General features: G+C 40.6%; 1 protein-coding gene across 2 annotated transcripts; it reads right to left on the reverse strand.

The window, feature by feature from the left end:
* Window positions 1-16,641: 16,641 nt before the first annotated feature.
* On the reverse strand, window positions 16,642-73,553 carry SEL1L (SEL1L adaptor subunit of ERAD E3 ubiquitin ligase). 2 transcript variants are annotated; one of them, XM_007188710.2, is made up of 21 exons: window positions 73,372-73,553; window positions 68,138-68,175; window positions 67,033-67,264; window positions 50,782-50,949; window positions 49,283-49,388; window positions 48,315-48,477; window positions 45,145-45,198; window positions 44,995-45,054; window positions 42,611-42,692; window positions 42,093-42,247; window positions 38,818-38,874; window positions 36,441-36,509; window positions 33,305-33,382; window positions 32,195-32,257; window positions 30,785-30,872; window positions 30,313-30,461; window positions 29,272-29,437; window positions 28,669-28,743; window positions 27,407-27,579; window positions 23,745-23,873; window positions 16,642-20,854 (listed from the first exon to the last, which is right to left on the reverse strand). In XM_007188710.2, the coding sequence occupies exons 1-21, from the start codon at window positions 73,439-73,441 to the stop codon at window positions 20,645-20,647; spliced, it is 2,385 nt and encodes a 794-aa protein (XP_007188772.2). In that variant the 5' UTR covers window positions 73,442-73,553; the 3' UTR covers window positions 16,642-20,644. The 2 variants fall into 2 exon arrangements, with proteins under 2 accessions (XP_007188772.2, XP_057399002.1); XM_057543019.1 differs by lacking the exons at window positions 16,642-20,854; window positions 23,745-23,873; window positions 27,407-27,579; ... (8 more) ...; window positions 42,093-42,247; window positions 42,611-42,692 and adding an exon at window positions 42,765-43,593.
* Between the last annotated feature and the right edge of the window lie 70,626 nt (window positions 73,554-144,179).

Below are 144,179 nucleotides of genomic sequence, written 5' to 3' on the forward strand. Positions count from 1 at the left end.
TTCAAGCTGGAAGACTAGAAGTTCAGCCTCCTGGTGCTGAAGCCCCACATCGAAAGCCCTTCAGTCATTAATCATGACTGCAGCAGGCTGGCCTGGGTGACTGGGTCCTCCATCACCCAAGAGAGACCCACAGAAGTCTGCTGCCCCTCTAACTCTGTAGGCCCTCAACACCACTATGATTCCTCCCTTCTTATCAGCACTATGTTCCTGACCCACCACAAAGCCAACTGACCCCAACACCTCAACAGGAAGGGCCGCATCCCATCCTTCACCCACAGATCTTCAGATTTCATCCCCACTCTTGGCCAAGCTACATCGACCAGAGTCCTTCAACAAAACCTAAGGTGGCAGCACTGAGTTATCTCTGAAGATCATATTTGTAAGCATTGAAAATTTGAATATTGATGAACTAATGGTGCAAATATAATTATCAGCACAATGACGTCACCACTGTTGACTGCTAACTGCTGTGAACATGCTACCATACTCACAGTGCTTCCACACCTGATGAAAAGTATGTCAGTGATCCTCCGTGGTTTTTTTTATTTTTGTCGATGATTCAGTGCAAGTTAATCATCAGCAGAATGCCCTGGCAGTGACTTTTGGACTAAAGCCACGGGTTCTATCAGGAGTGGAACCAGTGCTGAGTCCATGAATCCGTAGTGAGCACTCACTTAATACTTGTTGGTGGCAACCTGATGACTAAATTTAGACAAGAGCTTAATGAAGCATCATCCAACTGGGTAACAACCTTAATGATAGAAAGGGAAGGACCCAGGAAACTGAATATGTAAAGGGCTCCTTATTGGCTTATGCTTCTCCATGCCCAGAAAATGAGTCATTAAAGGCAGGAATGTTTGGGGGAAGTTTTGGCCACAGGATATTCACCAAACTGGACAAGGACACTTTGCCCAAGGACAGAAGTTACTGTGGCAGGTGTGAAAAGGCATTACAGAAACCACAGTGGGGGTAATCAACCCACAGCTATGTGGGAGTTACCTGAGTCAAGCACTCAGAGAGAGACAAAAACGGGGAGTCCGGGGAGTTCCATTTTTGAGGTCCACCAGAATTTTCTTCCAATTATGGAGGTGTTATGGAAAACCCTGTGGTGATAAAACCTCAGTCCAATGTTGTAGAAACAGAACATGGAGGCAAAAGCCACTTGCTCATCTATCAGGTGCTTAAATCCTGCTAATAAGAGACCCCTTCAGTTAGTGATATGAAAGTGAAACACGACTGATTTGACTAGCACCAATATTTTAAGAAGATACACCAAAAAGCATAAGCACTAACTTTACAGTCAGATTTTTTTACTCTTAATTTAATGTTTGAACAGGCAACACAATGACATGGTTCAGGGTACACAGTCAAAAGTTTATCCCCCATCTCTGTCACTCAGTTTTCTTCCCTTTAAGCCCACCAGTGTCACTAGTGCAACATATACCTTTTCTGTCATAATTTAGGCACATACAGATACGTATTCTTCCTCTCTGCTTTTAAAAGAATGACACCATTTTGTTAATGTTCAGATCCTTGCATTTTTTTTACTTAATATGTTTTGGAGATCTTATATTAGTACATAGAAGGACTCCTGTGTGTGTGTGTGTGTGTGTGTGTGTGTGTGTGTGTGTGTGTCTACACAGCATCATATTTTTGGGTGTAGCATAATCCTCACTGATGGACATTAGGTGATTTCCAGTCTTCTGCTATGATCATCAACAGTGTTGAAATCCCTTCCGCCGTGCATTTTCAGTGAGAATCATATTGCCTTCAAAAGGGGTGAAAATGGGTTCTTGGCAGGGGCAAAGAAATCTTTCTTTTATTTATAAAGCACAGCTATACATACAGTACATAAACACATGTTCATTATACAGTCGGATATGGAGGGTGGGCCATGAAGGACTTGAGCATCCACAAATTTTGGTATCAGTGGTGGGTCCTGGAACCAATGCCACGTAGATACCAAGGGATGACTGTACCGGTGGTATTAAAATTGCATGAGGGCAGGAGTGTGCAATTAGGGAAAAAATACCTAAAATGATTCCTTAGGAAGCCAGCAATGAAAAAAAGTGGAGAAACCCTAACACTGCATTAGTTCAATCCCCACTGTCAACAGGATACAGGATGCAAGACTGGCTCAGACCTGGCACTTCCCCTGGAAATGTGCACATTAATGTTGGAGCAAAGTCGGGATGCTGGGAACAAGAGGAAAGGGTGACCGTCAGAGATCCCCCAGGGCTTGTGGTCTTGAGACTCCGGCTTCTGGTGGGGTGGTGGTGGGCGTCTTACCAGGAGCATGGGGACCCTGGGACCCTCCCTCAGACTCTGCTGTCCTGTGTGACCTAGGACAGGGGTTGAATGAGTGAACGTAGCCTTCCAGTGACGACCTTGCCTTTTTCTTGACTTACTCAGAAATGCTTGAAATATTAACAAAGTTTTCTCTTGATTTTAGAGCCTCTATCTACATTTTTAAAAACCCTCACAAACGTTTTCACTCAATAAACGTCCATTCCTTCCTCCCCACTCATTTACTCGTTTGGCAGCAATGATGGTTTATTTTTATTTATTTATTTATTTTTTGGGGGGCCATGTCACATGGATTGCGGGATCTCAGTTCCCCGACCAGGGACTGAACCCTGGACATGGCAGTGAAAGCACCGAATTCTAATCACTAGAGTACCAGGAAATTCCCAGCAATGATGGTTATTCTAAACCATCATTATTATTCATCATTATTATTCATCATTATGATTCTTAACCTCCCTTGAATGTAAATAATTACAGTTGATGATCTTTAAGGAAAAGAGACATGAGGGAGTAATGCATTTTCTAAGAGAGTAGAACCCACATGCCCTCCACCACCGCCCCCCCACCCCGCTCCGAAAAAGAAAGATAAATTTGTGAGGTGATGTGTGTGCTAAGTAACTCGGTGGGGGGCAATCCTTTGCCCCTTGTGTACGTGTAACAAATCATCACGATATACACTTTAAATATCTTTAAATATTTCATATGGCAATTATACCTCAATAAAGTTGAAACCATTTTTTTAAAAGCCCTCAAATTGAAAAGTAAAATCAGTAGGGGTCCTTTTCTGTCTCAGGGTTGGTTAACACACAAGTGTTTTCTCCCTGAAGACCTATGGGGCTCGCATAGCTCCCTGTCCCTTCTGGAATCCCTTTCTGTGGCTCACGGGGGACAAGGAGGCCAGGTCCCTCACCACAGCCAGCTGCTTCCTTTCACACTGCCCATCAGATTTGTTTTCTTCCTTCAAAAGATTGCCAACCCTGCCTGGACTTCCTGGGGCTGAGCCGGCTTCCTTTGTCTGTTCTCATCATTCACCAGGACAGAGCCAAGGTGGAGGTACTGGCCGGCTAGGCAGATCCCTTAGGGCACAAGGGACAAGAAAATGTCACTGAAATGCCAGAACCACCCTTGCAATACAACCAGATGAAGAAACCTGCAGTTACAGGGGTTCCTCTCAGGAAAAGTACAGATGTGATTGGCAAAGGGCTGCTTCAGGTGTGTCTGGGGAAAGGGGCAGGACCACGGGGCTCCTCCAGGAGCCCTGCTGGCTGCCAGCTGCCTTCCAGGAATTGGGTCTCGTCAACATGGCACAGCTGTTTTCTGTGGGAGGTATGCACGTTCAGGGCCAGAGCTGAACTGCTCAGGGCAGCTGCACTGTCTCCTCACCTTCCACCCTGTTCTGTAAGTGAATTCGAACAAATATTTAAACTATTAGCTTGAAAAGTCTCAATATTAGCCTCCCCAGGGCACTCAGATGTCTCGGTCCAGCCCTGATCAGTTTTTGTATTTTCTAAGATATCCTTTCTTTCCTGTTGGAAATGTACATTTAAAAAGAAGAAAAAGTCTTGTAGCCATAAAGGAAAATGACAAATTTGACTACATCACAAAAAGTTACGCATGACCAAAACCACCAAGACCACAGTCAAACACACATCAGACTGGGAGAACACAGCCATTCCTTTTACAGCAAGAGGTTAATTTCCTTAATACATAAAAGCTCATAGACATCAATAAGAATCAACAATCTGATAGGAAAAGTGAGCAAACAACATGACTCACAGTTCACAGAAAAAGAACTGCACGTGACTTCTCGTACACAGAGGATGAGCAACCTCACTCACAGAAGAAATGCAAACTAAAGCAACACTGGAGACTCTTGTTGGAAAAATGGGATCACTGTACACAGCAGACATTCCCGTGGCTCATTTCTGCAGTGAAGACTCTTCCTATGCACACCGTCAGTTTCCCACATCAAGTGCCTGCTTCTCTCTGCTTCTCATGGGTGTGGAAGAGCAAGACTGCAAGACGAGAGACCAGGAGGTCTGGGGAAGCATCTCATGGATGGACCTATGGGGGCAGATCTTTGTTTCTCAGGTCTTTGCACTCAACAACCCGGGAGACGGGATGACTCGCCAGGTTGCTGTCAGACAACCTCTGTCCTCCTCTCTCAGTGCTTTAAACAAACAGACAGACAGACAGACAAACACTATGTACCAGCAGTGCACAGAGGCAGCACTGATGATGCCAAACAGAGGCCCAGATGATAAACACAATGATTTTGGAGGCTGGAAAAATGACTGGGATGGAGGGTCAAGGAACACTTTCAGTGTGCCCCAAGAACCAGATATATGGGATGCACGGGGACCTCAGTTTGAGAACCTAAACTGTATTTACTGAGAATCAGCCTTGTCTCAGGATCTTCAGAGGAAAGAACGCACTGTGAGTTAGCGGTCAAAGTAGAGAGATATGTCCCAAAGACAACAGGCTAGAGATGCACGAGGGGACAAGTTTAAGTACAGCCTTTGGGTCTGGACCTCAGTCTGTGTTCCTATGACGCAGCCTCCTGCAAGAGTTGAGGGGCCAAGGTGAGGCGAAGGAGCTGCTCCATGAACATCTCTCTCCAGTGTGGGCGCGCTGGCACCGGGGCTGCTGCTTTGGGACGAGGCGGAGGGACACATTCTCCACCGGGGCACCTCAAGGCTCGTCGGCGCAGGGGCCCACGTCACACAAAAGAAATCTCACCCACGGGTGATGTTACTCTAGTCAGCAGAGGATCCTAAGGCCACGTCTGAGCCTGCCTGGGGACTCTAGGAACGAACTGGAAGGAATTTGAGATGGTCCAAGGTTCTCACAGAAAGGGTGGAGCTGGAGCCAAAGAAATAGCCTTTTTGTTACTGTCAACGCGGTCAAATTTTTAGCTCAAGTGTGACAGTGTCTGGGGAAACGCAGGACTCACTAGATGGGAGAGAGGTAGAGAAGAAGAAAGAAGTGCCTGGTTTTGGGACTCCTGGGCAGCAAGCTTGGGGAAGGCTTTAGCCTGTAATGGGGAGCCATGGAGGGTTCTTGATCATGTTTGTTGCAGATTGTTTAGGGAAGATTAGTTTGGGGTACAGGAGATCGCGGGGGAGGGGCGCAGAGATGGCATGGAGACTGCTACTGATGGGACTGGAAGATCTTAAGCAACGTGGTAACAGCAGAAATGAAGAGGCTGGATGACCGGAGACAGAGAGCGGAGGAAGCGTCTGTTTTCATATGGGGGTATTCTCTCTGCCTCCAGCCCCTGCCTCTCCTTTCCTGGCTGAGTCCAACTTTTCCCATGCACCCCAACTCCTCTTTCAGGAAGTCCGCCCTGACTACTACCTCCCTTCCCCAGCCGGGAGGGGTGGGGTCCCCTTGTGCATCCCACCTGGCCTCCCCTCCACCATCCCCCTCAGCCATTGGGTTGTAAGTATGGCCTGGTCCATCCCATCTCTAGGCTGTGTGTCTCTTAAGAGCACTGAGCTTGAATATTTACTGGTATATTGCGTGCCCAGCACACAGGTTCTTTGTACTTATGGAGCTAGAAAAGAGGGAGGAGTCTAAAATGCATTTCTCTGAGGAAAGACATTTCATCCTTTCCACTTGTATTTTACTTCTGTCTTTTTTGTTACATCTTAATTTTTCCTCATGTCATCTTAAAATTTAAAGGTAGCACTGACGTGTATGCAGCATAAGTGTAGGGCAGTGATTCTCAACTTAAAAAAAAAAAAAGGCTATTCCCATAAGGAACCTTGTTTAGATTTTGTTTTTTCCCTGGTTGTCTTTTCCCTCCCTGCCCCTCCACGAATAAAAGTTTAGTACCACAGATATACTGCATATATATTTGTGTACTGTGGTCCTTTGGAGGGTGACAAATCATTGCAGCATGTAAGATTTTTTCAGGCATTCCCTGCCCCCCTCTAAAAACCAATTTTCTCCTCCTTGGGGGCCATATAAGCCCCTTTGAGAATGTGTGGTATAGACTGACTGTATTCATTTTCTAGGACTGTTGTAACAAATTAACACAACTTGGTGGTTTAAAACAACAGAAATTTATTCTCTCACAGTTCTGGGGCCCAAGGTCCAAAATCAAGGGGTCCTCCCTCCAGAGGCTCTGGGGGAGAATCCTTCCTTGCCTCTTCCAGCCTCTGGCAGCACCAGGTGGTCGTTGGCTTGTGGCTGCGTCCTCACACGGACTCTCTTCTCTGTGTCTTCCCTCCTTCTGTCTGAGTCAAATTTCCCTCTGCCTTTCTCTTACAAGGGCAGCTGCCGTTGGATTTAGGGCCTGCCCCAATAATCCAGAATATCTCATCTCGAGATCCTTAACTTTTTCCAGACAAAGCCACATTCACAGGTTCCAGGGTTAAGACATGAAAATGTCTTTGGGGGGGTGCCACCATTGGACCCCCTACAATGACTAAAATATTTGGGGTGGCAGGGGACATCATTTGTGTCAGTGACACAACAAGAAAGCTTGGTGTGCATTTCACAACTCACACTGCTGGTCCAGTGTACTTATTAAAGTTCTGTGATGCTTCTAGCAGTTACAATGATGTTATTGCGGAAAGCCTTGGAGCAGAACCCTCGCAGATCTGGCCTATTCCCAGAAAAGACTTTTTTCTCCTGCATCGTCCCTCAGATGTAGCCATTTGGCGCCCTCTAGTGGAACCTGTGGGAACTTGCGGTAACTACAAAGTTCATTTTCAGAGGAAACTATTCACAGATTCAAAATGGTTAGCTAGGTGAGACATAGGATAGAAATGAAACAACAACAAACAAAACTTGGAGCGTCTATATTATAACCCAGTACAATGTACCGTCCACCCTCGAGAGAAGTGATGCCAGGCAGAGTCGGAGGAGATGCCTGCGTGTGGATTAGGGTTCTCCTCGGTCCTGCCGGGCCCTTTACGCAAAGAAAACTAATCGAGGGAGGCTACCTGCGGGAAGGAAATAGAATGAAAATGGCCGGGTATCTCCCCCGTCAATATCCCAAGAAAGGAGAGAGGCACTTTCAGTCATAAAGAGATATTTGAAAACTTCTTAGTCGTCAGTTTTTCATAACAGTATTACTTGGAAAGACTTCTGCAAAAACCCTAAGTGAATCAATCCCCTAGCTATATTCTTTGCCAGTTTTTCATCACAGTATTCTCATGACGGTATCCATCTACTGGATGAAGAAAGATTTGCGTGGAAAGGCCCATTTCCCGGGTAACTGTATACATGCGGACACTTTAATACAGCACCAGCCGTCCAGGCACCCTCACCGCCCGGCCCCCTGCAGTCTGAGTGCTTCTCCGTCCTGGCACAGGGTCATGGACCTAATAAGCACCTAGGCAGTACTGAGTGGAACTGCCACTCAGAGGTTTCCTTGGTTTCTTTTCAGTGGTGGCTTACGTACTAATGTTTCCTGCTTTTCAATCTGCAAAGGGCTTTGTCACTTCCGCGAGCTGCCTCTGGTGCAGAGCTCTCCTGCCCCTGTTTCTGGGGAAGAGCCGCTCCTCTGTGGGGTGGGAGTTGTTATTCCCGGGCCCTCCGTGGGCCACACACGAAAGCGACTTCCAGACGTACTTTTCCTCTTGCTTGCCTGAGAGCTGTTTCCCAGCAGGGATTTCCCCTCCCTGCGTGGGGATGGGAAGAATAGGTCAGGGAGATCAGGGAAATCTTACACCAAGCGGGTGTATCACACAGTAATAAACCCTTCAAGTACACCTGCATTTAGGCAGGTTTTCTCAAGAGCTGACTCCGGATCTTAACTGTTTTTAAAATGTTGCTTTTAAGTCCATCCACTAATTCGAACATCAATCAAATCGACTGGTGTGCCAGGCATCATGCCAAGCTCTGAGTGTACACTGGTGAATAGGACAGAAATGGTGTCTGTCCTCCAGGGATTTACCCACAGGGAGACCAAGATTAAACAAAGAGTGTACATAATCAATGATAAGAAGTGCTATAAAAAAAAAAAAAAAAAAGAAGTGCTATAAAGGAAAAATACCGAGGGCTGCCTAACAGGTGCACCTGATTCAATGCAGGGACAGGCAAGTCTGAGCAGAGATGGGAGGAAAGTGGGCGGGGCCAAGGGGCAGAGGGGAGGCAGGAAGGCAGTTTGGAGACTTGAACAAAGCCGGTATGATGAATGCAGCACATGCACATAATCCTCCATTAGCTCTAATTAATCTTTTCACTAGCTCAGCTGTTTCAGGTAAATGGATGAGGGAGGTCTTGTTCTAAATTTATAGACAGATTGGGTTGGTAGCAGTTGGGGTTAACTTAGAAGCACTGAAATCATGGCAACAGCTTTGGTCTTCAAAAGCTCCTGGAGGGGCTTCCCTGGTGGCACAGTGGTTAAGAATCCGCCTGCCAGTGCAGGGGACAGGTTTGAGTCCTGGTCGGGGAAGATCCCACATGCCGTGGAGCAACTCAGCCCGTGTGTCACAGCTACTGAGCCCATGTGCCGCAACAACTGAAGCCCGTGCGCCTAGAGCCTGTGCTCTGCAACAAGAGAAGCCACCGCAATGAGAAGCCCACACACCACAACAGAGTAGCCTCCGTTCTCAGCAACTAGAGAAAACCCGTGTGCAGCAGTGAAGACCCAATGCAGCCAAAAATTAAATAAATGAATAAATAAATTAATTTTTTTAAAAAAGCTCCTGGAGGCCATTTTAATTTTTTTTCTTTTTTTGTTAAGACCATTTTTTAATGAAGTCCTTGAGGATGGGGCTGATGTCTGATTCATTGTGTCACCCTTGTATTCTCACAATTTATAGTAGGAGTTGTATATGGAGAGTTATCTAGAAGCAAGTCAAACACTGATGATTTTCATAACCAATGGGCTGTTTTTTTTTAAAGAATCTTTTTTTGTTTTTAATTTTTAAAATTTATTTATTTATTTATGGCTGTGTTGGGTCTTCATTTCTGTGCGAGGGCTTTCTCTAGTTGTGGCAAGCGGGGACCACTCTTCATCGCGGTGCGCGGGCCTCTCACTATCGCGGCCTCTCTTGTTGCGGAGCACAGGCTCCAGACGCGCAGGCTCAGTAATTGTGGCTCACGGGCCCAGCCGCTCCGTGGCATGTGGGATCTTCCCAGACCAGGGCTCAAACCCGTGTCCCCTGCATTGGCAGGCAGATTCTCAACCACTGAGCCACCAGGGAAGCCCTGGGCTGTTTATTAACTTCTAAGGTTGCTGATGCCACAAAGGAAAACGAACTGTGATTGTGGCAGCCTATCTCCAAGATGGACACTGTTGGTTCCTTCCCTCCTAGTCTACCCATGCCGATCCTCCACCGGAAGGATTCCTCTGCCCACACCGCTTGAATCTGGGCTGGCCTAAGTGACTTGGTGACTCGTAGGAGGCAGTGCAAATGACATTTGGGACTTCCAAGGCCAGGTCCCAAGAAGCCTTGCAGCAACACCAGGGCTCTTGGAATTCTTACTTTGGGGCAATTTTATGGACCTTGAGAGGGCGAGTGCCCAGCTGTTTTGGACATCTCAGCCCAGGCACCAGACATGAGTTGAAGGAGCTGTCTTGGATTTTCTGGCCCTGGAAGACGTCAAACAGGAAGAGGCTTAGGCCCCAGCCATACGGCTTCTCAAGCCATTCAAGCCACTCCAGCAGAGGCCCTAGACATGGTGGAGCAGAGTTGAGCCAACATTGGTGTGCTCTAGGTGGTCTTCATGTCTTTGTAAAAAGTTAATAAACCGAAGCCTCAATTAAATAGGAGACCAGAAGGGGATGCTCTCATGGCCTGAAACAACAGGGGAGCCCAGTGGGAAGAAGAAAGACTTCTTTCCTGGCAAGAACTTTGCCAATGAAATAATGATGGACTCTATGTTTACTATAGCCTCCCCGACTTACTTTTCCCCTCTATAGGAGAGTTCTCCTCCCCTCCCTGTTCAGGGGATTTGCACTTGCCTTGCCATGGTTGCAGACCCCAAATTACAACTCTCTCCTGATCCCAAATAAACCCATTTTTGCTGCAGAAATAACTGGCAGTCTATTTGTTTTAGGTTAACATTTTGGTGGCCCATATGGGGACCAGAGAAGACCCCTGAAGACCATATGGCCCCAGGGCTGGTGAGCAAACAGGTGTGGTACCCACAGTTGAGCCCATTGTGCTCACTGCTTTTCTTGCCAACCTTGCAATTCGAAGGTCTTTCTTTCTCCTGGATGTGAGTTCCTGCCCCCTTTGTGTTTGAAGCTCTCCAGGCTTTATTCCGGATCTATTTTAAGGTTTCGTCCTTTCTGGTTAAGGCCTGGTTTTGTATGCGAATGCTCATTGGCACTTCGGTCTGATTCTGAGATCAGACTGTTTCAACAGAAACTGACTGAGAAGTGTCAGCCCCATCCTGTGAAACAGGGGCTGTTCTATGGCAACCGGCTGAAAAACCTTTGGCCTGGTTCCTCTGGGACCAACCTGTTCCTTAGAACTGGCTGGTATTAGGCCTGCAAGCTATTCAAGCTGCAAGATGTTTGAGATACTTGAACTGTTTAAGCTGTTTGAACTGAGTTATTTGAGCTGTTTAAGCTGTTTGAAAATTATTCTAGAGAAAAACCTCTGAGAAATGGGATCTCAGTTACCTAAATATTTTGGGGGTGCCCCCGACCCCAGGAACTCCGGCTGATTTTATGTTTAAAAAATCCACAGTTCATCCTCACGTGCATTTCTAACTAAATGGACCAACCTGACCAAAGGCAATTTAAAATATCAATGGCCATTATGGGGAACTTTTGACATCCCCAAACTTAAATTTCTTAAAAACAAACTAGACCACAATAGCTCTAAAATTTCCAGAACTGAGTAGAACACATATTTTGACTGGTATTTTGAGACTTCCCAAGTGTTATCAGGAGCCTAAAATTGCCTCTCTGCAAAATAAGATTTTAAGATTAACTGAGGCAAACAGACTTAAAGAAAGATAAGATGGCTCCCGAAGCCTCAGGCTCTTCCTTGGCTCCACCTCTGGTCCATCTTCCTGCTCCCTTCCTATGCTGCCTTCCCCCCTCTAGACCCTCAGGTTTCCCCGTACTAATTCTCTTGCCAAACTTCCCTGTTTCTCCAAAACTCTGCCGGATCCCTTTTCCTCTGAACGTTATCAGAACCTTGCCCTTTAAAATGAAGACTGCAGAGGACCCAGAGGCTAAACCTTTAATTTCTATATTCCCTGGACTAAAGCTGAACTGTGAGCCATGGTCAAAGGTTTTCCCTAAGTAGCTGAAATCCTCACAGATTTGCTGAGGAATTTAATACAGCCGTTCAAACTTATCAACCTGGGTTTTCTGACTTACATACCAGCTAGTTCATACGCTTGTCAGTGAAGGCCAGGTCCAGCATTAGATGAAAACTGCTAATTGGGAACATCCTGAAAGGTCTCTAGAATTATAGCCAGGAGACCAGCCTACTAACTTACATGATCCGGCTCGGGCAATCCCTAGGTGACTTCATCGAGCAGTTCATAGGGCTTTTCCAAAGCCTGTTGATTGGAACAAAATTCAGGCTTGCACAAAAAAATCTGACCATGTTCATGATTATTACAAGTGGCTTTGCATTTGTTTTTTAATTAATTAATTAATTTTTGGCTGCGTCGGATCTTCACTGGGGCGCGCGGGCTTCTCATTATGGTGGCCTCTCCCGCCGCGGAGCACGGGCTCTAGGCATGCTGGCCTCAGTAGTTGTGGCTCGCGGGCTCCAGAGTGCAGGCTCAGTAGTTGTGGCCCACGGGCTTAGTTGCTCCGTGGCATGTGGGATCCTCCCGGACCAGAGCTCGAACCCATGTCCCCTGCATTGGCAGGCGGACGCTCAACCACTGCGCCACCAGGGAACAATTGGCTTTGCATTATTTTTAAAGAAAATTCTAGTCTTCCTTCAGATGCTGATTCCATCCTGGTAGCTTTTAACTCTAACTTTATTAATGGGCTGAACCAGGATCTTTCCCTTCTAGTAAAAAGGACCAAGATGGAATGGGAAACGATGTCTACTCTAGACTTGGTTACTCTGCCAAACCAGCTCTCTCCCACTCTCCCGCCTGAAAGGGAGACTGACAAAATTCTTAATTTTTCATCTCCAACAAATGAAGGCTCCTAAATGAAACCCAAAGCCTCCTAAGTTTCTGCTATTATTGCAAAGAGCCAGGACATCGGAAAAGAGATTGTTACAAATTTGAGTACTTAGGCACCTTCAGCCCGTTAACTAGCATTTGTGACATCCTCCCGATTCTCAGTGGCGGGACTCCACAGAACTACAGGAACTCTTCCCAATCCTCCCTCTTAATCAGCTTGAAGAAACATTTCCCCCGATGGGAATGAAGTTTTTCCAGTCCTGACCGACACTGGGGCCACACTCTCGGTGCTCAGCCCCACTGCTATATGGGATTGTTTCCTTAATTTCTCTTTCTGATCTTTCGTTGTTAGTGTACAGGAATGCAAGAGATTTCTGTGCATTAATTTTGTATCCTGCAACTTTACCAGATTCATTGATGAGCTCTAGTACTTTTCTGGTAGCATCTTTAGGATTTTCTATGTGTAGTGTCATGTCATCTGCAAACAGTGACAGTTTTACTTCTTTTCCAACTTGGATTACTTTTCAACCCCACTACTATAAAGCAGCCCCCTCCTTGGAGTACTAAAACGGTTCAGGGAATTCCCTGGCAGTCCAGTGATTAGGACTCGGCACTTTCACTGCTGTGGCCCTGGGTTCAATCCCTGGTCAGAGAATTAAGATCCCACAAGCTGCGTGGCGTGGCGAAAAAAAACCCCAACAAAAACCTAGTTCAGATACTGGGGATCTCTAATGAACCTTAAGAGGTTTCAGTCTCTAAAGCTATTCTCTTTCGTTTAGGCCCTTTGAGAGGTACACACCCTTTTCTCCTTAGTTTCTCTGCCCCTAGCCATTTACTACACTGAGATTTGTTAGGGAAGTATCATGCTGGAATTTCTTTCTCCCAAAAGGATAAAATAATTCTAGAACTTGATAATAGCCATCAAAGCAGCCAACCAGTGAACTCAATGACGCTTTGACATCTCTGGACCCTTGCTCCATCTCTGACGCTACTAGACTGATTCTGGAAACACTAATAATTTGTCCCTATTGAATCAGCTACCACACGCCTTGTGGGCAAAATCTCCAACTGATATGGGCAAATTTCGCAACCCACCTCCCATCAAGATTCAAGTAGATCCTTCAAAACTTCTTCCCAGAATTAATCGATATCCTATAAAGAAAGAAGCCCTTCAAGGCATAAAGCCTGTAGCAGAAGATTACAAGGCTCAAGGCCTCATAATCCATTGTACTACCCCCTGTAATACCCTGCTCTCCTTCTCAAGTCTCTTCACAGGAAGACAGCCTCCACTTCCTAAAGCTTTTAGCCTTAAAGGGATATAAGGTCACCAAAGAAAAATTGCAGTTTGCTCAAACCCAGGTTCGATATTTAGGGCATCTGATATCAGAACAGGAAATACACCTAGATCCAGATGGACTTCATGGTGACCTAAGTTTTCCAAAACCCTAAACTGAGTGCCAACTGCGAGGTTCTCTCAGGCTAGCTGGTCATTGAAAAAAATGTCTACTCAATTGCTTTTGGCATTTAAAAACTCCAAGGGCTGGCTAGACCTTAATGACCATCCAGTGCAAGCAGCCTCTTGATAAAATGAGCAGTTTGCCCAAGACCATCCACTCACTGTGAGGACTAGAGCCCAGTCCAGAGCTTTCCCCCACTTGCTATGGCATCCTTCCTTTCTTCCTTTGCATTTCAGCGCCATTCACTGGGGGCAGAACTGATCCCTAATCTCTTTTATGAAGGGATTAGGCAACTCAGGAGGGTCAACGGGAGAACCTGTTGGGAATGCAAGACCCAACTATAGGCCATGGAGGTTGTGTATGGGTCCATCCCTGTGCATCTGTCCAATTTGTCATCATGACTCTGGAACTGGAATAGTGACTCGTAATTAAAAAGCCCCTTTCATTAGTGGCAATAGGTCTACTGGGATGCAGTGTAGTTTCTCTGTAGCTAAGGCTGGGGTTTCATCCCAGTTCATAGGCCTTTCTTCTACTTCACTGCTTTAACGTATAAATGTCCAGTTCCTAGCTTACTTCACTATGCCCGGTGAGACCTAATAGGTTCCTTCTTTGGTTTCGTGAACTTGAGTACAAAAAGCATTAGCTATGCAGTTTTAATTACTTTTAAGCCTTAAATGAGTGATGAAATATAAATACCAATTAACACATCTAAGGCTTCTTCAATTACTTTTTTCCTTGCCTTTGAAATAATAAAGGATGTTGTTCACAGCTCCAGTGTGGACAGTTCCATTTACAGCATTTATTTCATCTAGAGTCAAAATAGGGACTATAGGGAAACCAGTGTGCTGTTCTCACCTCTGTCCTGGCAGTAAATTTCCATGCATCGTGTAAGATGCTACCAGCCAAAGAACAGTGTCCAAACAGTATGCAAAAGGAAATAGCATCTGTGTAGGTTGAAGAAAATTCAAGTAAATTCTTTACTAGTACAAGGGAAACAAGACCAGCTGGATGATTCCCTCCACTTCCTCCCCCTCCTCTCTTGCACAATCGGGATTAGTTTCTCTGTTTCAAAAAAATTTCATTTAGAACAAAAAGATTCAATTAATCAAATTTTCCTAAGGAAAAAAAAATTTAGGCAATGCATGGGTGAAGAGTGGGGAAACCCAGATGCACAAACTCTGAAACTCACAGCTGTGCTTTCACATCTCGAAATAAATCTGTTTCCAAGAATGGAGGTTTCTGTTGTTCACATTTAAATCTTGAATCATGTAAAACTCAGTGACAACTTCATTTTCAAAGTCAGAATCCTTGTTTAGGATACTTAAATCTCATATCTAATACTTAGAAGACTTACGAGAAATTATTTTCAGTCCTGAGAGGCTAAATAAAAGAGTTCTATTGGGAGGGAGAGAGAAGGCAAAAGGAAACTGGATTGAGCAAAACCAGAAAATATTTATATGAATGTTCTCAAGTCAATTAACTAACCATATTCTACTCAACTTACATAAGAAAAAAATCACGTGCAGTGTTTGTAAGTGGGATTTAATACACAATTCAGCATTAACACTAGGTCGTTTAAAATACATTAATCCAGACTGAAAACATTTGGCCACTAGGAAAGCCAGAGTTTTGCTCAAGGTTGTTCAATCTGATGGCTTTCTAAGTAGTGGTGGAAATGACATGGGAAGAAATATACAAGATCTGTTAATGCAGAAGCATCTCCTTTTGAACTGGTAGATTCTAAAGCTCATTTTGTTTTCTACTTGACTCTTCAAGTATTTGGAAAATATCCAAAAAGTAAAAAAATCTTCCTTCTCCTGTTTTTTTTTTTTTTTTGTAGTTTCTACTACAGAAACTATTTCTAATTTTTTACTTGCATATATTTATGTATATGTCGTGACACAGTATAAGCAAATTTCAAGGTTAGTGTAGCCAATCAAAATTCGTGTCATAAAGGTAAAAGGGAGAGGCTGTTTCTCATCAAGTTGCATCCAGTGAAGACCAAGGACTCATTTTAATGACTTGTCAGAAAGGCGCTAACTGGTCAATAGGCATCACACCCAACTCCAGGTTGAATGATCAAACTGCTGTTACAGCTCCGATGTCCAACTTCCTCAAAACTTTTAGTCAAGGTCAGTCAAAGTCATCTTGGGTGGCTGACTATGCTCCCAGAAGTAAAATTTGAGACCCAATTTCTCCACTTGCCACAATCTGCATCATCTACACTTTTTCAAGGATCTGATGCTTCTAAGATGAACATTTTAACTCCATTTCTTTCGAGTTGGCTGCTAGGAAGTTAGGGCCAGATTTGTAGCCTGGTTCTAACATGCATTTTGTGTACAAAGTTCACTCCTGATTTAATACTGTTTTCTCCTTTGTTTCCCCTTTACTTACTTATCCTAGGTAAATTTCATGGTGTTGCACCGTTATGTAGCTCTGTAAGCCCTCCTAAAAACTTTCTGGGAAAAGGCAATGCATAAACAAACTTTAGCTAAGTTTTACCGTAATCAGGATAACAGTGAATACGCATACTATATATCACAGGCTGATTCAGGTCAAAGATCTGAGAGATTTAAAAAGGGAAACATTTCTTAGCAAATTCATATTCTGTAGGATAAAATTCAACTTATAGAAATCTGAATTTCAATAGTTAAAAGTAAATGTAAGATGGATTCAAACTGCCCCTAATGAATGCTTTCCAGAAGTTTCTGAATTTCCAAAAAAGTTCATGAAAAAATTGAAAGATTCAGGTTTTAAAAAAAGTCTGCCTGGAGAGGTGCCTGGCCATGGTACGTTATAGCATACAGGATAACCAGAGGTGGAATCTTTATTTCACAGGTTTCAAGATACAGTACAAAACGAATCTGTACATCTCTCTATTAACAGGATTTGTTTACACAATTATATTACACTTCACCAGCCTTTATACTGAATTTAATTAAATACAAAATAAATTTACAAAAAGTCTACCATGGTGTTCTTTCCAATGCCAGCTTACGGTCTTTTAAAACGTTTCCTAAATATTGATAGTGGTTACACCTTGATCGTATCAATATTATGTGGGGTTTTTTTTAAATCAAAGAGAATAGTGTCATCTTGTTATTCCAAACAGGAAAACCGGTGCATGTGAGGTGACTCCCTGTACACAACCAAGACATCCTTCTCACGCACACATCAGGTCTTTACTTGAGCAAACAGTCACTTTAAAAATACAAATCATTTTTACTTGGAATATTTTCAATTTTCTTGAAATACCAAGTGGAAGGAGAAATTTAGCTTCTTTTCAAGGACTACTACACATTTAAAAGTCAGATAGTGCCTCTGACAATACGATATTCAGAATTTTTGTATTTTCATTTATATTTAAGAGCAATGACTGATGAAAAGTATTTTTGTGAAAATAGAAGTTTCTTTTGCTTTATTTCTTGCACAGTTGTAGTCATAATATTGTATAACATAATTAAATTCACTTTCAAAACAAACACTGTTATTGGGACAAATGTAGCCCACGTTGCTCTTCTTGGTAGGTAAAGGGGCTGTTTCTCTGAAGCATTTTTTGTTTTGAAATGTGCATGTGAAATGTTAGTCCAAACCTCTGAAAAAGGTTTTTTGCAGATGTAGCTAGACAATATAATACACATGCTACACACATGAAGAGTTGTGGTCTTCATTTATAGGCTTGCATGCATACTTCCAAAACACTGGTTTGAAGAACAAACATGAGGAGCAAAGAAAGGGAGAAAAAAAAAGCTTATACAAAATATTTAAGTTTCCTGGAGGCAACAGCAGCTCCTTAATTAAATAAAGCAACAGATCATGGCCAGATCACCAGCAGAAGTTTCTACAACTTCCCAATGGTACAGAGATAAAATGGCTTAGCAGTAAAACTCTCACAAATTAACCTTATATGCAGAAGGGTAACACATCCTCAACAGTATTAAGATTAATGACTTACAAGTTCATCTAAATGCTAAATAATAATGAATTTTGAAAAAAAGAAACCTTTTGGTTTATTTTTCTGTGCCATTGGATATTAACCAAAAATAAGATAAGCCTTACCCAGAATACAGAAACAAAAGCTCCAAAAACAAAAAGGAAAAAAAAAAACCAAACCCCAAACCCCAATGCTACCTTTGTTAACATAAAACAAAAAGCAAAACAGTTAGTCTCAAGACTCTGGAACAGTTGACTAACCAACAAACCAAATGCACAAGAGAATAGAAGCTAAGTAGAGTACTACTGTCATCACCTTGGAAGGCAGGAAGACAGACTATAAAAGGGATTGGGAGAGAAGGGCTACCACGGAGAAATGAAGCCGTACTCTATCTGCTAGCTCTAAATTCTAACATTAAAACTCCTGAATCCTGGAGTTAGTTTAATGTCACTGACATTAACTAGCTTTAGTTACTGTCATTTTATTCAAATGGATGCCATTTGATTAGGTAGGTATTGAGCATTATTTTAGGAGAAACACCAAACCCAGTTCCTATTTGCTTAGGTATCATGTCCCTTGTACAGAATGAAAAAGGGAGCAAAGTATTTTGAGACAGTCTTTAAATGAAGCCATAGGAACTAAGTTATTTTAAATTTACCATTCAAATTTCCAGTAGCAAATGACCCAGGGTAAAACAGGAGGTGGACAAAAGCCAAGAAAAAGATCTATTTGGAAGATTAATAAAAAGGACATGGCTAGTGGTACACTAACGGGAAGTTATTGCCTGGAGAACAAGACCACATTTTCCCATCTGCCTCTGGGTAGTGCACACTGCTTTAAGAAATGTTTTTTCAAAGTACTAACAGAGGGAAGTAAAGATAGAGATAACAATGCTACTGAAGGAAAAATTAGGTGGATGGTAGAAAAACATGGAAGTTTAGTTGTTAAAGTTTTAAATAAATTAAAACAGTTCCTTCGAAATGAAGCGTGGCTGCTATTGTGAGTCATACTTATTTTGAAGGTTGGGGGAGAACAGGCAGGGGTGAAGACACCAACATACTGTACCGACTGTACTCTAATCTCTAATGTAAGAGATCAAACAAGTCTTAATATTTACATGAGCTGCCCAAAGCAACATTACACTTCTGAGGGTAAAATTTCCTACCTTTCAGATCTGCATTTTTACATATGGTTCTCGCTGTCACCACCTCTTCCTATTTAGAAGCAATTATCTAGGAGGAAAGTTTGCTTACCAGGTTTCTCATAATACTCTAAACACCAAAAAAGCACACTACTTCACATTTAGAGCCTTCATGTTCATTAAGACTAATTCACTCTAGTTCTAAATACAATCTCTACTTCAAAAACCAAAGTCTTACAACGCTTCAAGTTTTCTGGCAGATGAGGGGTTATGGAAAAAGAGTATAAAGATTAATATAAACAGACTGAGGTCAGCAGGCACAGAAAGCCTGCTCAGACACTAAGAGGGCCTCAGACCAGATACAGGCTGGTGAACGCTGCCATCCGACAACAAAAAGGAATACAAATTTGGTTGAAGTTTTAATTTTTTCATTTGTGGTATGTGACCTTCTCTGTTTTCTTTGTTGTTGCTCTCGTTGTTGTTTTCCGTAGTACTTAACCAGACAATTCTGAAGTGTAATAGCCTTGATTTTCCTGATGTTAACAGTGGGAGGGTGGTGAATACGAAAGCTAAGCAAGTGGTTGGTCTTCTACTGTAACATCAAACTGCAGAAATAAAAATCTCCCTGAACAGTACAAACAGGCTTTGGTTTTCCTCAACCACTGATTTTAATGCATTTCAGATTCTCTGAGTGTTAGTATTGCAATGGTAGTCACTGTATGCCATAGCTTGGCAATAATATTTCATATTTTAAAAATTCAGGAGGGTGGTCTGTTCTTTTGCAATAAGAAATGCAAAGTAAAATAAATCCTGGGAACAAGTGCTTCAACTTTTGGGAAAGTGTGTCTGTGATCCTGGTACCCCACCCAGAGTTCTTCAATACTGTTTTCTAATCTCTCCCCTTTAGTCCATCCTCTGGCTTCCAGATAAAGGCTCTGTATACTCAAAACAAACAAGCAAATTACATTGAGTAATTTGGGGCAAGTTCACGTGTTAGCTCAAGAAGTCAGTTCACAATGTTTTCTATATATTCCATTCCAAGGAAATGAAGTTCACATAAAACTCTTTAACATGGCCTTTCAGTCTCTGAAGGAGAGAAGTATGGTATAAAGTATGACAATCACCAACAGTAAGAAACCTCCCAACCTTGCCTTTTAAAGTAACAAATACGCTGAATATGTATACTTGCATGTGGCCTGGTAAAAGTTCCTCGGTTATCAAAGTTCTGAAACACTTTGAAGACTTTTTTTTTTTTAACTTAAAAGGCAAGTTCTATTTTCAGACTTTCAAACATGTTAAGGTTAAATTTGCAACTAACTGGGTTTTCCTTTTTACATCGATCAGTTTTTAGTGTCGACACATGAGACCTTAAAGATGGTTGACAGAACTTACGCACATTGAAAGAATGACCAAAAGGACCCAAGAAAGATAGCTGGACACAGCAGACGTTACCTTGAGTGTCTCACGTGTTTCCAGGAAAAAAAAAAGGGGGGGGGGCAGGGGAGCCACTGAGAGTTGTTATTCCATACGGCACTGAAACGGACATTCAACTCAGTTTAGGTAAGAGTTACTTATCCCTGAAAATAAAGGCATCAGATTCTAAGCAGCTTTAGGAATTCAATGCTTCCTTGTGCCTCTTCCAGGAGGTGGCCACTGATCCAAAGTCCTAAATCAAATGCAAGTGTTTTTGGTAAACGATTTCCTTGTTTGTCACTGGTCAAGGCTGGCCGCCGTGGGTCACTGTGGTGGTTGCTGCTCGGGCGGTCCCTCCTGCTGTGGTGGTGCTGGCCGTGGCCCGGGAGGCCTGGGGACAGGCATGTCCTGGTGCTGCCTCTGCCTGTAAGCGATAACTGTCCCCAACAGCAATGCGATGATGGTCATGAGGTAAAGGTCCCACTCAGGTCCCAAAAGCTGGTCCATATCAAGCTGGGTGAACAGATCTCGAAGCTTAATGAGAAAAGTATAAAAATCATTATGATCATTAAAATGTAATAGAAGTAGCTAGGAAAGTTACATCACAGATTAGAGATAAATACAGAATTTATTAAATCAGTTGGTTTTAGTAACATTTTGCAATGTGTGCCAAAAAAAAAAGGGTTTTACTAAACACAGAACTACCATATGACCCAGCAATTCCACTCCTGGGTATATATCCGAAAAAACAGAAACACTAATTCTAAAAGATACATGCACCCCAATGTTCACAGCAGCATTATTCATAATTGCCAAGATGTGGAAGCAACCTAAGTGTCCATCAACAGATGAATGGATAAAGAAGACGTGGTACATATATACACAATGGAACATTACTCAGCCATAAAAAAGAAAGGAATTTTGCCATCTGCATCAAAATGGATGGACTTGGAGGGCATTATGTTAAGTGAAATAAGTCAGACACAGAAAGACAAATAGTGTACGATATCACTTATATGCAGAATCTAAAAAATACAACAAACTAGTGAATATAACAAAAAAGAAGCAGGCTCAGATACAGAGAACAAACTAGTGGTCATCAGTGGGGAGAGGGAAGAGGCGGAGGGGCAATATAGGGGTAGGAGACTAAGAGGTACAAACTATTAGGTATAAAATAAGCTACAAGGTTATATCATACAACATGGGAAATATAGCCACTATTTTATAACTATAAATGGAGTATAACCTATAAAAATTGTGAATCACTATATTGTACACCTGTAACTCTATAGTACTGTATATCAACTATACTTCCATTAAAAAAAATAAAAATAAAAATAAAACCCACCAGACTTTAACAAAGGATCCAATCTAATAAAATTAAGGACAAAACAAGACAAAAAAATAAAGACAATGAGTTCAACTGAAAAAAAAAGAAAGTTTTAAAAGCCTTCAACTGAAACTCAAAATAATGTCTGAGGACCAGAGCTATTAATTCTTAACAGCTGACTATATAAGGTATCTAATATGGTTCCTTTCCATCAGTAACCTAATGCACTGATTTCCAACCATTTTTCACAGGAAATATTTGAAACAAACACTGGGGACAATGGAGGACCAAGGGTGGGTGGAAATCAGTATCTTGACACACCTCACCTATAACCTATTTTTAGTGATGACACACTAGCTAAAAAGCTCTCTTCTAATGAAAGCATGGCTATTGTACTACTTCTCTCGTGTAATTGAAAATGACAGGAATTCAGAAGTTTAATAGCTGAACAAATAATGCTTTTTAGTTAGGATTTAACTAAATATTTAACTGAAATTGAACTTAAAAGTTATTTTCTTCATCTATGATATTTTAATTGTTTTAATGTCACAAGTTATTCCTGGTATTTTCTGACTGCTACTTACCCACAAAGAAAGTAAATATGGGGCATAATCCTTTATGTTTAAATAAAATTACATTTAAAAGGTCCCCATAATACATATTTGTAGGTACAGGTGCTAAAATTTTTCTGGAAAAAAAATTATAACAAACTATTAACTGTGTTCCCTGGGGTGGGACCTGCAATAGTAGACTTTGTTTTTCTGTATTGTTTGACTTTCTTACCATCAATACTTATTACTCTTTTTTTAAAGCTGGAATATCTAGGTGGTAGGATTACGGGGCATTTTATTGTTTTCTTGAAACTTCTGTATAAAACACAACAACTTAACATGGTGTATTACATGACCAAATCCTAGACTGTAATCAGTAGTTTATTAGTAATAAAAACTGTGAGAGACAAGGGTCTGAAATAGTCCTCAGAGAGAAAGAGCAGGTGGCCACCCTGTTAGCTTTTCAGTTAAAGGAACAAAGATCCTTTGAGTTAACGGAGCGTACAGCATTCCCTGGCTCACGCTATTGAACAATTATAAATTTGACATTACAAATGTATAAGCAATCAAGAGGACAGAGGCCAACATCTCCAGCCCTCTGGAGCCCTATACGTGGAGGACCTCAGTGCACGGGCTAGGGTTGCAAAAGGGAGAAGTTGTCGAATTTCTCTTTATAGATGCTGAAGCAGCATGGACTAAATTTACATCTGTGTAACAAAGAGGGAAAGCCCCTTCCGGAATCTAGTGCTTAAATGGTGCACAACTTGTTCTGCAAGATGTTAACAAAAGGTTGAAACAGCATCCTTTTCTGGTCTGGAGTGAATTAAAGTTAAATAGCCCTTCTTTCTGCATACATTTTAGGACTTTCAGAGTTAAATGCTGTACCAGTGAATCCATTAGGAGGAACGACAGGTACTGTAAACAAAACAGAAAACTGGAGAACCCAAGAGCACCAACATTGTGTTGGTAACTAGAGTTGGTAGTTTTGAAGAGAATGGGTAACCCACCCATCTCCTAGCAAAGTTCTACCATTAAGCATATTTAAATAATTCAAGGTATTTTTAGGAAACATAGTTCCAGTGGTATTTTTAACATGTTCCACTATCAGAAGAATCTGAAATACAACAGCCTGGGCTGGTTCTCAGGTTCTACTTCTTCTTCCCATGTCTTAAATTCTCTTTTTAAGGGGCTGGTCTGAGTCACTGCTAGGCAGTCATCTGATTTAATGTTTACTGAATTTAGTTAACTACTATTTCAAATTGCCATGGTTTAGTCTCAGTTTTCCCTAAACCAGAAAACATCTGCACCAATGAAAAATGCTTTAGCACTGGGAACCATTGTCAAATGTTACCTGGGAACTGTTAAGTGCTTTGTGGCTACACTCATCCCTCACCTGATGAGGTCCCTTCATCTGGGAAGAAGGAAAGAGACCAGACACTTGCAGGTCCTTCCTCCCCTCCCCCAACTTTGCAAAAACGTTTAACTGTGGACTGAGAAGGTTACATCATTTGTATTCTAGTTAAAAGAGGCATGGACCACTTACATTTGTTTCCCGTATGTACTGCAAGAAATAGACAATACCCAATTTGCAGAGTGCTAGGAAGACTGGTACTTGTGCATCTGGGCTGGCTTCGGCTGCCATGTCATAAAAACGTTTTGCAAGGTGAATATCCTATAACACAGGTAGCAAACCAAAGTTCATTTCTTGTTAAACTAAGTAAAAATAATTACTATTTATATATAGGAAAGTTTATTTTACCTTTCAAGTTTCATTTTAAAATTTCCCTTACCTAAAGAAAAAAACCCAAGCTTTAATTAGGTAAAATTTGTTTAATTATCTAACTGCTTAATTTTGACAAACTTAGTTGAAAAATTTAAAAGTTAACTTGTGTTCCCCTGATCTGACATCCCACTTGCTGTGCGGATACGGTGGGCACAGTGGATACCTGTGGATACGGTGGACACCTATGCATAACACTGTTAGCCTGGAGACTCCCAGGGGCGACCTGTAAGTCTCAAGTTAATATTTTCCTACTTATAACCAGTCAGTGTAAGCAATTCCTGGTTTCAGTCTGCAACAGTGATCTTCAAACTGGGGTAGACATACTCAAAGTTTTCCAAGGGGTGCATGCATGGACAGTGTTAAGGGACTCGCATCCTGTGTTTTCCTGTCTTAGATGTATTCCTATAAAGGGCAAAACAAGTCATTACTAATTTTGGCCCAGGTTGGAGTGCTCTGCATTCAGATAAGTGGTAGAATGGGATGGTGGGAGGTGCAAAATTCTCATTTAACAACCTCACTTCTCCCGTCCCCTGACTACTGTCAAAGAATACCAAACTCATAGGTAAGAATTCCATGAGACATGGTAAAGAAAGGCTAAACATTAAGACTGACTTTTTCTACATATTTAAATATAAGCAGTTACTTTCAGCTATTCTCTATACTTGTCCCTAAGGTGAATCTTTTTAGTTAAAAAGAAGAGCACCTTCAAATAAAAGTAACAGTATGGTCAGTGTCTTTGACTTTTTAAAAAATGTAACAAATTTTATTTGTAGTCATATTTTTCAAGATCATGCATCAAACTTTATGTGATCCGCAGCCTCTGCGTGGATGATTCAATAGGGTAGCTAAATCTTATCTATCAATCAAATCCTGAATTATTTATTCCAATTATAACCAATCCTCATCTTGTTTAATACTTAATATTTTTCTATCTATACTGGATGCTGGACTGATTAGCTTTTAGAGTATGAGTATCTCTTTTATTTAAAAAAACAGAAAACAAATAAGAAAAGGTGATCATAATATCTTATAAAAACTAATGAAATTATCCTGATTTTTATACATGGTTAATTATTCTTAAAAGCTGAATCCCAGGGTTCCCTCCCCTAATGCTAATCAAAGGAATTCTGTGCCTTTTATCATAGTCTTTAGTCATAAGAATTTGTATAAGCTTTACATTACAAATTAAATTATGATGAGAAAAGCACACTGATTTTCTTGTTTTACAGCCTATTATAAAAACAGACTGTTAGTTATATGACTTTAATTCTGATTGTCTTTAGCAAATTATTACTAAGTGTATAAAAACCATAACTTATGTATAATCTTTACATTAGGCATCAAACCCATATTACTTTTATTTGAATTAATAAACAAAGTCAGACTTTCTGATAGACACTAAGTCTGATTTGGCTGACTGATCTTACAATGCAGGGAGGCTTCAACAACTATGTTACATGGCAGAGATCATCCACGAACTGAACGCACTCAGCCTGCAGCTCCAGATTCTTGATAAAACTATACTCAAGTATCTAATACTAATATAAATGTAAAATATCAAAACTTACATATTGGAATTAAAATACTCAAGTCTAATAAAATAAAAAAGCACTTTGACAAAAAACAGTGCATTAACAAAATGAAATGAACAACCTTCTAGATTTAAAAGCACATAAGGTCACAAAGTGTCTCTAAGTGACTGAATGAGCAAGGAGTATCATTAGCTATTGATAAGCCTTGGGAAAGCCTTTTAGACATTACTCCCAGAAACTGAGAAAGTATGAGTCCAGTGATCAGGGAACACCTCCTTTTGCAAGTCTCTAGTTTCCAATTCTTTGCTTTCAACAGAACTGAACAGGGGCTTAACCAAGTTAACAAGTGACAGATCATTAGAAATAATTTTAATGACAGATCAGTCTGATTTTTGGCATATGTTATGGACTAAATGTTTGTGTCTCCCCAAAATTCATATGTGAAACCCTACTCCCTAATGTGATGGTATGAGGAAGTGAGGCCTTTGAGAGGTAATTAGGACTGGATGAGGTCATAAGGGTAGAGCTCTCATGAACGGAATTAGTGTCCTTATCAGAATCCCTAAAGAGCTTGCTGCTTCTCTCTCGCTCTTTCCTCTTGAGAGGACACAGAGAGAGGAGGGCCTTCACCAGACACCAAATCGGCTGGCACCTCGATCTTCAACTTCCCAGTCTCCAGAACTGTGAGAAATAAATGTCTGTTGTTCAAGCCACTGCGCTATAGTATTGTCACCACAGCCCAAACTACCAAGACAGCATATAACTCTAAAGCAGTTTAAAGAATTAAGTGACCTTACTATAATAAAATTCTTCCCATTCCCATATACTTATTTACGTGCACAAGGTTCCAGTCATATATTTATAAAATGAAAACAAGAATTAATGGTAAACCTATTCCATGATACTTAGGCTAATTTTTAAAAATGCTCTATTCATCTCATTAAAAAATATATTTTCAATAATTACCACAAAAAGTAAAATTTTATCAAATTTTATAATATCATGAGGTTGATGAGAACAACAGTATATAAATAACTGACCAACTATGGCTAATAATATCTCGAGAATTTTTCTTAATACTTATGAGCCTATAATCATAGGAAATAAAATTCAAATTTGAATTTATACACTTTTTTGTTTTGGATAAGCATGATCAGTGATCAGTACATTACACTGGTATACAATTCTGTGGGAATAACAGACTAAAATATAAATTCAAGGAGAAAAGGAAAAGATACTATCTTCATTTAACAAATTTGCTGTGTATTTTTAAAAAATTAATAATGGGGTTATCAAATTGTTTTGGTATTTAAAGTCATTTAGTCATTTTATTTATAAAAATGTTAGTGGTTAAAATAGCTAGGACTTAGACCCTTTGAAACTTATGATGAGAAATTTTAAATGTCAAATTAAAAATGTGCAAGAGGATACACGGTTTTTCAAAATTATTTTAAGGGTACACAGGCAAAAACTTAAGACCGTGGGTCTAAAGAATGTTAGACTTCATTAGGAAGGTAAAAGAATGAAGATAAGTTCATCAGTAGCAAACATTAAATTCATTTCAAAATAATCTAGAAATGATAGAATTTGGCTATTGATGGACAGTTTCTCAAACAGCAGTTATCAACAGAGGCAGCACTGCTTTTCCGTTTTCATGAATCTGTCTTTGGCTTAATATCCTAAATATAACAGTGTAGATATCAATATGTGTGTGTGCTCGAGGATGAGACAGATGCAGGGCAGTCTTCTGAAATATTACAAAACTGCCTCGTAACTTAGCACCTAAAATCTGAGCACATTCTAAAGCAAACCTATTTCCTATTAAAGTGAAGATGTTTCCCCCCAATCACAATTACATTATTCATACATTTGTTTCAAAGTCACACTCACCTGTTTAATGCCTAGTCCTTTCTCGTGCATATATCCCAGGTTAAACATAGCTTGTGCGCTGTGCTGCTGCTCAGATGCTAGGCGATAATGAATAAACGCCGTCTCATAATCTACGTCAGTGCCAAATCCATAGAAATGGTAGTCTCCAAGCTTAATTCTAGCCACAGTATAGCCTGAAACAAAAGGTAAATGCAAAACTGCCAATAAATAACGTGTGTTGAAAACAGACCAAACTCTTATTTCTCCTCCTGCTAACATGTTTATATAAAATAAATGTTAATTTGTAACACACAAACTTTATAACAAATTCTTCAGCCAACATAGAAATTCAGTAAAAATTTAACTAGAAGGGTTCCTCTTCTGAAGAAGGCTTTTGTAATAGTCAGGGAGAGGTAAAACAAAGTGGGTGTAATCTCTATTTCACTAATAATACTCCTCAGATGATCACTCTATTCTGTCATTTAACATTTTAAAATAATTCAACTGGGGACTTCCCTGGTGGCGCAGTGGTTAGGAGTCCACCTGCCGGTGCAGGGGACATAGGTTTGATCCCTGGTCCAGGAAGATCCCACATGCCGTGGAGCAACTAAGCCTGCGCTCCACAACTACTGAAGCCTGCGTGCCTAGAGCCCGCGAACCACAACAAGAGGAGCCACCACAACGAGAAGCCCATGCACCACAACGATGAGAAGCCCCCGCTCACAGCAACTAGAGAAAGCCCACACGCAGTAACAAAGACCCAACGCAGCCAAAAATAAATAAATAAAATAAATAAATTTATTAAAAAAATAATAAAATAAAATAATTCAACTGGACCATTGTTTAGGCTTGGAGAAAGGGATAGGCAGACGATGTTGAGAGTAGTATGTGTGAGAAAGAACTATTCAAATAAAAAGGAGTGGGGAAAGGTTGAAATCTTAGGTTTTACACCTATAGTCTTACACATTCTATTCAGTTCTCATTTAATACAACATACTAGCCTCCAACTAAAAACCAGAGTAAAGCACAGCATGATATAAATGTCCAGTACAATAAAGACCTTGCAGTTCACCTTAGAAACCCTGGGACTGGAACTTCCATTTTAAGAATGAATACCAATCATGAACGCAAACAAGTTAAGCTACAGTTAGTATCTCTGCTTAATTTTAAAGTGGTAAATGACATGATTTAATCTTTATGTGAGATTAAAAACAAACAAACAAAAAACAATAAAGAAAGGTCCCTGGGTGAAATTCTTATCCTAGAATTAACCAACCACTCACCTTGTGAGGCGGCCCGGTTCCAGTGCAGCAAAGCTCTGGGATAAGTTTCATTCTCACCTACGATGGTTGCTTCTCCTACAGGGAAAGTTGAAATACAAATCAGGTGTTTAAGGAAAGGCCCTAGACTTTTAGGCTTTATCTGCAAACCAGGGTGGATACATGGAGCATAATTTAAATAAGAACTGGGATATAACAAATATTAAATGAAAAAACTATTGAAATTAAACAAGTATGGGAATAAAATACTGAGTTCAAAGGAATCATTGCATTCAGGGCAACACTACTTCCTGAGACACATTTTCACCACAGAACTAATAACGAGACTACTGAAACACTAGAGATCTACATACCACTGGAAAAACAATGTTTCTGCATCTGCTGTAGTTTGAAAAATGTATTTACTGAAAGCAGTTAACTTTATGATAGACGTCAAATCCATTTCTATCGTCAACTGTATAAAACTAACTTTGATGGCTTAGAAATCTGAGGTAAAATAACTTGAGCATGTGTGCTGTTATGTTCTAGTTATAATAATAAAGAAGTATCTTTGTGGCTTTTCTTTTTAAACAGGTTAACCCAAGGCAGGACTAAAATGAACCTTACTCTGATCGAGAATGAAGGCTGCGTTGCTTTGTGCCACTTCATAGCCTTGCTCTGCCAGCAGGAGGTACTGGATCACTGCGGCATTGTAGTCACCATCTTTATAGCTGTTATAGGCAGTCATGAGCCTCTCAGACCACCGGCCCCGTTCACATACATTCTTAAACAACTATGAAAACAGGAAAAATAATCAATACAAGATTAAGAAAGATATGTCGGAAAATCATTTTTGCACTTTGGCTATAAGCAATTGTTAAGCTTGCTCTCTCAATCTCTGGCAGTTTTACTAAATATATATATAAAAGTCTGGGATATTTATTTGAAGCTTTCACTTAGTCTTTAGAACAGGTTTATAAAAATAATAGCAAACAATTATATACCATTTACTCCAGCCAGGCACTGTCCTAGTGATTTATGTATAGTATGTACATTGACTCACTTACTCCTCCCATGAGGGACCACTCTCTTATGAAGTAAGTCCTAGTAACAAACAGCTCCATTTTACAAGCGAGGAAACTGAAGCATAGAGTGGTTCAGAAACTTTGCTAAGCATTTAACAATGTCCCTCGAAAGTGCCAATTACGAGAAAGCTAACAACGTTCATTTAACATACACTTTTTGAGGCTGACTATGTCTCAGATACTGTCTTAGGTGCTAGAGAGACTGCAGACAATAATATCTGCCCTTATAAACGCTGATTCTGGGAGGGAGAGACAAATGGAACTAATAAGTGTGATTGTAACACACAGACCCTCAGAGCCTTCCCTCAGTATACCAGTGCTAGTTGGCTAAGTCTGTTTCTACTCTAGAAGAAATCATGCAAAGAAAACCAGAATTAAAACAGTAGGATTGGGGGTGGGGCAGGAGGGAGGTCCAAGAGGGAGGGGATATATGTATACATATAGCTGATTCACTTTGCTGTACAGCAGAAACTAACACAACATTGTAAAGCAATTATACTCCAATAAAAAAATAAATAAAACAGTAGACTTTCCTACTGGGCAAATTAATTTCCTACATACAGGTTGGTAGAAAAGCCCTTACCTCCACTGCGGTGTGACACGATCGCATCACACCTGTGCCGCTGGCATGCATCTGAGCTAGGTTATAGAAAGCCAAGATATGGCCTCCCTGAGAAGCTAAATTAAAATACTTCAAGGCCTGTTTATAATCCCTCTTGACTCCAATGCCATCTGTAAGGAAAATCACACGAGAGGTTAGGAATAGTCTTAAATAAGATTTAGCTGAAGCATCAGAGAAGACTTACATAGGAATAAAACTAAATGAAATTCAGAATTCTTACTCTGGAAAGATGTGAATCTTATTAATACAGATTTATACATCAATACAGATTAATATACTCTACAATGAAACACAAGATGCACACATCATTGAACTGGGAGGACATTAATCAGCTAGAAATTCGATAGCTCTCACTTCCATATCATAGTGGCATCTAGAGGAAAACAGGCCATTTAGATTTGGTGTGTCCATCATTAACTCCAGCGTTACTTACTATAGTACATGGAGCCAAGCTGTAGTTGCCCATCCACCCAGCCTTGTTCAGCAGCTTTCTGGAAATACTTCAGTGCCAGATCATAATTCTGTAGAAAAAGAGGTCATATGATCACATGATAAGGAAGCTCAAAAGGCTGATATACTCAGAAGTCAGGAGATTCATTCATAAAAAGAATTAACAAAGCATACAGAAAATATTCTTAAAATCATTAAAAGGATGACCTAATTTTTTATAATACAAAGATGGTAATATTTTTTAAGTCATGGGGGATTAACATTTAAGACTGTTAAAAAAAAGCAAATATACTATTCTGTGAAACAATTTGCATGTCTGCTCTCAGAAGGCATAAACAACACTAGTAGAACAGCAGGCCAGAAATTAAGAAACAGTCATCATATCTTTTCGATTAACCAACTAACCCTTTTAAACCTCAATATTTCTAATATTAAATAAGAAAAATTCTCTCCTTGTTTGTTCTTCCCTGGGTAGCTTATCAAACATTGTATGATTATTAGATTTCAAATATCAGACATATCCCCAAAGAAGAATTAAAACAAAGGTCACTACTGGATTTTAGTACCCTAAAATGACTAGAAGGAATCAAAATGAGACCACATTACTGTCTTTTGTGCTAGGAAATAACTACAGATTAGAATTCTATACCTAGCTCTTAGTTTCGGGCCCAAATTAAAAGAACACATTGCTTGGAGAGACCGCACAGAGATGCGGACAGCGACGAGGATCCGGGAGCATCCAACGTGAGCAAGTAGCACAGAAGAATGAAGAGCAACAGCCCAGGAAAACCAAGACAGCCCCCGGGAAGAAAGAGCTCAAGTACAGTAGAACCAAAAAATGTCACATGGGGTTGACATTGAGGAGGTTACTGGTGAGCTATGTAGAGCAGTTACATGAGGTAAAAGCCTGACTGCTGAGAGCTGAAGAGTGGATGGTAGCAGCTCACATAATTCATTCTTTGGGGAAACCTGGCTTTGCAGGAAAGGGCTGGAGAGAAGAGAGGTGGTAGCTAGAAGGGCATGGGGTAGAACAGAAAGCTTTTCTCCCTCTACATGGGAGGACTTAAGAATTTTCTTAGGCTTGGGTGAAGAAATAGCAGGGAGATATTTAAGTCTGGGAGAGATGGCAGAGTAGGTGGGGTAGAGAGCATAGATGGAACAATGAGAAACAGCTTCATACCTTGAGGAGAAGGTGCCAGAGACACAGCCATTCTAAGAAGGCAGTTGCTATGGTGGGATGGGGTAAGGGGTGGTAGGGAACCAAACTCAAGAGTTTCAGCTCTGGTTATAATGAAACGGTCTCACCTGGGCTGACTGGGAGCTAGTTAAGGAATACTTCCCTACCTCACCAGCTGACTGCTCATTAAAGTCAGACGTTAGATTGAAGACTTACAACTTGAACTCCTCTCCCGTAGAGGTAAGCCATTCCAAGCCCACTCTGTCCAACTGGGTTGCCCTGCCAACCAGAGACAAAATGAAAGATTCATTACAAAATAGGCAAGAATAAATGACTGCAAAAGAAATAATTTACAAGCATATTCAAAACATGTTTTAGTACTTTTCAATTTAAAACAATATTTTCTCCTTCCCATCAGACTAAACATGATACTGAGTTTTAGAGATTTGACTTTCAATAATTGCTGAAAATGAGTAAATAGTAAATTCACTTAGAATTAAATTTTGGTGACTTACCTTATGACTGTTTCATGAATTTATGATATAAAACATGACATGTATTTAATCTTTTCAAAATTAAAAGTAGGTCATTTTTTTTTTGGTAGTTTTTCACTGGTAATCTCCCACCCCAATAAAGAAGATGTTGCCATGGGGCAGAATCAACAAATTAATATTGGGATCAGGTGGCAAGGATATGCTTAAGATTGTTGGAATGTTGTGGAGCAAAGACAATCATTGTTTTGAGACCGAAAAGAGAAAAATCTAGTATTCACCTAAACTCAGAAGGACAGAGGCATCTTTAAAAGAGTGTCACAGTGCCCCTTTGGGAAACACTCCACTGACATTTGGGACTACAGTAACATGTACTAGCTGACAAAGAGGTCAGTGTACACACTGGAGCCCAGAGGGTCTTAAATATTCATAGGCAGCTTTCTCTGGGCCAAAGAAAGCCTAACTTATGTATCCTGGTTATCAAAACTACCCAGTCATGTAAGCTTTAAATCTCAAATTGCAACACAAATAGGATAAATTATATAACACCCAATTCCATTACTAAAATCATTACTTCCCTGATCAGGAAACTTCTCAATGAAATTGAAACACAGAATTAATATTCAATAATCTGGTCCCTAAAAAAATACATACTGCTTTTTCCCGAGTAGGTTTTTTCTAGCCAATTCATCCATATGAATCATACTTACATAAGCACTTCCAATAATTTACGGAGTAAGTTGATTATGACTAATCCCCTTAACACAATAAACTTTCCTATTAAAATAACAGTAATATGGTACACATTTCAACATACTGAGTCATGAATTCTTACCATGTCAGCAGCCTTTTTAAAGTAGTGAAGAGCTGTCTCATTACTCTGAGGTACAATATCGCTTCCCTCTGAATACATCTGGAAAACAGACCCCAGTCTCAATAGGAGCTGTAACCTTCTCTCCAATTACATTTTTCTCCTATCTCAGCTCATTCTGGGGTTTGTCAGATTTCATGGAATCTTTCAACAAAGTTTAAAATTCCCCACAGGATATTTTAGAATTAAAAGCAAAAACTTAAAAGTAGACATTTTTTATATATTCTATATCATGTCAAATTAATGACTTATCTATAAACATGAATATATAAAATCAGTTCACTGATCAATCTCAAAAGAAGAAATCTTTTTTTTTTATTAACTACAGTTATTTTGTTTTTAAACATCTTTATTGGAGTATAATTGCTCTACAGTGTTGTGTTAGTTTCTGCTGTATGACAAAGTGAATCAGCTATACATATACATATATCCCCATATCCCCTCCCTCTTGCGTCTCCCTCCCACCCTCCCTATCCCACCCCTCTAGGTGGTCACAAAGCACCGAGCTGATCTCCCTGTGCTATGCAGCTGCTTCCCACTAGCTATCTATTTTACATTTGGTAGTGTATATATGTCAATGCCACTCTCTCACTTCGTCCCAGCTTACCCTTCCCCCTCCCCGTGTCCTCAAGTCCATTCTCTACATCTGCGTCTTTATTCCTGTCCTGCCCCTAGGTTCTTCAGAACCTTTTTTTTTTTTTTAGATTCCATATATATGTGTTAGCATACAGTATTTGTTTTTCCCTTTCTGACTTACTTCACTCTGTATGACAGACTCTAGGTCCATCCACCTCCCTACAAATAACTCAATTTCGTTTCTTTTTATGGCTGAGTAATATTCCATTGTATATATGTGCCACATCTTCTTTATCCATTCATCTTTCGATGGACACTTAGGTTGCTTCCATGTCCTGGCTATTGTAAATAGCACTGCAATGAACATTGTGGTACATGTCTCTTTTTGAATTATGGTTTTCTCAGGGTATATGCCCAGTAGTGGGATTGCTGGGTCATATGGTAGTTCTATTTTTAATTTTTTAAGGAAACTCCATACTGTTCTCCATAGTGGCTGTATCAATTTACATTCACACCAACAGTTCAAAAGGGTTCCCTTTACTCCACACCCTCTCCAGCATTTATTGTTTGTAGATTTTTTGATGATGGCCATTCTGACTGGTGTGAGGTGATACCTCATTGTAGTTTTTTTTTAATAATTTTTTTTTTATTTTTATTTATTTATGGCTGTGTTGGGTCTTCGTTTCTGTGCGAGGGCTTTCTCTAGTTGTGGCAAGCGGGGGCCACTCTTCATCGCGGTGCGCGGGCCTCTCACTATCGCGGCCTCTCCTGTTGCGGAGCACAGGCTCCAGACGCGCAGGCTCAGCAATTGCGGCTCACGGGCCCAGTTGCTCTGCGGCATGCGGGATCTTCCCAGACCAGGGCACGAACCCGCGTCTCCTGCATTGGCAGGCAGACTCTCAACCACTGCGCCACCAGGGAAGCCCCTCATTGTAGCTTTGATTTGCATTTCTCTAACGATTAGTGATGTTGAGCATCCTTTCATGTGTCAAAAGAAGAAATCTTAAACCCTGAGACAAATCTTTCTTCTCAATCTGTCCCAGTGCAAATGGTTGAACAATTGTTTGGGATAAGCAATTAAATGAGGAAAAGAAGAGCCGACAGCAATGTCCACCTTCCTTTCTCCTCTACCACTGATTTCCCCATGATAAGATGCAGGGTATGTCTTAAATTCAGGAAAAGAAATAACTAAAAGGTTATTTTAAAAGGTTTCAAGCACTGAATGTCTATATAGTATACCAGGTATGGGAACTGATAAAAGGGCCAGGAGAAAGGAAAACTGAATGACCAGTAGTACTGTTTATATCAATGTAAGTATTAAGGAAATAAGTAAAGAAAATCTTTTTTTGAGATAAGGAAAATTAGTAAATCAGAGCAAGAATCGAGAGGGCTGAAATGAAAAGTTGTTAAATGCTAACAAAAATAGATAGGCAGGGACTTCCCTGGTGGCGCAGTGGTTAAGAATCCACCTGCCCATGCAGGGGACATGGGTTCGAGCCCTGGTCCGGGAAGATCCCACATGCCACGGAGCAACTAAGCCCGTGTGCCACAACTACTGAGCCTGCGCTCTAGAGCCCGTGAGCCACAACTACTGAGCCCACGTGCCACAACTACTGAAGCCCACGTGCCTAGAGCCCAAGCTCCACAACAAGAGAAGCCACCGCAATGAGAAGCCTGCACACCACAAGAAAGAGTAGCCCCCGCTCGCCACAACTAGAGAAAGCTCGTGTGCAGCAACAAAGACCCAACACAGCCAAAAATAAATAAATAAATTAATTAATTAATTTAAAAAAATATATAGGCAATACCAGTTTCTATGCTGCAATAGGAAGTCTAAATGTAAAGTTCTCAGGCCCCAAATGACTAGCTGTGGCAAATACTGGTTAGATCTTCTCCTTGTAAAAGCTTTTGAGATATAGTCTACCTGAGCCTCCTAACCTTAGGACTTGGCTATAGATGAAAATATCCATTGGTTTATAATGTGTTCATTTTCAAAATAATGAAAAAAGGAAGTTTTGAGATTATGCCATGACATATGGAATCTATTCATTAAGTCTCTAGACTTAAAGGTTCCCTTGCTTGAGAAAAGAACTGCATTGAGAGGTAGGTGATGGTTATCATATTTAAGACAATTAAAAGGTCTGCAGACACATTTCAACTCACTCTAAATGTCTCTTATTCAGCATGAAAGTAAACAGGTAATTATGACAGACTTAGCAAAAAACTGCACAGCATGAATAAATCCCTTATTACTGTGTATAATACACAAAAAGTAGGGGTGCAGACAGTGATAGTTAACTTCGATGGAGAATTAACATACTGACAAGCAAATGCTATGTTACCTTTAAGTTACTTAAGAAAACGCCTCAGAATAGCACTTATCTTAAGACAAGATATAATATGCTTGTATTGGAAATTTTATTTCCAGCTTATATTTGGTAAATTGTAGATGATGAATACAATACGTGCTTACTATGTGAACACCTCTTGCTATTACAGAAAATGTTCACAGGATGTACAGTACCTTTCCCAAGAAGGCCATGGCATGGGAATTGCCAGCATTAGCTGCTAAATTGAAGTAGTCAAATGCTCTCTGTGAGAAAGGAATTTATGAAAATTATTAGTTGTTAATAGAACCTGCCCTTGGCTTTTAACCAAAATAATTACTTCAGGAACATTTTTAAAAATCTTGTTATACTGCAGTATCTCAGTTTAAGTAAATGGCAACACAACGTCTACTGGTTGTCTGAGGTACCCACCCCACTTCCCTCTCATATCCAATCCATCACTAAGTCCTATTTCTTTCACCACCAAATATTGATACATCTTGAATCCATCTACTATCCTCCATTCCCATAATTCTAGTGTAAGCTGCATTATCTCTCAGCAGAACTTCTGGAACTCTCCCCTCCCTGATCTTTCTGCTTTTATTCTTGGGGTCATCCAAAGCGACTGTTCTTAAATCTCAACATGCTGGTCCTTCCGGCCCCTTGAAGTGCTGCAGGGAATACACTGACATGACCAGACACTTTATCTCAGTACTGTTTCACCTTGCTCCCTGCACTCTGGGTACACCAGCCATGTTCCTTCCTGCCTCAGGACCTATACACATGCTGTTCTTTTTGGGCTGGAATGATCTTACCTCCAAGGTTCAACTTAAATGTCATCCACGTCTCTTCAGAGACAAGTGCCACCTCCTCCTCATTAACCTATCATTGGACTCATTAATTCTCCTTTGTAACAACAATTTATTACATATTTGTTGGTGTGATCATTTAAAAATTACCTAATGCTTCTATTAAACTTGAAGCTCTGTAAAGGTAAGGACCAAGGGTAAGGTCCAGCATTGTATCCTGAATGCCTTGCAGTGAATGGGACAGGTGGTACTCAAACATTGGTTGAATTCATGCAATTATATATTGGGAACTCCTTTTCTTCTGTGAAAATTTATCACTGTGTAATTGTTTCACAGGTAGGCAGCATACACCACCAAGAATATCCCAAAACTTGTTGTGTAAAGGTATGTAGCAAATTCTTAACCAGAATTCTGTTCTCTCACCTGACATTTTTACTAACCAGTTCATCTGATGCTTCACTGGCCTAATGACATGCAATTTTAATGACCTAAAGACACCTAAAGTTGTCAAAATGCTGTTTGAATAATAATTTTAAAAAGCATCAATATTTGGTATAGTTTTAGTGATAATGTATCTTGTTACAAACTAATTCTTAAAGTTGATGCAATATGGTGCTTGAAATAACCTTAATTAGAATACTTAAATGGTGTGGTAGGAAAACAGTTTTATTAGTTTGACGAACATTTATTGAGAACTTAATATTATACATGCTGGGCACTGCCAGGTGCTGGGAATGAAGTGGCAAACAAGGCAGACATAGTTCATGCTATTTTGGACCTTATATTCTAGCAGGGGAAACAATTACATAATTAACTAATTTATAATGGACAAAGGCCACAGGGAATACAGATTTTCAGAAGTCGTAACTGTGGTCCATGACCTGTTCTTGGAGTGGGGTTGTGGTCAGAGGAGACATTCAGGGGAAGAGATCCTGGATTTGAGTTCTGGAGAATGAGTAGGATGGTTATGTGAAGAAAGGAGGTGGGATAATAATATTCACTCTAGTTAGAGGGACTGGCCTTCCAGAAGTCCTGAGACAGGGAGGTTCTTAATATTTTCAAAAGACCTGAGAAAAGGTCCATATGTCTGTGACTCAGAAAGCAAGGGGCTGGTGAGGTAAATAGAGACTGGTACAAGGCCTTGGAGGTCATGTTAAAGGTTTTGGTTTCCAAGCTACTAGAAATTACAGACCACTCAAGAGTTTTAAGCAATGGAACTGCACGATCAGATGCACAGTTTACAAAGACAGGCTATTGCTTAGGAAATGCAGGCGGGTAATTATTCACACAAGTGATAGGTGTATATTGATGGCAAGAAGGGAAGAGATGAACGATACACAGGACAAAAAGCAGACCAAAGTTGGTGAGTGGATATGGATCTGACTGCTATAGTTGTACACTCCTAATTTCTCACAAACTCAACACTGAATTTTCCTCAGTTCTAGGAAATATTTTCCAATAGGAGTTTTTAAAGACATACTTCTATCACAATACCTATAGAAAACCAAGACACTGTTTATGCATTTTTGGCCGTATTGAGAACTAGGTTTTGGAATTAATAAAACCTTTCCCATCACTACGAGGTATGATCACATTTTTGTTCCTCAGTTTCCTCAGGGGTTAGATCTTGAAAGCTCATTTGTGATGTTATCAACATCCATTAATCACAAAGCTTGATATTGTGACTGACTTAGCAAGAAATATATCTGAAGCATCATTTCTTGCTATAATATGAAATGTAAGGCCCTAAGAACAGGAAGGTTACCTGATGGTTTTGTTCTACTCCACGGCCTCCGTGCAGATGCAGCTGTCCCAGACCAACCTGAAAATGAACAAAAAGGAGGCAAGAGTAAGTGGCAGCACCTGCCTCTAGCATGTAATGAGATTAGACCAACAAGAAACCATTTGGTCACAAAAAGGTTTCTGTTCATAACACAGAAAATTAAACATTTAGTCTTAATTCCCTAAGATATTACTCTTACATTTTTTTTTGTTTGTTTTAAAGACTCTTTTGATGTGGACAATTTTTAAAGTCTTCATTGAATTTGTTACAATATCGCTTCTGTTTTATGTTTTGGTTTTTTGGCTGAGAAGCATGTGGGATCTTAGCTCCCCGACCAGGGATTGAACCCACACCCCTTGCATTGGAAGGCGAAGTCTTAACCACTAGACCACCAGGGAAGTCCATATCCTACATTTAAAAAAAAACTAAAAATGTCTGCTTTTAGTTGCAAAGTATCCTGAAATAGAGGTGAAATAAAGGCATTTCCACACAAACTAAAGAAAAGTTCAAATCTTTTGAACTAAAGAGTATTCTTTAGGAAGAGGCAAAATTATCCTGGGAAGCTTGGAGATGCAGTAAGAAATAAAGAACAAGATAAAGATAAACTTGTGAGTAAATCTAAATTGGATGGACTGTATAAAAGAATAGTATCTTGTGGGGTTCAAAAACATATAGGATTAAAACACATACAGACAAATTCAAACCAAAAGAGGATAAGAAAGGAGAGAAAAAGGAACTTGGAAAAGCAAAATAAAAGTGAGATAGAAAATTGAAACTCAAATATATCACTAATTACTCTACTTAAAAGACTGAATGGATTAAGAAAAATGAACAAAACTAGTCATTTGATGCTTGCAAGAGACATACCTTAAACATTAGAAGGTTGAAAGTACAAGATAGAAAAGATATTCCGGGTAAATACTAACCAAAAAAAAGTAGTGTAGCTATGCCAGTATTGGGCAAAATACAACTAAAGTAAAAAATATTTCTGGAGATAAAAGAGGTCATTTCATGATACAAAAGTTAGCTCAACAGAAAGATAACAATATTAAGTTATGCATTAGACATGGCTTAAAATATATAAATCAAAACTGATGAAACTAAAAGGAGAAAGAGACAAATCCACAATCAGAGTGGAAAATTTCAGCAATACTGTCTCAGCATTTGACAGAAAAAGCAGCCAAATTCAGTAGGGATTCAAAAGATTAGAACAACAGGATTAAGAAACACGACAATTGACACATATCAAACACTACACCCAATGACTGTAGAAATTCACATTCTCTTTAGCGCACAGAATATTTGCCCAAACTGACCAAGATGGGGCATCAAGCAAGTTTCAAGAACTCTCAAACAACTGAAGTCATACAGAGTATATTCTGACTACAGCGGATTAAGCCAGGTATCAACAACAAAAAAGGTAAGCAGAAAATTCGCATGTACAGTTGTCCCTTGGCATCCATGGGGGATTGGTTCCAGGAACCCCACAGATACCAAGCTCTGCAGACGCCAAGTCTCTTATATAAAATGGCATAGTATGTGCATGTAACCCATGTACAACCTCCTGTACACTTTAAATCATTTCTAGATTACTTATAATACTTAATGTAAATGCTATGTAAATAGTTGTAAATACAATGTAAATACTATGTAAATAGTTGCCAGTGTGTGACAAAGTTTGCTTTTTGGAACTTTCTGAAAAAAAAAAAAATTTGTTTTCAAATTTTTTGGTCCACGGTTAGTTGAATCTTTGGATGCAGAACCTGCTGTTACAAAGGGCTGACTGTATGTGGAAACTAAGCAATTCATTTCTAAATTACACACGGGTCAAAAGAAATCACGATGAAAATTAGAGCTAAATACAATGAAAATATGATAGTGGGAGAATGTATTATACTAGCTATCAAGTTCTATAAAGCTATGAAAATTTGAGACAGTATTTGCCCAAGACATGTACAAGAAAATGCAGAGCATTATTTGTAACAGCCCAAGTCTGGGAAGAATAGAATGGATAAATTGTGGTAGTTTCATACAATGAAATACTATATAGCAATGCAAATGAATGAATTACAGCTATGTGAAAACACATGGATTGATTTCATAAACATAATGCTGAGTAAAAGAAGTTGATACCAAAAAAATGCTGTATGATTTTTTTTTACATAAGACTCCTTCAAAAACAGGCCAAACCAATTTATGGTATTAGACGCCAGCTCAGTGGTTACCTACGGGCAAGAGGGAAGAGTTAGGGAAGAAGAGTTCCAAAGAGGGGCTTCTAGGGTCCTAGTTACACCACACAAGAGGCTCCCTTGCTGATAATTCATTGAGCTGTACTTCAGCTTTGTGTACTTTTCTGTATTCATGTCATAACTCAGTAAGTAAAAAAAAAAAATGATATACTATACCACACACTTTTTTCTTTAACTTGAGATTTTCATGTAATACACTGAAATCAGCTTTCTACATTAAGTAGTATTCGACATAATTTTTAATGACCGCATAGAATTCCATTATATTGGAGTGTCATATTTGAGGCAAATAATTCCCTATTGTTAAGCATTTAGAGTGTTTTGAATTTTAATTGGTGTCATATAAAAGAAAGATGTATAATCAGAAGAGACAACTTTATTTTAATTTCCACGAGCTAAGATATGGCTTAAGTTTTTCTTTTTTTTTTTTTTTTTAATATTCCCTTCTGTTAGTCTGAAAATTAACTGTTCTTAAAATGGACAGCGAAGTTCTCCTTTTTATTTTAATATCATCAAAACAACCCATGAAACAGCACATTATACATGATACTTTGATGTACTGAATATATCATACAGTTTACATCAAACAAGCCTACTTCTGTCCTTGACCTTGAGAAAATTACAGTCTAAGGTAAGGAAAGGAAACATGGATAGCTCTGAAGAGCATCTGAAATTCCAAATGTGCCAGAGACTTTTTGTTTGTGGGGGGAGGGTGACAGTTTCCATCCTGGGTGACCCCCGAAGAGCCTTCATCACCACCGCAACGCCGCTCCATTTAAGCAGCAGTTTCCAACTGGGGAGCACAGTGGAGTCACCCTGGCCAGCTTTCACGGAACCATCAATATGCCTGGGCCACATCCCAGGTGAGTCCAAATGAAAGGTCGTGAGAGTGTGGTAATCATGTAGCTAATAATAGCTCAGTGAAAATGTTATAGATATAAGTGCTTGCCCCCAGAGGCTGTCACATACAAGGCAGTAAGATCTCGCGGGAGACATTTAAACACATACCTGTGCTTGCACATCACCTTTTTCAGCTAAGAACTGGTAATACTGAATCAAATCTTCTTCAAGCATTCCACTGTTCATTCCTGGATTTTCCACCTCGTCAGGCAGCCGTATTCTCTGTACTACTGAGCCTCCCGTCAGTGAGATATCACTAGCAACTGAAATGTGGACAAAGTAATGATGGGGATGAAAGTCAGAGGGCCTGTCCCACAGAGGGAAGTACAATTCCAGCTGCCAAATGCTGACAGACCTATGTTAAAGGAAATTGTTTCCATAGTGGTCTGTAGAGTACAAAATAGTAATCTAAATTCAGGTTTTTTTCCCCACATAATATTAAGAAATGGAACCCAAAGCAAATTTTTGAAAAGTACTTCTTAATCAACTAGTGTAAAGATGATTCTACTTGAGAGAAACAGTCACAGTATTTCAAGTAGTACAGTGAAAATACATGTATTTAAAATTAATTCTGTTTGGTTTTTTTTTTTTGCTTTTGGTAAGGTGGAAGGCAAAAAGGTAGATACCATGATTAGCAACAAGACGATAATGAGTCAGTGCAGATTCACAGCTCTGGAGGACCCCAATGCCAGCCCAGTATCGGTAACCCTGTAATACAACTTCAGGTGAGAAGAAGGCAGTTTCACATGCTTCAGTGGCATTCTTGTGGGAACAAATAAAGCTAACTATACGCAGAATGTAGTTTTGCTGTCCTTTGATCCAAGTACTTGGCTACACCATTTATCCTGAGTTTTACATTCTGAGGTAACTTATTCAGCAACTTCAACAACCAGGCTAAGAACTAGGAAATAAATAATAAAGTTCCGAGAGCAATCAAAATAGATGCCATCAACTTTATGTATGCAGTGTGCCCATTTACCTATAAGAGAAAATTGCTTGGGCTCTTGCTTAGAATAGATTTCAATCTTACTTCAGATACAATTTTAACAAAAACAGGTTCATCTTCCAAAGTAGGTCTTAAAGAAGGAACAAATTAGCAAAATAGGGAAGACAAGAGACTACTAGAACAGGCACAGTAATACCAGCAATAAACGACTTCAGAATAAGGGGGAAGATAGCTAATTATAAAGAGCAGAAGACAGAGCTCTCTGGAGCCATTTAGCACAGAGTCAAATAGCTTTACCAATTTTAACAATCCTTAGGGAATGACTGTATAATAACATGTATAATATTTTTTGTTAAACTTTTTTAAAAAAATAAATTTATTTATTTTTGGTTGCGTTGGGTCTTCGTTGCTGCGCACAGGCTTTCTCTAGTTGCGGTGAGCGGGGCCTATTCTTTGTTGCAGCACGCAGGCTTCTCATCGCAGTGGCTTCTCTTGTTGCCGAGTGCAGGCTCTAGGCGCATGGGCTTCAGTAGCTGTGGCACATGGGCTTCAGTAGTTGTGGCTCGCGGTCTCTAGAGCGCAGGCTCAGTAGTTGTGGCGCAAGGGCTTGGTTGCTCCGCGGCATGTGGGATCTTCCCGGACCAGGGCTCGAACCCATGTCCCCTGCATTGGCAGGTGGATTCTTAACCACTGTGCCACCAGGGAAGACCCATAACATGTATAATATTGATACTTAATGCTCTTGTTTTGTAGCCACCATTTAAGGAGACTGATAAGTAGTTTAAAAAGATTTGTGTCAAAAATATCTAATATTTCTTGAAAATTCATCTAAAAATAACTTTTCAATTACTATTTGGGGAATAAACGTTCCTGGAGATTAAACGAACAAGTGAAAAAGACTTCAAAATTAGTGAGGAGTGTTTCAGAAACCTAGAGCAACGCCCTTGTTTTTCACTTACTGAAACTCCTTCAGCAGTTTACCTCTGTAACAGGACTAAGCCCAAGCTCCCTGGTGTGACGTACAGCCATTTACATGATTCCTGTCTACCTGTCCTGTTGACAAACTACCTGGCATTCTATTTTCCAATGTCTTAGTTGCTCCTTTCTTCAGAAGTATCTCCTTAAATCCCTCTCCTTCCAATGCCAGTATGGGTGAGGTGCCTTTTAGGTGATTCCCCGACATTCTCATGCTGTATTGTAACGACCTCCTTACTCATGTCTCCCTTTCTACATTAAAAGCTTGTTGTGCGATGGTATTATATCTTACTGATCTTTGGAATTCTAATGACAAGTATTCAGTAAATATTTTTGGAATACACATAGGGAAAATTAACCAGGATCTACCCAATTGGCCAGAAAACTAGATTTTCCTTCTTTGTTAAGTCTCATAATCCCATCAATGACCAGGCCTATACACCCCTCCAGATTTTGGACTGGTTTCTCTGCTTTCAGTCTCATTTCTGCTCAATCTATTCTTTACATTTCTGCAAGAACTTACATATTCATTTGGAACACAGTAATATGGGTCAGAGGTCATGTGGACTCACCCAAAGTCAACTTATAAAGTAGAAGGCAGATTAAACACCTCAGCAAAAAAGAACGTGGTGGAAAGATTCTACATTTTAACACTAAGCTGTTTAAGTGATCAACACTATCAGGTAATACATAAGAGATACTCTGTAATGAACTTTATAGGACACTGGTTATTTGTATAGTTAGTCTTTCATCTATTTAAATGTAAAATCTGTCATAACCCAATCTAAAAAATGATTCTGACAAACAATTCCAACTTATGGAAAACTGAAAAAGAACCATTTATCAGATTACTATTTTAAGGGCAATCAGCCAAACTAATCATTTTAAAGACAAACTGTGGACTCTACCAATTTTCATCCACATGTAGATTCAACTGCTGTATCCATTAACAAGAAGCTGAAGGACATTCAATTGAATATTGGGTCTTAATGAATATAAGTAAATTTCAATCATGAAATATAGAAAAGTTGTGGCCACTTGTAAACCAACTATTCAATGTTATTAGCCTTCCATTTAAGTCTTACTTACCAAAACCATGTGGGCTATTAGGTTGCCCCCAAGAGCTCCGAAAGTATAATAAACAAGGGCCTGTGAAAGAACAAAAGATGCTTAACTCAACACAGTTACATATTTACCCAATTCAAATTGTAATATACAATAAAGTTTTAATAATATTACCTTTGCCTGACTTGAATTAACACCAAGCCCAGAAGCATAGAGAAAGCCAAGAGCCTGAAACAAAATGATAAAAGGCAGACAGTTTTATGAACCATGAAAAGATGCAAGAATCTTTAAATGCTAAAGGATTTGAACAGTTGCAAATACGCACAACTGTGGAATTAAAAAGCCTCAGAAATGCATTCAAGGTTTTACAAGTTACACAATGAAATATAACTTTAAGCAACTAAAAAAGCTTAGCTTGAAGATTAAAGACAATTTAATAAAACATCAACTAGAAAACCGACGCTAAACAGATTTAAATATGACTTTTACTTGATTCTTGATGAACAGCTATTATGAAAACAAAATGTCTCCTATATCATTACATCAACATATTATCTATCTATGTGAAGGGTGATACACAATGACAGTGGGTAAGAGATTACTAAATAAGCTATCGCAGGAATAAAAAGAGGCAGCAAGGGGCTAAGTTGAAGAGGTCAAGGGAGAAAGGTCACTTTACAACACTAGAGCATACACAGTTTTCTTAAAAAAACCCAACCAACCAAACAATGTACTGGTAAGGTTCTACCCTTTGCCCTCTGAGGATCATCCCTGATGACATGAAAGCATAGGCTAAAGTTGTAAAGGCAGGTGCTATTCTCATCAAAAGCCATGAGCTCTTCTACATTTCCCAGCCTCCCTTGAAGTTAGGTAGGGCCACTGCATGGGATGTGACCAGATGGGATGCAAGCCATTTTCAGACCTGGCCCTTAAAAACATCCCAGAGAATCCTCCAGTCCTCCCTTCTCCCTTCGTGATGGCTTGGAAGCCCCGTGTTCCAGATGGTATATAGCTATATGACGGAAGCAGCCCCTGACCCTGAGTCACCATATGAAGAGTAACTCAGGCAGGAGAGCTGCATGGGACCTGGCATGAACAAGAAATAACTCCTTGCCGTGTGAAGCCACTGTGATTTTGGTGCTTTGCTTCATCAGCTAGAATTAATTATGGTGGAGAGAGTGCTTTGCAGTGTATAAATCACTGTGGCATTGTAAGGTTCTATTATTAGAGGGAAAAGATGCCTTAAAAGTAAAACCATTCCTCAGAATAGAATGTGTCTGAAGATAAAGAATATATGTGTGAATTTTACATAACCTGATTTATGTAAAGAAGGGAAAAAAAGCTTTGAAAACAAAGGGGAGGGGCTTCCCTGGTGGCGCAGTGGTTGAGAATCTGCCTGCTAATGCAGGGGACACGGGTTCGAGCCCTGGTCTGGGAAGATCCCACATGCCACGGAGCAGCTGGGCCCGTGAGCCACAATTGCTGAGCCTGCGCGTCTGGAGCCTGTGCCCCGCGACGGGAGGGGCCGCGATAGAGAAAGGCCCGCGCACCGCGATGAAGAGTGGCCCCCGCTTGCCGCAACTGGAGAAAGCCCTCGCACGAACCGAAGACCCAACACAGCCAAAAATAAATAAATAAATAAATAAAATCAAGTAAAAACTTAAAAAAAAAAAAAATTAAATAAAAAAAGAAAACAAAGGGGAGCAATTAAGATATAACCTGTTTATAAACCGAAACCAAGACTACGTAAGAGTTGCAGACTGATCAGGTTATCAGTCCTGTGGAAAACAATGGTCCAAATGCCTTTACTGTTTACATAGTCTGAAAACAGACTTCCTCTGTGACTTGAAATTTTGTTTTATCTTTAAGCAAATCCCGCACCATTGATAAATCTTTATTACTGAAGGCATTTTTTTTCTAAGTGGGCAAAACACCCTTATAAGTAGGACACAAAACCCAGAAACCATAAAAGAAAAGATGAATAAATTCAACTAAAGTTGCTTATTTTACATGAAAAATCTTATAAACAAAATTAAAAGACAATATAAAGAATATAGATAAACAGCCAGATGCAGAGCTACAAAGGGCGAGGTTCGTAAGCGTCCTGAGTGCAGGAGCTTCTGTCCCCATGGAGTTGGAGTGTACCACCTCCTGCCACATGGATGTGTTCACCACCCTGGAGGCTCTCCAAACCTCAGAGCTGAGGGATTTTTATGGAGGCTTCTTCACATAGGTATAATTGATTAGTAACTCAATTCCCAGCCCCTTTCCCTTCCCTCTTTTGAGGGCATTTTAAACAAATGTGGTGGCCCCTAAATCCAGGCATCAATCCTACCGTTACTAGTGGCGAGTCAAGCAGATATTATGTATCAACTGGCTCAAAGGGCAATATGGAATCAGAACATCCGCTACACAGTAGCCTAACTAAAAACATTTTACTTGAGTTCATCAGCCTTTAGCCGTGTCATTCAGTTTTAGGAAACATAGATGATGAAGAAACAAACTAAAGGACACCATGAAGAAGCAAATAGACAAACTGAGGTAGAACATTCTGTAGAAAAACTGGCCCTATCTCTAACACAGAAAAAAAAAAAAAAGAAAGGGGTGGGCTATGCTAGAAGTAGCAACCAAATATAAGTATAGTCCTGGACCAAATACTGATTTGGACAAAACAGATATAAAGAAAATGTTTTGGCTCAACACCGTACGAATATGGTATGGGTGTTATATGATGTAAAAATTTACTGGAATTGGAAGGGCTAAAGGCTACTGATTGAAAAGAGCAAGTTATGGAATAGTAGGCAATGACATTTTATTTTAATAAAGAATTTACACGAAGAGAAAGGTCTAGAAGGGTACGCATAGACTAACATATTACCAGTGCTTATGTCTGGGAGGTACATATGTGATGTTTACTTTCTTAGCTTTTTTAGTTTGTATTTCTAGTTTCCTTATAAAGGACATGTATTGTTTCTGTAATAAAATATTTTTTTACAAAAATACCAAGATTAAGAAGCTGGAGCACCTGATCTTAGGAAAAAAAAATACAATGGTGAGTAATTTCAGATAAAAAACAATTACCTTCGTTTCATTCTCTGAAGATTTACGTTGGAAAACTACAAATATAATTTTGGCAAGATGCAATTGCAAAAATGCCTTAAGTGACTATAAATGTTCTCAAACTAAGGAAAAAGACTGTCCAAGAAGACTGGGAAAATGATCTGCCACAAAATTAATATTTACAGTTTTACCTGTTAAAGGAAGTCAGGGCAACGAAGAGTACCACGCTGTTAAAATAAACCAGTGCTGTATGCGGAGAGATCCTCCATGGAAAGTACACTTACAGTTTGTCCCTTGGGAGAACCTTCCTCAGTGAGTTTCTCAAACATCTCTTTTGCTGCCTGGATATTCTGTGTCAGGTAATCACCAAACAAAAGAGCATAGGACACTCTCTCCAGGGCCTTGGTATGGTTCATGCTTGCTGCCTTTTGAAGATACCGATATGCTCTTTAAACATAAGTAATGAAAAAACAAATTAGCAATACTTTGGAACCGCCATTAAAATTTTTTTCAAGATCTCCTAAAATGCAGCTTAATTTCCTTATTCTATATAGAATCCCTCTGATATTTTATTTTTACTAAAGTAGTGTTACTTACAAAACTTACTTTTGTTTTTACATAAGGTACCAGTTCTGTTATTGCAATATCTTGGAATTCTAATTACACTAATAGTAATCCTAAAAAATTCGATTAAAAAAGTTAACTAGATTTGCAATGTGAGAACTGTAATAATATGGTGTCTGGTAAATAATCTAATGAATGATAACCACCACAACTGTCTTCTTTGCACAGACTACAACAAAAATCAGCTGAAATTAAAGGGACATAAAATGTTACAGGACAATCACTTGCTTTATGTTCTTTCATTCCTAAATTCTAGACTTTGCAAGAAAATTACAAAACAAAACCAAAGACAGAAAACACCCGACAACAATTCCTTTTGTTTTGTGTCACTTTGAATTCTGGATACTATATGTATTCCTGGCTCTGAGAAATTACTATAACTTAATCAAATATCGCCATTTGCTCACTGTTCATTCTTGTGACTGGTATTTAGGACCTTTTTACCCCAACAAGCTAAAATCTGATAAAAGTAATGCCCCTAATGTTCATATATCATATTAAGTTTTCTTGTAATGCAACTTAAGAAATCCTTTGTCTCTGGCAGTACATTAAATTTAAAAAGTACTTATCCATTTATCTCAGTAATGGCCTATCTCAGGGGAAGAATGGCCTTGGCCGTGCTACCTACTCTCTCTTTTGGCTTTTCTTATTGCTTCCATTGAGGATTTTCATCCCAGTCTGGTACATCATTTCCGCTTCCTGCATTTGTCGTCTTTTGGCAGCCTCTTCTTCAGCTAAAAACAAAATTTACATTTTGCATTTACATGGATAATTCTGCACCAATTATTTATCAAACATCAGTATGTATTCTTTCTTTTGGGTGGTCATGCAAACACAATCCATGATCTTTCACCATTTCCAAGCCTGACTCTAAAGACACATGGTTTTCAGTATGGCCTTTATCTGACAAAAGATAAGACTTAGGAAAACAAAAAACTCATTGAAATCACTTTCTTTCAGAGAAAGCAATATCAACCTGCTTTTGGAGGGTACTTTTCTGCTAGTAATTCTAACTTTTTATATAATTCAACTAAAATTTCAGTAGGAGCTTATGATTATATATGCCAAGGTCAGCTAAAATCAGGACAGTAAAAAACAGAAAAATACTGTTGTAGTCAAAGAACACTTCAGTCTCACCTGAAATGCTGTATATTTTACAAGGAGAAAGTTTTTGATTAATTACACAACAAAAATTAGTAAAAAAATTTTGATTTTTATTAACTACAGATCCTGATTCAATGTTCAAGTTCTCTATTTTTTTTCCTATGCACTAATACAACCCTGAAAATCACAGAATTATTGCAGATTTCTCAAAAATTATTTTGTTACTGTAATATAGCATTTAACAGAAATATAGAACTCACCAAGAGACATCTGAGTATTTCATGAGGACTAATATTTACAGAAACAGAAGAGAGGTGTTCTTGCAATATAAAAACAAAATCTGATGTGTTAAACTGGAGTACTTAATCATACTGGCCTACATCCAAAGACGGACTGTATGACATATTCTAGGAAGGCCTAAATAGTCTATCAGAGCCATTATTCTGAAAATGTCATTTGGTATCAAATGAGGTATATATTCAAGGTCTTCCGTTGTTTTTTATTAGTTAGAAAGTTTTTCCCAAAAACACAGCTTGCATTTAGAAGTCAGTCCCTTCGTACTGACATGAACACTTAGGACAGTTAAATATACTATATTTGTCAAATGTTACCTTAGCACAGTGCATTTCGCTCAAGTATTCAGGAAAGGTATGATCTATCTTTCTTTTAACCACTATTAATTAACCTTCACCGTAATGTTCGATTTCCTTTATTGCCAAAAAATGTTTCACATTAATTAATTTAGCAGCCTGCCTAAGAGTTTCAGAGCAACCCGTGCACACCAATGGAAAACCACCTCTAAATAAGGCACGAGTGTGATAAGCCGCCTGAGTGACGGACGGCCTGGAAGTTAAGTACACTGCACGTTTCCTGCACTGACGTCCAGGCTTTCAGGCAACAACCGCGTCATCGACGTTGACCATTTCTCACAAAGGTGGAAAATGGACGGCTACAAAAAGGCCTTTACACTGTTGCCCGAGACACAAAACAATGTGGACATGCCGCCTACTGAGCAATACTTACTTTCACAAAAGCCCCACTTTTCATCTGCCTTGTAGTCATAGGTTGTGGCACACCACAGTCTGCCATCTTCCCTCCCATCTGAGGTACACTCATCATATTCCTTATCCAGGAACAGAAAAGGGAAGTGGCAGGGCTCCCCGTGTGCTGTGCCTTCAATGGCGGTCAAAGCTGGAAAGAAAAAAAAAAAAAATCTAAACATGAACAGCACCTCTGGTATTCATGGATTTAACACTGTCAATTTCAACTATGAGAATCCAAAGACACAGATACATGATTTGTAATGGGGAACATAAAAGAGCCAGCACAGATTTTGTTCAGGGACGACGTGAAGGTGAGTTAACTTAGTGAGCATGGCTAGCTGACGACCCAGCTCTATATCTAGGTTAGAATTTTGGAAGGTCTTGAGATAATAACCTTAGAATATCAAAAGTCTACTGAAAACAGCTGCCCAACCAGTGAGCAAAAAATAAGGCAAATGCAACTGAATCAATTCCACTGCTCAACACAACTCTCCTTTTTTTCCTATCTGAATGCTATAAGTCAATTTCTTCAATAATATAAAGTTACACAGGGAAAATGCTCCCCCAGGCAAAGTTAATCACTCACATACTCCTCTGTGATCCCCCAGCATTGTATTAGAGTACTGATCACACTCACTGAGCTTCTCTCTTTACCATACTCTAGCTCCCACTAGACTTTGAGCTTGTTAAGGGTAAAAACCATATCTCTAATTTGTTCTGTAAGTTCTGTCCAAGTGTCTCCTAGGTGCTGGGAATTATGTCAGGCACTGGAAATGAGGGGGAGCAGAGGTCTCTGCTACATGGAACTTACTGCCTAGCAAGGAAGAGAGACATTAAACAAAAGTACATTAAACAAAAGCCCCCCGTCAGGAACTGCAGTTTACACTGAACCTCACGGATGTCTAGGAAGAGGAGGTGGATGAAATGCTTTGGGGTGGGGTAGGGGGACAAGCATTGTAGACAAAGGAAAAGTATGTGTTAAGAATCAAATGAAAGACAGCATGGCATATTAGAGAAAATAAAGTTCATTATCTCAGAACACGTAGTGTGAGCGTCGAAGTGGACAAGAGAAGAAGCTAAAGAAGCACGAAGAAGCCAGACTAGGGAGGTCCTGACAAGTCTTACTAACTCAATTTGGATTTTATCCTGAGAACAATGGAAACTCAAGAGTTTAAAGTAGGAGTGACATGCGCATACTTATACTTTACTTAGAGAGGGGACGATGGAATGCAAGACTGGATGCAAGGTGACCGGTTTAAAGGTTGTGACAGTGGTCTAATTGAGAGGTAATGGTAGCCTGAAGAGGACAATGAAATGGAAAAAGTAGATGTGCTCAAGTGATGCTAAGGAAGTAGATATGGTACTACTTACTGACTAGATGTGCAGATGAGAGGAGAGAGGAATCAAGGAAGGCTCCCAGGTACTAGGCTTCAGGAAGTGAGTAGGTAGCTGTCTTTAGTAAGACAGAGAGCACTAACGGAGGAGTAGGTTACTGGGGAGGGATGGAATGGATCAGGAGGGAGACAAGGTAAGCTTTGCTCCTGCTACATTCAAGGTAGCTAACACAAAACAAAACAAGTGAAATGTCTTAGACATCTTTTCAGCTGTAGCCAAAAAGAAAGTTCTCCAGTTTACAGATATATTTGAAGGCAAGAGTATGCATAAGAATGCCAATTAAGAGGTATATGAGAATACCAAAGGGCCAGGCCTGAGCCTAGGCTCCAACCATACGGTAAGTATGAGTACATATATGCCAGCGTTCATTGGTTGCTTTTACATGGAGAATTTAATTAGGCAGCAGAGCTTAGTAAATAACAGTATAGGTTCTGGAGTCAGAACACCTGACTCAAACCCTATTGATTATTAGCTGTGAACTTTGAGTAAGTTATTTAATCTCTCTCCTTACCCATAAAATTATTTGGATATAACCTCCTTATGTACAAATAGGGTAACAGTCCTTGCTGCATAGAGTTACTCACAAAGATGAACTGAAATAATACATGTAAGGGACTCATCATGGTGCCTGCCACTTAAGGTGGTAAGAGTCTAGGAGATGGCAATTGCTATTTTATTACCGGCACTTCTGCTCTGAAAGGCTAGAAAATGTATGCTCTTTCTTTCCTGTGTAAAGAAGAATACATTCTAAGACTAATTTGAAAATTATTTTCAGTAAGTTATGAAAGGCAAACGAATTCAAAATGGTTTACCACCAGATACATGTCATTCACCATCCTGGTAATCACTGACCACAGGCAAATAACTTTTTCACCTTTGATGTGTCCACTTTTTAAGAAATGATCTTTAATGCAACATATAAGCAAAGCATCCTTTATCAACAACCTCACAGGCATCACTTTGACTACAGAATCTGAAAAAGGCGCTCCCACGCACTGCTACTAGATTCAAATTTGCTTTGCAAAGACAGTATCTGTACAACTGCAGTTTGTAAACTTGAATTTCAACTTAAATAAAATACAATGGTTTAAAGTATATTTGATTTTTCCCTATGATAACAGAAATTTCTGTTTTAAAAGCAAATAAGAATTGTCATAAGAATTCTAGTTTGCCAGAACTTATATTTTCTAAGTGGTTCAAATACATGAAAGCATTCGTTTTCATGTGATGGAACAATACAGCAGAAAAGAAACTGGAGAGAACCCAAAGGTTTTTGGCAACAAAAGGTTTTAACCTACTACTGAGTCAGCACTAACTTAAGCAGGAAGAACTCCTAGGGTACACCTGCTTTATCAATTTAGTAAAACTGAAATATCTTGGTCAAAATAATGTGTTTATTATTAAGTTAGTAGAAAGAAAATTTGTATCTCTCAGCTATCTTCTCCAAGCAAAATCACCCCAGGGAAACTGCTATTACCTTTTAAACTTATTTTAAAGTCTTCCAAAAGGTACTGACTGGGACTTGCTAGTTTCAAGTCAATAATCTCAAATTGATATTCCTCACAATAGCGTTAATTTCAGTTAATTTTCTTCCATGAAGAAATTCTCTAAGAATTTCGAAGCTATTATTTTAAAAACAGCCATGAGAACAGTACCAGTTTTAAAAACAATGGTAATCACTGCTCTGGCATAATGAGGCTGACTGAATATGCAATTTGAGTTAATGATAGCCAGTAATCAAATGTGACACTTAAAATGAAAGGGAAACAAATGTGTTAAGTCAACTCTGCACCTTCATGTAAAAATGACATAGTATCACAATCTATTTAGACCTTGAGAGTAAGATATTTAACTTACGGTATTTGAGAACTTATAATAATGAACAGACTGCTCTATATTTAAACTAGTAGAAATTTGCTCTTGCAAAGTCAATTAGAATCATTTAGGAAAGCTAGAAAGGTTTTTAACAACCCCCACCCCGCTCCGCCCCGCTCCCACCCCAAACCCTACCTGAACCTGTAATCCTTCAGCACTGGCCAGTATAGGTAAATGGGAACTTCCATACTGTTGGCAGGAGTGTAGAGGGGCATTCAATAATATGTTAGAACTGAAAAGCTCCATACACCTTTTGATCCCATTTTTTCACTCCTGGGATGTTTACTTAATAGGAGTGCTCCCACAAGGATACAAAGAGGTATGTCCAAGAGAGCGTTTATGCATCATCATAATTTTAAAAACATAAAGCCAAAAAGAACTCAAAGGTTTATGACAAGTAGGTTGGTTAAATCAACTACAGTGCAGGAGTTACAGAGAAACCTGGGCATCAACACAGATGGAATCAAAGGTCGCTAGAGAATGGTGTAGACAGAGCAGAAGATAACGGCTGAGTCTTGGGAGGCAACCTTACGTTTCAACATCAGGCAGGTTCCGAGGAACCACAGCCAAGTGAAGAAAGCATTTTCAGAGAAAGGAAAAAAAATACATGAGGTAAGGACCAAGAACTGAGCAGGTATTCAGCATTTAGAATGCGCCTGGAGGAGAGTGGCTTTAGTGGTCTGGAGGGGACCAGGGCCTCGTCACACTCAGATTAGAGAATGGAAAGAGAGGAAGTAAAATCAGTGAATAGAGACAACTCTTCCAAAGAATAATGCTAGGAAGGGGAGTAGAGGAGTGAGGTGTTGCTGGAGGGGCACTGGGGGCCAAGTTTTGGTTTTTCTAATGTTCAGATATTACAGCATATTTGAACGTTGGTGGAAAGAATTCAAGAGTGTGGGCAAAGAATGTCGTCTGCCATTCAGTAAACAAAGAATGTCGTCTGCCATAGAGCCACCAGCCACTGCAGCTGCGTCCCCAACAGTGCACCCTGAGGGGAATTCAGGATGGAGAAAAACAGGATACCGGCTCTATATAGTTAAGATGCATATCTAAGGAATAATTTCAATGAGCCCAGACTCTTGCATCTTCCCAAACATAGAAAAGCACTAAAATCATTAACTTGAGATGTCTGATCTTTGTGATTAGCCGTAATATTTTGATGTCTGACTACATGTATTTTTTTCTTCCCAGCAAAAACTATATATCTTGGTTCCTCCCTTACCTCTTAGGAGCAGTTCCTGAGAGCTATCTGAGAGGCTGTCTCCCACCATACAGTCCTCAGTAAGGTCCCCGAATAAAACATAATTTGCAACTTTTAGGTTGTATGTTTTTCTTCAGTTGCCAAGAGAAAACAATGTAAATGTGGCTAGAATGTTGCTATTGGTACTGAATTAAATGTCCTGGAATACAAATACTCATATCTTTTCCTCATTTTTAATTGTAAAATCAAAACAAAACAAAAACATCAATCTCTTGATCCATACAGATAAAGGCAAGGGATTTAGCTCTGCAAATTCCTCATTTTAAGAGCATTTACCCCCTATTGAAGACTGATATTATATCTATAAGTTTAGATGGGTATTCTGTTAATAAGACGACTATTTAATCATGCTGCTTGTTTGAAGCAATTTTGTACTTCCAAACATACAGCGGTAAGTAGCATTTTAGTCAAATATATTTAGAGTCAAAAATATAGTCAAAAAATATAGTCAAAAAATATATTTATAGTCAAACATATTTATAGTCAAAAATGTGTCAAAAATTGAAACACAATTATTTAATGTTAAAAAAGTACCAACCTCAAGATAACTGTCCTATAGTGTTCAGCAATTTTAGTAAACACGAAGATAAAAACTCAATCAACCAACCTATCAACATCAAACTTCCTAAAGTACTACAGACGGAACACAAATAACAGATGATTTGAAGCAAACCATACTTGAGATAAAGCAAATGGTATAGGCTAAATAAAGAGGTATTTACCGTTGACTGAGAAATATGGTATAGTAATCTTCTAGGGAAAATAACAATTTTATGTTATTTGCTACAAGAAGACTGTTTTCACCCAAGGTTGAGAATGCTAACTACAGTTGAGAAATTACATTAATGAAGGACAGACAGACATGCAGACTATACTAAGGAAGGCATTGCTTTAAGGATTAAGGTGTATTTTTCTGAAAAATAATGAAATGTAGTCACCTACAGAATGAACAAAAACATTAAGATCAGAGTTCATATAAGCTCAGTTCTCCCTGTGAAAATAATCATTCAAAAGAAGAAAAAGAAGCAAGCATTGGCCCATGTGCCCAGAAGAAAGTGACAAAAGCTTCACGACACTTAGGTGACAGGCAGTCAGAAACCAGAGTGAAACTTGCTCAGGAAAACTGCTGCTTAAGAACAGTGAGTTTGGGGACTTCCTGGTGGTCCAGTGGGTAAGACTCCACGCTCCCAACGCAGGGGGCCCGGGTTCGATGCCTAATCCCACATGCACGCCACAACTAATAAGTCTGCATGCTGCAACTAAAGATCCTGTGTGTCACAACTAAGATTCTGAGTGCCACAACTAAGACCTGACGCAGCCAAAATAAATAAATATTAAAACAAAACGAAACAGTGAGTTTCACTAAATAATGGCTGTAAAGGCATTTTGAGTTTAAAAGCCCTGGTGGGGTGCTTTTCTACAAGGATGGTCTCCCAAAGGCATTTGCTTCCACAGATAATTTCTTGTACAACCAAACAAAAGAAACAACGATAAAAGAAACCTCTACATTAAAGTTAGACCTGTTGTAGGCTATGGCCTATGTTTCCTTAACCATTTATCTTCTGTTTAGTCAGAGTACTAAGGTTTGTTTATTCCTTGCCACCGCCCCCCCCTTGCATGTGACAATGAAGCAAAAATGCTATCCTATTACTCAACCAACTTTCTTACTTCAGAACCCAATTTTAAGCATGTTTAGTAAGTTTAAGCTCAGTGCCATTCAAAACAGACCAAGATGCTGGTTATTTGATTTCTTTTTTTTTAAGACTATTAGGGTAGTGTGTTTATTGTACAAAAGACAATCCAAGCAATGGGAAAGTATACAAAATTAAAGAAAAATCACTGTCATCTTTAGTTACCACTGAAAATTATCTTTCTCTGAAGGTAATGACTGTTCCTAGAAAAGAGGTTCATTTTTCTTTTCAAGTGCAAATGTGGGGGAACAAATGGCTTTCTTTCCCATAAGGGACCTGTGATGGTTAACTCTGTGTATAAACTTAGCTGGGCCACAGCGTCCAGATGTTCAGTCAAACACAACGCTGGGTTTCTGTGATGGTGCTTTTTGGATGAGATTAACATTTAAATCATGGACTTTGAGTAAAGCACATTACCCTCCACAATGTGGGTGGGCCTCAATCAACCAGTTAAAGGCCTAACAGAACAAGAGCAAGAAGGAATTCTGCCAGCAGAGGGCCTTCAGTTCTACTGATATTTCTCTGGAGAACCCTGAGCAATAGGGGATCAATGGGGCGCAAGCTGGTTCCTTATATGGGGTGAGGGTAGGGGTGTGTCCAGGGGTCGGGCCGGAGGGGTACCTTAGGTGGTCTGCCCACCCCTTTATGGTGTTGTGTGCAGGGGGCATGCTCAGTACCCTGCTTTTGCTCCCGACCCCCTGCTTTTGCTCCCGGCTCTTCAAAAGTGGCAGTTGGTTTTTTTGGTCTCCTGTTATCTTTTGACCATAATTTTGCCCCACTGCCGCACGCAGGCAGTTATTTTTAGTCCCATTCAGTTTCTATATATTTGTTGCTCGAGGAGAGGTGTGTCCAGGGGCAAGTACTGCAGCACTGCAGCGAAGGGTCCCGGGTCCCAGGCTTCTCTCAATACTAAGTGAATTATTTACAGTGTGACATTTTCACTTATCACTGACATTCCTTCAGGTGGCAGCCAGTGTAGATTGGCTAACAATTTGTAACCCCTTCCTCACCTCTGTAGGGCTAGGGACGGTCAAGTGATCGTTTTGGAGGTTCTACTAGTGACTTCTGAAGGAGGCTTCTGCTCCTCTGATGCACGCACCACTTCTTCCTGAGGACCTAGGACCTGGAGATACAGCTGCCACCAGGTGTGACCGCCTGGGACAAACATGACAATGAAGTCTATTTACTAAGGAGACTCAACAGGAGAGAGAGAAGGAGCTGCAATCCTTGATGGCACAAGCCCTGAACCACCTTATCTACGGAGTTCTGGTTATGTGAGCCAAATAAACCTCTGCTCCTGCCACTGTTTGATGGATTTTCTGTTATGTGCCAACAAAACATGTTCCTTTTAAAATGACTATTGAGTATTCTGTAACAGGGGAATACCACAGTGTAATCATTCCCCTCTTGGTGGCCTTTCATTCATTCATTTTCAACAGATGTTTACTGAGGTGATATGCAGAAAACAGTTAACACAACAGACATGACTGCTATCCTTTGAAAGGTTGGCCCTTGGCTGGCATCTGGGAACTTAGACTTTGGGAGGGCTCCTGCCACCCTAACCCTAGTGACACACTGTACCTAAACTGCTTGTACAAACAATGTGGTTTATGCTCAACATCTGCTTTCCTTCTGGGAGTCTGCAATTTTGGTAGATTCCAGGCGGAGAGTGATTACATGACTAGTCTCCACTAAAAACTCCAGGCACTGGGTCACTAATGAGCTTCCCTGGAAGACAACATTTCACATGTGTTGTCACTTGTGCTAGGGGAATAAAGTGCATCCTGTGTGACTCCACTGGGAGAGGACCCTTGGGAAACTGGCACCTTGTTTCCTTTGGACCTCATCCCACGCTGATTTTGCTTTGTATCCTTTCGCTACAATAAATCATAGCTGTGAGTACAACTATATCCTGAGTCCTCCCAGCAAATCACTGAACCCACGGGTGGTCTAGGGGGTCTTCCAATATCAACTGGCATCAGAAGTGGGGTTCCCTAAACCAACCCTGACTCATTGAAAGATGGTGAAATTTTGGGAAAAGAAGAATAAGGGGCCAGGTGTGATGTATCTTTGGTGCCCAGCTGATCATGGGGTTATCCATGGTATGCAGCAGTAGCTGATCTGCTGTATGCTACGAGAGGTAAAAGTTACCTGTGGAATCTGAAAATGATAGATGCAACTCCTGGAGAGTGGGTGTGCTGCATCCCACACTGCTTCTGGCCACGCTGGCTAAAGTGGTGCCTTTGGGTTTTGCTCTCTCCTCCAAGGGAGGAAAAAGGGCCCCCAAATGCCCGAAGGTGAAAAGGCCAAAAATGTTAAAAGTCTGCATTGTTCTCTTCTCCAAGTGGGCTGGGGGTGGGGTTTAAATCAGGTCCCAGGGCTGGAGCAACATTTCAGATAAAACAAAACAAAACAACAACAAAAAAAGGGAGGGAGGTAACACCACAGCAGTTGTTTCAGCCTAGCTGCTGCTGCAGAACCTCCTCCACTCCCCTTCCTCCCCTGCATTCCAGCCTGGATCTTCCCTGCCAGCTGCAATGCTAACACTGCAAACACTGAATTTATTGCTAGGAGTTTAAGTAAATTTGCAATGAGGAAAAAAAAAAAAGGAAAATTTTTTAGTGACTATATTTTGTGGTTATGACATCTGGATGTATGGTAAAAATGGATATAAAATGTTAAATGCTTGTAACTGCATACATGCCAGAGGAATCATCCTGATCAAGCGAAGCTGCAAAAAAAGAAATGTGTTAGTGGGACACAACTTCCTTGCTTTTTGCCGCCAGTGGGCGGGTTGGAATTTAAACTCTCTGAGTACTGGAAACAGAACAAGTCTCTGTAACTGATGAGTTTTGCTAAGGAAGGTATGGATTTTCGCTTGTTGGAGCCTTTGGAAAAGGGGAGACAATAAGAAAGAAAGGTGATCTACAGATGGAGATCTACTTTTAGAGTTCTAAAAAGCAGGTTTTGGCTAATGAGAGCTTGTGAAAGTGGAGGTCTGTCCCTTAGAGACCGATGTGCATATTTGTGAAGGGGTCGATTTGGACTTGAAGAATGACAAAACCAGACGGTCACAGGAAAGCCTTATCTGCCACTTGGCCTTTCTGGCCTGTAGCATCTAGTCTTTGCTGCCTCTGACTTTTTTTAAACTCCTGAATTCACAGATCCTAATTGCCTGTATCTGATTCTAAGCTGAGGCCTGATACTGTCTGGTATAAGCTTCCAGCCTAAACGGGAGCTGTGCTGAACTGAAAGCAGGCATAGGCTCATAAAGAGAACTCACACTCTGTGACCTCTGCACATTAGGCCACCTCGCTGTGGGGTCTACCCTGTGAGGACATCATAGCTGCTCGGCTGCACCGTCTGGGTCCCATACAAATCCCAGCAGGAAAGGACTTGTTCTTTGATGGGACCATCTAAAATCAAGCTGCTGACTGCCTGTATAGTGCTGACACAGCCTGACCACATTCTTAACTTGTGGCTATAGCTGAAAGCTGCAATTTGGGAGAGGGTACATCACAGGAACTGTGACCTCTGATCACTCCTGACAGGCTGAGACGACTCGAATCCCCTCTAGAGCATGTCTAACTGAGGTCAACTCCCTGTGCCTGCGTCTCCTGAAGAGCTGCCATTCGCAACGATGGACTGACACCTCTGACTCTGCTTCCCTCACGTCTCTCCTGCTGCACACGCCTGAGTGCAAGCTGATTAGTCACGCAGCCATCCTCAGAAAGGGGCTGATCTTTTCTAGGCTGTTCACCAGATAAGTCACCAGAGTGAAAGGGGTGGGAGGTTATGTAAAACTATTTTGAAATTTTTTGAAAATTCAGTTTTGTCCTGACCGATTCGTGAATATGATGTTTTTCTGGTTCGGCTGTATAAAGGGGTTTTTCTATGAAAATGTTTTGCACCTCTTTCAGAGAACCCCTCCAGACGGAATGTCTGGATGAGAGTAGGGGATGACTGTAAAAACATAAAATTATGAATGTTGAGTGGAAAACACTGATTTTAGAACAACCAAGGGAAATAAACCAAAACCCCTGCAGCTGGAAAGGCACAAGGGAGGGGAGAGGGCATTATGATCTTTGTTCTTTGAAGTTACTTCTGGAAGCTTCTTCCTCTTCCTGAAGGAAAACTCTCTGTGCACCTCTCCAAGCTGTTGAGAGTGCTCTGAATTCAGACAGCTGCGCTATGATCATACCCGGCAGGGCTGACTGTGAGGCGGCAGGAGCTGACCCAACCCCTGCACTTTGCATGCAGAAAACCTCCAGATGTTGACCACGCTCATGAGGTGGATGAACTGTTGTCACAGGCAACAAAACTGTTTGGAACTGATGGGCAGTCCCCCTGAGACCAAGCACTGAACTGAATCTTTCGGACTGCACTGGGATCCCTAGGACAAGATACCCGTGGCGGGCAGACACATCACACTGCCTAGTTTATGCCTTGCTCGGGGTGCCCGACAGTTGTCAACACTCCGTTTCTAGGGATTCCCTGGGAATCCCCAACAATTCCTTCTGGGATTGTACTTCTGTAGGTGTACCCTGACTATCACGACACTGCCTCGGCCCTGGAAGGCTTTCAACTCAGCTTCAACTTACCGGCCAGACTTGTACTGGGCCTGAACTGATGCTTACAGCCAGGTAAAAAAGGTTGAAACAAAAACTTAAGGAGGAAGCTACCTGTCTTTCTAAGATAGACCTTTATGATTAATGGGATTTCTTATTTGGCTAAGACACGTGAAGAGCACAACTGAAATCAATAATGCAGGTTGGTCTCACTCTGCTGTCTGGGTCATATTGATAATAATTTTGCTGTAAAGACAACCTGGCCAATGACCAAAGGGGAATGCCACGTAGAGTAGAGTGAACATAGCAGGTCTAAACTTCTATCCTTGAAAAGGCCTGCTTACAAGGCTGGCCCTTGGCTTGTGTCTGGGAACTTAAGATTTTGGAAGGGTTCCCACTACCCTGTTATGAGTGACTCACCCCAACTGTACAAAAAATATGATTTATGCTGAACACTTGCTTTCCTTCTGGGAGTCTGCAATTTTGGTACGTGCTAGGCACAGAGAACATATATGACGAGCCCTCTATAAAAACTCCGGTACTAGGTCTCTAAGGAGTTTCCCTGGTAGACAGCATTTCACACGTGTTGTCACAGCTTTTTGCTGGGTAAATTAAACACATACCGTGTGACTCCTCTGGGAGAAGACCCTTGCATCTGGCGTCCCCCAGACTCACCCCATGCACCTTTCCCTTTGCTGATTTTGCTTTGTACTCTTTTTCTGTAATAAATCATAGCTGTAAATACGACTATATGCTGAGTCCTGTAAGTCTTTCCAGAGAATCATTGAGCCCGAGGGTGTGGTCTTGGGGACTGGGAGTAAGTGTGAAATGTTCCAACGAACAGCAGAAGGCAAGTGTGACTGGAGTCATGTGAGTGACAGATGAGGTCAGAGAGGAGAGGCTTGATCACATAAAGCCTTGTTTGGATTTTATTCTGAACGTGACAGGAAGCCATTGGTGGCTTGTGAACAGGAAGTAGGATCAGTCTGCCTGCTATTAGATAACCGGCATCAGGGGAAAGGGTGAAAGCAGGGACACTAGACAAGAAGTCCTTACATACAAGCGATTCGTAACTACCCTTGGGTGGTTCAGGAACTACTTCAGAAAAGAGAAACCTAAGTTTATCTCTAAGGATGAGCAGAAATGCGATACATGGATTTGGGCAAGGGGGTGAGGAAGGTATCCTAAGCAGTGGGGTGACCTTGTATATGCCTCTGAAGAAGGGTGATGGGTTTAGCATCGCTGGAAAAGGGCAAATGGGGGGAAGCTTTGGGAGATGAAGTCACAGAAGATGGCGGCCACGTGCACACAGAAGGCTGTGTGAATCTTGCTCAGGAGCAAGCACTTCATCTCATAGGCAAATGGAAGATAATGGGGGTTGTAAATAGGGGAGTTACAGGATCAAATTTGGGTTTTAGGAAGATCAATATGCAGAGACATGGACAAGAGGCTGACAAAGGAAGCAAGTCTAGAGGTAACTGTCATATAACCCAGGTCTAATGGAGCTGGGAGTGCACAAAAAGTCATGCATATGCAACTTACATGTATGTACATAAGCCTTTTCATGTATAAATAATACATTAAAAACAAGTTTGAATGAAAAAAAACAAAGCAATTATTGAAAAACTAAAACAAGTGAATCTGAATGTTTATAAAGTTGTTGGTATGACCACACAGAACATTACTGAAAATTATTTTAAAACACATCATATTATTGATACAAATCACTAGTAAAATATATATCAAGAACAAAAAGAACCACAAAGAAACCTTAAACTGCATTCTGTGGTTAGTGGTAAGGTTGCCATTGTTATTTTGAAATGATATATACTTTATTTATTTGTTTGATTAAAGTAATATAACATTAATGTTGTTAGGTACCATGATTTTCAGCATCAGGGCAAGGAGACCCAAACATAAAAGAAAGAAGCAAAAGTCCTGATGGGTGGAAAGGACTGACAGCAGACTTGAAATCCACTCTCTCTTTTTACTGCCCAAGAAACAGAGAGACAGAGAGGTGAGGTGATCAAATCATCTGAGACACATGCTAACAAGAGGCCTTCTGGCAAACGCACTCGAGGTATTTACCACCAGGAGAGTCCTTACCTGTGCACTGCTTTACCAGGTTGGACCTGGTTTGTCCAGACTGCTCACTGTACATAAACCTAGGATGTACGTATTTATCAGGCATGACTTCCTAGAAAATACCACAAGCCATGCAGTTATCAGGGAACAAACTGGAGATGTTTCATAACCGAAATAGCTCCCTTTTGTGGAAGTGACACTCCATATGAATCACTCAAAGTCCTCATATATTAAAAACATATGTTAACATAAGCCAGAGCACATCTTAACTAAGGTAAGACAGGACCTGGGAGCAGCTCTGGCAGCCACAGATCCGTGACTTGTGTCTTGTGATAATTGTATCTTTGAAAATATTAGTCAAGTTTGATAGTGGGTAGGCTCTCTGATTCTTGTGAGTTTAATTTGTCACTCTGACCCTCTGTGTTATCTCACCTGTAATATTTAATTTGAACTGGAATAATCAATATCAATGTTACATTTCCTAACCCTACCCACTAAAAAGGCCTATTAGTAATGACAATTCAGTTGCAATGCATATCCTTGGTGTCTAGATTACAGTATCTAAAATAAATACAATTTCCCACTAAAAGGAATATGGATTCCCTGCAGAAATGGCTGAGATTCATTTTGGGGTAAGGAAAAGTATAAGATGAATTTGGGACATCTTGTCCTGCCTAAAAAGGAAGAAGTTTAAAAGTTACCTACGATTAGTCACAAGGACAAAGGAATGAACTTAAAGGGACTCTCAAGAGCCAAAAATGGAATAATGTGAGCAATAAAAAAGAATGATTGCAAAAGAGTAAAGCATAGCTGTATAAAACCCATGGATTTGTAATGATGCTCAAAAGCAAAGCACAACAAACAGAAAACATATTCACTGGTCTCTTTTGGAGGTTGGTAGGGCACCAAATCATTATTTGAAAATATTTCAAGGGAAAGAATCAAGCATTTATCTTGCTGTGTGGATTATATTTCTGGGTAACCAAATAGTTGATGAGGGAAAGTTCTTCTTTAGAAAAGAACTCCAGATAACAAATGCAGGAAGAATGATAAGTTAACAAGTCATTATTTTGAAACTCCTAATGAAATAATGCATCCAGACAGCAAACGAAATGGTTCCCAAAACCTCTGGGTGAAAGGTCAATGAGGAACTTTCGAATGGCTGGGTCAGGCTGACACCACCCAACCTTGCTGATCAATCACTAGGAGTGGGACAATCAGATACTATATAACTCCCAGGTAATGCAATGGGAAGCATACAACACTAACTATAAATATTATCGATTAAAAAATAGAACTAGGGCTTCCCTGGTGGCGCAGTGGTTGAGAATCTGCCTGCCAACGCAGGGGACACGGGTTCGAGCCCTGGTCTGGGAAGATCCCACATGCCGCGGAGCGACTAGGCCCGTGAACCACAATTACTGAGCCTGCGCGTCTGGAGCCTGTGCTCCGCAACAAGAGAGGCCGCGATAGTGAGAGGCCCGCGCACCGCGATGAAGAGTGGCCCCCGCTTGCTGCAACTAGAGAAAGCCCTCGCACAGAAACGAAGACCCAACACAGCCAAAAATAAATATAAAAATAAATAAAAATTAAAAAAAAAAAAGAACTAAATCTACCCAGGGCTTTAGAGCTAACTTCCAGTTCACAGACTAGACAGCAGATGGTGGAACAAGTTCAATTGCATTACTAGCATATGACCAGCTAGATCTAGAATGAGGGAAATCCTATGGCAAAAAGGATGTTCTTTCTTTAACAAATAAAATGACACTTAAAAACAAGGAAGGGAAAATTGTTACAGATTAAGAGAAACCTAAGATCTTAGTGTGGACACTGACTGACAGAAACCAATTCCAAAGACATTTGAAACAACTGGGAAAACTAAACAGAATCTGGGTACTGGGTGATAAAGGAATAATAGCTAATTTTGTGGGTGTTATAATACTATTGTATTTTTCATTTTGTTGAAAAAAAATTCTTACTTTTAGAGATATGTACACAGGTAAAACAATGTGGAATTTGTTTAATACTCTAGCAAAAAAAAAGAGTAAATGGATATGGAGTGGCAAAGATGAAACAAGAACAAGAGTGTTGATGGCTGTTGAAGCTGGATGACAGTGGGTACATGGGGGTCATTACACACTCTACTTTTGTGCTTGTTTGGAAGTCTTCCTAACAAAAAAGAAAGGAATGAAAATAAATATTTGGCAAAAATTTAAAAATGGTAATATACACTTGGCTGAGGTACAGGAAGAGGAACAGACATACTTTTCTGCAGAACAGTTTAGCAATAGGACTCAAATGTCTTTTCAAATTTTATACTTTAGTTTTAAGGTTTACTTTCAAGAACTAACTCTAAGGAAATTTTCATAGACATGTACAAAGGTATAACTTAAAATGGTCTCCCAGCAAAAATAAATATTGTTATGGTATATTGACATGTAAAATTTTTTATAGTCATTAACCATTAGATTGTAAAAGAATATTAAATAATATGGGAAAATGTTCAAGACAAACTGTTAAGTGCAAAACGCAGGCTGTAAAATAATATATACATTTTGAACCAGTTTAGTCTTCTTGAAACCATACATCTAGAAAAAAGCCTGAAAGAGTATTCTCCACTATGTTGACAGCTGTTATTTCTACTTGATGGGATTAAGGTACTTTTAATCAAAGAAAAAAATGGTTTCTCTTTTTTTATATAAAATGTTTGTAATAAAAATTATATTTTTAAAAGGTAAAACCTGGATCAATTCTCAAGATTGGCTAATAACAGAATAAGCAGATATGGCGGTGATCTTTGAAATAATGAACTAAATGACAGATGGGTGGTGGGTCAGGGCAGAGTGGATACATTAATAATTAATTTTTAAAAGAACAGGTATTTAGCACACTCTACTGTGAGAAAGATCAAGCTGTAAATTTAAAAATTACAGAGTGTCAAGAAAGCAAAAGTTAGAAGAGGATTGAAGTTTCTATGTAACTTTAGGATAAACAACTAAATCAAATGACCTAGGATGACTGAAAAGATTATTGTAGTAAAAACCCTAACACAGTTCTGAAAATAACCAAAGCAGCAAGTTAGACAATGTTTCCTGTCTGAGTTTCTATTTTGTGTACCACTCTGACAGACTGTTACACACTGGAGTCCAGAAAGAAATGTTCGAATACTAATATAATACAAATGCAATTATGACTATCAAATTCAGCTTTTGTAACTTATCCTGTAAAATTATACGCTCTACATTATATGTGGTGAATATCAGTAAAATAGGACTACTGCACCTTCCATACTAGCTTTAAAATTTCAGTTGCCTCCTTCCTAAATAAGGCAAAAGTAAACAAAATGTCCAGACTACCTGGTTTCCGTACTTTCATTGGCTCTTCATAGTCCTTGTTTTCTGGATTTGGAGATTCTAGAAAGCTGATTTCTTCTGTGACACTTTCCCCTTCTTGGCTTCTGAGGCCGTCTTCCTCTTCTTGAATAGGTGATTCCAATTCTGATTCTTCTGAATCAAGGAATATCTGACCAGCGACTACTCTGCCTGCTGGGCTATGGTCCTCTACCGACTCATCTGACGGCAAAGAAGTCTGACAATATAAAGTATTTTTAGTTTCCACTACTAACAAGACTCCCTCCAACCTAATTTGACCATTTCTTTCACTAATCCAGATACATCTCCTTCAGTTCCTTGAATGTGTCATACTCATTCGTCTCTATACACTTTGGTATGTGTCCATCACATGCCTTCATCACCTGCCTAAACCTGACTCTTCGGATTTCAACTTAGATGTTACCTCCTCCCAAGAAGCCTTCCTTAAATTCCCCAAGTCTAGGTTAGGGTTTCCCCCTACTTGCTCCCAATATATCTCATACTTCCCCGTATGACAGCCCTGTACTATAACTTCCTGTTTCTTACCTACATTCCTCCCAATCTAGAGATCAGGGATCATAACTGATTGGTCTCTTTGAAGATGTAATAATCAGCCTTATTCATTCAATCAACCAAGTGCATTAATAGATTTTTTTTAAAAAAACTGATAAGTGGAAACAAATGGCAGAGGTTAAATCTTCAAATTAAAAAACTAAAAAAAAAAAAAGAATAAAATCAATCTCTCATTAGGCAGTAAAAAATGTAACTGCCTTCAGGCTCTTCAACACACACACACACACACACATACACACACACACACACACACACACACACACACAGAGCACATTTAAGTTGGAATTAAATCTAGTAACCAACACTCTTAGAAATATTTATTATTCTCTCTCCTATAGGTCAGTGATTTTTCCTCCCAGAAGAACTAATATTGGCACTAGCTATCTTTCTTTTCCTTTTTTTAAAAAATACAATTCTGTTGTTCAAAAGATGCAGATTTCACATCCTTTTTAAGATACATCATTCATGCTTTTAAACTGGGCATCAAATACTGGTCAATATAAATCTGAGTACACACCTTGGAATCTAAGGATTCATCCTGGTTGCCTTCTTCATCTGTAAAGAAATTTTAAGACAATTTAGTCATCTTTCTTGTTTGGAAATTGCAGGTATGTTAAATGAAAGCATTTGATAATACAACAAATAATAAGACACTGGATAAATAAATCTATAATTATCTAAAAATTGGTTGTACTCAACAACTGTTCAGAAAAGATTAAGTGAAAGGAAAAAAGGGCGTTGGGGATGGTATTTTTTTCCTCTTTATTCAGGAAAGACATTAGCTTCATCTGGTACACAAGTAGGAAGACCAAGACCACCAACACCAAAACCAGACATTTCTTCAGATGCCATCCAGTTCTTTTGTATATAGTTAGTCCACTACTGAGAATGAGTTGCTAAATTTATAAAAATAGAGCCCTGATTTTGTGGTTTGGGATTCCACCCATTCTTCTCCTCAGCTCAGAATCTGGAGTTACTCTAGCTTATTTTTGTGATAACTAGCACTTTATTGTTCACTAAGACTACTAAAGATGGGCATTAAGAATTATTATTATCTGACAGCATAGTTGCCAAAGATAGTTAGAATTTGTGTTCGACTTTACTGAAGACATAACCCGATATGCATAAAAAGTAGCATCACACTATCATGTATTTACTCACATGAGATCTATTTATTAAGAAATGAATAGCTTGTATCAAATAAACAAAAAATCCAGCCACTATTTACATCTTTCTTCCAAATTCATATTGGCTGCTTTGGTTTTGTCCAATTACATTAAGTTTCCTTCTATTATTCTTTCTGCATTTCTCTGCTACTTCTATTCTGGTTGCTTGCTATTCTTTTTCCTGATCTTATATAAACACATTCAACAACCCAACGGCCATTCACAAATATGTGATCTTTGTATTCCCAGCCAGTTAAAAAAACTGTCAGATGATCTCTAAGTTTCCTTCTTACTATTAAAATTACCTGATTTTATCCAGGTGTGAGCTTCAGTATTGCCAGCTCCGTAAAATTATGTGAGAAATTAACCAGTAGACAAAATGCTATAAAGACCATGTGATTTTTTACTAGAAAATTTGGTGTGATGGTTGCCATTTATCTTTACTTCATATGGTTATATCCTAAATATGATTAGTAACTTGTAACTCTCCAAAGTACAACAAAAACATGTTTTGGAGTTTGTGTTACCAAAGTACTGAGCCAACTTTAAGAAGTATAACCAACTCATTATGTACCAAATACCCAACTCTATTTCACAGTATTTGTTTCTTTTGAATATTTGAGAAAAATCAGTCTACTGGTGAGGTTGTGCCATATATAAAGTGCTGTAAATTCAAAGGACACTTAAATTATAGCTATTTTCATATTCACTACTTTTAGATTACCTTCCAAATATTTTATTTCTGGTGGGTGGGGAGGAGAAGGGTATAGCATGTATTAGTCCCACAGTGCCTATAACATTTAGGTAGTGATGTCAATTAATGAACAATCATCCTTCATGCTCACTTCTTCACAAGTATTACCCAAAGCCCAAGTTCTAACATATGGTTCAAAGTCCATTCTCAGCAGATCTTTGGATAAAGAAAAAAAAATTCATCTCTAATAACGAAGTGGTATGTGTGAATGTATTTAATTAGTCATAAACATTAGCTAGTTAATAAATCAAGAGCAGACATTAAATGTGAAGTGTATAGGGTATATCCCAAAACACTGAAACTTTAGATTAGCTGGAACTCAAATCACTAGTCACTCAATTGAGTACACTGTCACAATAGTTCACATATGCAGCTAATAAGTAAATAATATAGATGCCTATAAATAAATTTTAAGACATGTACATTTGAGACACTACAAGCTGTTAGGCATTAGAGTAGCAAAATGTGTTTCCGAACTCCCAGAGACATGGGAACTTGTGACATCGGGGTTATTTCGTATGAATTGCATCATGCTTCTCTTTCTTTTCTCTCTCCACAAACTGGGAATATATACTCAGGTTACTGGTAAATACGAGCTTTCCTTCTCATTTACTAAACTGGGAAAGCCTACTCCAGATGGTAATCTTAAAGCAAAGGTATTTTCTCTTTCAAACTAATATGTCCATTCACATAACACTTTAAAGAAGTTTCTTATAACCTAGAGACTTCTGATAGGCAGTCAGGTAAGGATTAAAAATACTGAAGTTACACATAAATAAAAAGAATACAGTAATGCTTTTATCAGAACACATACACCAAGCAACAAGAAAAATGCAAAAGGATTCAATGAAGAGTTACGGATTTCTCTCAAGAGTATCATATCCAAAATACCATGGTTTACATTACTTTGGTAATCATACTCCTTCCTTTGAAAAAGACCAATTTTCATTTTTATTATATCAGCTAACAAAACTGCAAAATACTGGGGATATTCTTTCAGGGAAAAGTGGTCATTACAAAATCATTTTGCAACTTGTCAGGTAAATTAAACAGACTGATATATCTTCAAACACAGAAAGTCTCACAAGTTTAGTGAAAAGAGACCAGATATCCTGTCTTTGGCTTTGCCATTGAATCTGTGCAGATCCTAGGATACTGCTGATTCCCAGTTACTCCAAATCCAAGGCCTGGAGAGCTAGGCTCAAAACCTGGCTTCACTCCATGTTAACATTACACACATGGTTCAATATAGCACGTTTGCTCAGCCTCCTCTTCCTCAAGTGTCAAAAGGGAATAACATCATCTGCCTTGTTGACTCTCAACGAAGTTTTAAGGAACAAAATAAGAGTGAAATGAAACATATTCTGCAATCTGAAATCTACTCTTTAAATACACGGTGTTAATTAATATAACTGTTACCTGAAATACCTAGCAATGGACCTAATTTACAAGACCCTGTAATATTATTTGGCATAAAGAAAAAAAGTAAACCATTTTAACCAGTAAGCCACTTCCTGTCAAAAACAAGAAAGCATGTGAGAAAAGTTAAAGCATTTTTCATTATTATCTTGAGAAAATGAGAGTAGTATCTTTTAAATCTCCTCCTTTAAATTTATTTATTCACAAGGAAAAGAAAACATTTCTAATAAAAGTATTATACTTTTACATGCCTTTAAGACAAGATATTAGATAACATCTAGTAACAATGGTAGGATCAAGATTCCCTTTGTTGGCTGATCAAATTCTACCTGGCAATAAATGCAACTTGCTCTGGGTAACCACCAACACTCAAACATTATGTCAACACAAAATTATGACCCCAAACTTGATTTTTAAATAGGAGCAAATCTTTAAAATAAAAATGAGGCTGATATTCTGTATAAATAAGCAATTTAATGAATAAAAAAGTCAACTGAAAATCCATGTACTCAACTTATAAAACTTTATCTCACTTAAGCGTTTTATGATATTTGCACTTCATGTGAGAACAGTAGTGCCTTTACTACTGGTCAGCATGCACATCTATATAGTTTTAGTTCTGGCTGAGTAAGATTTTTGCCTCTACCAGAGAAATGTTTTGGCAGTTTAACTATGATGGAAATCAGAACAGACGTTTTATGAACATAGTCCTTTGCGTACATCAACACAACCCAAAGATTTAACACTTCAGTATTAACAGTCTTCTATTACAATATATGGAGAATCCCAACTGTTGATTAAAAAACTTCTTCAGGCATCATCTCCACTGACATGATGCTTTAGATATGTGAAATCTAGTCAAAGGAAGATGCAGGAAAATGTTTACATGCTTTAATTTTCTTTAAATTCTGCAAATTGAATTCAGAGGGATATGCACCATATTCTCTAACTACTAGTTCTTACACTTTAGTGTGAAGAATCACTTGTGGAGCTTTTTAAACTACAGATACCCCAACCTGTTCCAGACCCAAAACTGCGTTTTTAACAAACCCTTAAGAGGAATTCTGATGCAGGTGGTTCATGGTCCATCAGGTACTCTACAGTACTGATTTCATACTTCCTTTGATCAAATAACTGCTAGCAGTGACTTCAGGAGTTACACAGAGTTTTAAAGATTTGGTCATGAACACAAATCAACACTAGAAGGCGGGGGGCGGACCTCAGAGCATGATGTTGGCAGTAAAGTAACTGGCATATGCTTGTTACTTTTGAAATGGTATCTTAAACCACACTATGGATAGAATTTTAGGTTTAGACCTCTTATTTTAGAAGCAGAATGACGCTACAGCATTGACTTACAACTAGGACGGATAATTTGAGGATTCAGATAACCATCTGGGAAATTTTCTGTTGGGGGAAAAAAAAAAGAGTTGACATTTATACCCTGCCTTGTTCCAAAAAAAATTTAAAGCCACAGAACTGCTGTTTTGTTAACTGAAACTGATTAAAATCCAAAAGCTTTATTGTACTGATTGTTTTTTTACCAATACTCAGAAACACTAAATGCTTCTTAACCAACACTCTCAAAATAGACATTTTCAGATGTAGGTAGATTAAACTATTAAAAAAGAGAAATGATAATTTTCAGAGCCAGGGTATAAATCAGCTAACTGGAAAATCAAGTCAAAAGCATATGAATTTCTCTATCTATGTCAAAAGTTAAATCTAGATGCTATTCATTTTACATTTATAAGAACCAAGATTTTTTTTTCAAAAATCATAAAATTACTGTCAGCAAACATGGGGCAGCTCAGAAACACTGTGACACAGTAAAAAACACTTTCTTAAGAATATTTCTTTAAAACGGGTGCGGAGTAGGCACATTTACATCAAAAGTCTTCATTTTTTAAACAAAGAGACAGGGCAATCTCAGGTGCTAAGCAAACCCACCAAACCACTGTCAACATCCTGGTTTTGATGCACCTGGCTCTGCCCAGACAACCCCAGGTGTGCCAATTACTTAACTTACAAATCCCAAAGCCAAAGTTTCAAAACCGATGCAGCACATAATCTACATGACAGTCGTGGAGGCTCCGGAAGGGCTCCTGTGTCACTGTGGGTCTAAGCCAGCTGTCAGGATTCATTCCCATGGAGTCACTGCTCATTCGGGAGGAGTCGTGTAAAGTTTGTGAAGTGAGGAGAGGTGTGAGCAGGGGGACCGCCCCTTCTTTTCCTCCCCTCTCAAGCTCCCCTAAACATCCGCTCTGACCCAGGCCAACCGAAGCCCAAGAAATGACAGCGAGGGACAGGCTACTGCGAGGTGTGAGCTGGAGCCCCCACGGCCCTGCCCCGGGATGGAGGCCGGGGGGGGCGGTGGCTCCTGGCCTCCAGTCCGAGGGGGCGGATACTGACCCGAGGACGCAGAGGCCGAGCCCAGCAGCGCCGCACAGAGCAGTAGCGTCAGCCCAACCCAGACCCGCATCCTGCTCTCAGGGCCGCTACCACCCGCTGGAGCTGTCGCTTCCGCCTCTGCCACCACCAACTCAGCCGCCGCCGCCGCCTCGCCGCTGCTCTTCCTGCTCTGGTTTCCTTCCTCCGCCCCTTCCCAGGCCTCCCTGCCCTAGCGTGCAGCCAATCCCCGCCCGCCGTCGTACGCTCCTCGCCCAATCGCCGCGGCCTTCCCGCCCACCTTATTGCCCCGCCCCTGGGGTCAAGAATTGGCCAATCATTACGCGAGATTCTCACACCGGCTTTCCCAGTTGGACCACGGCCTCACCGACATGGCCCCAGGTAATTGGTAGCTCCTGGGTTTAATCATCCCGGAATCAGAGTATGAGTCCACGGTTGGACGAAAAGTCACCCAGGACTACAATTCCCACAACGCAGTTCAAGGGCCTCTCTCTGTGTGTGCTCTTGGGAAACGTAGTCCATCGTGGGGCAATATTTAAAAGTGCAGGTGGTTGTAAAAGTTAAGAGAACTTAGCTAACACCTGGGCTAGACACTAACTCCAGGCCGTGAACTCACAGGTTTATTTTTATTTTTTTGGGCCAAATAAATATCAAGAAACACACATTATAAGGTTAAGAGTTTGTAATATGTTAAGCTCTTCCTCTTCGTTTTATTTAGAAAATTTGAATTGGACATAGTGGTATCAGCACTGAGGAAAAATACAACAGCTAGACTGAATTCGAAGTATTTTTTGTTAACGTAAACGAAACAGTACCATATATACGGAAACCAGGATGGAACTCACTACTGGTCCCCCTTTCCCCTACAAAACAAGAGGAAATAAACCCCACCCAGTACAGACTATGTCAATGCTAGTATTCGTTTTTACGACATCCACCAGATAATAATAATCTGGAAAAAGGGGCCAACAGTCTTTGCAAAACCCTTTCAAACATTTGTCCTCATCCCTCTCCTTTTGTAAGTTACATTGTTTTCTTCTTCATTGACTACCTAGGTCTTACATTGACTAGGTTCAAGAGTCTAGGTTGGTGTATTTGGAGATAAAGGTGACAGAGATTGCATTGCAGAAGTGGAAATAGCCTTGTGTATTAAGTACCAACTCCAGGCATGCTCCAACTAGGTAGCAGAGCAGTGGCTTAGTGTTCCTGCCCCTTCATCAAATTGTCATTCTGCTTTCCCTAGTATTCACCCACAGTCAGGTCTTAGGTCTACAACCTAGACATTCTGAGTTCAGGATTTTGGCGAAGTCCACACGGGCCACATATCTTCATACCATCTGTGTTCCATCTTCTTTGATGAAGAGTCCTCTCTTCCAGGAAGAGGATAAAAAACTATTGTCAACATTCACATTGGAGAGGATGAAGGAAAAATACTGTCTCATGAAAAAGAGTTCTCTTTTCTACTACTACCACACTCATCTCTATTTTTGTCACTAACAATGCTTCCTCAGAGTTCCTCTCATTTTAAATCATAGAGTAAAATCTAGTATACTATGTGACCATTTTTCTCTTTCTCACTGAAAACTTCCCTACTGACCCTCATTTTCCCTTACCTTCCTGATGCACCTGAGTTCTAGCCATACTCACCAACACCATTCTCTCTTCACTGTAACCTAAACTGCATACTATGGCCAGATGAATTTTCCTTAAACACTGCTTTCATTTTCTTTTTCAAAATTTTTTAACAGCTGCCTTAAAACGGACAGTTCTACTTTCTTGTGGGAAGTATTGGGGAAGAAACTTCTGCCCTCCATAAGAGAAACAGTGATTACCTGACTGATAAGATTGGGGAAAGTTCACTGTGTGGTTGAGACCCAACTTCTTTTTTCATCTTTTTCTTTACTGAGTGCTTCTTATATTCAAAGCCCTGTGCTAGGTGCTGCAATGACAAATTTTCAGCTTCTCTTTTACTACTTCCCCAATTTCCACATTCACACTCTCTTGCCTTCTCATGGGCTCCCCTACCCTCTCCCCACTGCCCTTGCTGCTTCTTCTTCTTAGCCACAACCCTGGCATCTTCCCAACCTCACTTCCATTTCATCTTGGCTGAGTCTTCTCTGTCCAGGCCAGTCCTCAATAATCCTCATTTCTCTAAGTGTCTACAGAACAGTCACAAACTTGCCTTTTAAATGGGTGGTAGCTTGCTGAGGCCAAAGACAACTATGCAATTCAATGTATAGGAATATAGCATTGGACTTGTCACCTACTAGCACTAGATAATTATTTGTTGATTAATAAATACACCTTACCAATAAAGTGTTTTTAAACTATTTTCAAAGCACACGCTGTCTACCATAGTTTAGTCTTAAAAAAATCTACCATACTTTTATCTTAGAGGAAATATTAAGGAGCACTTGCACCCCTATTATACAGGAAATTTACTTCATTCCTCTTACCTCACCTAAAAAATGGGTATGTTAATAATACCCTCTTCACCAGGACACCAGGTCTGTTGTGAAGTTCGAGATATACAGGGAGGAAAAAGTGCTTTCTTCATTACAGAATGGTCTACAAACATTCTTTCTTTTTTTCCCCCCACATTTCAATTGACAAGTTTTATTTTATTTTTGACAAAAATTCAGTATTTCCCAAATTGGTCCTGTTATAAACATTACAGGAATGCTTGTTAAAGTACAGACTCCCAGTCCTCTTATTCTGATATGGTGGGTCTAGGGCCTAGGTGTAATCATATCCCCATGTGATTCTTTTTTTTTAACATCTTTACTAAAGTGTAATTGCTTTACATTGTTGTGTTAGTTTCTGCTATATAACAAAGTGAATCAGCTATATATATACATATATCCCCATGTCCCCTCCCTCTTGCGTCTCCCTCCCACCCTCCCTATCCCACCCCTCTAGGTGGTCACAAAGCACCAAGCTGACCTCCCTGTGCTATGCGGCTGCTTCCCACTAGCTATCTATTTTACATTTACATTGGTAGTGTACATGTGTCAATGCCACTCTCTCACTTCGTCCCAGCTTACCCTTCCCCCTCCCAGTGTCCTCAAGTCCATTCTCTACATCTTCGTCTTTATTCCTGTCCTGCCCCTAGGTTCTTCAGACCACTTTTTTTTTTTTAGATTCCATATATGTGTGTTAGCATACGGTATTTGTTTTTCTCTTTCTGACTTACTTCACTCTGTACGAGAGACTACAAACATTATTTCTTATTGATTCTTTGTTTGAAGCAAAGGAGCAAAGCAAATTAAAAATTAGTTTTTATTAAGACTAATAAAGTTAGCTTTATTCCCTTAATTTGAAAAAGATTTAGAGCTGCTAAAGCTATTGTCTTTAGCCAGCAATGAGTAATTGACATGTTCTGAGACCTTGACTCCCTGGGGGAAATTCCAAGTCTCCAGAGCAGATCTAGAATATGGTGTGGGAAAGCCAGGTTTATTTTGTCAGCCTGCTACATTGCATTTTGATTAATTAGTGAAAAGGCTGTGAATTCTCCATGGCCTTATCCAGTCTGAGCATACACTTCTCAAGGTTTCCTGCCAACATCCCCAGTTAAAGTTGTGTACTCATTCAATTTGTACAAAATGTTAGTATTATTTAATTCATAGACTTTTTTACTGTTTGCTCAGCTGTCTGTACTCTGTTCTACTTGTTCATATCAGTGTTCTAGGTCATTGTCACAGATTTCCAAGTTGCAGAAAACCTGTTTGCTCTGCATTACAACACAGCATAGGACCCAATGGAGGTAGATAATAAGTGCCTTTTTATGTAGTTGACATTGATGTGACCTTATTCCATTGAAATGAATCAAACAATCAGCAAATACTGAGAACCTCCTGAAAGTGTTGAGGACATGAATCTAGCTTGTTCTTCGTTTAAGGATGGTGAGATAACCCTCAGAGCCTTTTCCCGAGAATGGAGTGATTGTCACCAACTCTAGTTGAGTATCCTTGCCTGTGCTATTCTTAGAGATCTATCTGAGTTGGCAATGTGTGAAGGCTGCCAGCACTTGCATGAACATATCTGCCAAGGCAGGATAAGGGAGAGACAGGGAGCAGGGTATTTTCCCCTCGGGGCTTGGAGAAGAACGTACAGTACTTTCTTTGAGGTAGATGAGTTGAACTAAAGTCATTATTTTTGTGTTTCTTTTTCATGGATAAATGAAAATATAAAACCTTGCACCATATTGCGAGATAGAACCTGGCATCTCTTTGTGTACATTCTGTGCTCCTTGAGTAAACAGAAAATGTTTTTATATCTTATTGTATACCTAGAATTCCAGGATTGTGTATGGCAGGTAGATAATTTAGTAATCAAAATAAATAAGCTTTGAATGTTCCAGTCACTTCCTATGATTATAATTGTCTTGTAAAAGTCAGGATGTAGATCCCAGATTGCAGAGAAGTGTATTTGATATACTACCTAAGTTTGCAGTAATAGAATGAATGGGGTCAGGTGTATGAGTGTAAGGCTCTATTTACCAAGTGTCATCCTGAAGTGACATTTACTTTGGAGATGTGTATTCTTTCTGAGCAGTGTTGACTCACACCAGAAAAAGGAAAAGCCAGGATACCTTTATACCCTGAATAAATGGACAGGCATCTTTTGACCTGACTTTTTCATAGATTTAACTACCAGTTCTGGAGAAAGACTGGATTAAAACTAAATTTCAATAAGAATTTGATTAAGTGAATCTTAGAAAATGGAGATAAACTGCTGGGAGCTCCCATTAGATTCAGAATACTTAATTCCTGTGTAGATGGCAGTGTGTTTCATTTGTGAATGTTGGATTAGGGACATTATATTCACAGGATAATCCTTCCTTTCTTCCTTCATTGATTCAACACATATTTTGGGGGCACAGTCAATGTCTTCCAGCCAAAGACCACCAGGAATACACCGGTAGTGGAACACATTAGGTTTAGTACTTATGGCAATGAGGAAGAACACACACTGTAGGGTGTTTCAGGAAGGGGGCTTTAAATAGAACCTGTTATAGGATTTGGGCTTTGGTTGTGTTATTTGTGGGAGGATCCAGGGAAGCCAGTTTTGCTCTGGATTGGATGCTATTAGAAATACCCCTGATTTCTATGATCTCATAGAAATCAATCAATAAACCTGATCTTAAGGGAGAGGAGACTAGAAGGAGGATAAAACTGTCATTGGTGAAGAAGTAGCTGTTGCTCATTTTGGCCAAGAGAGGAAGTGTTGTATTTTGTGAGTGGTACAGGGAACTTGTTTTTGTCTGTGCTTAGGTAAAATTATGAAACGGCCTTGCTTTGTCTCATTTTATCTTGGTCTCAGAGTAACCTGTCTGTAGTTGGTATTCCGTGACATTGTTTATGTCCAGTAGGAGAATAACATGGTCTGGGTGTGGATGCCAGGCCAGCTTCTGGATGTCAGGGGCTGCTCTTTCTTTACCTTTCTCGCACCTCCTGTGACGCTCTTGTTGCCAGGGATTTAGCGATCCACAAAACACAAAAGTCACGGAGCTTACATTCTAGCCAGGGGGAGAAAAAAGAATAAAATAAATAAGTAAATTATAATATATTAGAAGCTGATAAGTGCTCTAGAGAAAAAACATAAAGCCAGGGAAGGGAATATGGATACTAATGGGAAGGTTGGGACCATTTAAATTTAAAGTAGGGAAGTCAGGAGAGGCTTCCCTGTAATGCACACATTTGAACAAAGACTTAAATTGATGAGGGAGTGAACCATGAAGACGTGAGAGTGAAGAGTCTTCCGGGAATAAGGAGCAGGAACCAAATGAAGGTTCCAAGGGAAAAACTTACCTGTTAGGATCTAAGAACAGCAAGGAGGCCTGTGGCTGCAGAAGAGGGTGAAGGAAGGAATAGCAGGAGAGGAGGAGCAGGGGATGTCAGAGAAGCGATTGGCGCCAAAAGGTTTAGGGATTTGGGGTCAATATTAAGCGGTAATCAGAATGCGATTTTTTAATATTCTGAGACTGGCTATCTTGAAGTGTGGCTTGAGTAATGGCCTGGAGATTTCCCCTCTGCTGCACCAGAATGACCCAATTAATTACACAAATCTCTTTATTAATTGTTTGGACATAATGCTAAAGTAACCAATTAAAACAATTGTACTCAAAAGTTTGATTCAGAGGAAGTTTATACACTGGTTAGGAATTGAGATGGGTAAGTGCAAAATAGCCATCATCAAGAGAAGGATCTTCAAATGAGGATTTTCAAAATATTCAAATAATATTGTAAATGAAAATCCCTTGGAAGTAAAATAGGGTTTTTCATCATTTCCTATACTTGAATAGGCTCCCACCTATACCGGATTGACTTCATATAAATCCAACTCAAAGGGGTGCATTGACAAAAAAGAAATATGAGTTATATATATTAAAATATACAATAATAAATATATATCCATGAAAAATGTGTGTATACACAGGCACACATGTATGTGATTAAAATAACTGAGAATAAATTGCAGAAATGATGCCTCTTTATCCCTAAATATGTTAGTGTGTATTTTCTGAAAACAAAGAATTCTCTAACATAATCACAGAGCTGTTACCAAAGTTAGGAATTTAGCACTGATTCAAATACTGTTATCTAATCTACCAACGTTATTCGGGTTGCCCCAGTTTGTCACAATGATGTCTTTTTAACAACGGAAAATCCAAGATCGTGAGGTGTCTCCAGTTTGTCATGTATCCTTTAACCTGAAACAGTTCCTGAGGCTGTGTGTGTGTGTGTGTGTGTGTGTGTGTGTTCCTGAACCTCACTTTATTGACATTTTTAAAGTGTACAAACATGTTATTTCATAGAATGTGACCTAATTTCAGTTTGTGTCATGATTAGATTCAGGTTATACACGTTTGGCACGAACACCTCAGAAGTGATGTTAAATTCTTCTCAGTGCATCACATCAGGAGCCAAATGCTATTGGTTAGTCCAAATCCTGGCAATGATCATTTTAATCAGTTGTTAAGGAGGGATGTTTCCACTATATTTACCTTTTATAATTAATACGTATCTTGTAGAGGATACTTTGAGACTATGTAAATATCTCATCATCCCTCAAACATTCACCCACTAGTTTTACCATGTGCATTCATGATTCTTGCCTGAACCTATAGTGACCATGATGGTTGCCAAATGGTTATTTTCTAATTCCATCATTATTTCTATATTTCTTATTAGCTTTCTTGTGTAGGCAGAGCTTTCTCTTCTTATTCATTTAATTAATTTACATTGGTGCAAATTCATAGATTCTTTATTCAATAGTTTATAATCTTCACTATCATTATTTTGAGGTTCAGATCATCTCATATTTGGCCAGTGGGTGCTCCTTCAAACTGAGTCCTGTATCTTTTTGACATGTCCCCATCATTATTTGAGCATCTCCTTACATTTTGAACTATTTATGTATTTTCTGCTTTTCCTAACCCAGCCCTGGAATCAGCCATTTCTCCAAGGAAGCCTGCTTTCTTTCAGTGGAGAACGGTGTTTACATTCCAGGAATAATACTCATTGCTACTGTGGGTTTAATGCTTCCAAAATCTCTTAGTGGATTGAGTTGGGGTGTGTGTGTGTGTGTGTGTGTGTGTGTGTGTGTGTGTGTGTCTACATATGCATATAAGCATGTGCATACATATGAATGCATATACACACCCATAATATACATATGCACAGCCACACACATCTATACCCGTTTCTATATCTATTTATCTCTTTCTCTATATTAAAACCTCTGAGGAAATGAATGAATGAGCCATAGATAAAACAGAAGAAAATATTTGCAGTACATATATTTTAAAGAGAATACAACTGGTGGGGCTGTAAAGGCTTTCAACTGTTGAGTAAAATTTTTCTTATACATTGAAACATACACCTACTGTATAACTCAGGAGTTTCATTCTTAAGTATGTACTCAAGAGAGATGAGATCATGTCCACAAAATGTCTTGTGCAAAAATGTTCATTAGTAGCTATGTTCACAATAGGGAAGATCTTAGAATAACTTAAAATGTCCACCTTCTGGTGAATGGATAAACAAGCGGTAGTATATTTATACAATGGAATATTACTCAGCAAAAAAAAAAAAAAAAGGAAAGATGACTGGTTTGTACACATCATGGATGAATCACAAAAACATTACGGCGAGTGAAAGAAACCAGACACAGAAGAGAGTACATTGTTTATGATTCCATTCCTATGGAGCTTGAGAACAGGTGAAACTAATTTATAGTGACAGCACTCAGAATAGCAGTTGCTTGCGCTGAGGGGAGGTAGGGCCACTGGAAAGAGGAAAGAGGGAAATCTTGGATAATGGCAATCTTCAATAGTCTGATTAGTGTGTGGTTCACATGAGTATATCTATTTGTCAGAATTCAAAGAACCATGCCCTTAACATCCATGCATCTTACTGTATGGAATGATACCTTGGGGCCTGCGAAATAATGACCCCCACCAAAGGTGTTCATGTCCTAATCCCCAAATCGGTGAATATGTCACCTTGTAAGGCAGCGGTCTCCAACATTTTTGGCACCAGGGACCAGTTTTCTGGAAGACAATTTCTCCACGGGGGTTGGGGGGATGGTGCAGGCAGTAATGCAAGTGATGGGGAGCGATGGGGAGCGGCGGGGAGCGGCAGGTGAAGCTTCGCTCACTCACCCGCCGCTCATCTCCTGCCTGCCGTGCAGCCCGGCTCCTAACAGGCCACAGACTGGTATCGGTCCACCGCCCAGGGGTTGGGGACCCCCGTTATAAGGCATAGGACTTTGCTGATGTGGTTAAGGGTCTTGAGATGGGGAGATTCTCCTGGATTATCCAGATGGTCCTAAATACAATCACAGGCATCCTTACAAGAGGGAGGCAGGAGGCTCCAAGTCAGAAAGAGAAGAAGTGATGAAGGAGGCAGAGGCTGGAGGGATGCTGTTGCTGAAAGGGGGTCATGAGGAATGCAGACAGCCTCTAGAAGCCTCTAGAAGCTGGAAAAGGCAAGGAATGGGTTATCCCTTAGAACCTCCAGAAGGAACACAGCCGTGACACCTTGGCGATTTTAGCCTTCGAAGGTCTATTTTTGGACTTCTGACATCCAGAACTGTAAGAGAAGAAATTTGTGTTCTAAGCCACTAAATCTGTGGTAATTCGTGATAGCAGTAATAGGAAACTAATATACGCCTCATTTTAAAATATATTTTAAAAAAACACTTCTTAAAAAAGCAGTCTCATGTACTACTAAGAAAAAAGCCATGCTGTAGAACAGACCTGGGTCCTACTCTGGATTGTGTCATCTGCCAGCTCAGCCAGGGAACTTTTGTCAATTTATGCAACCTCCCTGAGGCTCAGTTTCTTAATCTACAAAGTCAGAATCACTAAACTTGCCTTACTTCTCAGACCTGTCATGAAAATTAAAAGCAATAAAATAAGAAAGGATTCTGTCAACAGAAGACCAAAGAGTAAGGCCTTATTATTGTCAGACTTTTACCCAGCACAAATGCATTAATGACCAATTGTGGTTGGGCAGTTTGAATGCTACCTCTTGTGTGAAAGATAACTAGAGTAGAGGGGCAAAGGTCATGGGGAGAACTTCTTATCAGGCTGTCCTTGTTCATGTTTCTAAAAATAACTTTTTATTTTGAAATACTTTGACGCATAAGACATTGCAAAATATGTACCTATTCATTTTCAAAGGGTGCTTATTATTTCTCTCTACTTATTCCACTCCTACTGGCAATCTGGACAGATCCTAGCTTTGCTGAGTTCCTAATCGTAGTAACTAAGCTTTGCTGCGCACTCGCAGTGTCCCTAGCACTGTGGTAGCACTTTACATATGCAGTTGTCATTTAAGCTTGATGTTAATAGTAATACGAGGAAGGTACTTCAATTTTCCCTATTTTGTAGACAGAGAAACTGAGGCATAGAAATGTTTAGTAACTTGCCCAAACTGAGTGTGGGCACCAGTATTTCAACCTGGCGACTGATTTCAGAGACCAAGAATGAAGGGGAAGAAGGTGTCCATCCTTGTATCACAGAATCATTTAGAGACATTTCTATATTTTGTACACAAATATACGTGCAAAAGGAGTGCATGTACACATATGAGGGAGTGGTTTTTGTGCTAAGTCAAGGAATAAAGGAAAAAAAGGATTTATGATAAAGAAAGAGAGGGGAGGAAAAAGTTGGAGACCATCTGGAAACTGTAAGCATTTTTAGAAATTTTTTAAAAGCACCGATTAGGTGGTGACTAAGAAAGAGGGCGAGCTGGGTATTCTGTCCTTGAGCAGTCTCACTAAAGGTACCAAAAACCATTTTTAGTTATTTATGGATTCTCCAGAAGACCTTGGGAGTTTAGCCAGGGAGTAGGCAGGACAGGTACCTCCAGTAATGAGGGCAAGGTCCCTACGTCAACTCCTCCACGCTAATTAGCCAAGCCTCCACCATTTTCCTCATCAGAATTTCTCACTTGTCAGGCTTAAGAACTGAGTTCATAGTTTAATAACAATTAAATTCATCTCCAAGTCCTGGCAATTCTTGTCCCCTAATGTTTCTTGAAAGTTCTACTTTCTTTTCCATTTCCACGATCACCATCCCAGTCATAACCCTTATTACTTCATGTCACATAAACTTGCTGATGGGACCATCATCAGACTCATTTTCCTCAAACTCCCTTACTTAAAAACTTATAAAGATTTCCTATAACCATGGGTAATGAGTTAAAATTTCCCCGTGTGACCACCGAACATCTTTTTTTCTCTCCCGTCCTCTACAACTCCAATTTTATATTTTTCCCCCTAACATATATGTATTAGGGCAGCTTGGGCTGCCATAACAGAATACCATAGACTGGGTGGCTTACAGAACAGAATTTATATCTCGCAGTTCTGAAGGCTGGAAGTCTGAGATCAAGGTGCCAGCATGGTTGTATTCTGGTGAGAGCTTTCTTGCAAACGGATGTCTTTTTGCTGTGTGCTCACAAGTCAGGGAGAGTGAGTGAGTGTGCCCTCAGATTCTGATGTCTCTTTTTATACGGACACTAAATGTATCACAGGACCCCACCCTCATGACCTCATCTAACCACGTCCCAACGGCTCCATCTCCAAATACCATCACATTGGGGGTTTAAGGCTTCAACATATGAATTTGGGGGGAGGGTGCATACAATTCAGTCCACAGCACGTACATTCTGCTTCAGGTGCAATTATACTGCTTGGACTCTCCCGCACTTTCCTGTGTCTGTCCTCTAGCTAGACTGCTTGCACTTATTTTCTGATTGTCTTAAGACCTTTCCAAAAACCAATTCTAGATTTGAAGAAGCATACATCCAGTTTAATCCGTCTTTTGTTGGACTTTTTCCCTTTTCATAAACTATCCCTTTGTGCTATTTTAGTTTGTATGTATTTGATCTTAAGCATTTTGCTACATATTTTATTCCAAAATTATAATTGGGTTGTAGTGAGGCAAGTGCCATGTCTTGCAGAATAAATAGCGTTATAAAGAGAATCTCTTTATTATGAAAAGATTTTGACAGCCTAACTAATGGTCTACTTATCTTTAGCACTACAAGACTCCGTTACCAGCAAGACAGGAAAAAAGCACAGTAACTGAGAGTTTATTGTGGCAAGATTTAGAATCATAGAATTTTCAAGCTTTTATCTCTCCCATTACATATTTTAAAAACCTCATGTCTTAAGAAGTGACTTGTTTAAGATCATATAGCGGGTTAATGATGGTGATATAGACCCTGATCACTTTGTTTCCAGTCTAAAGTTTATTTATTAAAATGTATGTTTTTCATTGGCTGTTGTATTAGTTTTCTATTGCTGATCAACAAATTACAACAAATTTAGCAGCTTAAAAACACATTTATCATCTCATAGTTTCCATGGGTCAGGAGTCCTGGCACAGTTTAAATGAGTCCTCTGGTTAGGGTCTCACAAGGTTGCAACTGAGGGGTCTCAGGGGTCTCAGACGTGGGTTCCTTCTCTGAGCTCATGTGGATATTGGCAGAGTTCATCTCTTTGAAGCGATAAAACCCATGGCAGCAAACTCACTGCTTCTTCAAGGCCAGAAGAAGAGAGAGTCTGTTGCTTCAAATCTTTGGACGGTAAACTGTCTTTTAAAGGGCTCATCTGATTAGATCAGGCCCTCCCTGGATAACCTGTCTTTTGATTAACTCAAAGTCAACAGATTAGGGACCTTATATTTGTAAAAATCCCTTCACGTTTGCCATATAATGTAACCTAATAATGGGAGTGACATCCATCAAAATTAAAGGTCCTGTCCCCCACTCTAAGTCAGGGTATGTACACTGTGTTAATTTTTAAAAATTAGGAAAAACACCTACAGAGAAAACAAAGTCACTTCTTGTTTGATTTCCTAAACAAAACATCATATTGATGCATCAATATTTCTTTCTAGTCATTTGTTCTTATTGCTGTTCCCTGTGCCTGTTAGGTTTTTTGGGGGTTTTTTTTTTCACTTTAAAAATAAAGTCATACAGTGTATGCAACTAAATTTGACACTTTATTCATATGGTATTACTTTGTAAGAATTTTTACATGTTGTTATATATTACCCCTACCCCCCAAAGACATACTGTTTTCCTCTACTAAAAATATATTTTCAGTGGGGGAAAAATGAGAAATATAGATAAGCAAAAAAGGAAAACAAGTCAACTGAAATTGCAAGATTTAGAAGTCGCATTGTTTAGGAAAAATATTTTGATAACTCTTTGAGGTGTAAGATGGAATCCTGAGTTTCAGGATGTTGGAGGATGTCAAGATTTTAGAGAAGGGGAAAACTACTCTGAAGCTAGAGGGGACGAATATGGAGCTCCTGGGATTGTGGGAGGGGGGAGTGAAGAGCAAAGGGAGGAAAAAAGGAGAAGCAGAAGAGATGGCGGTGCGCCAGGCACTGTGCAGCCTGACTGTCCACGCCCATCCCCCCAGCTCAGTCTTCATTACGTCTGCTAAGACTTAGAAATCTTGGTATGGCACTTGCCTGGTGGCGCAGTGGTTAAGAATCCGCCTGCCAATGCACGGGACACGGGTTCGAGCCCTGGTCCTGGAAGACCCCACATGCCACGGAGCAACTAAGCCCGCGAGCCACAACTGAGCCTACATGCCACAACTACTGAAGCCCGCACACCTAGAGCCCGTGCTCCGCAACAAGAGAAGCCACCACAATGAGAAGCCCACGCACCGCAACGAAGAGCAGCCCCCGCTCGCCGCAACTAGAGAAAGCCCGCGCGCAGCAACAAAGACCCAACGCAGCCAAAAATAAATAAATTTAAAAAATAAAATAAATTTTAAAAATGCAGTAAAAAGGAATCGTTTTTTTAAAACGATTTTTTTTTAAACGATAAAAAAATCGAATTTTTTTAAAGAAAGAGAGTAATAGGAAATGATGGATAGGTACTTAAAAAAAAAAAGAAGGAATTCTTTGGTATGAAGGACTTGTTGTAAGGCAGGGTTTCTCATCCTTGGGATGATTGGCATTTGGGGACTGGATAATTCTTTGTCGTGAGGGCTCCAGGTATTGAAGAGAGTTTAGGAGCATCGCTGACTTCTACCCACTAGATACTAGTAACAGCCCCACTCCTCAGTTGTGACAGCTAAAAGTATATGTAGACGTTGCCAAATATCCCACCGTGGGGCGAAATCAGCCCAGCTGAGGACCGTCGTTGTAATGGAAATGGTAGAAGGGGCTGTTTCATGTTGGGTGATTATGTTGACTTTGTGATATGCCAACTTGCTTAGGCTGAATTGCCTTCCCCAGAATTCCTCTTCCTGTACGTTTCTGGTTAGGGTGGGTCACGAGACTTTTGTGGGGGATTTGAAGGGCAGAAGGGAAGCAGCAACTCACACAGGCTGTAGAGCCCACACACATTCTTGCTGATCTGCTGACTCACCGCATTGGTGTGAAGCAGCAGCTAGACCTGCAGCTGTTCTACTTTCTTGAATCCTCCTCCAGCATCTCCAACTCCGGGTATGTTAAGCTGCATGGAGGAGGGCTCTGGCTTCTCTAGGACACTGATGTCACTGTATTAGTCTGCTAGGGCTGCCATAACAAAGTACCGCAGACGTGTGGCTTACACAACAGAGATATAATTTCTCACAATTCTGAAGGTTAGAAGTCTGAGATCAAGGAGCTGGCAGGGTTGGTTTCTTCTGAGGCCTGTTGATGGCATCTTCTCTCCATGTCTTCACATCATCATCCCACTGGGTGTGTTTGTGTTCTACTTTCTTCTTCTTATGAGGACACCAGCTGTATTGGGTTAGGGCCCACCCTAACGACCTAATTTTAACTTACTTAACTCTTTAAAGATTTTATCTTTAAATACAGTTATATTCTGAGATACTGGGGTATATTAGGGTTTTGTAGAAAAACATAAACAATAGGTCTATCTATCTTCCTATGTATATTTATAATACATATTTATGTGATCTATCTATCTATCTATCTATCATAACAAACAGAGGCTAAGCAGTCCCAGGATCTACCATCTGCAAGCTGGAGACCCAGAAAAGTCAGTGGTGTAATCCCAGTCGGAGTCTGAAGGTCTGAGAACTTGGGGAGCTGAGTCCAAGGAAGGGAAGGAGAAGAATGATGTTCCAGCTAATGCAGGCAGGGGAAGGGAATAAATCCTCCTTTCCTCTACTATTTGTTTTATTTAGCCCCCCAGCAGATTGGGTGATGCCCACCCATGTTGGGGAGGGCAATCTGCTTTACTGACTCCATCCATCCAAATGTTAATCTTATGCAGAAACACCCTTACCGACACACCCAGAAATAATGTTTAATCTGGGCACCTCGTGGTCCAGTCAAGTGTATAAAATTAAAAAATTAAATAATAAAAATAAAATGAAAAATTAAAAAATTAAATTTAAAAATTAAAATAAAATTAATCACCACATGGAAGCTAGGACATGGGACATATATATATATAAAACACCACATGGGAGTTATATACGTATATATGGGATATCACTCAGCCATAAAAAAGCATGAAATTCTGCCATTTGCAGCAACATGGATAGACCTAGAAAATATCATGCTTTGTGAAATGTCAGACAGAGAAAGACAAACACTGTATGATATCAGTTACATGTGGAATCCAAAAGATAATAAAAATGAATGTATATGCAAAGCAGAAACAGACTCACAGAGCAAACAAATTAGTGGATCCCAGTGGGGAGAGGGGAGGGGGGGCAAAGTAGAGGTATGGGATTAAGAGATACAAACTACTACATATAAAATAGGTAAGCAGCAAGGATGTATTATATAGCATAGGGAATTTATAGCCATTATCTTGTAATAACTTCTAATGGAATATAATCTGTAAAAATACTGAATCATTATGCTGTACACCTGAAGCTAATATAATATTGTAAATCAACTATACTTCAATAAAAATAGTCTTCCCTTCCATGGCTACCCACTCTGCCTCCTGATGTTCCATGACGGACCCCAACCCAGGCCATGATTTGGCAAAGAATAATTCAACCGTGCCATTTCTACATATAACTAGCAAGGTCTGACTTGAGCGTCTTGAGTATAAAATAAGGGCACAATTTCTTTTCTTCCCCAGTCTCACTGAGAAATAACTGACATACATCACTGTACAAGTTTATAAGGTGTACAGCATGATGGTTTGATTTATATATATTGTGAAATTGTTATCACAATAGGTTTAGTTAACATCTATCATATATAAATAGAATACAAAGAAAAGAAGCAATTTTTAAATTTATAAATGTTATAAGAGATTAAGATTTAATACCTCACCTCTTCTTCCTCATCCTCTCCCCCAAATTTTATCATGCTTTTAATTATATCAATAATTAGTGTTTGCATCATTGTAACGATATAAACATTGTTCACCGCAGAACCTATTAGAATACTGTGATTACATGTCCTTTTTTTTAAATTGAAGTATAATTGACTTACAACACTATTTTAGTTCCAGGTGCACACTATAGTGAGTTGATATTTCCATACATTACAAAATGATCACCAAGATAAGTCTATTTACCAAAGTTATAATATTATTGACTGTACTTCCCACGCTGTACATTTCACCCCCAAAGGGCACAGTTTCTTAAATGTTTAAAGTACAGTAATTCTAAGCTCTTATCTGCCCTCATTAGCATAAAACCATTTTCTTTTTCTGGCGTTCTTTTCTTCAAAGTCAGCGTGGTGGGGATAGCTTTCTAAAGTACTAACTGATGTGCTATTTCTCAGCCGCCAGGAATAGCTGTCATCCTCCCTTATTTGAAAGCTAAAGGAAAGAGCATCCACAGCTGTGGAAACAATTCACACCGTGAAACAAAGATGCCAGGTTCTTCATTTCTGTAAAGTGGAGCAGGATGGATTTTGATATGACACAAAGAGAAAGAGTTTATTTTTCTATTCCAGGAATAGGAAGGAAGAGAGAGAGGCAACAAAAGGATCCCCAGTCTGCAGCAGCAGAGCTGATGAACTGCAGTGAGGGGACGAAGAAGGGTGTTCTGCAAGACCCATGCCCTCCCCACTCACGGACCTGTCGTGGGGTGTGTGTGTGTGTGTGTGTGTGTGCACACGTGCACGCACTGACAGTAGTCATGAGGAATGTCCAGGACAGGAGGAAAATTCCTTCCTTGAATTTGAAATTCCTTGGGTTTGAAATAAAGAGATTTTGTATCTCACTTTCTGCCTGGTCCTTTGGAGACACTGTCTTACTCTATTTGGGATGCTATAACAAAATCCCACAAACTGGGCGGCTTGTAACCAACAGAAATTTATTTCTCACAGTTGGTTCTGACGAGGACCTTCTTCCAGGTTGCAGACTACAGACTTCTTGTCGTATCCACACATGGCAGAGAGCAGAGAGAAAGTAAGCTCTCTGGGGACTCTTATGGGGGTACCAATCCCATTCATGAGGGCTCTATCCTCATGACCTCATCCAAACCTAATCACCTCCCTAAGGCCTCACCTCCTCACACCATAACATTGGGAGTAGGGTTTCAACAAATGAATTTTGGGGGGACACAAACACTGTCCATAAGAGATGTTAACCTTATAGTGTCTCCTCATGTCACCAGGCATAGAGAAGCTGTGAAAATGGGGACATGGAACGTCTAGTCACAGGAGGGTCAAGAGTGTGCTTTGGAGAGGCTCTGAATGTTCCTAGGTACCTGAGGAGAGAGAGTGGAGCATGAGAGCCAGTAGGCTTGTTGCTGGGAACCGGGAGGGTGGCTGAAGTCCCATCGAACCTTCTACGTCACAGGGCCAAGCTGTGAGCCAGGTCAGCAGGGGGAGGTCAGAGGCAGTGCTGGGCTGAGAGAACAGTGGGGGAAAATCAGGAACCAGGAATACTGCCTCGCCTTGATGCCACTTTGTGATTTAAACTTTCCCTAATGTAAGATGTCCCCCTGGGATGGGGGTTGTGGGTGGGTCAATAGATCTTGGATTGGTTCAATTTTAAAGTGAAGGTGAAAAAACCTAAACCAGGGTTTCCCTGGTGGCACAGTGGTTAAGAATCCGCCTGCCAGTGCAGGGGACACGGGTTCGAGCCCTGGTCCAGGAAGATCCCACAAGCCACGGAGCAACTAAGCCCATGCGCCACAACTACTGAGCCTGCGTTCTAGAGCCCGTGAGCCACAACTACTGAGCCCATGAGCCGCAACCACCGAAGCCCGCGCACCTAGAGCCTGTGCTCCGCAACAAGAGAAGCCACCGCAATGAGAAGCCCGCACACAGCAATGAAGAGTAGTCCCACTCGCTGCAACTAGAGAAAGCCCGCACACAGCCACAAAGACCCAACTCAGCCAAAAATAAATAAATAAATAAATAAAATAAATTATAAAACAAACAAAAAAACCTAAACCAAAGCAATAAAAAACATTTGCTTTATGAGACTGAAGAAAACCTAACCCCGAAACCACTAAATTAAGTTGTCTGCCATCAGAGAGGTGCCTGGCACAAAGATCAGAAATTAAAATGAATAGTATTGCATTTTATTCACTGCTGTGACTCTGGAAATACACACCTGGTACAACCTCAGTCACCCTTACAATCCTCACAGCGACCTGAAAATCATATGTGTGGTTCTTCTGTTGTCTGCTCCCTTCTAGGGAAGCAGGAACTCAGACCTGCCCTCCCAGGTCAGAGTCCAAACTGCCCACCTGCGGACTGCGCTGCCTGCCTGCTGCTCTTGATGGTCTCATGCGCCCCCTTGTGGCCATCACTTGATATGGCGTCCGCTCAGGGTCGGAGGCAGGAAGGTCCTTCCCTCAGGGTCTGTAAGGTCAGAGGCTGCTCGGAGGGAAAATGGTCTTAGGCTCCAGGAGTTACAGATCTTGGTGACATACACGTGACTGTTTCCCACAAAGCATGTCCATGGCATCAGGATAGCGGAGGCAGGACGGTTCCAGAATCAATACCCTGCTCTGCCCAGACTAGGCGTCTCCTAGGACTACCTGAGCCCTGGCTGACTGTCACAAGCCTATCTTCCTCTCTCTCTGCGGTGTCTTCTTAGGCTCTCCTTTCCAACTAAGAGGCCTCATTTGAGGCCATTTTGTCCTTCAGACGTGTTCTATTATATTTTTTAAAAAATAAACTTTTAATCTCAGAATGGTTTTAGATTTACAGAAAAGTTGCAAATATAGTACAGAGTTCCCATATGCTCCACACCCGGTTTCCCCTATTGTTAATGCGTTCTTACACTGATGTGCTACCCTTGTCACAATGAATGAACCAGCACTGATACATTACTATTAACTAAAGTCCATACTCTATTCAGCTTTCCCTAGTTTTTACCTCATGTCCTCCTGTTCCAGGATCCCATCCAGGACACCGTATTGCATTTAAGCATATCTCTTTAGGCTCCTCCTGGCTAGGAGAGATTCTTAGATCTTCCTTGTTTTTTGTTTGTTTATTTATTTTTTTTGAGATTGACAATTTTGAGGGATCCCGGCAGGGTATTTTGTAGAATGTCTCTAAATTAGGATTTGTCTGACGTTTTCTCATGATTAGACTGGGATTATGGGTTTTGTGAGAAAGATCACAGAGGTGAAGGGCTCCTCTTACCACATCAGGTCAAGGGTACAATCAATAGACTTATCACTGTTGAGGCTGACCTTGATCACCTGGCTGAGGTAATGTTTGCCAGAGTGCCCTACTGTAAGGTTACTCTTTTTTTCCCCCTTCTGTACTGTATTCTTAGGGAGAAAATCTCTGTATGAAGCCTTTTTGTTACTTTTGAATCTCAATGAAAAGATCCTGAGTCTCCAGCAGTGATTCTGTTTTTCAGGGTCCTTCCATAAGCAATTTATTATTTGTGGTTCAAGGAACATTAAAAAATAATATTTGGACCCATTTTCATGTATAACTATTCTCTGAAGGCTATTGTCTTGCAAAGACAAATGATACTATGCTGGATACCACAGCAGTGGGGGAGGAAGCCTTCACCTGCGATGCTGAGCTGGTGTCACGCTTGTGTTCCTCCGATGACAGACGCAAACGGACACGCCTGCCAGGCCTGTGCCCGGCGTTTCAGAGCTCAGGGGCGAGTACAAATGGAGGCCTATACTCTGTGTTTCCAATGAACTAAAAGTTATAAATTAAGCAAACCAACTGTTGTATCCTCCTGCCAAAACAAATGCCCCTCACAAAAAACGTGCAAAGCTACAGACTTAAATAACTGCGATTCGGCAAATATCAGACAGCTGAATTTAATTACTATCACTCATGCCTGGGTGCTCTGTGGATGGTCATGTTTGAGTGAGTCATAAAGACATACGTAAGTTACAAGTTACACATTTATTCCAAAATTTTAATTTTTCTTGCCTTAATTTCAGCGGTATCTCTACTTAGGTTGTTTAATCAAGATTTTTCACAAAATTTCTGCTCTATTAAAGCGTGCCAAGTTACGTAATCTTTCTGGAGGCACTGAAGTTCTTAGATAGCTTTTTACTCCAAATTGGAGAAACCGCTTTGTTGAGGCTATAGCAATTTGAATGGCCAATAAAGTTTTTAAAGCACTACTTAAATTCAGAAACATACAGCAAATATTATATAACATGTTCAAATATTGTGATAGGGTTGCAGGTGATAAATTGTATTTATATTACAGAAAATATTACATATTTTAATTCAATATAAAATTGCTATTTTTATATCATAATTTATTTATTTTTTTAAAAAAATTGTTATTTATTTATTTTTGGCTTCGTTGTTGTGCACGGGCTTTCTCTAGTTGCGGCGAGCGGGGGCTACTCTTCGTTGCGGTGCACGGGCTTCTCATTGCGGTGGCTTCTCTTGTTGCAGAGCACGGGCTCTAGGTGCGCAGGCTTCAGTAGTTGTGGCGCATGGACTCAGTAGTTGTGGCACACGGGCTTAGTTGCTCTGCGGCATGTGGGCTCTTCCCGGACCAGGGCTCGAACCCGTGTCCCCTGCATTGGCAGGCGGATTCTTAACCACTGTGCCACCAGGGAAGTCCCATGTATCATAATTTAAATTATTCCCTAGAGTAGTATCTAGATCCATTCATGGATCTTCTTTCAAATTTTTCAATGCTGAGGTATTATAAAGAGAACTTAAGAATAGTAGTTAGATATTCAATTTGTTAAAAATCTCTCTTCAGTTAGCAATATATCCTGATCCATGATTTGCCAGAGATAGGCTTTCTAAAATTTGTTTGGGAAATATTTATATATAATCATGAAAACATTTTCATTTTCTTTTTCTAAATTCTTTATATTTTATTAGAATATCACTTTGTTGCATATTTTACATCAGTTTCTTCCAATTTGGAAAAATATTCTCTAAAATTAAAAATATATAGTTTAATAGCTTTTTAAAAATACTTATTTATATATTTGGCTGCACCAGGTCTTAGTTGTGGCACGTGGGATCTTCGTTGCAGCCCTCGGGATCTTTAGTTGCGGCATGTCGGATCTAGTTCCCTGACCAGGGATCAAAGCTGGGCACTGGGACACCACTAAACTCCCTTAACACAGGGGTCCCCAACCCCCGGGCCATGGACTGTATCCGTGGCCTGTTAGGAACCAGGCTGCACAGCAGGAGGCGAGTGGCGGGCGAGCAAGCAAAGCTCGCCATCGCTCCCCATTGCTCCCGTTACTGCCTGAACTTCCACGAAACCGGTCCCTGTGCCAAAAAGGTTGGGGACCGCTGCCTTAATAGCTTTTGAAGTGGAATATTACAGTAGATCTGTTTTGTTTCTTCTTTAAAATTAAAAGTAAGCAATGGATCATGCCAAATAAATACAGATAGCACAAATTCAAAATTAATTTTATTTTTGATGATTATTCACTTTTTACTTGGGAATATGATTTTGCTGAACTCTCCTAGTACATCTTAGATCTTCTCTAAGTGGAATCTAGTTGCTTTAACAGAATGCAGTACACATCTCATTATGAGTCAAATTTTGGTATAGGGTCAAATATCATGTTCCATCATGGTAGTCCATCTTTGGGCAGATCCAGAAACCCTGCATTTCATCTCTGGAACTGTTCCAAAGAACAGCATTCCTATTGGTGCAGATAAGCCCATTTCACCCAGCAATAAATTCCAACTATGTTCCACACACAGCACAAACAAATGCTTCTGGACTTTTGGTAAAAATTCTGGCTTACTCATCTTTTTGTTTGCCAGCCATGTCAGTGAGATTCGGCGAGCCTTTAAGCTTTTCTCATCAATCTCTTAAGTCAATACCTAAAATTGAAAGTTATTTTCTCAGTTTTTCAGTAAAGTCTAAACGTATTTTCACAACTGCTGTAAAACCAGTGAGATGTATACATTTTGACTTGTTTTCCTTTTCTGGTAGTTCAACAATACATGTAATGAATACACATTTTTTTAATATGAATTTTGATGCTTGTACAACCTGACTGAACTGAGTAATAATAACTTTTTAAACTTTATATATGTTTTCTTTCTTCACCTTATTACTCAAGAAATAAGTGGCCTCATTTTGAATTTTCTGTCCTTGACAGTGATCATTTACTTCATTAAGTTTATCTGCATTATATTTTTGTTTATGTTAGCACCAAAAATTGAAACCATTTGTACTAAACCTGAACATTTCCCACTGTTTTCTGTAAATACTATGCTTTCAGTGAGCCAAAAAGCATCATTATACTTGGCAAATTTTGGATACCTAACATCATCCTTTTAAGAACATCACGGTAAGGGTCTCAACTGGCACCAATTACGTTTATTGAATATTATCGATTGCTCTTTATTCATCCCTTTTTTCAGTGCTATAATTGCATTTATTTTCTTTCTGTGTGCACATTATGTTTTGTGATATGTAATTGTATCTTTATTTGATAAAGAATATGAGGTTGTGGGAACTTCATCTGACCTATCCATATTGTGAACTGATGAGAAAAATTTGCTAATTTAAAAAAAATACCAATTAAATTTTCATTAGAGAATATATAATAACTTGGTCAGGAATTTTATGTGAGTCATGCTTGACAGAAATTTGCTCTTTTTTTTGGTTTCCAGTTTTAAAATATTTACGTAATGTGTTGAGTTCCACTTTCATATATTTTATTAATATTTCTATCATGATCTCAGTGACCTAAAGCATTAGGCAATAGAACTCAAAGTATGTATAATTCAGACATACTTTCATCTAAAATATGCATGTAAATAAATTTAAAAATAAAAATTTTACGTATATTTTCAAAAATTATTTCTTTTGAAGTATTCAAAATTATGTTAAAATTAAAGGTGATGCATAAATTATAATGAACAAATATGAACTTTTAATAAAAATGAAAGTTAAAACATTTTAATATAATTTTCTTAAAATTTAATTAAATTACATTAAATATTTTATAAAAATAAAACTATTTGCAATTCCAGCATTCAGTGTCCATATAGTTGCCAATGTAAAGCGTCATATGTGTTATATCTAAACCTATTTCTACAAAATTTAAAAGTAATTGAAAAATGTCCCTTCATTACCATTTGCAACTGCTATGAACATCGTGAAGTTTTTGAGAGTCTTCAGAAATGTGAATTGGAATAGGAAGTGCATCAGGAAAAACAAATGCTTGGCACTACTGGGAAATGATAGTTTATTTCGAAAGAATCTGTCTCAGTTCCTTCAGACTGCTATACTGCTATAACAAAATACCATTAATTGAGTGACTTACAAAGAGCAGAAATTTGTTGCTCACAGTTCTGTAGGCTGGAAGTCCACGATCAGGGTGCTAGCATGGTTGGGTTCTGGTAAGAACCCTCTTTTGGGTTGCAGACTGCCAGCTTCTTCTTGTATCCTCACGGGACAGAAAGGGACAAGAGAACTTTCTTGGGCCTCTTTTCTGAGGGCATTAATCCCACCATGGGACTCCTCCTCCGCAACCTAATCACCTGCCAGAGGCCCCACCTCCTCACACCATCAACTTGGGGGTTAGGATTACAAAGTATGAATTTTAGGGGAATGCAAACATTCAGACCATAGCAGAATCTATTAACTTTATGCTGAGAGGGAAAAGTTATTTTGTGGTCTCTTTCCAAAGCAGTATCTACACTTCCTACATTGGCCGCAGAGCAATACATCTGGACACAACTACCTTCTGTTTCAAGGGTTTAGAGCAAGAGATATGCAGAATCATTTTTTCCAGCCTGGATGGCGGCAGTTATGAATGATGTTTATGTTGCAGGTTGCAATGAGCCTGAGTACGTTCTTGGTGCTTGCACATGCCTCTGTGTGTGAGTGTGTGTGTGTGTGTGTGTGTATACCCTAAGACATACGGTCCAGGGCAGCTCTCTTTTTGCTCAAAGAGCAGTACTGACACCTGATATCAGACATTAAAGCAGTGTGGGTAGAAGAATAGATTCAGAGTTAAGAATTCATTTTTGTTTTGTTTTGTTTTGTTTAAATTAAAGTATCGTTAGTTAAATACAAATATGGTTTTAAATTCTTATAAGGGAATGGCCCCAAAACATACAAACAAAACTAAACAATCCCTGCAAAAACCCCACCAGAGAACTCCAAAGCATTATGTGAATTTTTGTCGAGATGATCACATTTTTTTCCCAGACCACCTATGGTTTTTTACAGCCCAAAGTGCACATGTAATCCAAAAACCATTTATCCAAAAATGAAACAGAGCTTGTGCATAATATCAACAGGTTGTGGTTTCCCTGTGTGAGATAATAGAAAATAGATATATTCGTCTTTGCCTCTGGTTTCTGACACAGGGCTCCTGAAACCCTTGTAATTTCCTGGGTGATAGGAGAGTCTTTTGTTCTAATGAGGTGACTCTTGGGCTCCTGGATGGGGGCTGGTCACCAGAAAGATAAAGCCATGATTAGGAGCTTGGAATTTTCAGCCTCAATCCCCACCCCCTCCATTCTTTAGAGAGGGGAGAGGGGCTAGAAATTGAGTTACTGATTGATTATGCCTACTTGATGAAGCCTGCATAAAAATCCCCAAAGTACAGGGTTGGGGAGCTTCCATGTTGGTGAACACACGTAGGTGCTGGGACAGTGATGCCTGGAGAGGGCATGGAAGCCCTGCCCCTTCCCCACATTCCTTGCCCTGTGCATCTCCTCCATCTGGATGTTCATGTGCCCTTTATCATATCCTTTTATAATAAACTGGTAGACAGTAAGTAAACAGTTTTGTTGAGTTCTGTGAACTGCTCTAGCAAATTAATCAAACCCGAGGAGGGGGTTCAGGGAACCTCCAATTTGTAGCTGATTGGTCAGAAGCACAAGTGACCACCTGGACTTGAGATTGGCATCTGAAGTTGAGGGGGCGGCAGTCTTGTGGGACTGAGCCCTTAACCTGTATGATCTGATGCTATCTCCAGGTAGATAGTGTCTGAATTGAGTTAAATTGTAGGACACCCAGCTGAGGTCGGGGAAAAACGATGCACATCTGGTGTCAGAAGGGCTGTGAGCATGGTCATGTGAGAGTAAAGAAGAAACACAGGAGGACTGAGGTACTTTTTATACACTCTGTTATTCTCCATGGCGCTTAGCCCAATGTGTAATTAGTTTTAAATTTTTATATTATCTGTTTAACATTTGTTTTCCTTGTTGCGATTTGAGGAAGATAATAAATCCTACCTCATTCCTTCTCTGGGTTCAGAATCAATTAAGAAATAAAACACAGAAGTCAGACAGGGATAAAAACATCAGTGTTGTTACTGATGACACTGCCTTGACAACTCCACTTGCTGCTGCTGTTTATGAATCATTCAAAGGGAGATGCCTGAGTTTTTTCAAGTTCAACTGTGTCCTTGGAGGATATATGCAATACTCACAATCCCCCACTCCCCACTTCTTTCAGGAGATAGTGTAAACATTTCCAGAGATTAAAACAATTAAGTGCAATCTCTTTTAACAACAACAACAACAAAAAAGGCCATATGGCTTGCTGGGAGCAGAACCGCGAGAGGAATGGGGAGGGGGGGAAGGGATAAATTGGGAGATTGGGATGGACATATACGCACTACTATATATAAAATGGATAGCTAATAAGAACCTACTGTATAGCACAGGGAACTCTATTCAGTGCTCTGTAATGACCTATGTGGGAATAGAATCTAAAAAAGAGTGGATACATGTATATGTATAACTGACTCACTTTGCTGTACACCTGAAACTAACACAACATTGTAAATCAACTACACTCCAATTTAAAAAAAAATTAAAAAAACGGTACTCTAAATTCAAATTGGGTGATTATCCAATACACAGTACAGTCTTAAGGACAATTGCTATTTCAGTTTCTAGCTCCGTTACTTACTCAGTCTGAGTTTGGGGTCATGTTCTCAAGCACGCAGACTCAAGTTCTTCATACGCACAATTAGAATATTAACATCTAGAAGAAAAAAATGAAATAGGAATATGACATAAGCAAGTTGTCCACTAAGCAGACTGTGGTGTGCAGAGACAGCTCAGGAAGCATGCATCAGTCTAGAAACACGTTTAGAAACCCATCTCCTACTATTAAATGTATATGAATGTCTTTATAAGTAGACTATTTTATGTCTGAACAATATGAATTCTGTTTCCGCAGATGGTTAATCTGTGTAAGGCATATTTTTTATTCAATATATGTGACATTATATTTACTGCAAAAAAAAAAAAGTATTCCAACAGGAAAGACTTACGGTGACAGCACCAACAGCAGGACTGGGTCGCGGAGGGGAACGCGCGTGGCTGCGTGCGCCTGCGTGTGCAGGGCGCCTGCGTGTGCAGGGCGCCTGCGCAGACATGAAGGCGGGGAAAGGGGACTCTTTCCGGCGTGTTCGCTGGTGTTGGTTGGTTCGCAGCCTGGCGAGTTCTCCGGGTGAAGTCTGAAAGTGGCTCCTGTACGTGGAGGACTAGGAGAGACTGAAGAAAGAGGCAGGCACTCCAGATTGGTAGGTGACAGGTTTAATAAGCAAGGAAGCTTACATACGAGGCTTGTCTTGGGCGGCCCCAAGACGAGTAGATTCTGCCCCCGCCGGCCAGAATCGGAAAAGTTAATACAGAGGCCTTAGCAAGGTTCAGTGGTGTATTCTGTCCAGATGGCCAACACAGCACCTTACTCTCTCAAGGCTGCATCCTTGAAAACAGCTCCCACTGTGGGACCAGAGGGCAGAAGGTACAGAGGAGGGCTGGGAATTTCTTATTGCCCCAGTCCAACTGGTGGGTCGACCGGTGGTCACGTCCTCTTAATAACCTCCTCCAAACCGGGTCCTTCTTTCTATCATGTTGGGCTGGGGGTGATGGAGATGGATATTTAGGGTAGGGGTGTTGGGGTTTGGGGGGGAATCACCAAGATTCCAGAGTTCTGAGCCTGCTGTCATCCTAGGATCTCTGGTTTAAATGAGAGACGCCAATTTTCACTCCTCTTGAAAAGATGGCTTGTTTGAGAGAGGTAGGTAGGTAGGTAGGTAGTTAGTGAGGTTGTGTGAGGTCACCAGGGGTCTTGAACTGGGAAGGAGAGAAGAAGGGAGCGAATTCAATGAAATTGGGGTAGCTCAGAATGAATGTTCAGACAGAGTAGAAACTTTATATGTTCTTGGAAGGTGGGTAAGCAAAGCCAGGTTGATGCTTAGAGTGAGATGGACGGACGGGGAAGGATCAGCCCTGGCTGGGCCCTGGAGGTGACCAGGTGGAGGTGAACCTGGTTGTGGAAGGTAAATTAAAGTGAGGAAGTATAGGAAGACACAGGGGCTTGCGTGGCATACAGATTTCAGCCCCCCCCCCCCATAAAAACGCTGTTACCTCTAATGAACTTGAAATTGGAGAAGCTCAGGATCCTGCGGCTCATTTGAAGGGTTGCTGCTAGTGGCAAAAACTAACAAGTTTGTGCTCAAAGGGGAGCTGAGTAAAAAGCCATGGCTAAAGGAATGTAAAGAAACTTGCCAGTTAGGCCTGGAGGCCAGGCCGCCTTGCAGAAGAGTATTGCATGTGTTTGAATTTTAAGAAACACTGGTTTGAATTCAAGGTTATGTGGAGTTTTGAGTGGATGCTCAGTATGGTTTAGTTAAAAGAGGACATCTCTGCACACAAACCAAAATGACCTGTATAAGGCTAAGGCAGTGGCTATATATGTAAGCTAGTCTATACACATCGGGCATCCCAGCCATTCCTTATTTATTCATCCAGTTTTACATTAGATGCCATTTTTACTAGGGCTACCATAGGAAATTGAATAAATCCAACCACAGGGACAAAGTGGCCTTCAAAAATGTAGGTAGTAGCCAAGCAAATTTTACATGTCTTGTGCAGTTTTTTTTTTTTTAATTTATTTATTTTATTTACTTATTTTTGGCTGCGTTGGGTCTTCGTTGCTGTGCGCGGGCTTTCTCTAGTTGTGACGAGCGGGGGCTACTCTTCTTTGCGGTGTGTGGCCTTCTCATTGCTGTGGCTTCTCTTGTTGCAGAGCACGGGCTCTAGGGTGCATGGGCTTCAGTAGTTGCAGCACGCAGGCTCAGTAGTTGTGGCTCGCAGGCTCAGTAGTTGTGGCACATGAGCTTAGTTGCTCCGCGGCATGTGGGATCTTCCTGAACCAGGGCTCGAACCTGTGTCCCCTGCATTGGCAGGCGGATTCTTAACCACTGTGCCACCAGGGAAGCCCTCTTGTGCAGTTTTGCAAGGAAGTAGGTAAGAAGGTGGAAATGTGTTTTGCAAATCTGCAGCCGCTGAAGCATTTGATTTTAAAGACTAAGGGGGTGACCTAGGATGGCAGGTTTCTTTCACTTTTTTTTTTTTTTAAACATCTGTATTGAAGTATAATTGCCTTACAGTGGTGTGTTAGCTTTTGCTTTATAACAAAGTGAATCAGTTATACATATACAATATGTTCCCATTTCTCTTCCCTCTTGCATCTCCCTCCCTCCCACCCTCCCCATCCCACCCCTCTAGGTGGTCACAAAGCACCGAGCTGATCTCCCTGTGCTATGCGGCTGCTTCCCACTAGTTATCTATTTTACATTTGGTAGTGTCTATATGTCCATGACACTCTCTTACCCTGTCACATCTCACCCCACCCCCTCCCCATATCCTCAAGTCCATTCTTTAGTAGGTCTGTGTCTTTATTCCCGTCTTGCCACTAGGTTCTTCATGGCCTTTTTTTTTTTTTTCCTTAGATTCCGTATATATGTGTTAGCATACTGTATTTGTTTTTCTCTTTGTGACTTACTTCACTCTGTATGACAGACTCTAACTCCATCCACCTCATTACAAATACCTCCATTTCATTTCTTTTTATGGCTGAGTAATATTCCATTGTATATATGTGCTCTTTCACTTTTTTTAAAGGAAAGTTTAGGGCTATATTGGTCCTGTGGTATCATCGAATTCTGCCTTCTCATTTTAGAAAAGATAACAGACCCACAGAGAGTCAGAGTTTTGCTAAAGATAGTAAGACCTTGCTGGATCAGGATCTGGTAATCTGCTCTGATAAGACTGGAATCTGTCTGTGGGGTTTATGTGACTTGCTGGGCAGCAGGGTCTCCTGAGGGTGCCCTCAAATCCCTCTGCCGGCTTGTCCCCATGCATAGGTCTTGTGGAAGTCTCCTGTTCCCCTGACACCCCCGGGGATGACTTCGGAGAGCCTCTAGGAGGATGAATGAATCCTGCGTGTGTACTTCCTGCCTCCACTGTGTGACCTCTGGCTGCCTGCCGTGGCGAGCTAGCTAGGAGAACACAGAGGCTTTAGTGCTATTTTCTTTCCTTAGCAATGTCTCAGGAAGCTTCATGTGTATGCAGTCTCTCAGGAAGTGTCATTTGTATGCAGTGACACTGGAGGAAAGGGAGGATTCAGCTTTGGAAGCTGGGACATGGGATTTGAGGAGGGGAAGGTCAGTGCATCCTGCAGTTGCTCAGCTGAGTCTGCAAGACTGACCTCCTTGCCTGTCCCCTTCTCATGACCACTCCTCAGGCAGGAATATCCTCTTCAGGGTTTAACTCACTACCAAAGCCACCTCCTCACTCCTCCTCTGCCACACTTTGGAGGCCTTTCAGCCTTCGGAAAGATGCTTACCTACTGTGCGCCCCCTCCCCTTCAATAGGAGAGAAAGACACAGCCAGGGAGGTCAAAGGAGTGATGCTGAAGAGAGAGTGTAAATCAGTGATGTCAGCTTTCCTTCCCTGTCAAACCCAACCCCAGAGCTATGTTCAGCTAGTGCACAGATCTTGGCTGATTGAAAATAAATTTGCGGGTAAAAAAAAGAAGATTGAGATTTCAGAACACGGTGGGAGTATGTTTAACATTGATTCTCTGATCTCAGAAGAAAACAGAAAGGCAATTTTCCTCTGACTTCTTTTTTTTTTTAAATTAATTAATCTAATTTATTTATTTTTGGCTGCATTGGGTCTTTGTTGCTGCACGTGGGCTTTCTCTAGTTGTGGTGAGCGGGGGCTACTCTCCGTTGTGGTGCACATGCCTCTCATTGCAGCGGCTTCTCTTGTTGCGGAGCACCAGCTCTAGGCGTACAGGCTTCAGTAGTTGTGGCACATGGGCTCTAGACCGCAGACTCAGTAGTTGTGGCGCACGGGCTTAGCTGCTCCGCGGCATGTGGGATCGTCCCAGACCAGGGCTCGAACCTGTGTCCCCTGCATTGGCAGGCAGATTCTTAACCACTGTGCCACCAGGGAAGCCCCAATTTTCTTCTAATTGCAATCAGAATATCTTGGAGATGAAAGGAATCTTAGTGATTATTCAGTTTCCTTGTTGTTTTACAAATAGGGATTTAATGACTTGCATTTCTCGCTGTCTGAACCTTGCTTAAATAACCTGTACTCATATATTTTCATTTTTGAATTGAATAAAATATCTGTTGGATGGATACCCAAACAGTTCTTCCTCACATTTCCCATTCCTTGCTCATGCTTCCTGAATGTCTGGCTGTCGAGTGGCTCATTAAGCTGGGAAACAGGCAGTGGCTTTAGGGTCTTTATGCTTTAATCCCAAGTCTTGCCATGGGCTCATGACTTCTGAAGCAGACCCCTTGACAGTTATAAAAACTGCCTGAGGTTCAGGTTTACGAACACTGACAATTTTGCCAGGGCTGTTTTGATGAGTGCAGTTAAAAAACACAATGCAAGTTCCCCCACCCCTACCGTTCCCCTTTTAAAGTGCTATTACATGCTACAGACTGTTAAGTAATTTAGATAATCCAGGATGTTAATAACCAAGGTCCATCCTCCAGAACTACACAGCAAATAGATGCAGGATTGTGGTCCGGTTCCAGCTCATAGCGATGTGAAGTGAAGGCAGCAAACTGGCTATGAGGCTTGAGGCTCATCACCCAAGCCTCACCGAAGCTTGAACTGTATTTGGCGCATAGTAGTTTCTTAATGAATGCTTGTTGAATGATAAATTTGTGTGTTTCTAAAAAGGGGAGGCTTAAATGCTTTAAAATAATGAGCTAAAAAATATATCAGAACATGTCAACTTTGCCCTGCTTGAGCATACTCAGATGATATGTGTGCATAGCAGGCAGTCAACACGTGACATATATATATATTATATATGTGTATATATATGTATATGTATGTGTATACATATAAAATACTGCTGTTGCAAAGCTACAACTGCTGCTACTGTTATTCATCCACCCAACAAATATTTTGAGTATCCACTATCTGTAGGATGCTGGAGCTACAACTATGAACAACAATCATTTGTATGATATAGTGGAAAGCGTATGGGCTTTGGAATCAGACACACCTGGGTCTGAATCCCAGCTCTTTCACTTACTACTTCCAGAGCGAACTTGGGCTTGCTAACTTCTCTGAGCCTTAGTTTTCTCATCTGTAATGTGGGGATATTAGTAGCATCCTTGAAAGTAGGGTTGTTATGAAGACTAAATGAAGTAAATAACATCTGTTAAGTTTACAGAGTCACAGAATGTGGTCAGTATAGGAAGTTTTTCCACGGAAATGTTTCAGATGCTGTGGCCTTTCGCCACGAGAGGGCGGCAGAACCACAGTGTTTGGAACTCGCCTTTCTCCCCACACAGATGGCTTTCAGCATTGAACACAGCGTTACCCTCGTACTGTGAGTTTAACGCAACATTTAAAGGCCTAAACAGCTTAGTATAATATTTTAAAAGTGGCAGGTGCTAACCTCCAGGCTTCTATTCAACTGGGTATCGATAGGAATGATCAATTAAGTGTTCCACATTCCAGATGTTGAGAATATTTTTGCAATTAGGACTCGGCTGGATCTGACTTTTCGAGTCTTAAAAATTAGGCCAAGTTTTCTAAAAGCATCAAGCTGTCTGTGGGTATATCCAGAATTTCATGGGGAGTTGGCCCAGCTGTTCAACCCGGGCCTCCTGGCAGTCACTTGAAGTTTGCACAAATTCTTTACTCTGTATAAGACAATCTTTTATTCAACAGATATTTATTGAATACCTACTATGTACCAGACGCTGTTCTAGGTGTTGAATATTCAGCAGGAGTTTAAAAAAAAAGACAAATCAAGACATCATCACTGTTAGTAAGCAATATATGAGATTTATCAAATTCCTAAATGAAAGTAACAAATAGGAAAGAAGCGGCACAATGTGCTGAAATAATAGGGCAGGGCTGCCCATTCTCACCCCTGGATCTGGAACTATTGTAGGTCCCTAGGAATGGCCCAGCGCTGGCCCTCGCCCGTGGCTGAGGCTGGACTTTGCCAATGTGATGTCCCAGCAGGGAACATTTGTATCAGTGGTTCTAAACCTTTGTGCCATGACACACAGGTGTGTTACTAAGAACTATAAAGAGTACACAAGAGGAAATTTGCTGTTACCATGAATCTCAGCCTGGAAATCAGGGAGCAAAAGCTGTAGCTTGCTTTATCCTCCTATGAGTCCTTCTAATTTTACTTTGTTCCCTGATTCTGTTAGGAGGGCGGAAACTTCATCTTAGTTCATGGCTCTAATTCTGCGTTGGGTGGTGCAGCAGGGGGTGATGTGAAGGCACTGGTGAGTCGGTGGGGGCGGTCCTTCAAGTCTTTGATGTCATCTGGGCCGAAGGCATCTGTTCAGAAGTCCATGACTCATCTGGTCCTTGGTTATCAGTTCGCTCAGGTTGACAAGGAGACATCCATCCTCTCTCCCGTAAGTTTCAGACTCATTAGCTCATTCTACTACCTCCTGTGCCTCTAGGGGCACAGGAATTACTCTGTCACACTCTGTGAGGCCACAGTAGCCCTGTCTAGCTGTCCCGGAAACACCAGGTAGCCTTTTCTTCTTTGCATCTTGCTGCCTCCTCCAAAGGTTCTTCCCTGAAAATGGGGATCCTCTTTCCTGCTCCCAGATGCCTCGTCTCACACCTCCCTGAGATTTTAATGCCTCCCTGGGGTTAAAATGCCCCTTTCTCAGCATTCCTGGCTTCTAGGCTATCATTGCTTCCCCGTACACTATTTCAAGCTTAAAAATTCTTTTAAGTCTAGGATTGGGAGAAATCCTTGCTCTTTTATCCATGATTTCTCTCTAAAAACTGATATCCCAAATTCTCTGTTTCACCTAAATTCCTAGTCTCATGGAAAAACCCAAATCTAGAATGAATCTTAAAGGCTGTAGGATTTTCCCCTTGCTGTGTCTCTCTACCTCTCTTCTTACTCCAAAATAAGCACAGGCTAAACTTGCGGCTTGGGTGTGGGGAGAAGGATAGAAAGGTGAAAGGAAATACAGGGAAAAAATATTGGTTAATATTTCAAATACATTATCCTGCCACACCGATAATAAAGCACCCACATTTGTGAATGATTTATCCTTTTTATAAATTGGAGTAGTTTCAAGGTTATCCTATAACAACTTCCATCCTATTGTTCCTTTGGATTTCAGCTCAATCATTCCTTCCTCAGGGAAGGGTCTTCTGACCTGCCCTCATCTATGCTTTCACAGCACGATTTTTCTTCCTCTCATAATACTTACTCTCATTTTAAAAAATTATGGCAAAGTACACATGACAAAATTTGCCATCTTAACCATTTTTTAGTGTACAGTTCGGGGGCATTAAGGACATTCACATCGTTGTGTCACCATCACCACCAATCTGTCCACAGAATTCCTTTCATTTTATAAAATTGAGATAGTTTTAAGTTATTTGTGTGATTCTTTGATTAGTGTCTGTGTACTCCACTAGGCTCTAAGCTCCATGAGGGCTCAGACTATGCCCCGTTGTCCTCATTGCTATTTTAGTCTCTGGTACAGTGTATGCCACAGAGTAGTTGCTCAACTGGTACTTACTGAACGAGTGGGTGGCTCTCACTTGCTCTCCTTATATGCATTCTTGAGTAGGAAAGGAGGGAGGTACAGCTAGTGTGCCAGAAATTTCTTACAACTCTGAGTGCATGTGGGCATGTGTTGTACAATTTCACATCTTCTAGAAAAATTTGAGGACTTTGGGTTAACGTGGCAGACTCAAACTGCATCTTTCCCCTAAAACCTAATGAAATAAGAAAAAATAATAAAAGCAAAAAAAAAATCATAAACAGTAACCAAAGGAGGAAAGAGATATAGTTATAAGATTATAGATATATAGTATCTATCTCTCTCTATATAGATAGATAAAATTTATCTATCTATATAATTATGTATCTGTCTAGTTATAGACTTATAGATATAAGATACAATAACTTTAAAAAACTAGCCTTTATAGAAAGACTCAGAAGATGCAGGAACAGTGTAGAATCCTAGCCATGCCCAGACTCTCCAGAAGCTAGACTGGTGAGACAACAAAATTCTGAGAATTCTCACTGATAGCTCCAAATTTGAAGAGAAGCCAACTGAGCACACTGACCTTTATTTTTCTTCATCTGACTGAGGAATAGTGGGAATGGATACTGAAAGAAAGCAATGAGTGGGGGTAGCTCCATGGTCAGGCATGGAATTGGAGAAGCCTGCTGAAGCCCAAGGTCACCTGCTGAAACCCAAGGTCTCCCAGCAATGGGAGTGAGATACACACATTGCCATTTGCGTGAATTCAGGTAAGGTGGCCCTTTGTGCAGTACAGATATCAAATAGTGGAAGAGAGAGCAAGATTAGGTTTTCCAACCAAATCTGTCCTGCTCACCATCTCAGGTGAGTTCTTCCATCTGAGTCTTGGACAGGAAACTACAAGTCTCAGATACAGTGCAAAGAGAGTCAAGCAGTCAGCCCACTGCATCAGGTCAGATAGAAAGTCTGCTCAGGGCTGTCGAGCATGAGCAAAATATAAAGAGCATGGCAGCAATGCAAACGTGCTACAACAAAAGGAACAACAAGCAAACCACAAACCAAAGCAAGCAAGCAAGAAGTATGATACACAGACTTCATTTTAGAAGAAAACATAAGTCAAGAAACAGAAGAAAATTCTTTGCAGTCACTTTATATTATAGAGCAGTTTGTTATAAGAGAACAAATATAATCAGTCAAGAACTTAAAGATAATAAAACAATAGAGTAAAATCAGAGAGTTACGGAAGAGCTATGGAATTAAGTTCAAGAACTAAATGATGTCACTATAGAACTAATAACTGGTAACAGCAAAGAACAAAATTTAGACATTACTGAAATTTGAATTATTAACACAGAAGAAAGGCTTGAGACAATTTTGGTAAATGTAATTAAGAAAACAAACATTAAAGCAAGTAAATTGGGGACTTCACCGGTGGTCCAGTGGTTAAGACTTTGCCTTCCAGTGCAGGGGGTGCAGGTTCAGCCCCTGGTCAGGGAGCTAAGATCCCACATGCCTTGGGGCCAAAAAACCAAAACATAAAGCAGAAGCAATATTGTAACAAATTCAGTAAAGACTTTAAAAATGATCCACATCAAAAAAGAAAAAAAATCTTTAAAAAAAAAAGCAAGTAAATTGAAGCTAATAGATATAAAATGCAAAAAAATTCAACATAAAAGTATTGGGTATCTCTGAAGTGTTCAGGGAAATATTGAAGAAAATGTTCTCTAAATTGAAGACAAAACTGAGTCTGCAAATCCAAAGGGCATGCTATATTCTAGGAAAATTAGAAGCATAAAACTCAACACTAAGACATATTTCAGTCAAGAAGGTGAAATTCAATGATAAAGAAATAATTCTATAGGAATCTAGAGAGAAAAAGCACGTCCTCTACAAGGAGAAAAAAAACACCAGGTTGGTCTCAGATTTCTCCACAACAATATTTAATGGCAGAAGACAATGGAACCAGACCTCTAAAATCCTGATGGGGAAATATTTGACCTTGGACTCTTTTACCTGTCTAAGATGATGTTCAGGTGCAAAGGGATTTTGAAACACAAAAGAACTTAATAGCACCTGTAGGAACTTCTTGGAAAAAAACTACATGCAAGTAAAGCCAGCCATTTAATGTATGAATCAAAATACAGAATACAGGAATGTTAGAAGCCCTGGTAAATATTGGTGGTGAAAACTGAATTCATGTAAATGTAGAATTAATATTAAATAACTATGGGACATATAGGTAAAGAGCAAATATAAATGTTATAAACATAGACCATGTAAAAATAATAATATAACTAGCAAATATCAAGAAGGGGGGAAAGAAGAGGAAGAAATGTAGAAATAACAGAGTGAAGAGAAACTCTACCGAAATATGCAGCCTTAAAAAAGACTGCAATTCTCTGATGTTTTTAATAAATTCATTTCTTAACTTAAGAGAGACCTTTAAAAAAATTTTTTTTGAGAAAGTGAGAAAACATTTGTTAGATGTTAAATAACTCCTTCTATTTCACCATAGTTTCTTTTACTTTTGTAAAATGAAAGTAAATTTGAAACATACTTTTTAATGAAAAATTCATATATTAAAAATAAGCTCACTTTAATAAACACATTTCCCCTTTTTCTCTTTTTCATTCATCTATCTTTCCTGCTTTCTGTATTTATGCCTAGAAAGACATGTGTGATCATTTTAACTTAATACTAACAGTTATTCCTGGCTATGGGAGTTGGATTTTTTTTTCCACCTTTGGCTTTGTGATTTTTCTGCATTCTTTCCATCTTTCTAATAGGTATGTACCATATTTGTCAAAATGAGTGATTTTTATTTAAAAACCAAAGAAAAGAGTGGAAATCAATATGATGTGTTAACAGTGGTTAACTCTGGGTGGGTCAAAATTGGATGATTATTAGGTTTTTCTTTGTACTTTTCTATATTTTTTTAATTTTAAAAAAATTTGAAGAGAGAAAAATAAGAAGGGTAAGTTGAGAATATCTGCTTTTTATCAACTGAATAGCAATCATGCGAGTGTCATTTGTGGCCTGCCATAAATTCAAGGACAGGTTGATAGGACTGGCTGGCCAGAATGGGTTGTAGGATCCGTCATAGTAAGCCACAGGATGACAGGCTGGCATGGCAAACGGCCGCTCTTGGGTGGTCCAGGAGAAAGGTGACAGCGTCTGGGTACTAGGAATCTTTTTCAAGGCATTGGGAGAATCATAGAAATTTCAAGAGAACAGTCAGACCTATTCATCATTGCATATACTTAAATATGCCATGGCTCAATTTTCCCCTTGAAGTGTAACACCTAGTAAAGTCTGGGAACACTCATAGGTGTTAATTTTTTCATTGACTTTGTAATTGAATTTTATTCTACTTATTAAGTGTTCATCACAGGGGGGAAATATATCAATGAAAACTGGTGAAACAATAAAAGTTTTATACCAAAAATAAGAGCAGATTGATTTTGTTTTATTAATAGGAAGAGGATAGGATGCCCAGACAATAGGTAAAACATAAAACTAGTGTGGCTTAAAAGTAGCTGCACATTATAATGTCCGTAACCACGCTGGTCTGACCCTTCCCTTGGTGCTCTAAGACAGGCAGGCATGGTAACGTTGAAAGAGCATGAAGTTTGAAGTCAAATTCCTGCTCTTCTACCTACAGTTTCCTTCTCTAGGAAGTGGAGATCCTATGGCCAGCTTTGTTGGGTTTGATTCAGAGGACCTATGTGTAAAGAGCAATGAACAGTTCAAGGTAGGTAATTGCTATTGGAGCACATGATGAGCAGGGCAGACTCTTCCTCTTCTCTGGAATGACCACCGACTAGCTGTTGCCTGAAAAGTGTGCTCTCTTTTCCTTACTGCTGTCTTTATTTCAAATTGACCAATTACCGACCCACGCAGGGAGTCTACTGGGGCACCTGCAAACTTAAACATGAATTAAACTTTATTCAGAGGGAGAGGTGGGATGTTCTAGCCCTGATGCTGTAAGAGAAGAACATGTGTGTGAGGCCCATGTGTTATCTTGGGTACCGGAGAGCTGGAGGGAGTGCAGAGATGAGCTGGTCCAGCATTCTTCACTTTCTAGGTAAAGACACTGCGACCCAGAGGGGAGAAGGCTTGCTTCACATATTGCTAATCAGTAGTGATGCTGTGATGAAAGGACTCAGCATCCTGACTTAGCATAAGCACCTCTACTTTGGGCCAACAGGGGAGTTTGAACGGAAGGACTGGCTTATAAAGAAGTGCAGAAGCTTAGAAACTGGGGAAAAAGAGTTGACCCTCAACACCTCTGGCCTAGCCTATGGGCCATCCACGAGGATGCTGTAATTCCAGCAGCCTGTGTGTCCTTGTGGGAAAACAGTTATCTCCTTGTTGCCAGGAAGCATTGCTGTCTTTTCCCCTCTCCTCTGTTCACCTGCTGATCAGCACATTGTCCAATTCCAGAAGCACCGCTGGTCAGTAACTGTTCTCTGTGATGTGTCCGTGGAATAGACTTGAACGTGGGCATTCCTGAGCCTTGAGAAGACCACGTGGAGGAACAAAGCCAGAGATGGCACCTGGAGTGCTCCTGGACACAGAAGCAAGGAGCCAAGGGCAGGGTGTGATCAGCAGTGAGGGAGTTGAGAGCAGCACAGTCAGAAACAAGGTGGGTCCCTGACATAAGTGTTGAGGTCTCACCTGTGGGTTTATTTCAAGACCCTGGGAGTGCGAGGGGTTGGTGATGAGGTACCGCAGGGTATAGGCAGTTAGTTCATGGAGGCTTCAGGGAAGGCAGGTGTTTAGCCTGCAGTTGGTGGATATGACCGACCGCGATTCCCTCATGTGGGACTGAAAGTCCGTGTGTTGGAAGTTTGTGCCTCTTTTGAGACAAGCTCTTGCAGACGCTCTGACAGGACTGGGCTGAGATTTGTGCTTTGCCACATTTTTATCTTCAGGCCCACCTGCCCTCTTCTCTGCTCACTCTTTTCCTTTCTCCAGGGTCTTCCCATTTGCAGAATCGAGAAAGCACACATTTAGAAATTCCAGGAGAACGGAACAAAGATACTTTATGAAAAGGAGACATGATCTCATAGAAGAGCGATGTTTATTTACTCCAGCCCTGGAGAAGTTCATTCTAAGGGCCCAATTTTGAAGCCGATGACACCTGTGAGGGAGCTGGATGCTTAAAGTAAATTGGGAATAAAAAATGCCCATTGCCTCGAGGCCCTAAAATCTAAAGGAACTAGCACAAACTTAAAGACAGACTCTCAAAGTTACTCTTTCCTCCCCACTGGCTTTAATTTCTTTTTTTGCTGTGTTTTTTTCTGAACTTCTTTTTACATTTGGAGAGAGGAGAAAATGTTCTTGGGGATTTGGGAGAATTGGGTTAAAGCTAATAACTCTAGACATCAGGTATTAGTAATGGCTCTCAGAGAAAGTTGGTTGAAGCAGAAGAAGGTGGGTATGGAGTTGGGTTTGCTCACCTCCAGGTCCATTTTCTCCAGAATTTCCCTTTTCCTTAACTTGTTCCCATTTTGTCCTCCTCCCAAGGCTGTGGCAAGTCCATTGGCCTCCCTGGCTTTTATATTCTGAGCCAAAGATTCCATAAACAAGATCACCCTGCCCCCCGCCCCGCCCCGCCTCCCCCCCAGCTCTGAAGAAATGGACTGTTGTTAGGCTTGACACGTAGTAGGTGCTCAGATACTCATTCAGGTAATAAGTGAGTATGTTCTAGGTTAAACACAAATGGAGAAGGTGAGGCTCAGAGACCTTCTCACTCTTTCCAAGGTTGCATCCTAGCAAGTAGCGGAACTTAAAGTCTGGTTGAATTAAGGGAAAATGCATATAAAAGTAGTAAACCTAGTGGAAGCAGGGTCTCCTTAGTGTCCCAGAATTAGTATGGGACGTTCACTGTTGGAGTTACAGGAGGAGGGCAGTGTAGGCTGGAGTCATTGGTAAGACTTCCTGGAAAAGGTGGGGCTTGGATTGAATGAGAAACAGTGAGAGGAGGTGGGAGGAGCATGATATCCCAGGTGGGAGGCAACAGTGAGCCAAGGCTGAGAGGCAGCACAGTTTTATTATGTAGGGAGCATCTTGGAGGGAGACCAGTTGGCTGAAGAAGTCTGAGTAGAGGCGCTGCAGTAGATGAGGTTGGAGAAGCCAGCAAATGCCAGGCTTGGAAGCACTGACCATCTTTATTGTTTGCACCATCCTGGTTCTTGATCCCCAGGGATGAAGTGGATGCTGTGGTGCGTACACTGCCCGGATGCCCCCTGTGAGATCCAGCATGTGTTCCCGCAGCTGCCAGGAGTATTGCCTGCTGAGAGCTCATGGCTGAGTCCATCCCTGGGAAGGGAGCTGCCTCATTCAGTGTTCTGCCCTCTAGTCAATGACTAGTTGAGATGGGGGTGCAAAGGCCTGGTCCTCTTGTCCCAAATGTGGGCCAACCCCTAAGAGCTGTGTTGGTTTCGGAGCTCCCGTGGGATGGGCTGAAGTCTCTGCGCCAGTGCATTGTCTCCCTCTGCCCAGCTCTGCTCCTCACTCCCCTGAAGGTGTGGTTCAGGAGCGCACTCTCCAGTACACTTTCTGCATGAAAATCTACTATCTCAGTATCTGTTTCCTAGGGAACCTGCCTTAAGCCAGTTGAGACAGCAGTTGTTCTAGAAAGCAGACTAAGAAAACCTCTTGCAATGAAAACCCCATTGCTGGTGGCAGGTAGAGTAATGCTAGCCCTTGGCGTGCAGTAATGGTGCAATCATTAGAACTTTCACCGGTGGTGAACTGGGATGGGACACCAGTAAAACAGATCAGACTGGTGGGTTCAATAGCTCAGGCACAGGGACGGTTTGGGGGAGTGGTCATTATAGGGACTACTAACTGAATAGCTCTTGCTGGGGGCTGTCTACGCACTGGTGAAAGACTGAGGGTGATCAGTGGCCCATTTAAGGCCACTGACTAGTGAAAGCTAGAGGTCCTCCTTGGTAGGTATAAATATTCTTTTCTCTTGCAGCCAGAGGGCAAAGAAAGCGAAAGAGCAGGTTCAGTATTTCATTACAAGAACTGCGGATCTCCAGAGGAGGTTGAATTCACAGCCCAGCAGGTGCACCTCACCAGGTCATGACCCTGCTTGGGAGGAAAGAGGACCCTGAGACTTGGGCTGGGGAGGTCTGAATTGATTCACTCAGAATTTTTTTTTTAAAATAGATTTATTTATTTATTTATTTATTTATTTTTGGCTGCGTTGGGTCTTTGTTGCTGCCCGCGGGCTTTCTCTAGTTGCAGCGAGCGGGGGCTGCTCTTCGTTGCGGTGCACGGGCTTCTCGTTGCGGTGGCCTCTCGTTGCGGAGCACGGGCTCTAGGCACGCGGGCTTCAATAGTTGTGGCGTGTGGGCTCAGTAGTTGTGGCTCGTGGGCTCTAGAGCGCAGGCTAAGTAGTTGTGGCACACGGGCTTAGCAGCTCCGCGGCATGTGGGATCTTCCCGGACTAGGGCTCGAACCCATGTCCCCTGCATTGGCAGGGGGATTCTTAACTGCTGCACCACCAGGGAAGCCCCACTCAGAATTTTTTAATCCCCTGAACCCTCTGGACCCCATGGACCTGCAGAAGTAGCTACTCTGTCCTGCAGTAATCTGAGGCTTGAGCTGTTAAGTCTGGGACAAGGATGTTTTATAGTAAGACTACAAGAAGGGAAGGACGTGGAGATGATAAGAAGAAATGAAGTTTGTGTTCCAGTGGTCACTAATGCTCCAGTGGTTACTGGAATAGTAGGCAATTTAATACATTGATGAATAAGGTCTTGTAATAGCAATAAATATGGTTTATCTATGTATAGATTAGGTATAGTAAATCTTACATGTCCTCAAGATAGAATGTATTTTTCTCTTTCCTATTTTCCAATTTCCATTTTCAGTTTTATGTCATGAAATAATAATAACAATTCTAACAACAGTGATTAAACTATTAAATAACATTATGCACTAGTGCATGAGAATGAAGAATGTACATTATAAATAATGATAGTTTATTTATGATACTGTCTCTACTCACCCTTTCTCCCAGCAAGGTGCTTGGGGATCTCAAAAAAGCTACCGAACAAATACACCCGCACATATACATAGGACATACAGTATAGTATGTATTATATCACAAATAAGAAATCTTCCAAATGACAGTTCATAAAGAAAATGGTAATCCTAGAATAAAAATCATTAGAGATGGTGGACATTTAATACATTTATATACTACCAAAACTTGGTTTTATGAATCTCAAACTTGATTTAGATGTTTTTGGAATACACGTAGATACAAATCTTAGTAAACATTATTGACTCTCAGGTGGAAAAATACATTCATATGGGGTTTTTTTTCCCCCGGCAAAGCTATGCATATCCTATCAGTTTCAGTGGTTTACAGATGTCTGGGTTTTTGGACTAATACATTAAAAAAACAAAACAAAAACCTTTTGAGGACCAACATAGGGCAGCAATCTATTTTGCCAATTAAATTTATTTGGAAAAAGTCATTGTTCTTTTACTACTATTATTCTATAAAAAGAATGAAGATTTAACAGTAAAAGGTAGGAAGGATATAATCTCATGAGAAAGGGCTTTAAATTTCTTTGATGAATAAAAAAAATTTGCTTCATGAAAAACTCTTGGTTTTTTTCACTTATTTCGTTGGGAAACAGTGAAAAGTTTTGTCAAGATGGGCGTTGATGCTATACATGGACAGAAGATTAGGAACCAGTAATGTGATGCATTTCTATGAATTAGATTTAAGAAAGTTTTCATTATCTCCACTGGCGAGATGCAGAAAGCACATGACAGGCTGATTTGAAGTTACTTGCTCTGGGGCAGCTGTTCTCACGCTTAAGCATCAGCATTCTCTGGAGAACACCTTAGAACACATTGCTGCCCCAGACCCAGAGTTTCTGAGTCAGAAGGTGGGGGCCGAGAATCTAACAGGTTCTCAGGTGAGTTTCACGCTGCTGGCCTGGAGATCACTCTTTGAGAACCACTGTTCTAGAGTATTAAAAAAGGCAATTGCTAAAATGTATTTTCTTTTTTTGAGGAATGTTGTACTAATTTTGCACTTTCTTCTTCTCATTACTCAAAGAGTACATTCAGACTGCAAGCTCTATTTTACAGAACAGGAAATGCAAATATCTTGCCCAAGTGTTCCCATGGCCTGGAACACCTTTATCACCTTGCCTTTTTTTTTTTGTTCTGTTTTTGGCTGAGTTGGGGCTTTGTTGCTGCGCGCGGGCTTTCTCTAGTTGTGGCTCGCAGGGCTACTCTTCTTTGAAGTGTGTGGCCTTCTCATTGCGGTGGCTTCTCTTGTTGTGGAGCGCGGGCTCTAGCGTGTGCGGGCTCAGTAGCTCTGGCACACAGGCTTAGTTGCTCCTCAGCATGTGGGATCTTCCTGGACCAGGGATTGAACCCGTGTCCCCTGCATTGGCAGGTGGATTCATAACCACTGAGCCACCAGGGAAGTCCCTATCACCTTGCCTTTTGGGTGAATGCTGACACATTTTTCTAGAGCCTGTTTAAACATCATCTCCTCTTTCCTTAACCCTCCACGTAGAATCGATCTCCCCCACTTTTATTTCTCTATCTCCCTCATTTCCTCCCTTTTCCCCTTCTCCTTTCCTTCTTCCCTCCCTTCCTTCCTTCCTTCCTTTTTCCCTTCCTTCCTTCCGTCCTTCCTTCTTTTCATGGTTGTGCCTATTAGGTTCAGACCTTGTGAAGAGCAGGTGCTAAACTTCATTTATCTTTGAAACCTAGAATCTAGCATCATGCCTGCTGTTGACTTTGTCCATCTGTTTGGCATATCACAGCAACAACCAAATTAGTGAGTTGAGTAATCATCTAGTGCATTTGTTCTCTGTAGATGGTCTGAATTATCCAGGTTCAACATTTTGTCTCCTTCCCCTCACCTCCTGCCCCCTATAATCTATAGCACAGTGTTATTTTTTTTTTTAAGAAAATCATGTGATAGCTGCTTAAGCTGCCCACTTTAAGTGTCTGCTGTACCAGCCAACAAGTCAAATATTGAGGTAAATATATGGAGGTCCCCAGGCCCCATATGTGTCAATTTCTAGCCTAACTGGCTTTCCTAGACTAGAATCCTATTCAGTATATCCCTGGCAAAAATTTGTGTACTATGCCTACCAGTTTTGGGAGACATCAAAGTGTGATGCTTTAGATATATAAATACCAAAACTCTTCAAGGTCCTTTCAAATATAAAAAAAATATATAGAGTAATACATATGCTTTGGGTATTTTTCCAAATTCCATAGGTAGGAGTAGAAAATTGGAGCCATCTGGAGCACTTGAATTTTCCAGTGGCTTAATGTCCCTTCTTTTCATTACTTACACACTGTATTTCTTTTGAAATCAGGGGACATTATAATGGGGTAGCAAAAATATTGACAGGTCAAATATATGCCAAATATAGATGACTTTTTATTTTTGATTTTATGGATTTGTTTTTGCCATTCTGGCCAAAATCTCAAGGCCAAAGACTCTTGATGGTGTGACCCAAGTACTCAAGTACTCAAGAAGAAGCTGAGTGACTGTGGAAAAGACAGGTTCACAAGCTGCATTACATTTATCACTGTTTCCAAGTCCATGAAGACAGAGATGAGGGAGCAAAACATATTTGGACTGTAGACCTGCGCTAAGGAGCAGAAAGACATGCAAATAAAAGAATCGGATAGAGGGACTTCCCTGGTGGTCCAGTGGTAAAGAATCCGCCTTCCAATGCAGGGGATGTGGGTTCAATCCCTGGTCGGGGAACAAAGATCCCATGTGCTGCGGGGCAACTAAGCCCACATACCACAACTAGAGAGAGAAAACCCATGCACCACAACTAGAGAGGAGCCCACGCACTGCAGTGAAAAAGATCCCGCGTGCCTCAATGAAGATCCCGTGTGCCACAACTAAGACCTGACGCACCCAAAAAAAAAAGGGATAGAATAGATAAAGGGAGTTGGCGTCCCAGAAATTTTAAGGCAATTCCTCTAGCTAACATGAAATGTAATATTTCTCTACATACATTAATTAAATAAAATAAAAAGAGAACATTTTAAAAATTAATTTTTGTCAAAGGATGACATTTTCCATACTATTTCATGAACAAGAATTACTCAGTACTTCTTAGGCGTGTTTAGATTGCTTGAACTCTTTCATTTAAGAAAGGTAGAGTGTGTTGCCCTCAAAACTGCACAGCTAGTGAACATTGGTTTAAAGTGCTTTGTTACATTTCATTCAAAGGTGTCTGCGAAATGCCACATGCTATTAGAAGCAGCCATCCTTGTTTTGTCTGTAGACAATTCAATTATGGAAAATACCCAGAAAGAAGTTGTGAAAAGAGTTTCATTAAACAACCAAGTAGCTCCCATCTTGCATGTATGTTTTAAACAAGGATCAGCTTGTGAACTTGCTAGTAATTGACTGCAGAATTGGGCTGTTCATTGAGCAAGTATTTATTGAGATTGTAAGGGGTGAGAAATAGTACACAGCAGGCTCCCTTGTAAGAATGTGCAGGTTCTGGGGGAGAAGGGGAGGAGCAGATTGGTCTCTGGCCTTCCTTGATGGGAGGAACTCTTCTATGTTTAAGGCAAGAGCAACTCTGTCAAATAATATCTCATTACCTCTTTTATTATTCTGGCTCAAAGTGAATTCACTCCTCTTTGAGTTTTATAGTGTTCTGTGTCTGCCATTTTCTTATCGATTAATGATGTATTGCTTCCTGTTAGCATAGGGGAAAGAGAGGTGAAATTTCTGTCCACCAATAGGGCCATGTTTACTAGGGTCAGGGCAACTGTGTGTTAAAAAGCCTCAGGTACTGCTTCCCTTCAGTGACCTCAGTCACTGAACCAGAGCTTGGAGGGGTGGCCTCGATAGGTGCAGCCAGCTTTACTCTGTCTCTTCCGCCTCTCCCGAGTGCTCAGGGTCCCTGCCCTGTACTATATGCCTCCAGCCAGAAGGTGGTGCAATCCCAGGACTTGGGTTTGGGTTTAGGAAGATGGCAAAGGCCCATTTGGCCTTCAGGTAGAACATGTGCACCCTTCAGGCTTTCAACCAACTCTTCACAGGAGGTTAGAGCATAATTCCAGTTAATTAAGGATAACATAGATCTTCCATTCCTATTTGTCATTGTCCCTTGTGTGAGCGATCTCAAGGTGGGGAAGGGGGGCTGGCAGGATTTGGGCATTGCTAGGTGCCTTTGACAAGAGCACCTTAAGCTTTATTAAAACCCTGACAATAATTTTTTAACTTTTCGTTGTATATATGTCTGTTATTCATTTAACAAGCTGTTATTGAGAACCTAATAGGGTTCTCTGTACTAGAGACAACTAGATGTAAATTCCTGGAAGGACAAGTGGCTACATTTTAAACTTCTTAGTAGCTCTTCTCTTCTCTTCCTTATTTTAGAATCTAGCAAAGTGCTTTACACTTTGTAGGCACTCAATAATTATTTCTAATTAAATGAAACACTGAATAAAGCCCCAGCTTCCTGAGAAGATTTCAGGCCAGTAGAAACGTATTAGGTACAAGAGAGGAAAACCTAGGGATGATTGAGTACTGCATGCCAGAGACTTGCTGGATACAGTATCTAACAGGGACAGAGAGCCCAGGGTCTAGTTCTAGGAGTTTGGAAAGAGGCTGTCAGCGCCTTCCATAGAGATAATTCACGAGGGAGAACATTCTGAGGCCGCACCAAGTCTTTTTTTTTAAAACCAGCTTTTTTTTTTTTTAACTAAATATTTCAGCTTTACTTTTTTTTTTTTTTAAACTTTGGGTTTATTTATTTTATTTATTTATTCATTTATGGCTGTGTTGGGTCCTCGCCTCTGTGCGAGGGCTTCCTCCAGCCGCGGCAAGTGGGGGCCACTCCTCATCGCGGTGTGCGGGCCTCTCACCATCGCGGCCCCTCTTGTTGCAGAGCGCAGGCTCAGCAATTGTGGCTCACGGGCCCAGTTGCTCTGCGGCATGTGGGATCCTCCCAGACCAGGGCTCGAACCCGTGTCCCCTGCATCGGCAGGCAGACTCTCAACCACTGCGCCACCAGGGAAGCCCCCGCACCAAGTCTTTATTCCTGGAATGACAGTCCATGAATGCCCAGTTTGAGAGCCAGACATTAGAGAAAAGATAGAGTGCAGGGGACTCGAGGGATTGCAAAAAGGCCGCAGTGGGAAGGCCTCAGGGAGAGGTGCGTGTGGAGCTTGACGGGAAAAAAGAAAGAGAAGAAAGAAAGGACAGGTGGTTTGGAACAAGTCTCATGTTTTCTAATGCTCCCTGTGAATTGATGAAAGGAACTGTTGGGCAGATAGGAACTGTTACTCTCGTCGCAATGGGTCAAGAGAGGTCTGGGATGCATTGAAGGTTGTTGGTGTACAAATGACTGAAGAAATACTGAAAAGTATATTAAAAAGTAGGTGTTTTTTTTAAAACCTTAAAAAATTTATCCACATACAGATTTTATTTGAAGACAGTATAAACAATCTAAACATAAGACTCTTTTAAATGTGGGCCAAGTGTCCCTTATGCTCACTCTGTGATAGGCCCCATCCTCATACTACTGATAGGGAAACTGAGGCTCAGAAAGGATGAGTGAGTGGAAGAATGTCACACTGGTAAGTGGTGGAGACAGGATTGGACCTGGATCTTTTGGACTGTAAAGCCTTTTTGTTTTTTGTTTTTTTTTTTGGCTGTGTTGGGTCTTCGGTTCATGCGAGGGCTTTCTCTGGTTACGGCAAGTGGGGGCCACTCTTCATCGCGGTGCGGGGACCGCTCTTCATCGCGGTGCACGGGCCTCTCACTATCGCGGCCCCTCCCGTTGCGGGGCACAGGCTCCAGACGCGCAGGCTCAGTAGTTGTGGCTCACGGGCCCAGCTGCTCCGTGGCATGTGGGATCTTCCCAGACCAGGGCTCGAACCCGTGTCCCCTGCATTAGCAGGCAGATTCTCAACCACTGCGCCACCAGGGAAGCCCCCTTTTTGTTTTTAAACTATATCATACTATCAAAGCAGCATAGGATCAGACAGCAAGGGTTGTGATGCAGGTCAGGACATCCAGAACACCCTACTGCTGTACCTGCTGTTTGATCCGTGTTCACAGAGCCCAGGGAATGGTGACTGTCCCCTACCACCACTGCTGCCCTGCTGGCCGTGACCGTTTTTTTTTGCAGATCAGATGAGAAATGTGTTTGAGAGTCTTGTGCAGTTTGATTCTGTCAGGTCAAAGAACCTGCCATTGCCCCCAGGCAGAACAATGTTTCAAAGTGCTACATCACTGTCCTTAATGACTTGATAATTAAGACAACACTACGGTAAGTACAGTTTAAATGTAAGCAGATTACTTGGAAAGAAAAAAATAAGCAAACTCAAATGATTCGCTATTTGTTTAATTAAAGCAGAATCTTTTTTTTTTTTTAACATCTTTATTGGAGTATAATTGCTTTACAATGGTGTGTTAGTTTCTGCTGTATAACAAAGCGAATCAGCTATACTAGAATCTTTTTTGTTTGTTTTTTAAAGCCATTAACAATGGAATCCTAAATGAACTGATGGAAAACAATAGTAATTAGAGACAGCTCTGATAATAGCGCAGGAAGAAGAGCTCAGTGTGCATTGTTAAGTCAAAGGATACTTGGCTTGGGTCCTAGAAGGAGGGATTGTGAAAACGTTTGAATGGTTCTGTTGGTTTGATCCCCCTGAAGTAGAGCTGAGACAAACACTGGGGGGGTCAGGGAGTTTATTTGGGAGGTGATCCCAGGAAACATGAGTGAGGGAAGGTAAGGTAGGAAAGGAGAAGAATCAAAATCTGTGTTAGTGAGCAAGCTATTGCTGTGGGCATTGGGGGCTCAATCCTGCTGGAGACCCCCTGAGAGACTGTAGAACACACTTCAGAATTGTTCCACAGAGGGACTGCTGAAGACAGTTTTCTCACCATCGCTTCTCGGTTGAGGGTCGCTCCTGGGAGCATTACGTCCTGGGCCCTTCTCAGCTGCCCTGACAAGCTCCTAGGCCCTCGAGCAGGCATTCAGGCAGAGAAGCAGAAAGACATCTCCTTGAGGGGGGGAGTTGGGAACCTGCTGGCATGCATGTAAGTGTCCTTGGAGGCTGCTGGTGAATTCAGAAATGTGCCACGGGGACATGGGGCAGGACATCAACAGCATCTGTTACAGATGGACTTTTGTAAGCTGTCATCCTTCTAGACCAGCACCGTATGATAAAAATATAATGTAAGACCCAAATATGAGCCACATATGTAGTTTTATATTTTCTATTAGCTACATTACGAGATCAAAAAGAAACAGGTGATATTAATTTTAACAATGTTTTATTTAATTCCCTATGTCCAAACTGTTTATATTTCAACATGTATTCAATATAAGAAATTACTCATGAGATATCTTACCTTTTTTTTTCTTACCAAGTCTTTGAAATCTAGTATGCATTTTACACCTACAGCACATCTCAGTTTGGGCCAGCCACATTTCAAGCGCTCAAGAGCCATATGTGGCTCATGGCTACTGTGCCACACATTTCTAGATGATTCTAAGAAGGACACTCCATGAGTGTCCATTCCCATTCTGTTGAAGCAGCCGCTGGTTCCTTGTCCTGTGGGGAACTTGTTTCCCGAGGGGGAAGACCGTGGCTTCTGTTCATTCAGCTCCCTCGTGCGTATTTTTATTAGGCAATAGGCTAGTTAAGAAGATTGTTTCTATGTGCTGTATATTTTGCACCTGTTTACACTTCTAATATTGATATAACTGATAATTTTGATAAACAAATGATGAGGAAACATCCTGTTAAAATAAAACCTAACCAGCACCAAGGAAAAAAATAAAAGGACACTGATTTGGAAATGGCATAAAGCAAAAATCTGTGGTTTTCTTCAAAGTAACATTTAAGTCATAATCTCCCCCCAGTATTTTAGGGTCATCCTTTCTTATTTTGTGAACATTATTAAGTGATCTCTCTTTATAATTTATAGACCTTTTCAGGAGCTTTCTCTGTCCTTTTGATTTCAGATTCCCTTCTTCTGGTTTATGTGGCAAAGACTGTCATGATGAATTTTTCTTGAGGACATTGATTATTGTTTACAGCTTTTGAGGCCCTTAACCAGGGCTTGCCGTGGAGGTCTGGGGGAGCACGGGGAAGGCAGGGCACCATTTGGCCTGACCTCTCAAAGGCTGGTAGCACCAAATGAGATTCTACCTATAGTTACTACATTGAAAAAAACCTTTCTTGTTGGATAATAAAAATAATATATACATTTAGACTATGCTACTTTCTTGCAACTTCCCTCTTTTTTCGTATTTCTTCCTTTAAAAAACATCTAGGAACCCTAAAAAATGGCCTCTCTTTATAGGTGAGAGGAGTGACAGATTCTCGTAACTGACTAGCGTTTCATTTCCAATCTCCATCTCTTTTTTTTTTTTCCTGACTCTGTTAGAGAGGCTGTTAAGAAAGCAACAACAACAACAAACAAATATTAATTTTCTAGTCTTTCTTGATGTCAGCGGGTGGCCATGTGATAGTGTTGACCAATGAGATATAAGTGGAAATCTGCTGGTGTCTCTTCTTCCTCTTCTTCCTTATTCCTTTCGGGAACTCAGACATGATGGTTGGCAATGTAGCAGCCCTTTGGACACCAGGAGACAATTGGCATGAGGATGAAGGCCAATATGCTGAGAATGGTAGAGAAAAATCTAGAAGATTTGGTACCCGATGGCAATTTTGAGTTTCTCTGTCAGCCCTGGAAGTACTTTCAGACTTCTTGTTATGTGAGACAAATACCTTATATGTTTAAGCCACTGTTAATTAGATTTTCTTATACCTACAGAGAAATGAATTTCTGTCTGATATAGAGGCCCTGCCAAAACCACCACTGAAACAAACTCAGTATGCATTTGCTTTCTTGGCCCTCTCTACAAGTGGCTAATTAAGCCGTCACCCAGAAACACAATTAAAACAAACAAATACACAAAACACTGCAAGTCTGAAGTTATCAATTCTCCAGAGACCCAATTAGATATATCTTTGAAAAAGTATAGACTAATCAAATCATTTACCTGTGTGTTCCAACCCAGAAACCCCTTATTTAAAATGACTATAATTTCTTATTCAAATCATCACTGTCTTCATTTAAAGGGGAAAAAAATCACTTAGGATTACTCATCTTGCCTTGAACATGGCATATAGAAAGCAATCAGCAGATGTTTATCATATTGATAAACTGATAAAATCATGCAAGTAAAAATAACTTCTTATTCAGGATTTGTTCATTTTTATCCCTTTTTGGGAAAGCTTCCTCAAACTTTTAACAGGCTGCTCCAGTCCATGGACAATATTGGCTCAGAATGGCACTACCCCAAAGATGCCTTCTGGAAGCTGAGACCTTCCCATGGGGGGAGGGACAAAAGGAACAGGCCACCTAAATTAGGGAGTTGTTTTCCTCCGAAGACTTTCCCCTCCCATGGTAACTGCCCAGTACTTCTAATAACTGTAAGTAAGGAGTTGTTAGTTTCCATGTCATCTTTACTTTCTGAGACAAATAACCCCAAATGAGTACCTTTTAGAACCATGTGGAAGTTTTCTCCCTGCTCCATGTGGGTGAACCTGAAGAAACCTACTACAGGAGGATGAAAGCCTCAGAGATCAGATCTGGATCCCAAACAGGAGGATCAAAATCCAGTCTTAATACTTTCTGACCAAACCCACCTTGTATTGTTAAGATATTATTAAAATATTATAAATTATTATAAAAATAATTATAAATATATATTATAAATATCTATAAATATAAATATATATTACAAATATATACTATATATATGATTATAAAAATATTGTAAAATAGTATAAAATATTGTTAAAATAAAGCTTCTCTGTTGGCGTATCCAAATCCTCTGTGGTTTCTCTGAGGACAAAAACCTGCAGGCTTCTGCCTTCAACCTTCACCTATCAGGCCATCACTTGATGGCCGAGCAATGTAACTTTGGGTTGGAACAAATATGCTAGCTGTCTGACCTTGGATAAGCCATGTAACTTCTCTGAGTGTCAGTTTTCTCATCTTTAAAATGGGAATTATAATACTATTGATCTCATCAGGTTGTTGTGATGGTTAAATGAGATAATACATGTATAAGGCTTAGCACAGTGCCTTGCATAGACTAAGCCCTCAAATAAATATTATTAAGTTTTTAATTATGAATAATTAATATTTACTAATAAAATAATATTTACAACTGCCTGACAGTTTATTTTAGATTAAGGTAGTGCTGACTTGTTTTCGGGAGGACATGGCCTCCATGTTTTTTTTTGTTTTTTTAAAAAATTTATGTATTTATTTTTGGCTGTGTTGGGTCTTCGCTTCGTGCGAGGGCTTTCTCTAGTTGCGGCAAGCGGGGGCCACTCTTCATTGCGGTGCGCGGGCCTCTCACTATCGCGGCCTCTCTTGTTGCGGAGCACAGGCCCCAGACGCACAGGCTCAGTAATTGTGGCTCACGGGCTTAGTTGCTCCGTGGCATGTGGAATCTTCCCAGACCAGGGCTCGAACCCGTGTCCCCTGCATTGGCAGGCAGACTGTCAACCACTGCGCCACCAGGGAAGCCCCGGCCTCCATGTTTTTTAAAAAACAAATAATTGTAATGGCTTTTAGAGTCACTTTGGTTCTCTTGTTGGATCTGCTGAATGGCCAGTTTAGAAACCATGTCTAAGAACTAAAGCATCAGCTTGAAAGAAGAGGTTAAGAGCTTTCTTTCCAAGTTATCCTAGAGAGTAATGAGAAGTGAATCATTCAACTGTCCTTCCCCTAACCTGTGCATCTGGATCAGAACAATATCTAACATAAGTGTGTTAGTTAGAACACCCTCCTTTTCAAGAATTCTTCAGTTGTGTCTTTACAGCAATGGCGAAATAGAATTGGGATTCCTAATACCCAAAGAAACCTCATTTGTGTTAGTTGGGACCCTGCTTAGGCCTGAACAGCAGCTGAGTGCTTCGCAGTCATGAAAGAACAAAATTGTTCAACATTTTTAGAGTTGAGAAAGTTTAACCTTTAATTCAAATCAGCACCTGGGAGAAGAAGGGGGATGAAGAGGAGGAGGGGTTCTTTGTTTTGTTCCAACTAGTTTACCCTGAGTCTGCAGCTGGTTAAGAGTTTCTAAGAGGCTGTTAGTTCCTATTAATTTGGCATACACTCTTGTATGTGTGCTTGATGAATTAAGAGGCAGCAATGAATTTATCTGTGCACCAGCCATAAAATTTCCATTACTTTTCTTACTGAAATTTACATTTGATTCTGAAAGCTTTTAAAAAAGTTGCTCATTTGTTTTTCGAGGCCTTCCCCTCCTCCTTCTGTATGATTCGTGTCAAAATAAGAACTTTGCTTAGAGAGAGATTGGACATTTATATAAGGCATTTTGCCTTGGGGACAGGAAGACTTTGCCCTTCCCAATGTTTGAAAATATCAAAGGCTGGTATCATCACACACTTCATGGGCTCTAAAGTAGGTGTTGGGGAGGAAGAAAACTTTCCCTTCTAGGGAAAGAACCCTTCTAGTTTTTTCTGGCTGGTCTAAGAGTTAAATTGATCTGAGACAGATTAATAGGAGAAAATCAAATTTAATTCTATCCATAAGGGAATCCCACATACATAAGAGGGTCAGAGACCTCACATGCATGAAAGGGTGAGAGAAAGATAAAATGAGGTATATATGCCATCCTGAGCTAAGGAATGGGATAGGGGCCTGGGACTTCCAAGGACACGAGGGCCATTCACAGGACGATAAGAAGAAAAGTAGTTGTTTGGTAATTAGTTGTTTGCCCTGCCATATAGATAGGGCCACTTAGATAAATTTATCTCCAGTAATAACTCTTTTCTGGGAAAAATCCCCAATTTAAATTCTTCTAGGTAGTTATGGGAGAGGCAGGGGTTTCTCTTGAATCCATGAGGTCTCAATTGCCTTTAGCTCAAAGTAATTCTCATACAAAAGTGACACATTTTGGGGAGGCTTGTTCTGAACCTTTACGAAGGGTAAAATGGGAAGTTCTAGCTGAAGAGGCTAAGTATGGGCTTTTCAGGAAGTTCAGTTATCGCTTGCAGACTGAAAAAGCAAAAATCTATAGAGCAAGTTGTGGGGAGGAAAATAGATATTCAGCTGCAGTAAGGTCAGGTCTGAGTTGTCATTCCTGAGCTCTGTGCTTCCGTTTAGCAGAGAAACCTGGCAAGATGAGAAGCACGGAGTACTGTGATCTGAGTCTTGCCTAAGAGTCTCAAAACCTAGAGGGGAGTGACAAAAGCTGATAAACCTGCATTTCAAGCTCCAAGCAATTTTCTCTCTAGCACGAAATAATGACTGGAGTACACTTTTGAAGGTAGCCTGTTTCTTTGTTCTAGAAAGAACACAAATATACAATTTTATTAGGTAAATGTAATGCACATCATAATCAGAAAATGTGTTTGAGAGGCTGTGACTCTGAGGAACTAAACTGTGAATGTTTATGTTGTCAGCTTCTTGCATCTCCGAAGACCCTTTCTTTTAGACAAATGCTTCTTTTCTGTGTATTAATTTAGAATGGGCTATGGCTAAAGAGCGTTACTTGTTCTTGTGGAGATAAGGAGACTGGAAGGGGGAAGGAAAGACAGCAAGAGTGATCTTTACCTTGCACTGGAGCAAGGCAATAAGAAAGGAGCTGGATTAAGATGGGGAAGTGCATCCCAGATTGTACCTTTAATGCTGCATGTTTCTCAGACTCAGATCTGGAACCGCCTTCCTGTTGGTGACTGGGGGTCAAGTCCATCCTACTGGGTAGAGACGGGTTTCTTTTGGAGAGAGTAAATATTTCCATTTTCATTAGTCCTGAGTAACAGCAGAAAACGAATTCTTAGATGGCAGGGCTTCAGCTGGGGCGTCTCTGGATTTTTTCTCCAGTCCTGGTCATGGACTAGCCTAGACATTCTGGAACCACTCTAAAAGGTAGAGGGAAGATGACCTGCTGAGAAGAGAAATCCCATGGGGGATTTCTGAGAAGGGGCTGGGCTTGGAATCCTTCAGGTGGCCAAATCTAGGAGTTGCAAGTTGTTCTGTGCATCTGATTTTTATCTCAGAACGTAAAATAAAATCATGTTAAATATTACAGCCTGGTCTCCAGCACGTTGTGGAAAATAAAGGTGAAATTTGTTATTGCCTTGGTTCAGAACCATAAAGGAAAAGAGTAGGTACTCCTATGAGCAGGAGGAGCCCAGTAGTGGGAGGGGCCTATGAGTGGGAGGATCCCAAAGTGGGAAGGGGCTGGAGGGTGAGTGGGGCCTGATAATAGGAGGGGCCTCAGTGTGGGTGGGGCCTGAAAGTAGGAGGGGCCTGAGAGTGGGTGGGGCCTGAGAATAGAAGAGGCCTGAGGGAAGGGCCCTACCTGCGTTTATAAATGCTAAGTAGAAGTGGAGTACATTTTGGAAAATGTAAGTTTTGACCTGACCTTTGAGAAGTAGAGAGACATGATTAAAAAAAAAGTAAAGAAGGATTGGAGCAGGACAAGGAGATAGGGAGACCAGTAAGGAGGTTTTGTCCCTATGCTGTAGAAAATGAAAGAAAAGGGTAGGTTTGAGAGAGAGAGACTGGGATCATCCTTTCTCTGGCAACTGCTCCACTTTCTTGTGCCTGAAAGAGGAAGTTATCATCTCTGCCACATTTTCCCCAGCACAAAATGGGACCATGTATAATAGAGCAGGTGTAAGTGCTTCCTAGGTGCTTGGCATCTTTTTTTTTTTTTAATTTTTAAAAAAAAATTTAATTAATTAATTTATTTATGGCTGTGTTGGGTCTTCGTTGCTGCGCGTAGGCTCTCTCCAGCTGCGGCGAGAGGGGGCCGCTCTTGGTTGCGGTGCGCGGGCTTCTCATTGCGGTGGCCTCTCTTGTTGAGGAGCATGGGCTCCAGGCACGGAGGCTTCAGTAGATGTGGCTCACGGGCTCTAGAGCGCAGGCTCAGCAGTTGTGGCGCACGGGCCCAGCTGCTCCGTGGCATGTGGGATCCTCCGGACCAGGGATCAAACCCGTGTCCCCTGCATTGGCAGGCAGACTCCTATCCACTGCGCCACCAGGGAAGCCCCTGCTTGGCATCTTTGAAGTGCTTCCTGCAGCCTATGAAGTAGAAACTATAGAGGCTTTTACCACCATGCTATTACGGCATCCTGCCACAGTAACACTCCTCTCTCCCCTTACTTGGTATTTCCTGTTGAAAAATTAAATAATAATTGTGAAATTTATTTATTCTCTCTTTGAGGACAAATGTAAAATAAGTCTCTTTTCTCTTTTATTATTTGCTGAGCCTCCCCCCCAAAGTTAAAAACAGATATAAAATTTGCACAGAAATTCTGCAGGAATACATCCTGCATTTCCCTGCTTCTGGACTATGAAGTCATGATATCTGAGAGAGATTTGCTCCTGTTTCCCAGGGTAGGGAGTGTATGTGTCAGCTACCTGGGAGCAAGGGGTAGATGCTAATATGATACTCCATTCATGAAGCTTATTCACTAATGTCTCAATTTACCCTGATAGCTTGTAAGGCAGGCTGTATTTTGCAGATTAGGTGACTGTGTCCCAGAGAAACTATGATTTGTCCAAGTTCTGCTTACAGTGGTACAGAAGATCAGGTCTTTGATTCCCTCTCTCCCATCTTCTGTCTTGACCTGTTGAGGGGTTTTTGCTGTGCTGGTGGTAGAGAGTAGTGAGAACTTCTCTGCTGACCCTGCCCACTTGATTTGTGGCGTTCACAGTATTTCTGTGTGGCTCTCTGGGTAGTGGTCGTGAAGGCGGGGGGTACTCCATGCTGGTCACGTAGAGGGGGCCCCTCCAGAGGCCTGTGGAGATAACATAGTGTGAAGGAAGAGAGTCTAAGGTTGTTTCTGAAAGCTGTGCTCACTTGGGTTGCTGACATTTTCCTCTGCCCAACCTAGCGGAAGTTTCCTCATCTTTAGTTTCTGCCCCAGTACACGAAATCTTTTGATTTGGATCTTTACACAAGGCTGTATTCCCAGCAGGATCAGACCACACCACCTCATCAGTCCCATTTGCTGATCTTCACAGCAAAGTGTGTGCTCACCAGGAGCTGTGGGTGGAAGGCCCACGTGGGGCCCAGAGCTCTGACGGGCCAGGTTGGTCTTTATATGCTGGATGGTTCCTTGACCCCTGAGAGCAGGGCCACGTGGGGAGGAACGCAGACTTTAGAGTCCTGCCATTCAGAAGTGTGGGGAGCCGGGGAATCACTCTCCTTCTGAGTGATTCCTTATAACTATCCAACAAGCTCTTTTGGCAAGCTGGGTGTTAGCACGAAAGTGGGGTTAGAGGAGGGGGCAATGGCGCTTTGAGAATAATTCTTGTTACACAGCCATAGCTGAGACCCCTCTGCTGTGACGAAAGCCTCAGGCCTTCGCTCTCCCTTATCCTTGTATATTGCTCCGTAGCTAAGGCTTAATAGACCTGTGGTTCCTGTGGAGAGTGGGCTCATATTTGAGAGCCGGATCCCTTGACCCAGGCCGTCTGAGAGATGAGTTCCAAAGGTTAATGTTTTGAGTGACTGACAAAGTCTTTTCAAAGGGTGGCTAGATTCCAATTCCTGGAGGAGCTGGGGAGACCCTGTCTCCTGGGGTTTTTATTCTGCTTTCTGGTGAGATCACAAGAAAGGCTGTGGTTTGTCTGAGTGAGTCCAGTGTGGGCTACTCTGGAGTCCTGCTTGAGAAAGCATTGGGTATCTCAAAGGATGGGGTCTTTCCCCACACTCATCTAGGTGGGCAATTACTTATTTGGGTGCCTGGCTCTCTCTCTACCTCTCTAGACATGAGGGAAGCTCCTGGAGGGCAGGGCTGACATCATAGACATCTTTCTATCTTCAGAGTCTGATTAATATTCTACCCTCAGGATATATTTGTTGAGTAAAACTTTTTTTTTTTTTTTTTTAATAGAGCTTCTTTTTTTAAAATTATTTTATTTTGTTTATTTTATTTTTGGCTGCGTTGGGTCTTCATTGCTGCGTGCAGGCTTTTCTCTGGTCGCGGCGAGTGGGGGCTACTCTTCGTTGTGGTGTGCGGGCTTCTCATTGCGGTGGCTTCTCTTGTTGCGGAGCACGGGCTCTAGGCACGCGGGCTTCAGTAGTTGCGGCACACGGGCTCAGTAGTTGTGGCACACGGGCTCAGTTGCTCCGCAGCACGTGGGATCTTCCCGGACCAGGGCTCGAAACTGTGTCCCCTGCATTGGCAGGCGGATTCTTAACCACTGCGCCACCAGGGAAGCCCACGTAAAACTTTTGATTTAATTAATTTTAAGCGGTAGATGAGCCCCTGTTTATTTTTATTTTTGAAAACTAGATTTTCATTGTAAAAATAAAGCAAGTCCATGGTAAAAATGAAAAGAGTACAGAAGAGTGAAAATAAGAATGAAATTCCCACTATTCAGAGAAAAAGCACTATTAGAAGTTTCCTATGGTTCTTTCCAGAAATGTCCAGTGAACCTGCATCTCAAGCACATTTTTATTTTCACAAGTGAGGTCATACTACACCCATGTTTCTGTAACTAGCCTTTGTGTAGTTAACTATATATCTTCAATATCTTTTTATACTAGTACGTATAGATCTACCCCAATCTTTATAATGGCTGCAGTCTACTGTAGAGGTTTTCCATAATTTATTTGGCCAGTTCCCTATTGATGGGTATACAGATGCTGCCAGAATCTTGATTATTACAAATAATGCTGTAGCAAATATCTACTTATGTTTCTATTTGTATATCCGTGGGATAAATTTCTAGAGGTGTAAGTTTATTAGATCTTGCCAGTTGCCTTTCAAAAATTGCACCAATTCCCAGTCTCACCAGTAGTGTGTGTGAATGTCCATTTCTTCACATCCTTGGTAACACTGAGGATTAGCAAATGCTTTCATCTTTGGTAGGATAATAGAAACTAATTTTTTGTCAAATTTGTATTTCTTTAATTATGAGTGAGTTTCAACCTTTTCCAAATTTAGCAGCTATTTTATCTTATTTCACTTTCTGTGAACTACTTGCTCAGGCCCTTTACTGATTTTCTTATTAGATTGTTTCTGTCTTTCTGTCTTTATGGATTTGTAAGGAATCTCAGTTTCCTCATGACATTACCTGTTTGTCACATTTGTTAAAAATTGTCCATGTTTGTCACGTCTTTTGACTTTGACTGTATTTTGGTCACAAAGAATTTAACATTTCATGTAGTTAAATTTACCAGTCTTTTCTTTTATGCTTCTGAATTTTGTGTCATGTCTAGAAAGGATTTTGCCATTCAAGATTATAAACAAAATTCACTTAATTTTTTTTTACAAATATATATTATTAACTGTATTGAAATATTTGATCTATCTAGAATGTATTTTGGTACAAAGAGCCCTAGAGGGATTCAGATTTACTCTCTCCAGAAAGATAGCCAGTTGTCCCAGCTCTATCTTTCCCTCACTGATTTGAAATAACACCTTATTACGTATAACAAATAAATATTTGTTTTTCTTGTGAAAATACGTGGCATCATTTAAAAGAGACCAACATGCCCTTTTCCAAATATATACTGCACATGTATGTTTCCACTTTCCCTAAATGAGTTCTTTGGAATTGTTTTCAATCATGGAATCAAAGATTTTTTTTAAGCCAACCTTTTCTACAAGGTAAGAAGTGGAAAAAGGGTAGTTGTGAACAGTTTGGGTTGTAAGGAGAGACTGGGTGAGTTTCGCATTTCAAAAGCTTCCCTAGAAAGGCGGCTGTGTCGGGCCTGCTGGGTTTCCCTTCACTCTGATCCGGCCTCACCCTCTGCCAAGCAAGCACACCAGTCTGCTACTCCCACCTAACTCCAGGGTCAACCTCTGCCTCCCTCCCTGGGGTGTGTGAGTGTCACTGTTTGTGGAGTTGAGCCCCGTGGAGAGTACTGTCTCTCCATACATCCTTTCCTTCTAAACGAAAAGGCTTTTGATCCATGCACACAGCTGTTTACTCTGTCATCATTTGTCTGCCTCAAAGCAGAGGACCTGGCTTCCTGAGAAGTAGTTAAATTAACCCCAAGTCCAAACCCAAAGAAACAAATGAATATTGTCTCCATCTCAGGGAAGGGACCCCCCTACGCAGGAGATGTGTATTTTAGGGGGTGTTTCCTTTCATAACTCTGCTAAAATTTGGATCCCAGATTTCCCCTTAGAAGTGTTAACTAAATACATGAGTCTGGGCAGGTTTCCCCTTTGCTCAAAAGATTCTAGATCTGCAGACAATAATTTGGTTATTTACATCCCACAGACCCATCACGGAGAACTTAAATTTAATGTGTCCCATCAGGGGGGTTCAACATGACTTTCTTATTTACAGTTAGGAGAATAAAAATTAACACACAAAAAACAAGTTCAATCTTTGTACCATACCACACACAGACACATAAAAAACCCCAAAAGTTTACTTGTAAACCTTAACTTGATTGTTAAAGCTTTCTAATTTTCTTGCGTCTTTTGAGCCAAAAAAATGAAGAAATTCCCTAGGGATTTCATTAGCACTTTTCATCTGATGCTGTCAAAGCCCTTTACACTCACTATCTAATTAAGACTCTGAACATCTCAGTGAGAGAGGGACGCAGTAACACTGTCAACCTGACAAACAGAAGCTGGATTCCCTGAAAATCTAACTAAATAAAACAGCTCTGGTACATGACTTGAATGCACTGAATTTAAAACATTGAAAAGTTTACCTTTTGTCCAGTTGTAAACTCCTTAGTGTCTCCTAAAGATCATTTCCTAAGACTTCTATGTTGCAGGACTGTTTGGAGCAAGTGGTAGAGTTTAGAGAAATCTCTCAGGCATTAAGTACATCAGCAAAGGAATTGGAAGGCAAAGAAATATGGAGAAAGAACTCAGGGAGCTTGCTGTTGGTGAGATGTTGCTGCCACACAGCTGGGAGCCCGGACATGGAGAGCTGCCATCAGGAATGGTTCTTGCCAGGCTGGGCAAGGTTCAAGAGGGGTGTTGTGGGAGATTCCAGAATTTGTAATGCTGTCAGAATTCTTAGTTGCAAGTAGCAGAAACCAACTCTGCTAGTGTTAAGCCAAAAAAACATTTATTGGAAGGATATTAGCGTCTCTCAGATGGAAGAGGAGTCTCAAGGAGTGGGCTTGGAAGAACAGGAAGTGAGCTCCTGATCCAGCAGGAAGACAATCTAGTCTGCTTCTTGCTGCTACTTTTGCCATAAAGAATGACTTCTGCTGTTCCGACATCTTTCTGACACTCGCTCAAGAGTCCATGTTTTGGGAGCACTCAGTCAGCCTGCCCCAAGTTATTTGTCCACTTTAGGTTGTGCAGGGGTGGAAAGAAGGGAGGCTTTGGCTGCTGCAGCTTCCGCAGTGGGGGTAGCGTCTATGACACAGTGGGGGCCTTACGTGTACTTCCTTTGAGTATATTAGGAAGTGAAGAGCCTGCAGTGTGGACAGCCAAAAAATTTAAAATGTCCACAGTGTCACCCCTCTCCATTTAGCTGTTCTTGCTTGGGACCAAAACCCAGAAATTTAAAGTGCATGATGTGTATGGTGTGTGTATGTGTGTGGGTGCACATAGAGACTGCTCTGGCAGAGGGGTGACTGGATTATTTCTGTCCCGGTAACAGCAGGGAATGCATCATGGACCAGATCTCTGCTTGTGCTGTGCTCCTTTCCCCATACCCTCCCCTCCTCTATTGGCTCTTACTAAATGTCCACCTTGGTAGGTAGCTCTCGCTGAGCAAGGTGAAGCTAGATGCACCTCTGGCCCTTCTGTCTTCCTTTGGTCAGTAAGGACAGTAGTGCCTTTGGGCAGGTAACAGAACTAGACAAATATGGCTTTATTACTTACACTGATATAAACATTGATTAACCTGAAAACTTGACTCCAATTTGCTTTGTGGATGTTAGTCTTAATCATTTTTTCTTTCCAGCATTTTAAGAGCTCCTGAAACATCATCTTCTTTGAAACACTGATTTTCAAAGTGACATGTTTGGATGAAATCCAGGCCAGTCAGTCTGTCATTCAGATGTTTTGATGCTATTCTTCTGAATATATGGCAACACTGGATAATCAGCTGTAGGTTTCAGTATTCACTCATCCTGTACATTTGGTGCTGTGCAATACTGTTAGTCTGAAAATGGAATTTCATAATTCTGTCTTCGTCCTCCATCATTCAAGTCTTTTGATCCTAAATTTGTATTCCTGTAATTGCTTATGCTGTTCCAGGTTTTTCTGCTTGATGTATTTTTAGGTCTATAGGTGTCAGTGTAGCAAAGCGAAGATGGTAAGATCCCACAAAATTGGGACCCAGATCCTTTGTTCAATGTCCAACACAGAGTGCAGATGACTTCTGGTGAGAATGATGTTAAAGGTGGTGATGATGATTTGCAGATAGAGAACGTCTGTAATTCTGGATCAGAATTAAACAGCTTTTATTGCCTCATAGAGAATGCAGACCATTTACGTCTCTTGTCAAACACCAGTCTTCTGATATCTGTCACCCCATTCCTGCATACTATGTTTCATATCAGCTAAATTTCTGGGAATTGGGAATACAGTTTTCTGCTCCATGCTGGGTTCTGTCAAAGGGCTACCATTTGCTTCTGTTGACTGAGTTTTTGTAATAGGTTAAAGGATTTCTTTTTGTGAGGCTTATTGAGCACTTTGTGTGGGAAAAACAAGTACAAATTTTCAGCTATTAACCTAGATACTTCTTGTGCCACTGAAATATTTTGTTTTATTGAAGGTGCCAGCTCGGGTTAGCCACAGCACCAGGGGGGCAGCAAGGGAATCCAGAGATATGAGAAATCTCTGTCCTATTAAATACTCCATACTGTGGCCACCTTTGTATCTATTAACCTCCTGATAGAGCAGGACTGATGGAATCGGATGTGTGAAGGTGCCGAATATTTAAAGAATCTCATCCTGTGACCCTGACCAAGAGGCACAGGTGGATACTTCTTGGTGGAAAGGGTACATGACGGTTGTATCAGTGTGTGAAATGACAGATTTACATTGTACTGATTTTAAAGAACTTCAGTGGGCAAGTATAATATTCAGTACTAAATCCATGTTCCCACGTGTAGGAAATTCAAACATAGATATAAGACTCTCAAAGCCCTGTTTCCACCTCAGGCACTCAGGCCTAGCCTGTGACCTTGGCAGAATCATTCAGATTGCAATACGCCCCTCTGCTTTCCATCTCATTAAGTGGAAAGAATCATACTACACACTTACCTTGTGATGCTGCCGTGAGGCTGAACCAGGCACTGTTTGCAAAGCACTTCCCTGCTAAAGCAAAGCACTGACAAGAGGCTGAATCGCTTAGCTCAGATCTGCACTGCACTCTCAAAAGATTATTTTCCCTTTCCCTCTTGCTATGGTCCAGTTTAGGAATGGGAAGAACTTTAGTGTAGATAGGAAGGGGCCAGGCATTTCCACCAGCAAAAACATCACGACCTGCTAGATGTAGGAGGCAGGGATGAAGCCTGAGGGCAATACTGCCCTGGAGGGGCTCTTCAGGTCCAGGCCTGTTTCTTTGCATCCCCAGGCTTTGTCGCCTGGGACCCTACTCCCTTCTCCTTGTCTCCCACATTCAGTCCTCAGAATCATTTTGGCTCTTCATCTGTCTTCACTCCTGTCAGGTGAACAACAAAAACGGAGCAAACAAAGACTTGGTTTTTGTTTGTTTCTTTAGGCATGATTGCATTTTTTTTCAAAGGGACGTCTAAGAAAGGAATTACAGTATACAAAGAAGCCTAGAAATGAGCAAGAACAGATTTCTTTTTTTTTTTAAATGTATTTTTATGACATCGCATGAGAACAACTCATGTTATCATGCTAAGTGACAGCCGCATGACACTGTGTGATTCCAAATTTGTATGTACAAATCTTAATGTATAAAATTAAATAGAAACCACAAGACTAACAGCAGTTCTCTATATGATTGTATTATTGGTAATATATAATCATAAAAATGCATTTTCTTTCATTGTGAAAATCAGATACTGAAGTAGGATCAGCTTAAGCTCCTTGGCCTCTGTGTAGGTTTTCTTGACCTTTAGGCAGGGTTAGGCCCTTTGTCCTGAGCTCCCACTGTATCTAGAACAAGCCTTTGTTACATCCAACACCACCCTGCATCGTAACTGCCAGCCAACATGTCTGCTTCCTACTGAATTCTGAGGCTCGTGACGGCAGAGTCCTTGTCTTGTTTACCGCTATAGCATGGCTCCTGGCACTTAGAACATGCCAGGCACATGTTGACTAAATGTTGAAATAATTTCTGTTGGAACTATAGACTAAAGTAATCAGATTTAATTCTGAGGCTTGGTGTTGCCCACTCCTTTTCAGGTTCCACAGTCAGTAACACAAGCATCTCAGATAATATTTTTCCTAAAAGCTTTGTCTACAACTCGAGTAAATTGCCACCGCGAGATGGGTGCTGCTTGGGTGTCTGGGTGGGAAAATTCCTTTGAGGGATATGGAGGCATCAGACAACTGTACCTAGCGGCATCCATCATTTGAACATGCATCTACCTCCCTCACTGGGATTCCTTGCTCACCATGCAACTTCCAAGTTGTAATTTGGCTTCTTGTGGAAATGTCACAACAGTAAATGTGCTAGCTGGTCTGGAGGGCATAAGAGACTGAAGAACAGATTTTTGATTCAAACTTAAATATGGTTCACAGGGGTGGCAGGGAGATTTGTTTCCAGGGAGGTTCGGTGATGGTAGTTAATCCACATAAAGGGCTGAGAGCCGTGCCTGGCACACAGCAGGCCCCATAAAAGTTGTTGCTGTTACTATTATTGGTTCCTTTCCTTCACTCAGTCCAGGGTGCTGTAATGTCCCTTTTCTGAGGTTGGGCATTTCTTTCTCTTATTTCCTATTTGCTGGGAGCAAGGCAGCCTGTCCCTTAGCCGGAAGGACAGTAGAGTTTTAAGTGTCCCAGAGGCAGCTGGGTTGTATAATGCACTGCAAATTAAAAACTATTCCTTAAGGTCAGGCTAGGGGATAAAAAGGATGAATTTAAGATCTAATCTGTACCATCAAGGAGCTTTTTAACTGATGGGAGGAATCAGACAAGTACAGTCTACTATACTATAAAATAATTAGTGATTTGAGAAAAGAAAACAGGGTTTTTATGCTTGGCCACACGAAGAGCAGTCAGGCCATGGGCTACACAGAATTAGCATCCAAATCCAAGCCTATTTGAGTCCAAGAGTCTGCTCAGAGCCCTCCATCCCATTGCAGGGAAGAGTTCACTGCCCTTTTTTTTTTTTTTTTTTCCACACACACACACACACACACTGTATTTTATTTTTACAAGAGATAAATAGACTGACACCAAGCATTGTACATGGATGACCACAACAAAAGCAACAATGATTGCAATTACCAAACATGAAACACACTCATACTATGTCATAATATTGACATTCAGTCCAGTAATCCTCCACTGTAACAGGTCCTTTACTTTGCAGTGAAAATTGATTTGTATATTCTTTGCCTCTGAGTCCTTGTGGGATTTTTTTTTTTTTAATTCAGACAGAAAGTCACAAAAATTATACCCATCCTCATCAGTTCACTCAGTCCCATGTAATTAATTTTTTTTTTTATCTTGATCTTTTGTTAGCACTTTTATGAGTTCATCAGTTTTTCATTAGAGTTCTGAAAATGCTTATTCATTCAGTTCAGCAGTACAGTCAGTTACCAGAAACCTGTACTTGTCAGAGTCTTTTCCATGAATTTCTTGAAGATGAAACCCTTTTATAGGAACATATTTGCAAAATCATCAGAGTACACCCAGAACTGTCTGTAAATGACAAAAGACTTAAAAATGACCACGGTTAAAGATTTGATGAAAGTTCATAATAATGCAGTTGACAAGAAAATTAGTTATTTCTGAGATATACATTTTAAAGTAATAACTAGGATTATTACTTATAACATTATACCAGAACATATAAGATTTTTAGAAGTTTCCTGTATCACTGCCCTTTTTTATAGGGAGTTTTTCTAAACATGTCCTAAGACGAATGCTAATCTCCTAAGCATCAAAAAAATTAAAAAAAAAAAATGAGCATCAGGTAAATGAGCTGTGTGCCGGCCCTCACTCTCACTTATAAAGGACCAAGGGAAGTGTTACCTTAATGGAAAATCCTTGGGGTGTTGCAGAAACAGTGCAAAACAATGTTTTCACCACCTCCAGGGCCATGGAGAAGGATATGATGGATGAACAAGGGTTTAATCAGCTCTCAAGTGTCCCAGCTGCCAGGGAAAACGGAGGTCTGTCCTTGGTTTATTCTGAAAGGGGAAAGCTCAGAAATGAAAGACTTTATGCTAAAGCCTTACTGTTGGGGGCTGCTGGTCTTTGTGTCTCAGTATTACTATTAATACCCCAGGCACAAAGCCCAGATGAGTCATGGTGGTGTCAAGTGCTCTTGTCGTTTGAAATGTCACATTAAGCATTTCTAATTGCTATCACAACTGTTGTGCTGTTGGCAGTTTATAGAGAGTGGGGGCTTTGAATTTCTATTTCTAATTATGTTTTCTGCATTAGCCATGTTTTAATTTTTTTGCATCTTGATGCTTTGATATCCAGGGACTTGCTGACACTGGAGAAACTGCCCCTTCTGGGGCTAGCCAGCTCCTAAACACAGTAAACAGTTCTCCCTCAAGTCTGCCTTTCAAATGCAGACCAACTAATCCAGAGCCCATACCTTAACCACCTCCTGTACCAGGCTGTCACACTCAGGACTCCTATTCCCCTGCCCCGGTCACCTCAGGGTCATGTACCCCACCCCTAGGGACAGTCCCTATGGCTCAGAGCCCCCTGAGATTCTTTAAACTAGCTAATTCTAAACCTGTTTACTCTGGTTTGCCTGTTCCTTCCTGGAGAAACCACAATAAAGGCACTTGCCCAGGTCTGCCCACCCTGGAACCTCTTGACCAATTCCTGTGCTTTCCTGTGTAGCACCCCCCATGGAGTGTCATGGCCCCGTCTATTGGAATCTGTGAGTATAATACACTACCTTTTCAATGGCAGTTGTCTCCTGATCTGTTGGCCTTGTCAACAGATAATAAAACCTACATTTTGAAACACTTCCCCTCTTCCAGAATCCTCAGTAAGTCCTAGAAAGATCTAAATGTGTAAATGTGAATGTGGATGTGGCCAAATAGTATTGAATATGTTGAACTAGATGAAAAACTTCATTAAAAAAAAATCTGGGAAGAAGGGACCTGATATAGTAGGGCATTCATTTAGCATATGAGAGAGTGGATATATAAATGGACAAGGGCCAGACCATATATGACAATAGAACTCTGACCCACAAGCTCTGTAGCAGTTGGCTCAGAATAATCAGGACTTCGTCAATGACTGCAAGCTTCCTTAATTTTTTTATTTTTGGCTGTGCCGCACGGCATGTGGGGTCTTAATTCCCTGACCAGGGATCAAACCCATGCCCCCTGCAGTGGAAGTGCAGAGTCTTGACCACTGGACCGTCAGGGAAGTCCCCTAGCTTCCTTAATTTTGGCCCCTGTCTCCAACTAGGAACCAACCAGAGAAAGACAAATATGCTTCTCAGACCAATCATCTAGGGTACGCTGCTTCTAGTTAGAGGACCCTCAGCCTCCCTAGCCAGCAGCCTCCAGTGAGGGCGTACCTTAAGCCTTCTTTTCCTTTCCTACTACCCTGTCTGTCTTCAGTTCTCAGCCAAGTGCAGGTGATGGTGGCTGACTCCCTTGCTATCGCAAGCTCTGAAGAAATCACATCTGTCAAATTTGTTTAGTCTTCGTTTATTTCCACACTTGCTTTTAAGAATCAACCACTGTGTCTAAAACTGAACACAATATGTTTACCCACTGTATTCGTCAGGGTTCTCCAGAGAAACAGAACCAATATATTTTACAAATGTGATTTATTATAAGGAATTGGCTCACGTGGCTATGGAGGCTGATAAGTCCTAAGAGTCAGCAAGCTGGAGACCCAGGAGGGCTGATGGTGTGGTTCCAGTCTGAAGGCCAGAAGGCTTGAGACCCAGGAAGAACCAGTGCTTCAGTTTGAGTCTGAAGGCAAGAAAAGACCAAAGTCCCAGTCAGGCAGGGGGCGTTCTTTCTTGCTCAGGGGAGGGTGAGGCTTTTTGTCTTATTCAGGCCTTCAACTGATGGGATGAGACCTGGAGGGCAATCTGCTTTATTCAGTCTACAAATTTAAATGTTAATCTCATCCAAAAAACCCTCAGAGAAACAACCAGAATGTTTGACCAAGTTTCTGGGCACCCCATGGCTCAGTCAAGGTGACATGTAAAATTAACCATTACACACACCCCCCCCTCCCCAATTAATTCCCTTTGCCAAGTTTCCAATTTGGGGCTGATTCTACCCCAACTCCTTCCCTTTTCCACAGCCTTGTAGGCATGTTTCTGTAATCCTCCATATTTTCTCCATTCTGTAATCCTAATTAGTTATTAATTTTTTCTGATCTTTGCTCTTATAGACCTTTCCTGTCCATTCCAACAGCTATCCCCAGTACTTGATCACTACAACCTAGCTAGGAGGTATCTTTAGATTTTTTTTTTTTTTTTTAGAAGTTTCCTGTAATGTCTGAAACATTTATATTAACATATTTCCATACATATTTCCATACAAATACAAATATAACATTTTTAGAAATTTCATGTAATGTCTGAAACATTTATATTAACATATTTCCATACATATTTCCATACAAATACAAATATAAGATTTTTAGAAATTTCATGTAATGTCTGAAACATTTATATTAACATATTTCCATACAAATAACCCAATGAAAGTTTAGTATTAGTTGTTTTGTTTGTTTTTTTATACTGCAGGTTCTTATTAGGCATCAGTTTTATACACATCAGTGTATACATGTCAATCCCAATTGCCCAATTCAGCACACCACCATCCCCACCTCACCGCAGTTTTCCCCCCTTGGTGTCCATATGTCCATTCTCTACATCTGTGTCTCAACTTCTGCCCTGCAAACTGGCTCATCTGTACCATTTTTCTAGGTTCCACATACATGCATTAATATATGATATTTGTTTTTCTCTTTCTGACTTACTTCACTCTGTATAACAGTCTCTAGATCCATCCACGTCTCAACAAATGACTCAATTTTGTTCCTTTTTATGGCTGAGTAATATTCCATTGTATATATGTACCACAACTTCTTTATCCATTCGTCTGTTGATGGGCATTTAGGTTGCTTCCATGACCTGGCTATTGTAAATAGTGCTGCAATGAACATTCGGGTGCATGTGTCTTTTTGAATTACGGTTTTCTCTGGGTATATGCCCAGTAGTGGGATTGCTGGGTCATATGGTAATTCTATTTTTAGTTTTTTAAGGAACCTCCATATTGTTCTCCATAGTGGCTGTATCAATTTACATTCCCACCAACAGTGCAAGAGGGTTCCCTTTTCTCCACACCCTCTCCAGCATTTGTTGTTTGTAGATTTTCTGATGATGCCCATTCTAACAGGAGTGAGGTGATACCTCATTGTAGTTTTGATTTGCATTTCTCTAATGATTAGTGATGTTGAGCATCTTTTCATGTGCTTCGTGGCCGTCTGTATGTCTTCTTTGGAGAAATGTCTATTTAGGTCTTCTGCCCATTTTTGGATTGGGGTGTTTGTTTCTTTGATATTGAGCTGAATGAGCTGTTTATATATTTTGGAGATTAATCCTTTGTCCGTTGATTCATTTGCAAATATTTTCTCCCATTCTGAGGGTTGTCTTTTCGTCTTGTTTATGGTTTCCTTTGCTGTGCAAAAGCTTTGAAGTTTCATTAGGTCCCACTTGTTTATTTTTGTTTTTATTTCCATTACTCTAGGAGGTGGATCAAAAAAGATCTTGCTGTGATTTATGTCAAAGAGTGTTCTTCCTATGTTTTCCTCTAAGAGTTTTATAGTGTCCAGTCTTATATTTAGGTCTCTAATCCATTTTGAGTTTATTTTTGTGTATGGTGTTAGGGAGTATTCTAATTTCATTCTTTTACATGTAGCTGTCCAGTTTTCCCAGCACCACTTATTGAAGAGACTGTCTTATCTCCATTGTATATCTTTGCCTCCTTTGTCATAGATTAGTTGACCATAGGTGCGTGGGTTAATCTCTGGGCTTTCTATCTTGTTCCATTGATCTATGTTTCTGTTTTTGTGCCAGTACCATATTGTCTTGATTACTGTAGCTTTGTAGTATAGTCTGAAGTCAGGGATCTTTAGATTTTTTAAATACCTAATCTGTAGTTTATATTTTATTGTCAGATGACACTTCCTAAAATACCACTTTGATCACATTTGTCCCTCCTTCAAGAGGAGGTAGCTTCCTAACGGTGATTTTTCAACTCTGATTATAAATTAGAATTAGCTAGTGTGCTACAAAATCAACGAACCAACCAACCAAACAAACAAAAACACCTATGCCTAAACCCAGACCAAATAGTCTCTGGGGGTGGGGTGAAGATAGCTGTATTTTGAAAAGCATCTTTTGGTAATTTTATGTGTAACTAGAGTTGAGAACCACTGTCAGATCAAGCTAAATTTCCTTCAGTCTGATAGTCAAGGCTATCGACCAACCTGCAAATGAGGAACTACTTTCAGCGTTTCACAAACTTCTGATAAGAATATCAAGGATCCCTTGTTAAATCCCATCTTCTATTGACTGTATCTCTGAATCACTAACTCAGTAAGGGAGGCGCCTGAAACTGTTGCATGTTAATCAAATGCTCCAGGTGGTTCCTAAGTCAGGGATGGTAGGAATGGCAGCAGAGTATCGTGAAGCATCTCCAGTTTCGATGTGTGGTGAATCACCGGGGATCTTGTTGGTGTGCAGATTCTGTTTGAGTAGATGGGGGAGGGGATGCTGAAAGCCTAGCGATCCAACAAAATCCCAGGTGCTGTTGGTTTTGCCAATCTATGGGCCACACTTCAGAGGCCATGGCTGCCCATGGAAATCACCCAGGGAGCTTCACAAACTACTGATGTTCAGGTCAGTAGAGATGCTGATTTTAATTGGCCTGGGTACAGCTTGGGCAGCAGGAGTTTAAAACACTCTGCAGGTGAAAGCAGTGTGCTGTCAAGTG

Source organism: Balaenoptera acutorostrata, chromosome 3 (genome assembly GCF_949987535.1).
Source record: "Balaenoptera acutorostrata chromosome 3, mBalAcu1.1, whole genome shotgun sequence".
NCBI lineage: Eukaryota > Metazoa > Chordata > Mammalia > Artiodactyla > Balaenopteridae > Balaenoptera > Balaenoptera acutorostrata.

Coding starts and splice junctions, on each gene's coding strand:
- SEL1L (XM_007188710.2), bottom strand. CDS start 73,441: ATGCGGGTCTGGGTTGGGCTGACGCTACTGCTCTGTGCGGCGCTGCTG. Junction 50,950..67,032: donor AATGAAAGTACGGAAACCAG/GTAGTCTGGACA, acceptor TTTTCTTTCCAG/CTTTGACCGCCATTGAAGGC. Junction 32,258..33,304: donor TTAAAAAGGCTGCTGACATG/GTAAGAATTCAT, acceptor TCTGGTTGGCAG/GGCAACCCAGTTGGACAGAG.